At 45.1% G+C, this 144,179-nt stretch overlaps 6 protein-coding genes and 1 pseudogene across 6 annotated transcripts; 2 read left to right on the top strand and 5 right to left on the bottom strand.

Moving 5' to 3' along the window:
* Positions 1-11,001: 11,001 nt before the first annotated feature.
* LOC120050312 (lipocalin-like) lies at positions 11,002-13,256 on the top strand. The gene is made up of 6 exons (XM_038996892.1): positions 11,002-11,173; positions 11,400-11,539; positions 11,798-11,877; positions 11,960-12,073; positions 12,891-12,992; positions 13,113-13,256. Exons 1-6 carry the CDS (start codon positions 11,084-11,086, stop codon positions 13,130-13,132), a joined length of 546 nt encoding a protein of 181 aa, XP_038852820.1. The 5' UTR covers positions 11,002-11,083; the 3' UTR covers positions 13,133-13,256.
* A 1,473-nt stretch (positions 13,257-14,729) lies between these two features.
* On the bottom strand, positions 14,730-17,829 carry LOC120050589 (annotated as a pseudogene).
* A 10,945-nt stretch (positions 17,830-28,774) lies between these two features.
* LOC120050311 (polyhomeotic-like protein 2) lies at positions 28,775-34,313 on the top strand. Its single transcript, XM_038996891.1, has 7 exons — positions 28,775-29,248; positions 29,774-30,027; positions 30,169-30,328; positions 30,414-30,525; positions 31,703-31,823; positions 31,988-32,201; positions 34,087-34,313. Exons 1-7 carry the CDS (start codon positions 28,852-28,854, stop codon positions 34,239-34,241), a joined length of 1,413 nt encoding a protein of 470 aa, XP_038852819.1. The 5' UTR covers positions 28,775-28,851; the 3' UTR covers positions 34,242-34,313.
* Positions 34,314-38,659: 4,346 nt separating this feature from the next.
* Positions 38,660-45,916, bottom strand: LOC120050943 (probable cationic amino acid transporter). The gene is made up of 8 exons (XM_038997488.1): positions 43,647-45,916; positions 41,981-42,478; positions 41,635-41,871; positions 41,341-41,558; positions 41,069-41,215; positions 40,741-40,949; positions 39,824-40,638; positions 38,660-39,535 (listed from the first exon to the last, which is right to left on the bottom strand). Exons 2-8 carry the CDS (start codon positions 42,273-42,275, stop codon positions 39,123-39,125), a joined length of 2,334 nt encoding a protein of 777 aa, XP_038853416.1. The 5' UTR covers positions 42,276-42,478; positions 43,647-45,916; the 3' UTR covers positions 38,660-39,122.
* Positions 45,917-46,473: 557 nt separating this feature from the next.
* Positions 46,474-49,542, bottom strand: rpl22l1 (ribosomal protein L22-like 1). The gene is made up of 4 exons (XM_038997487.1): positions 49,479-49,542; positions 47,275-47,388; positions 46,957-47,078; positions 46,474-46,811 (listed from the first exon to the last, which is right to left on the bottom strand). Exons 1-4 carry the CDS (start codon positions 49,485-49,487, stop codon positions 46,667-46,669), a joined length of 390 nt encoding a protein of 129 aa, XP_038853415.1. The 5' UTR covers positions 49,488-49,542; the 3' UTR covers positions 46,474-46,666.
* A 7,390-nt stretch (positions 49,543-56,932) lies between these two features.
* LOC120050941 (eukaryotic translation initiation factor 5A-1-like) lies at positions 56,933-64,822 on the bottom strand. The gene is made up of 5 exons (XM_038997486.1): positions 64,720-64,822; positions 61,181-61,368; positions 60,226-60,330; positions 57,506-57,637; positions 56,933-57,404 (listed from the first exon to the last, which is right to left on the bottom strand). Exons 2-5 carry the CDS (start codon positions 61,346-61,348, stop codon positions 57,336-57,338), a joined length of 474 nt encoding a protein of 157 aa, XP_038853414.1. The 5' UTR covers positions 61,349-61,368; positions 64,720-64,822; the 3' UTR covers positions 56,933-57,335.
* Positions 64,823-66,664: 1,842 nt separating this feature from the next.
* On the bottom strand, positions 66,665-139,500 carry LOC120050940 (traf2 and NCK-interacting protein kinase-like). Its single transcript, XM_038997485.1, has 31 exons — positions 139,152-139,500; positions 130,960-131,025; positions 117,357-117,413; positions 117,107-117,232; positions 116,915-117,025; positions 112,449-112,539; positions 112,225-112,355; positions 112,066-112,120; positions 111,852-111,930; positions 111,568-111,743; positions 110,901-110,967; positions 110,570-110,768; positions 110,280-110,408; positions 106,573-106,761; positions 103,527-103,691; positions 103,021-103,266; positions 102,577-102,686; positions 102,395-102,498; positions 100,071-100,153; positions 98,981-99,165; positions 98,793-98,895; positions 98,267-98,407; positions 92,521-92,635; positions 90,164-90,334; positions 89,942-90,085; positions 88,093-88,227; positions 87,821-87,921; positions 87,511-87,660; positions 86,887-87,046; positions 69,681-69,820; positions 66,665-69,558 (listed from the first exon to the last, which is right to left on the bottom strand). The coding sequence occupies exons 1-31, from the start codon at positions 139,206-139,208 to the stop codon at positions 69,475-69,477; spliced, it is 3,870 nt and encodes a 1,289-aa protein (XP_038853413.1). The 5' UTR covers positions 139,209-139,500; the 3' UTR covers positions 66,665-69,474.
* Between the last annotated feature and the right edge of the window lie 4,679 nt (positions 139,501-144,179).

Here is a 144,179-nt window from a genome sequence, read left to right as displayed (position 1 = left end):
TCTAAGTGTTCTGTTCCACTGTTATAAACAGAGGCTCTAAGTGTTGTGTTCCAGCCTTATAGATAGAGGCTCTAAGTGTTCTGTTCCACTGTTATGGACAGAGGCTCTTAGTGTTCTGTTCCACTGTTATAGACAGAGGCTCTTAGTGTTCTGTTCCACTGTTATAGACAGAGGCTCTAAGTGTTCGGTTCCACCTTTATGGATAGAGGCTCTAAGTGTTCTGTTCCACTGGTATAGACAGCAGCTCTTAGTGTTCTGTTCCACTGTTATAGACAGCGGCTCTTAGTGTTCTGTTCCACTGTTATAGACAGAGGCTCTAAGTGTTCGGTTCCACCTTTATGGATAGAGGCTCGAAGTGTTCTGTTCCAGCCTTATAAGCAGAGGCTCTAACTTTTCTGTCCACCATTATAGACAGAGGCTCCAATTGTTCTGTTCCACGGTTATAGGCAGAGGCTCTAACTTTTCTGTCCCACCCTTATAGACAGAGGCTCCAACTGTTCCTTTCCACCCTTATAGACAGAGGCTCCAATTGTTCTGTTCCACGGTTATAGGCAGAGGCTCTAACTTTTCTGTCCCACCCTTATAGACAGAGGCTCCAACTGTTCCTTTCCACCCTTATAGACAGAGGCTCTAACTTTTCTGTCCCACCCTTATAGACAGAGGCTCTAACTTTTCTGTCCCACCCTTACAGACAGAGGCTCTAACTTTTCTGTCCCACCCTTATAGACAGAGGCTCTAACTTTTCTGTCCCACCCTTATAGACAGAGGCTAACTTTTCTGTCCCACCCTTATAGACAGAGGCTCTAACTTTTCTGTCCCACCCTTATAGACAGAGGCTCTAACTTTTCTGTCCCACCCTTATAGACAGAGGCTCTAATTGTTGTTTTCCACCGTTATAGACAGACTCTCTAAGTCACGTGTCAAACTCATTCCATTGAGTGCCAAGTGTGTACGGTTTTCACCCCTCCCTTGTACTTGATTGATGAATTAAGATCGCTGATTAGTAAGGAACTCCCCTCACCTGGTTGTCTAGGTCAAAATGAAAGGAAAAGCCAGCAGACACTAGGCCCTCCATGGGATGAGTTTGACACTCCTGCTCTAAGTGTTCTGTTTCACCGCTATAGACAGTCCTTCTCCATGTTAAAGTCATGTGAGGTGAATACAGGTTAGAATGCTGTACTACGGCCTCCTGAGTGGCGCAGCGGTCTAAGGCACTGCATCGCAGTCCTTGAGGCATCATTACAGACCCGGGTTCGATCCCAGGCTTTGTCACAGTCAATCACGCCGGGGAGACCCATGATGCGGTGCACAATTGGACCAGTGTCATCCGGGTTTAGCCAGCCGCTATGTCCTTGTCCCATCGTGCTCTAGTGACTTTTTGTTGCGGACCAGGCACATGCACGCTGACTTCTGTCTCCAGTTGTACAGTGTTTCCTCTGACACATTGGTGTGTCAGGCTTCCGGGTTAAGCAAGCGGTGTGTCAAGAAGCAGTGCGGCTTGGCAGGGTTGTGTTTCGGAGGACATATGGCTCTCGACCGTCGCCTCTCCCGAGCCCGTATGGGAGTTGCAACGATGGGCCAAGACTGTAACTACAAATTGGGGAGAAAAGGGGGGGATAAAAAGTTTTTTTTTTAAACGATTTAAGAATGCTGTGCTACAGTATAGCTTTGCATTACCTAAACCCTCCCTTAACCCGGGTGACGCTGGGCCAATTGTGCGCCACATCATGGCCTATTTAGTTGTCATTTTCTCATGTTAAGCATAACAGTTCACCAATCTATACACGGTGCCGCCATGCGGCCGTTTTTAGACTGCTGGCTGGTGGACATAATGTAATTACTTGTACAGTACTTAATGTTCGGAATTCAAACATTTCAGATTGTAAAATATATTGTCGATGCAACAGTATACTAATCAGCTACCGATATATTTTCTGTCTTGTATAGGTGTCAGTTTCTCCCTAGGAGAGGTGGGTGTGGAGTCAGGCGCAGGAGAGAGCGAATTGAAAGAAAGGGCGTTTTATTTACAAGTCCAAAGAACAGGAACAGGACCACAACAGTAGCCACAATACAACAGGAACGTAGTCCCGGAAAAAACACCTGTTCAACAGAACAAACCAAAACGCAACCCAAACACCTGTTCAACAGAACAAACCAAAACGCAACCCAAACACCTGTTCAACAGAACAAACCAAAACGCAACCCAAACACCTGTTCAACAGAACAAACCAAAACGCAACCCAAACACCTGTTCAACAGAACAAACCAAAACGCAACCCAAACACCTGTTCAACAGAACAAACCAAAACGCAACCCAAACACCTGTTCAACAGAACAGACCAAAACGCAACCCAAACACCTGTTCAACAGAACAAACCAAAACGCAACCCAAACAAATGACAGCTACACGAACAATCCCGCACAAAACCAAGAGGGTAGGGCGAGATTAAATACCCCACTAATAACCTAAACTATACACAGGTAAACAACAAGACAGACAAAACCAAACGAAAAAGAAAAGGGATCGTTGGCAGCTAGTATACCAGCGACGACGACCGCCGAGCGCCGCCCGAACAGGGAGAGGAGCCACCTTTGGTGGAAGTCATGACAATAGGCTTCCTTAAAATTAACAAATTACCTCAACTAACCTGTACCCCCACACATTGACTCAGTGCCGGTACCCCCTGTATATAGCCTCGTTATTGATATATAATTTTCTTGTGTTACTTTAAAAAAAAATGTTTTACTTTGTTTATTTAGTAATTTTTCTCTTAACTCTACTTCTTGAACTGCATTGTTGGTTAAGGGCTTGTAAGTCAGCATTTCACGGTAAGATCTACACCTTTTGTATTCGACGCATGTGACAAATACAATTTGATTCGATTTGATTGAACCTGTAGGACATGAGCCGTCCTTGCGCTCTTTACTAGCTTGAATAGAAAGTTGTTGTGCATAAAACCAGTCTATTACTGCCAAATAATAGAGTCAGTCCACCTTCAAAACAAAAGCTTACTAGGGGTTGTTTCATTATGCAGTGCAGTCTCTTTAGCTATAGGCCTATAACTTATTTAGCCTTGGCCGAAATTCCTCCTCCACCAAACTTTACAGTTGGTACTCTGCATTCGGGCAAGTAGCATTCTCCTGGCATCCGCCAAACCCAGTTCCCACTACTCCAGAGTCCAATGGCATCGATCTTTACATCACTCCAGCCGATGCTTGGCATTGCGCATGGTCATCTTAGGCTTGTGTGCGGCTGCTCAGCCATAGAAACCCATTTCATGAAGCGCCCGACGAACAGTTCTTGTGCTGACGTTGCTTCCAGAGGCAATTTGGAACTCGGTAGTGAGCGGTCAAATCAAATCAAACGTTATGTCACAGTGAAATGCTTACTTACAAGCCCTTAACCGACAATGCAGTTTAAATAAAAAAATAAGTAAATAATAAAATAGAAATAGATATATAAGAAATAATTAAGGAGCAACAATAAAATAACAATAGCGAGACTATATACAGGGGGATCCGGTACAGAGTCAATGTGCGGGGGCACCGCCGGTTAGTTGAGGTAATTGAGGTAATATGTACAGTTGAAGTCAGAAGTTTACATACACTTTAGGTTGGAGTCATTAAAACTAGTTTTTCAACCACTCCACAAATTTCTTGTTAACAAACTATAGTTTTGGCAAGTCGGTTAGGACATCTACTTTGTGCATGACACAAGTCAATGTTCCAACAATTGTTTATAGACAAATTATTTCACTTATAATTCACTATATCACAATTCCAGTGGGTCAGAAGTTTACATACACTAAGTTGACTGTGCTTTTAAACAGCTTGGAAAATTCCAGCAAATGGCTTTAGAAGCTTCTGATAGGCTAACTGACATCATTTGCGTCAATTGGAGGTGTACCTGTGGATGTATTTCAATGCCTACCTTCAAACTCAGTGCTCAGAAAAAAATGTAGACCTCCACAAGTCTGGTTCATCCTTGGAAGCAATATTCAAATGCCTGAAGGTACCACGTTCATCTGTACAAACAATAGTACGCAAGTATAAACACCATGGGACCACGCAGCAGTCATACCGCTCAGGAAGGAGACGCGTTCTGTCTCCTAGAGATGAACGTACATTGGTGCGAAAAGTGCAAATCAGTCCCAGAACAACAGCAAAGGACCTTGTGAAGATGCTGGAGGAAACAGGTACAAAGTATCTATATCCACAGTAAAACGAGTCCTATATCGACATAACCTGAAAGGCCGCTCAGCAAGGAAGAAGCCACTGCTCCAAAACAGCCATAAAAAAGCCAGACTACGCTTTGCAACTGCACATGGGGACAAAGATCGTACTTTTTGGGGAAATGTCCTCTGGTCTGAGGAAACTAAAATAGAACTCTTTGGCCATAATGACCATCGTTATGTTTGGAGGAAAAAGGGGGAGGCTTGCAAGCCGAAGAACACCATCCCAACTGTGAAGCACGGGGGTGGCAGCATCATGTTGTGGGAGTGCTTTGCTGCAGGAGGGACTGGTGCACTTCACAAAATAGATGGCATCATGAGGGAGGAAAATGATGTGGATATATTGAAGCAACATCTCAAGACATCAGTCAGGAAGTTAAAACTTGGTTGCAAATGGGTCTTCCAAATGGACAATAACCCCAAGCATACTTCCAAAGTTGTGGCGAAATGGCTTAAGGACAACAAAGTCAAGGTATTGGAGTGGCCATCACAAGCCTATAGAAAATTTGTGGGCAGAACTGAAAAAGCATGTGCGAGCAAGGAGGCCTACAAACCTGACTCAGTTACACCAGCTCTGTCAGGAGGAATGGGCCAGAATTCACCCAACTTATTGTGGGAAGCTTGTGGAAGGCTACCCGAAACGTTTGACCAAAGTTAAACAATTTAAAGGCAATGCTACCAAATACTAATTGAGTGTATGTAAACTTCTGACCCACTGGGAATGTGATGAAATAAATAAAAGCTGAAATAAATAATTCTCTCTACTATTACTCTGACATTTTCACATTCTTAAAATGAAGTGGTGATCCGAACTGACCTAAAACAGGAAATCTTTATTCGGATTAATGTCAGGAATTGTGAAAAACTGAGTTTAAATGTATTTTGGCTAAGGTGTATGTAAACTTCCGACTTCAACTGTACATGTAGGTAGATGTAAAGTGACTATGCATGGATAATAAACAGAGAGTAGCAGCAGCATAAAAATGGGGGTGGGGACAATGCAAATAGTCCGGGTAGCCATTTGATTAGCTGTTCAGGAGTCTTATGGCTTGGGGGTAGAAGCTGTTAAGAAGCCTTTTTGACATAGATTTGGCGCTCAGGTACCACTTGCCGTGCGGTTGCAGAGAGAACAGTCTATGACTAGGGTGGCTGGAGTCCTTGGCAATTTTTTGGGCCTTCCTCTGACCGCCTGGTATAGAGGTCCTGGATGGCAAGAAGGTTGGCCCAGTGATGTACTGGGCCGTACACACTACCCATTGTAGTGCCTTGCGGTCGGAGGCTGTACAGTTGCCATACCAGTCCACAATCATCTCCTTTGTCTTGATCACGTTGAGGGAGAGGTTGTTATCCTGGCACCACACTGCCAGGTCTCTGACCTCCTCCCTATAGGCTGTCTTATCGTTGTCAGTGATCAGGCCTACCACTGTTGGGTCGTCTGCAAACTTAATGATGGTGTTGGAGTCGTGCTTGGCCATGCAGTCACGGGTGAACAGGGAGTACAGGAGGGGACTGAGCACGCACCCCTGAGGGGCCCCTGTGTTGAGGATCAGAGTGGCAGATGTGTTGTTACCTACCCTTACCACCTGGGGGCGGCCCGTCAGGAAGTCCAGGATCCAGTTGCAGAGGGAGGTGTTTAGTCCCAGGTCCTTAGTTGAACGCTGAGCTGTAGTCAATGAATAGCATTCTCACGTAGGTGTTCCTTTTGTCCAGGTGGGAAAGGGCAGTGTGGAGTGCAATAGAGATTGCATCATCTGTGGATCTGTGAGGGCGGTATGCAAATTGGAGTGGGACTAGGGTTTCAGGGATTATGGTGTTGATATGAGCCATGACCAGCCTTTCAAAGCACTTCATGGCTACAGACGTGAGTGTTATGGGTCCGTAGTCATTTAGGCAGGTTACCTTGGTGTTCTTGGGAACAGGGACTATGATGGTCTGCTTTAAAATGTTGGTATTACATACTCGGTCAGGGACAGGTTACAAATGTCAGTAAAGACACTTGCCAGATGGTCAGCGCATCCTCGGAGTACACATCCTGGTAATCTGTCTGGCGCCACGGCCTTGTGAATGTTGACCTGTTTAAAGGTCTTACTCACATCGGCTACGGAGAGCGCGATCACACTGTTGTCCAGAACAGCTGATGCTCTCATGCATGCTTCAGTGTTGCTTGCCTCAAAGCGAGCATAGAAGTTATTTATCTAATCTGGTAGGCTCGTGTTAATGGACAGCTCGCAGCGGTGCTTCCCTTTGTAGTCCGCAATAGTTTGCAAGCCCTGCCACATCAGATGAGCGTTGGAGCCGGTGTAGTGTGATTCAATCTTAGTCCTGTGTTTACGCTTTGCCTGTTTGATGGTTCATTGGAGGGCATAGCGAGATTTCTTATAAGCGTCCGGGTTAGAGTCCTGCTCCTTGAAAGCGGCAGCTCTACTCTTTAGCTTGCAACTGAGGACAGACAATTTGACATGCTATGCGCTTCAGCTCTCTGCGGTCCCATTCTGTTAGGTTGTGTGGCCTACCACTTTATAGCTGAGCAGTTGTTGCTCCTAAACTTTTCCACTTCACAATAACAGCACTTACAGTTGAGCGGGACAGCTCTAGCTGGGCAGAAATTTGACGAACTGACTTGTTGGAAAGGTAGCATCCTATGACGGTGCCACGTTGAAAGTCACTGAGCTCTTCAGGAAAGCCATTCTACTGCCAATGTTTCTCTCTGGAGATTACATGTCTGTGTGCTCAATGTTATACACCTGTCAGCAATGGGTGTGGCTGAAATAGCGAATCCACTCATTTGAAGGGGTGTCCACATACTTTTGTATATATAGTGTATTTAGATGCTATTTATAAACGTTTTATAAAAATGACACATCAAATAGCCGAACAATGAGGAAAAAAGGAGCCGGTTTGAGTATCAATCCAGCCAGTATTGTTGAACTCAGCTGGTTTTATCTGGCTAATAGCCTAAATAAATGGGATGCATTATTCACTGTAAATTCAATTAAATCAAATCCAACTTAAGAGACTTCCCTGGTCTCCTGAAGTCCTCCTTTTATGTGTGCAAATGTTTTTACCATGGCCTGTAGGTCCAGGTTGCAGGCCCAACTGTTTTCTATCCTGAGTACTGCCAACCCAGACAGTCTTTCCTGAGACATTGTGCATTCTAGTCCGATGTCCATTGCGCTGCACACAATTTAAATGTAGTCTTGAATGATGCATAACAAGATATACCACAAATAAGGGATTGTTGATATTTGCCACCACGCAACTCAAACACCGGTTCACCAGAATTAAGTAAATCGCAAACCGCTTTTTTGTTAAGACGTCAAGAACTGTTTTCTGCAGAAAACGATCATCTGTTTGCATCTGCCAATATATTGGCTGTATAGTATCCAGACGACCTGTCCCCAGAGCTTCCTATACAGTTCATCTCTTTCCGTAACTTGTTGAGGAGGCAATTAAGGCGAATGAGAGGCTCAATTAAAGATGTCGCAGAACTGTAGTATTTGAAGCCCTCCTTCCTTCTGCCCAGTTTCCCTGATGTTGCTACGGTAATCAAGCTGTTTTTACCATCCCTGTAACTGTCGCTTCATTTTCTTAACTAAAACTCATAAAGAACTATCTAAGAGGCATTAGGCTCTCGGTCTGATATTCGCTTTTGAACACCTGAATAAGCTCCACTCATTGCACTGGTGCCATCGTAGCCTTGACCATAGCATTTGTTCACGGATATCCCCTTATACGTTTAATCAAAAGTATGTCAAGTCCTGAGGCACTTTTTTCAGTTATGTTCCTGAAACAAACACTTTGTTTCCTACTACATCTGGAAATGTAAAATATTTATGAATGACTTTAGGGAGGGTTACTGTCGAAATGATTTACTGAATTGATAAAATAACATCCATGACAGGCATGGGCCCCCAGAGCTCGTGGCCTCGCGCCTTGCGGGTGCTGCGGGTGTGTCCAGTACGTCAATGCACGTCATCAGTATACAATTTCAAAACTTCGTCCAGACATTGGTAGCTATGAAACCGTATCAACGGGGTAAAATTAGTTTTATACGGAATATTCCGTGGATATGAATTTTTCTCTCATAACTAGCTATTGAACCAATCATGCCATGACTATGAAAATTGTATATTCTGAATCTGGGGGATGCAGAACGATCCACACCCTTTTTTGGTTGTTGATTTTGATCTTCTCCATCCACCCCTGATTAAGAATATACAATTTTCATAGTCATGGCACGCTTTGTTAAAGAGATAATGACGATTGAAATACGAAATCTTTATTTTTTTTATGTAGGCCTATATATAAAAAGGTGTGGATTGTAAAAAAAATAAAAAATAATATCCACCGAATATCCAATATAAAATGTATTTTACATCTGTTTATGGCGCCTTCATGTAGTCAAATAACATTCCCCCCAAAAAACATCATGTGTACTCCTTCTTGCAGGGTGTGTGGAAAGGTACTTGCGTAACAATCAGTTATATAAATTGCATAAACAAGTTTATCTAACTGTTACCTCATTTTAAACACGCAGCACAAATTCGATATGCTATAGAAACATATTTGCATGTAATTATATGGACATGTTCATTGCTTTTTCTCCAAGTTTATTTAGTTCGTATAGTCAGTCTTTGTTTCTGTGGTCGTTCTGAACTTGTTTCATCTCTTCTTCACAGCCAATATGTTGAGGAAGATTTCAAAGGGCGACCGAGCCCGAGTTCTGACTGCTCAGAAACATATGACACATTAAAATGACAGAATGTATTTTGTGTGTGTTTTCCTATAAATTGTCTACCATGTCTCACTATGGTCACAACATTTCTACAACGCTCATCTCCCAGATGTAGTCTGGAGGGGTCAGTTTTTTATTATATTTTTTATACAACTGTGGTATGACTCTGCAAACCAGTAGCCCCGCTCTAAACATCCCAGAGAGAGTGTGTGTGTGTGTGTGTGTGTGTGTTTGTGCGTGTGTGTGTGTATGTGTGTGTATTATGTAACAGACTCCCTGCCTACAAGACTCTGCCTGTCTCTGTCAGAAAAAAGAGAGTTCATGGAAGTTATGTATCCTCAAAGTTAAGTACCATTCAGAGTTATATGTCCTCCAGGAGTTATGTACCATTCAGAGTTATATAACCTCCAGGAGTTATGTACCATTCAGAGTTATATGTCCTCCAGGAGTTATGTACCGTTCAGAGTTATATAACCTCCAGGAGTTATGTACCATTCAGAGTTATATAACCTCCAGAGTTATGTACCGTTCAGAGTTATATAACCTCCAGGAGTTATGTACCATTCAGAGTTATATAACCTCCAGGAGTTATATACCATTCAGAGTTATATAACCTCCAGGAGTTATGTACCATTCAGAGTTATATGTCCTCCAGGAGTTACATACCATTCAGAGTTATATGTCCTCCAGGAGTTACATACCATTCAGAGTTATATAACCTCCAGGAGTTATGTACCATTCAGAGTTATATAACCTCCAGGAGTTATGTACCATTCAGAGTTATATGTCCTCCAGGAGTTATGTACCATTCAGAGTTATATGTCCTCCAGGAGTTATGTACCGTTCAGAGGTATATAACCTCCAGGTGTTATATACCATTCAGAGTTATATGTCCTCCAGGAGTTATGTACCATTCAGAGTTATATAACCTCCAGGAGTTATATACCATTCAGAGTTATATGTCCTCCAGGAGTTATGTACCATTCAGAGTTATATGTCCTCCAGGAGTTATGTACCATTCAGAGTTATATAACCTCCAGGAGTTATGTACCATTCAGAGTTATATAACCTCCAGGAGTTATATACCATTCAGAGTTATATAACCTCCAGGAGTTATGTACCATTCAGAGTTATATAACCTCCAGGAGTTATGTACCATTCAGAGTTATATAACCTCCAGGAGTTATATACCATTCAGAGTTATATAACCTCCAGGAGTTATATACCATTCAGAGTTATATAACCTCCAGGAGTTATATACCATTCAGAGTTATATAACCTCCAGGAGTTATATACCATTCAGAGTTATATAACCTCCAGGAGTTATATACCATTCAGAGTTATATAACCTCCAGGAGTTATATACCATTCAGAGTTATATAACCTCCAGGAGTTATATACCATTCAGAGTTATATAACCTCCAGGAGTTATATACCATTCAGAGTTATATAACCTCCAGGAGATTATGTAACCTTCAGACCTCAAAGTAATGTATCCTTCAGGAGGGATTCACCCCAAACCCAAGCGTTACATGACCTATGTTAACCCATGTTCTGTCCTCCGCAGTGTTAAATGTCGTGACTGACAGAGGAATGTTACAACTCACATGTTGCAGCCCTAAAGGGTATGGGGTTAACATGAGGACTATGCTTTACCTCACTCTGAGGATACTGTGTGTATATGTGTTGGTGCATTCTAGTGTGTGTGTGTGTGTCTTCATGCTTACATGTGGATTTCAGGGTGGAGGTTGTTCAGACCAGGAATCAGACTTGTCTAAATAGATAAGTCGTACCATTATTGGGGGAGAAGGAGGAGGAGAGGAGAGAGAAGGAGAGAGAAGGAGAGGAGAGGAGAGAAAAGGAGAGGAGAGAGAAGGAGAGGAGGAGAGATAATGGAAGGAGAGGACAGCAGCAAATCATTCTGCTTACATTGTTGACTTCTCCCCCACCTCCTCGTGCAGTTGTGTAAGGGTGAGATTTACATCTTTGAGGGATGGAGAGGGGAGGAGTAGAATGTTGGAGGATATAAGGACACTCAGTCAGCTCCCACCTTACTCATTTTCCTCCTCACACACACCCCGGAGAGTCGAGCCGTCACACACACCGATCTGTAACCATGAGGCTGAGCATAATGGGAGTTCTGCTGTGCACTACGCTGGTCGCCTGCGTCGACGTCATGCCTCAGAAAGACTTCAACCTGGAGAAGGTGAGAGAGAAAGAGAGACTTAGAGAACTGATAAAACAAATGAGATAGGCCACAACAACAAAAAGAGAGCAGGCAAAGAGTTGAGAGAAGAGATTCTGGGGTTGAGGAGGGTCAGAGTAGAGAGAGGACAGTGGATCATCTGCCATGACTATTGAATCAATTTGCATTGTGAGAATGAATGAATAGTGGTTCTTCTTTTTCTTCTAACTATATTCTCTCTCCCCAGATGGCTGGTAAGTGGTGGGCCGTGGGCTTTGCCACCAACGCCAAGTGGTTTGTGAAACGTAAGGCTGGTATGAAGATGGGAACTTCCATGATGCTGCCCACTGCCGGAGGTGACCTGGACATCAGCTGCGCCAACCAGAAGTGAGTTTGTGTGTGTCTGTGTGTCTGTATGTCCGTCAGTGTCCGTGTGTGTGTCTGTCCGTGTGTGTGTGTCTGTGTCCGTGTGTGTCTGTATGTCCGTGTGTGTGTGTGTCCGTGTGTGTGTCTGTGTCCGTGTGTGTGCCTGTGTCCGTGTGTGTGCCTGTGTCTGTATGTCTGTGTGTGTGTGTGTCCGTGTGTCCGTGTCTGTATGTCCGTGTGTGTGTGTCCATTTCACTCATACTGATGTTGCTCTCTCAGCGCTGATGGCTCTTGCTGGAGGATGACCCATCTGGCCAAGAAGACTGACATACCAGGCCGCTTCACCTTCACCAGCCAGCGTGAGTTCACACACACACACACACACACACACACACACACACACAGTCAACGTAACTACATATCTCTTTCTCCCTCTCTCAGGTTGGAACAATGAAAATGACATGCGTGTGGTAGCTGTCCAGTATGATGACTTTGCTCTGATCCACACCATCAAGACCAAACACGGAGTAACTGACGTGCTCAACAAACTCTTCAGTAAGTCTGTCTGGCTGTCTGCATGTCTGAAATTAATTCAGACCTTTAGATTCTCATGTTTTGTGTAATTCTTCACAGTTTCACTTTGGTCTCTGGTTTTAGCATGGTCATGTTACAGGTGGGTTTGTGTTAACATGGTTGTGTTGTGTTAACCTGGTTGTGTTCTGTTAACCTGTTTGTATTAACCTGGTTGTGTTCTGTTAACCTGGTTGTGTTGTGTTAACCTGGTTGTGTTCTGTTAACCTGGTTGTGTTGTGTTAACCTGGTTGTGTTCTGTTAACCTGGTTGTGTTCTGTTAACCTGGTTGTGTTCTGTTAACCTGGTTGTGTTCTGTTAACCTGGTTGTGTTGTGTTAACCTGGTATTGTTTGTTAACCTGATTGTGGTAAACCTGGTAGTGTTGTGTTAACCTGGTAGTTTTGTGTTAACTTGCTTGTGTTAACCTGGTTGTGTTAACCTGGTAGTTTTGTGTTATCCTGGTAGTGTTGATGTTAACTTGGTTGTGTTGTGTTAACCTGGTTGTGTTAACCTGGTTGTGTTGTGTTAACCTGGTATTGTTTGTTAACCTGGTTGTGTTAACCTGGTAGTTTTGTGTTAACTTGCTTGTGTTAACCTGGTTGTGTTAACCTGGTAGTTTTGTGTTATCCTGGTAGTGTTGATGTTAACTTGGTTCTGTTGTGTTAACTGAGTTTTGTTGTGTTAACCTGCTTATGTTAACCTGCTTGTGTTAAACTTTTTTGTCGTGTTAACCTGGTCGGGTTGTGTTAACCTGGTCGTGTTAACCTGGCTGTGTTAACCTGGTCGTGTTGTGGTTGTAGGTCGCACTCCAGAGGTGAGCGCAGATCTCCAGGAGAGGTTCATGCAGTTCTCTCTGGATACAGGAATCCTCTCTGGGAACATTGTTATCCTGCCCCAGAACGGTACGACAACACACACACATACACAGATGTACAATATTATTATGGCGATCAGATACATATGAATGTGCTTCACTGGTAGAAATCATCTCCTCTCTCTTTTCTCCCTCCTCTCTATTGCAGGTGAATGTGCCGAGGCATAAATGTTCACTCATCCCATTCTCCCTCTGCTACTCTTCCACTGGCATCTGTCTCCATTTCACATCCAAACTCTTTTCCTGGAAGAAGACTGAAGACTGCAAACCCCAGACACCCCCTCCCCCGGCAGAACAAACCCCAGACACCCCCTCCCCCGGCAGAACAAACCCCTTCACCTTTAATCCCCACTATTCCTATAAACCACTGTACACTTCTGTACACAAGCTTTTTTTTACTGCAGATTTTACTTGTTGAAATAAATAATCTTTAAAAACATACACATGATCCCTACTGTCATGTTGGTTGGTGTCTGGTTGTGTTGACCTGGTGGTGTTGACCTGGTGGTGTTGACCTGGTGGTGTTGACCTGGTTGTGTTGACCTGGTTGGGGTCTTCATATTTAGAGTGAAGTGTGAGAGGAAACAATGTAAGTAGAGGCAGCAATATCAAACACTTTTGGTGCTTTCAGGACAACTGTGAACTTAGAAAAAAACAAGGTCAAATCAGGATGTCAGTAATATTAAGGTCGGAAAGTCGGAGCTATAGAAAGAGGAATTCCGAGTTGGATGACCGTTCTAAATTATCTTTCAGTGGGAGCTCGTTTTTTTCTGAGTTCCCAGTTGTCCTGAACGCCACATGAGAGGGAAGGAGGTTGGCTTGAGTCATCATTAGAATGACAGGGTGAAGGTGTGTGGTGGCTGGAGAGTGAGAGAGTAAATGTGGTGTACTCTGCCCTCTACTGGTAGAAGCAGAGAATGACATGAAGACAGAGCAATTATCAGCCTATTCCTTCAGTTACAAGAATATATACAGTATGTTTTTATTAAAATTCATTTGACAAAATATTAAAACTATATATTGAGTGATTTATATCACAAATTCGATTTATTTTCAGCCAATTCAAATCTATACAATTCAATATTAAAAACAAAATAAACACATAGTAAAAAGTATAACATTTTTCATGGATTTAAAAATAACCATAGCTTCAGGTACATCCAAAAATAACAAAGTTAATGTGTTTACCTAACTAACTGCTTCCCATGCTTTGTCTTCCTTCTGCTTAGAGCAATTCATAACTGAGACAAGAAACACAAATAACATTCTACAGTATAAACTCTAAGTGTTCTGTTCCACCATTATAGACAGAGGCTCTAAGTGTTCTGTTCCACCATTATAGACAGAGGCTCTAAGTGTTCTGTTCCTCCATTATAGACAGAGGCTCTAAGTGTTCTGTTCCACCCTTAGGCTCTAAGTGTTCTGTTTCTCCATTATAGACAGAGGCTCTAAGTGTTCTGTTCCACCCTTAGGCTCTAAGTGGTCTGTTCCTCCATTATAGACAGAGGCTCTAAGTGGTCTGTTCCACCATTATAGACAGAGGCTCTAAGTGTTCTGTTCCACCCTTATAGACAGAGGCTCTAAGTGTTCTGTTCCAACATCACAGAGGCTCTAAGTGTTCTGTTCCACCATCACAGAGGCTCTAAGTGTTCTGTTTCACCATCACAGAGGCTCTAAGTGTTCTGTTTCACTATCACAGAGGCTCTAAGTGTTCTGTTCCACCATCACAGAGGCTCTAAGTGTTCTGTTCCACCATCACAGAGGCCTACCCTGGTAATATGCTCATTGGCTGGAGGGCACATTCATTGAGAAGATACGGAAAGACTCTCTCAGTGAAAGTGTGTGTAATAGTGTATAAATGTGTGTTATTATCAGGGTCAGTCCAGCTGCACTCTGATCCTCTGGGGTTTCTGTCTCAATCTGAGCTGGATGTCTGGCCGCGGTGGGGACTCTACTTTATATCTAATATCACCACCAACATCATAACCATAAGCATCACAGGGGCTTACACACCAAAGGCTTAAACACCAGAATCCACTTTCTACTTTTGCCTTCCTCTGGACAGACTCTGCTATCACACCAAGGGCTTTATTGAACCCTACCTCAACCTCCCAGCTGTGTGTCCCTGAGTTAAAGCCCTCAGAGCCCAAGACCATTTTATAGTAATTAAACCTCTCTGGGTTGTCAGGAAGCTGCTGTCTCTCTTCATTGTATATGGCACTGGTCAGGTCCTCAGAAAGGATGAGATTTGGGTTGGCAGTGTTGGGGTCCAGAATCACCGGATCTGAGGGAGATCAGAGATAGGGTATTCTTTTTGTTATTGTTTGATGATTGTTGTTTGTTGTTGTTGTTGATGATGAAGTGTGCTCTCTAATCCCCTAGCTGTGTGTGTGGACTTTTTAGCAAAAAGGTATTTAGCATTTGTAATGTAATGTGAAGATAATGAGAGATGACAAACTGTTGTGCAGAAAAGGTTATTGTTTTGGCTAAGTAGGTAATAGTATGAGTTTAATTCCGCAGTGTTCAGCGATCTAGAAGAACTGTCATGCTCACAGTATTTCACAATCCCCTGCATCGCCTCCCAGACTCTGAACTGCAGGTTTCCCAGGTGTTTGGCCACGTCTATCAGCGCTCCTGAGACCAGCTGTGGATCCGGCAGTGTACACTGGGCTCTGGAAGAACGTTCAGGAGTCAGTGCAGCTGTTGCTGTAGGGTTGGGTTCAGAACCACAGAGAAGAACATTCAGGAGTCAGTGCAGCTGTTGCTGTAGGGTTGGGTTCAGAACCACAGAGAAGAACATTCAGGAGTCAGTGCAGCTGTTGCTGTAGGGTTGGGTTCAGAACCACAGAGAAGAACATTCAGGAGTCAGTGCAGCTGTTGCTGTAGGGTTGGGTTCAGAACCACAGAGAAGAACATTCAGGAGTCAGTGTAGCTGTTGCTGTAGGGTTGGGTTCAGAACCACAGAGAAGAACATTCAGGAGTCAGTGCAGCTGTTGCTGTAGGGTTGGGTTCAGAACCACAGAGAAGAACATTCAGGAGTCAGTGCAGCTGTTGCTGTAGGGTTGGGTTCAGAACCACAGAGAAGAGAGAGATAGGAGGCAGATCACTTACCTTACCACTGTGGCCTTATAGTTCTGAAAAAACAGAAGACAAGATTAAATTAAACAATCAATCAATATTTATCAGTCAACCAATACACATACCAACACATCATGTCAACTTAGAGAGCGCAGTGCTGACCTGTAGGAATGAGATGTCTTCAGCTCTCAGCTCCTCCTCTAAGGCTCTGATTGTGTCTGAAAGTGATGATATCTCTCTGCTCATCTCCTCCTTCATCACCTGACTCTTCTGCTCCTCTTCCTCCCTGAGAACATCTATCCTCACCTCCTCTTCCTCTCGTAGAAACTGATGGAGCTTCTCAAATTCCTTTCTAATCCGTATCTCTGTGCTCTGGGCCTTGTTCTGGACACAGAGATAACAAAGGCATTACATTATTTAAATGTTCCTTTCTAATCCGTATCTCTGTGCTCTGGGCCTTGTTCTGGACACAGAGATAACAAAGGCATTACATTATTTAAATGTTCCTTTCTAATCCGTATCTCTGTGCTCTGGGCCTTGTTCTGGACACAGAGATAACAAAGGCATTACATTATTTAAATGTTCCTTTCTAATCCGTATCTCTGTGCTCTGGGCCTTGTTCTGGAAACAGTGAGAGGAAAGGCATTACATTATTTAAATGTTCCTTTCTAATCCGTATCTCTGTGCTCTGGGCTTTGTTCTGGACACAGTGAGAGGAAAGGCATTACATTATTTAAATGTTCCTTTCTAATCCGTATCTCTGTGCTCTGGGCCTTGTTCTGGAGACAGTGAGAGGAAAGGCATTACATTATTTAAATGTTCCTTTCTAATCCGTATCTCTGTGCTCTGGGCCTTGTTCTGGAGACAGTGAGAGGAAAGGCATTACATTATTTAAATGTTCCTTTCTAATCCGTATCTCTGTGCTCTGGGCCTTGTTCTGGAGACAGTGCGAGGAAAGGCAGTAAACTATCCGCATAAACACTGGATCATACATATTCTGCACAACGCTATTGAGTCATTATCCTTACTTTAATATGCTTTGCTGTTTCATCACAGATATCTTTAACTTCATTAAAGACCTTCAGCTTCTTCTGTAAGGGCTTCAGGACAGTCTGGAGTTCCTCCTGGCATAAGCAGATGTTGAGTGAATATGAGAGAGAGAGAAATAGATGGAGGAGTCAAAGTGTATAAACAAAGGGGAATTTTTAGGAACATCCCTTTCCATGTTAAAATGTGACGTGAATACAGGTTAGAATGCTGTGCTAATATAGTTCTTCATTATCACTTAATATGCAGACAATGGCCGCTGTTTAATATTGCTGTCTTTTTAGTTTGTTTTTCTGTGTGTTCCTATTACTATTTGTATTCTACTGTACCCTGTGCTCCTGTGCAGCTTCGTCTATGGGGCAGCAGTCATGTTTTTTGTGGGTTTTTGAGGTCTGACACACCACACAGATGGGCTGTTTATCATCCAGACAGAAGAGCTTGAGTTTCTCGTTGTGCAGATTGCAGCGCTCCTCAGACTCCCCTGAATCTCTCCGCCTCCTCTCCTGTAAGAATGCCTCACACAGGTTCTTTAAGACCAGGTTACAGGGAGGATCTGCCCTTGAAGATCTTCTCCTGCAAACTGGACATTACTTTTCTCCCTTCCCCTTGCAGTATTCCTGCAGACAGGCTTTGCAAAAGCTGTGACTACATGACAGGATGACGGGATCCTTGAAGATGTCACAGCACACAGCACAGGATAGATCGTCCTCTTGGAGAGATACTCTGGAAGCCATTTTCATCTTGTGACAATTCCTCCTCTGGAATGACCGAGCCTTGTACAAAAGTTAACTTTCACTTTTGATTCTGATTGTTAAAAACCTAGTGTGATTAAGCAGCAGCGTGAGATCCCTGTTTTTAGTATGTATTTCTTACGGTAGTTGTAAAGGTAATTTCTCTCCTCCCAGTGTTTTCTGTGTGTTCAGTCTGGTTTCTCCGAGCAGGTAGTTTAGAGAACGCATGACAGATTAACGTCAACCATCGATGTTAACACACTAAACTTCTGACAGGGAAGTCAGGTAGGGGAGGAGGAGGGATTCTATAGGGTTGTGTCATCATTAGAACGACAGGGTGATTGGATACTGTAGGCTGTCCTCTACTCGTGGCTGTAGAGACATTTCAAAGTTAACCTCAGAAGTATTCCATAGGAGGGTTTTATTCACGTGTTACTTTATAAACACAGAAAGCATGAACGATGAGGGTAAAGAGAAGGAGTACAATGTTCTGCAGCCATGTTGTATATATGAACAACAGCCATTTGTACAGTTCATTGTGATACTCACTAAACAGAAGGATGGAAGTAAAACTTTTGTAGCCTAGCAATAGTTTTTTTTTTACTAAATGAAACTAACATGAAATCTATTTGGTACAAAATATAAAATAATACAGTGTGACACTGAAACATTGATCCCAGTGCTGGACTTAGACATACAAGCAACAAGCATCATTCACATGATGATGATGCGTCTGTACTTTAATGATAACTTCAGCTTTCTGTCTCTCTGTGGCTCAGTCTTCATCCCAACACCACTGGTGACGTCTCAAACATATATTTCTTCATCTGAAACAATATAAAAATAATAAATATGAACAGATCCACTATATTATCATCACATCCAATATCTTGACAATATCTCCCACTCAATGCATGTGTGTGTGTGTGTGTGTGTGCGTGTGTGTGTGTGTGTGCGTGTGTGTGTGTGTGTGTGTGTGCGTGCGTGTGTGTCTCACCTGTCTCTGCTTCCTCCTGGCCTGCATTTCCTGCTGCTGCTTAAGCCGCACCTCCTCCAGACTCAGACACCCACCTGCGCACACACACACACACACACACACACACACACACACACACACACAATTTTACAGAATCCACCTGTCTCATATAAACTAAAACAAATAGTTGTACCATGGTGCACCCTTGTGGCTATAAATAGAACTACAGCAGATACATCTACTGACAGAGACACAGTAATGTCTCCAGACAGTGCTCCAGGAGGGAGAGTATGCTGGTATCTACTGACAGAGACACAGTAATGTCTCCAGACAGTGCTCCACAAGGGAGAGTATGCTGGTATCTACTGACAGAGACACAGTAATGTCTCCAGACAGTGCTCCAGGAGGGAGAGTATGCTGGTATCTACTGACAGAGACACAGTAATGTCTCCAGACAGTGCTCCAGGAGGGAGAGTATTCTGGTTGCTGTGAAACATGTTAGAGCATGTCATTCTAATCCCATTAGACTCATTATTAACCAGACATTTAACTCTTCAAGGACTCACCTTGTTTATCACTGCATCTATGTGCTTGGAGATGTTTTGTTGTTGTTGTTGTTGTTGTTGTTGTTGTGGTGTGTGTGTGTGTGTGTGTGTGTGTGTGTGTGTGTGTGTCACCTAGCTACAGATTGTAACTCCCCAGACCTGAACCATTATACTAGTAGTTACAGGTGTGGCTATACAAAACGTAGGCAGAGATTTTTCAACTAACCTGGTTTTGGCGATAATATCTTCAACCTCGATCCGTAGAAACAGGAGTCTCATAAAATGTCCGGGTCCAGTTGCAACGGGTCCGTTTGAATTTAGAAAATGCTCCGTTATTAAAATAAATAAAGGTTTTGCTCCATGAAGCAATCCAACAATGTGTACCCCGCCATCTTGTCTATTTCAAGTCTTCTCTCATTGATCGAGACAGGTGTCTGTCATCGTGGACCCATCTGTCTCAATCAATGAGAGAAGATTTGAAAAATACATTTACATGTCAGTCATTCAGCAGATGCTGTTGTCCAGATTGATTTACAGAAGCAATTAGGGTTAAGCGTCTTGCTCAAGGGCACGTCGACAGATTTTCAAAACAGCAACCTTTGTGTTACTGGCTCAACACGCTTAACCGCTAGGCTACCTGCTGCCCTAGTGGCGCCATACACATTGTTAAATTACTTCAAGGAGCAAAACATTTATATTTATTTTTATAACAGAGCATTTTCTAAATTCAAACAAACCCCCTGCAACTAGACACAGATATTTTACGAGACTCATGTTTCCACGAATCGAGGACGAAGATAGTATCGCCAACACCAGGTTAGTTTAAAAATCTCTGGCGACATTTTGTATAGTCACAACTGTAACTACCAGTATAAACGTGAAATTGTGGGGTTAAATCACATTATCTGGTGTTCAATCTGTAGCTATGTCTCACCAACACTGCTGGGGTCAATGGAGACATAGGGTGTGGCTCTGCTCAGCCTCAGATCCTCCAAAGCAGCCAGCTCCGCCTCCGCCTCTACACACCAATCAGAGACACACACCCCCTCAATCAACCAATTAAAACACCCCCCCCCCCTCCCTCCCCCCAATCAACAAATTAACACAGCAATTAATTTTAGGGCTTCCCCCTCTAGGCTGGTCCTAGATGAGGATGATGATGGTGTGGAGGAACAGGAGGAAGAGGATGATAATGATGATGACAAGCACATTCCTCACAGTGTCACAAAACACAGTCAAAGCCAAAGGACTCACTTTTCTGGATCTCTATTCTTTTCTTGGGGTTAGGGGGGATGACCGTGAAAGCTTTGTGACTGAAACCGAGAAACAGAAATGAATGAAATAAAATGTAATGCCAAGGTGACAAGCCAGTCTGGCAGTTTACATCAAATTGGACAGGCTTTCAGCCAAGCTACTCTGAAATTCAAATGCCAAACGTCTAAGTGACAGTTTGTAAGATGTAATAAAGGGCCAACAGGATCTGGTGAGGGAACAGAGCTTGACACAACACCTGCGTGCGTGCCAGCTGGTGTTAGGTAGGATTATACAACAAGCAGCAGATGGCTTGGTGCTGAAGACTGAGCTATTTCCAGCTACCAGCTAGCTGTATACAACACACGACACACCTGCAAATAACCATACAGATAGGGCTAGAGTATATTGAGGTAGGCTATAGGAGTCCTCTAATAGGGCATGCGTGACCAACCCTCCTGGAGAGGGACTGGGTGTGCAGGCTTTCATTCCAACCTTGGTATAGAGTAACACAACTGTTCCAGCTAATCAAAGGTCCCAGCTGAGAATCCAGTGTGTCTGAGCAGGGCTGGAGCCTGGAGTAGCCTATAAGCATTCAAACCCAGCAACTCTCCAGGACCAGGGTTGACTACCCATAGGGCCTTCTTGAAGAGGAAAAGTACTTCAGCTGTCCCTCTCACCTCTGAATTGCATAGTGCGCTCTGGGTCTCGAAGTCCGTTCCTCTTCCTGTCTCGCCTGAGATGCTTCTTTAGACTTTGAAGAAGTTACAGTTGATTTTGGAGACGTGGCTGTTGGTTTTTGACAGAGCACAGCTGATTTCGAAGAGGAGAGTGTTGATTTGGGAGCGGTAGAGGTTGATCTCGCTCTCCTATCGCACCTGGGGGCGCACAATTTGACCTGCTGCTGGGTCTTCGTGGTCTCGCATCGGTCACTATGGATACATCTGGGACAGCTCGACGCCCGCGGTTTACGAGGAGCTGTGACTTTGTGTTGAGTTATCGATGCTGGTTTCGTTTCAACCGGTTTTGTTTTCACTTCGAAGACTCTTGTTTTCGTTTCAATAACAGGCTTTTGCTTGAGGACCCTTGTGGTCGGCATTTTATCAATAACAAATATATAGGCTAGGCTAGGTCAAGGCTCCAAATAAATTCCTTATCATCTCACCTTGTCAATAATAGTTGAATCGGTCCTACAATGGTTTTATCAAATCTTTGAATTCGTAGGCTATGAGCCTATGAGGTGCTGGATGCTGTGGAACTCACGTATGGCTTGTCTGCCTTCACCTGGCGACCGCTTGTTGACAGTGGAATCCCGTGCCACGCGCAGGCTGCCAGGGCAAATTAAATTCAATAGGTTTTACAGTAATCCGATTACTGACTGGACAGAATCCCCAAAGGATGCTTGACCTTGTAGTGAGCATAGCCGCAGGAAGCACCCCCTGAAGAATCAGAATAAAAAAATAGATATACTTTTTTCAACTAAATCTATATCCTTTTGGGAAAAAATAGTATTTAAAAAAAATATATATATACATTTTTTGAATAAAAAAATAACAATTTCACACTAGTATTAGATATACAGTAGACATCTGTAGTTAGGGTAAAATGTTTTTTTCAGCATCTCTGCAAAAAAGGTAGTTCATTTAAAAACAGTATCTTGCAGGATTCAATCGTCGGAAATTGTAAGAGTTGTTGCTCTGTCCTTTTCTCAGTGATGTCATTCTAATGGAATTCCAGAAAGAACAAAACCCTATCCTCAAACATTTACATCAAAAGGTGCAAAGTTATGGTCAAAGACACAAAACATCCACATCAAATTAAATATTTTTCTTGATCAAATAACATGGAGAACAACCACTTTTTGTGCAGTATTAATTTACTATCCTTACAAACCACTTCATGTACATGTACTTTACTGTATTGTACATAGGCTGGTCATCTAGGTTAGTACCTGTAGACTTTCTATCACCCTGGAGATAAAACAATGACCAATACAGTAGTTGATTATGTGATGTGATGATGTGGCTCAGTGGTAGAGGTTGTTGGTACGATTCCCACTGGGGACCAGTATGAAAATGTATGCACTCTGGATGGGAGCATCTATTAAAAGGAAGGAATCGACCATTTCAGTTTTCACATAGAAATAAGTTGCGTTTGCAAAGTATTTCAAGAACCTGGAAAACATACATCAAGCAAGTATTTTATATTCCACAAGTAACTTGAGTCTGAAAATTATCTTTACAAAACAGTTAATCTGATAATACAAATGCTATTAAACACTCAAACACATTTAGTTTATGTTTTCACAAAAAGTAGTGCACTGGGCCTTTACTAGTCCTGTATTAGCAGGCCAATATAGATGTCTTCAGAGCTGGCACAGATACAAACATATACTTAAGAACAACAACTTACAGAAGAAGCACACAAACAATGACTACATCTCATCTGCCCAGACCCACATGCTCACACCTCCATCCCTAGTGCCTGCATTATTGTTTGCCACTTGGCCTTAAATTGTACCAATTTGTTTTTCACAGTCGCTCATGCTATTTCAATATTTCAATAATAAATCATACATTTTTCTACTGTGTTAAGGATGGCGGATTGCTTAATTCCCACATTTTTAGTATGCGTTTTTTCAAGATGAGAGATCCTTGATGAAAACCTGCTTCAGAGCGCTCAGGACCTCAGACTGGGGCGAAAGTTCACCTTCCAACAACCTTAAGCACACAGCCAAGACAATGCAGGAGTGGCTTCGGGACAAGTCTCTTAGTGTCCTTGACTGGCCCAGCCAGAGCCCGGGACTTGAACCCGATCAAACATCTCTGGAGAGACCTGAAAATAGCTGAGCAGCAACACTCTCCATCCAACCTGACAGAGCTTTAGAGGATCTGCAGAGAAGAATGGGAGAAACTCCTCAAATACAGGTATGCCAAGCTTGTAGCATCATACCCAAGAAGACTTGAGACTGTAATCACTGACAAAGGTGCTTCATTAAGTACTGAGTGAAGGGTCTGAATACTTATGCAAATGTCTTTTTCAGTTTTTTAAAAATAAATTGCCCCCCCCATGTGCTTTGTCACTATGGGGTATTGTGTGTAGATTGATGACAATAAAAACAAACTATTAAATCCATTTTAGAATAAGGCCGTAACATAACAAAATGTGGAGTTGTTGATGTGTACATAGGGTCCCTGGATCGAGCTTAAGTTGGGTCAAGGAGAGGGACGGAAGTAATACTGTTACATTGATGCTGTTGACCCAGATCACTTAGTTGGGCTCTGCCCAGCTGCTGGGTTTACTGCGGAGAAGGAGGTCAAAGGAGGGTGAGTGTAACTGGTGTGAAATGGCTATCAATCGGTGACATCACTCGCTCAGAGACCTTGAAGTAGTTGTTTGCCTTGTTCTGCGATGCTTCATGAGTGTCTATTGTCGATGTGTTCAGAGGGTCCGGCTTGGTCCGAGTCCTCGTTGGGCACGGAGAGAGACATAAGCACCTGACCCAGTTAGTGTGCCCCCTCCGTAAAATATTTGTATTATGATAAAACATGGGCTTAAAAAGTAAGTTTTTAAATTTTATTTAACATTGACATAAAAAAAACACGACACACACACACAATTTGAGTGCGGTCCTCCTGCACTGTGCGTGGTGCTGTCTTGCCTCTCCCTCTGCTCTCTGCTCTCTGTGAGCGTCACAGCTCTACGCTACTGTACTCTCTCTCCATTCCTCCCATCTGGCGGACTGACTGGCACATCGCACCCGACTCTCTGGCCTCCCTGAGCGGTCTGCCTCCACACAGACCCCCGGCAGGTATGGAGGTGTGGGTGGGGTGGTGAGGGGAGCACAGATGGGATAACTTACGAATCATTGGGATGATTCTATTCATCATAAACTCACATTTAGCTACTCTGAAATATTCGTAGCATATATTTCACACTTGTTGTTGAAACATCCGCGTCTGATTAGGATAGTGTTTACCTGCCACTTCATATTTGTGGCAGGTTTGTCACAACTACGCAAAGTCATAAAGATAATTTTATCGCGGCTGATGATATGACGTGCTGCTGTTGAATACACATTATGTGTTCTCTAATACCAGGAAGTGGAGCGCGCAATATGTCACACGCACGCCCCTTTTAGCCTACTGACTGTCATTTGTAATGTACAGAAACGCAGTTCAGCCTTCTTTCACTGACATTGACAGAAGGAGTAGCCTATAGATAAACAAACATGCATTTCCTCTTTGTTGATGGATAGAGAGAATAGGCTCGGGTGCATGCGTCACAACTGGTTTGGGCAGGCCTAGGTATGTAGGCTACTATTTCTTGGTGGTTTTGATAGAACATTCCATGACACCCACATTTTTTAATAGGTTGGGATTTTCTTGGCAGGATATTTGTTGACAAAGTAGCCTAAGCATCGTCATCGTAAACATGATAATTAAAGACAAGACACTAGTCTCCGGCAGCGCGAGAGGCACTCGAATCTCGACCCAGATGTTTTCATCTGTCACACGTGGGTGGCACCTGCTGAGGCAATGATTATACCCGTATATTTCCATTATAAATTAAGTCATTACTTTGTTACAAATTTGAAGTGCATAGGTCTCGACGCTTGTGTGAGGAGATTTGGGAAACGTTCCTGATTTGACCGAAGGTGGCGCTGTTTCTGTAGCCGCAATTGAAATCATTAACTACAATGTAAAACAGAGACAGAGGTCTGATACTGTGTGTGTCCTGCAGCATGCTGAATCCTAGAGGGATGGAGACAGACCTGTCCTTGGAGACATGCACTCAGAGCAGAGCAGAGACAGAGGGAGAGAGAACGGAGACCAGAGAGGGACCCACCAGGAGCCCCAGCCCCCTGTCCCCCAATAGGTCTTCAGCTGCTCACAACCTTACTACTCCCCCTAAACTCACCCCTACTCCCCTTAAACTCACCCCTACTCCCCTTAAACTCACCCCTACTCCCCCTAAACTCACCCCTACTCCCCTTAAACTCACCCCTACTCCCCTTAAACTCACCCCTACTCCCCCTAAACTCACCCCTACTCCCCTTAAACTCACCCCTACTCCCCCTAAACTGAATCCCCCCCGCCCTTCTAAACTCACCCCCACTCCCTCTGCTAGTACGCTCACCCTCACCTCTACATGCACACCCTCTTCCTCCTCTACACCTACCCCCAATCCCCCTAAACTGAACCCCACCCCCTCACCTCCCCCTACGCTCACTCATAAAACCCTCACTACCCTCACCCCTATGGTACTCAACCCCACCCCAACGTGTACACCTACTTCCCCCTCACTTACTCCCAACCCCGTCACCCCTACAATACTCATCCCCAACCCTACTCCCCCCACACTTACACCCTCTCTACCTACACCCACGCATGCCCCCACTAAAGCCACTCATAAACCTGTTCCTTTCCCCCTCACTCCCCCCACCATCCACTTTACTTCTCCTCTACTCACTTCCTCCCGCTCCTCCCCCACTGTATCAGCCATCACTTCTCTGCCCCCCTCCTCTGTAAACCATGGCAACATGTCTTCTGCTCCCGGGACTTCCTCCTTGACCAATGGTAACGCAAGGCCAGTCCCCACACCCACCTCTCCACCAATCACGCCTTTCCATACCCCGGCCAGCAGACAGGTAACTGACCATAGAGAAAATTAAACAAAAGCGGCACACTATGTAACTAGCCACACACACACACAGACACAAACACACACACACACAGGCACAAACAAACACACACACACACACACACACACACACACATACACACATTCACACACACAATTGACTACACAGACAACCACGTCCATTCCTGGATCAATTGGTTTACTTTCCTTTAACCTAGAGTACAGTATTCAAGATACCTCCAAAATACCCCTTTCTCTCTCTGTCAGATACATTTCCCTCGCCCCCTGGATACACCCACTCTGGTGCAAGCCTATCAGAGCACCTCGTCTGTCAGACAGAGGGTATCCCAGCAGGCTTTGCTCCTAGGTCGGAGTTCTTGTTCCAGCCGAGACCAGATGCTGCTCAGGACCCAGATGGTAACAACACACACACCAACACCTGTCAGCCTACTTCTACCAACTGATAGTGTGTAACAACACACACACCAACACCTGTCAGCCCTACTTCTACCAACTGATAGTGTGTAACAACAGACACACCAACACCTGTCAGCCCTACTTCTACCAACTGATAGTGTGTAACAACAGACACACCAACACCTGTCAGCCTACTTCTACCAACTGATAGTGTGTAACAACAGACACACCAACACCTGTCAGCCTACTTCTACCAACTGATAGTGTGTAACAACAGACACACCAACACCTGTCAGCCTACTTCTACCAACTGATAGTGTGTAACAACAGACACACCAACACCTGTCAGCCCTACTTCCACCAACTGATAGTGTGTAACAACAGACACACCAACACCTGTCAGCCCTACTTCTACCAACTGATAGTGTCTAACAACAGACACACACACCACCTGTCAGCTCTACTTCCACCAACTGATAGTGTGTAACAACAGACACACCAACACCTGTCAGCCTACTTCTACCAACTGATAGTGTGTAACAACACACACACCAACACCTGTCAGCCTACTTCTACCAACTGATAGTGTGTAACAACAGACACACCAACACCTGTCGGCTCTACTTCTACCAACTGATAGTGTGTAACAACACACACACCAACACCTGTCAGCCCTACTTCCACCAACTTCAAACTCCTGAAGCTGAACCCTCAGACTGGCCTTTTTCAATATTCCTCAGTTCAAGATTACGCTCCCCCCTCTCTCTCGCTCTCTCTCTTTTTCTCTCGCTCCCTTCTCTCTCTCTCTATTTCTCTCTCTCTCCCTCTGTATCTATTGCACTCTCATTCTTAGCTGATTTTCACCTCTACAGTACGGCCTGTCCCTTCCTCTTCCTCCTCTTCCTCTTGCCCTGCCTCCGCTCAGGTGAGCAGTTCAGAATGTGTGTGTTAGGTGTGTGTTAGGTGTATGTTAGGTGTGTGTTAGGTGTGTGTTAGGTGTATGAGAGACCACTGAAGATTGTGATTGTCTCACAAGTTTAACTAAACTCCCTCTCAACCCCCACTCTCTCCCTCCCTATTTATTTTCCTCCCCTCTCCCTCTCTCTCTCCCTCCCTCCCCCATAGCTCCAGAGTCTAACCCTGCACCCCTCTGCTCCTGGAACTCTCACAATCCCCCCTTCTTTACGTCTCAAACCTCCCTCTTCCTCCTCTCCTATCTCTCGTCCCCGTACACCCCTTTTTCCCCCTCTCCGTCCACGCCCCCATCCCAGTGCCATGGTAACAGACAGACAGACCACACTCACCCGGCACCTCTCAGTCCCACCTCCAAGTGAGTCATAAACATGTGATAATGAGTAGAATGTTCAGGAGGAATGACATGTGATTTATAGAATGTCCAGTAAAACCATTCAATCACTCTCTTTTTTCTTACTCTCATTTTTTCTCTTCTCTCCAGCTCTCTACTCTTCTGTGCGTTCTGTTCCTCTGAGACCCAGACTTCATTCTCCAAATGGCCACAGGGTGGCACCCCCGAGACACAGCCCGGCCCTGCAACCAATCGCTGCTGCCGCTGCCGGACAGGCCCCCAGCAGACAGTGGACTGGACCAGCCAGCAGTTTGTCATCTCAAACCCCACCCACACAGACCACCCCAGGCCAATCACAGCTCAGCTCAGGCTCTAGTCCCCTCCCCTTGGGTTCTACTTCCTGTTTTGATCGGTTGCCGCCGGCATCAAGGCAGCTGCAAATCATTGCCCTCTCCGCTGGCTCCACCCACCGCCTCAGCAGCCAACTACAGCCTGCTGTCAACACACACACCCCAGCTTCTGTCCAATCAAAGCACCTGGTTCTTGAATCCCAACCACCTCAGCTCGATGCCCAACCACAGAGGACTTCTGAACACGCCTCTCCCTCTCCCACCTCCTCCATCCACAAAGCCAACTCACCCCTACCCTACCTCCATTATCAGGCCAGACACACTGAACCAAAAGGAGAAGTGGGGAGACAGGGGGTAAGAGAGGAGAGAGAGAGGGTGGGAGGAGAGGAAGAAAAGATGGAGGGAATTGAAGAGGAGCAGAGGAATAGAGAGAGGGTGGGAGGAGACAGACAGGTGACAGGAGAGGAGAAAGGGAATGTGGATAAGAGAGGAGAGAGGGTGGGAGGAGAGGAGAAAGAGGGGACTGGAGGAGAGGAAAAATGGATGGAGAGAGTTAAAGGATTTGAGACACTGAGAGAGATGACAGAAGTAGAGGAGGGGCAGGAAAGGAGGAAGATAGAGGGAGAGGAGCAGAGAGAGAGGATGGAAGTAGAGGAGGAGGAGCGGGGAAAGAGGATGGAAGTAGAGGAGGAGGAGCGGGGACAGAGGATGGAAGTAGAGGAGGAGGAGCGGGGACAGAAAGATGCAATGAAAGGAGAGGAGGGGACTACAATAGACCCACACCTCAATGCAGACCCGGCTACTCAGAACCCTCCCTCAGAACCCCCCATAAACATCCAGAGACCATCAGACCGTCCCATAGAGCAATCCCCAGACCTCCCCCACGTGGACCAAGAGGACTTCTGTGAGAACATGTTCAATCAGTCTGACAACCAATCAGGCAGGTACCAGTGTCTCTCCACCATTACCTTTAGCCTTGGCCTATTAATTCAACTTTAAACTAACTTGTGTTGTGAACTCTTCCTCCTCTCTCCCCCCTCCTCCCCGTCTTCCTCCTCTGTCCTGCTCCTCCCCTCTCCCCCCTCCTCCCCGTCTTCCTCCTCTGTCCTGCTCCTCCTCTCTCCCCCCTCCTCCCCGTCTTCCTCCTCTGTCCTGCTCCTCCTCTCTCCCCCCTCCTCCCCGTCTTCCTCCTCTGTCCTGCTCCTCCTCTCTCCCCGTCGTCCTCCTCTGTCCTGCTCCTCCCCTCTCCCCCTCCTCCCCGTCTTCCTCCTCTGTCCTGCTCCTCCCCTCTCCCCCCTCCTCCCCGTCTTCCTCCTCTGTTCTGCTCCTCCTCTCTTCCCCCTCCTCTCCGGCTTCCTCCTCTGTCCTGCTCCTCCTCTCTCCCCCCTCCTCCCCGTCTTCCTCCTCTGTTCTGCTCCTCTCTTCCCCCTCCTCTCCGTCTTCCTCTTCTCTTTTCCCCCCCCAGTCTTGTCCAGTCTCTCCTCTCAGTCTCCCCCTGCCTCACCCTTCCTCACCCTTTCATCTGACCTCCCCCCTCCTCTCCTGCCTGTTAGCCCTTCCCACCCAGAAACCCTCAGCCTATCACAGAGCCGCCCTGAGACCTTCAGCCTATTGGAGCGCAAGCCTTGGTCACAGAGGGTCTGGCCAGAGGGTGGGAGGCGTGTCTTAACTCACCTGGTGGAGGGCTTCATCATACAGGAGGGGCTGCAGGCGTTCCCGGTAAACACACACACACACAATTCCTACAGGGGATATAGCTGGTGTCTAGTTGGTGTCACAGACTGATACATTAACAGTATATACAGTATAACCTTTTGAATGTGTGTGCGTGCATGCGTGTGTGTGTGTGTACCTGTGCAGGTGAACCGCTCGTCTCTGTTGTTGGGAGGGCAGGAGGCTATCTCCCAGAATGGGAACAGAGAGGGGGCTGAGTTATTACTGTTGACAGACACACCAGAGCCACCAGAATATTCCAGCGAATCAGAACAAGAGCGCATGGCTACAAGTGACAAGCTCACAGGTAAACGACCTTAATCTCCTGGTTCTGAATCAATATTCAATTCAATATTCAATTCAATTCTCTCTCTGAATCCAAACCACACTAGGTCCCAGAGAGAGACAGAGGGGAGTGTTACATTGCGAGTCTTGTGGGAAGAGAGGCCACGCCCACTCCTTCCACCGCTCCAAGCGATACTGCTCCACTTCCTGTGCCCGCAGGTAAGCCGCACTACCATTGGCTGAACACAGTAACAAAACAGTGACAGAATAGTTATTCTCTTGGTCTAGACCAGCGTTTCTCAAACTAGGGGTCGCGACCAAACTATACACACACATACACATGGATTTTGTGTTACAGATATGTGGTAGTGGAGTAAGGGCCCGAGGGCACACACTTAGTGTGTTGTGAATTCTGTAATTCATGTGTTGTAATGTTTTTAAAATAGTATAACAGCCTTAATTTTGCCGGACCCCAGGAAGAGTAGCTGCTGCCTTGGCAGGAACTAATGGGGATCCATAATAAACCCCAGGAAGAGTAGCTGCTGCCTTGGCAGGAACTAATGGGGATCCATAATAAATACAAATACAAAAATGGGGTTGCCTGATTTGAAAATGGGTTGGTGAGAGAAACTCTGAAATGAAACCGGGGTAACGTCAGTAACCTCCAGTAGCCGCTTAGATACAGTTGTAATAAACAGAGCGATTTCTGTTTTCATTCATATAAATGTGACTGTATCTTTTGAACGGTTTAAGCTACAAAATATTATGACCCCATCACTGGAAGATAAGACTCTCGGGAACACGTATGTCTGTTTCTGTCTACAATTCCCACAAGCCGCACAGGACTCATTAGAACAGAGTGGACAAGACCAGGCACTGCATCAGACTGGGGGGAGAGCGTCATCAATTATCATGTTCTTTTATACACAGAAGTTCATATCAAATTATTGCCTGATGATCTTCTGAACTTCTCAGTACCTTTCTGATTCTGATTTCACTTCAAACCACAATACTTCCTTCAGATTGAAATACTTTCAAAAGTACTGTCAGACTGATTTGTAATAGCCTGTCATAGCCCCAATTAAAAAGGTTAACATTGGCCGTTGATTACATACATATTTTTACATGGTGGGGTCACACATGTTTTTTATATAAAACTGCGGTCGCGGGCCAAAAGGGTTTGGGAACCCCTGATCTAGACAGCAAGTTCTATGTGATGTTGTTGTTTAACCACATATCTATTCACTACAGTTGTATGGCCCAGACATTCATAAACACACAATAACACATACACACCCTCACACAGGCTGTGGTCAGACAGGACGTCACATGGGAGGAAGTCTCAACCGCAGAGAAAGGACACGTCATCATCATCTTTCTCCCTGTCTCCCTCCAGGTATAATGTAGGGCTGGCCAAGCGTCTGCGTGCCCTAAGTGCTGGCAGCCACCTAGAGGGGCAGCGCTCTGAGATAAACAAGGTGGAGTCTGTGCCTGGGAAGCCTCTCCTACTGCGACTGGTCAGTTACAACTTTTAACAAATAGGTCACTCCACAGTGATACACTTTATGGTATAGCCTGCAGGTTTAATGCCTTATAACATGTTATTAACATATAGAAGCCTATATAATTGAAGCCCAGCTGTTCGTTCATGTTCCGTCTCCTCTAACATAATCTATTTTAGCCCCGTGAAATATGGAGCGCCCATAGCCGTGACAACGAAGAGGAGGGGCATGCTGTTCCCACAACGACCAGGCTGGAGCGCCGAGCGGCACGGAGGGCGAGGAGAGCCTCAGAGCCAGCGATGACCCCTAGTAACCCCACTGTGACCTCTAGTGACCCCTTACCTGCACAGTGGAGCGTCGAGCAAGTCTGGGACTTCATACACAAACTGCCAGGTAGGACACACACACTGCCAGGTAACACTTACACACACTGCCAGGTAACACATACACACACTGTCAGGTAACACACACACACTCTGCCACATAACACACACACACACACACTGCCAGGTAACACACACACACACTGCCAGGTAACACATACACACTGCCAGGTAACACACACACACACTGCCACGTAACACACACACTGCCAGGTAACACATACACACACTGTCAGGTAACACACACACACTCTGCCACATAACACACACACACACTGCCAGGTAACACATACACACACTGCCAGGTAACACACACACACTGCCACATAACACACACACTGCCAGGTAACACATACACACACTGCCAGGTAACACACACACACACTGCCACGTAACACACACACACAAGGACACGCATTCACCCATCTCCCTGCTGTAGGTTGTTGGCCGGTTATATGTTGTCTTTAGGTTTTGGGGAGGTTATAACCTGTGTGTGTTGTCTTTAGGTTTTGGGGAGGTTATAACCTGGGTGTATGGTGTTTTAAGGTTGTGGGGATGTTATAACCTGTGTGTGTTGTCTTTAGGTTTTGGGGAGGTTATAACCTGTGTGTGTTGTCTTTAGGTTTTGGGGAGGTTATAACCTGGGTGTATGGTGTTTTAAGGTTGTGGGGATGTTATAACCTGTGTGTGTTGTCTTTAGGTTTTGGGGAGGTTATAACCTGTGTGTGTTGTCTTTAGGTTTTGGGGAGGTTATAACCTGGGTGTATGGTGTTTTAAGGTTGTGGGGATGTTATAACCTGTGTGTGTTGTCTAGGTTTTGGGGAGGTTATAACCTGGGTGTATGATGTTTTAAGGTTGTGGGGATGTTCTAAGCTGTGTGTGTTGTCTAGGTTTTGGGGAGGTTATAACTTGGGTGTGTTGTCTTTTGTTTTTGTGGAGGTTATAACCTGTTTGTGTTGTCTTTAGGTTTTGGGGAGGTTATAACCTGTGTGTGTTGTCTTTAGGTTGTGAGGAGGTTATAACCTGTGTGTGTTGCCTTTAGGTTTTGGGGAGGTTATAACCTGTGTGTGTTGTCTTTAGGTTGTGAGGAGGTTATAACCTGTGTGTGTTGCCTTTAGGTTTTGGGGAGGTTATAACCTGTGTGTGTTGTCTTTAGGTTTTGGGGAGGTTATAACCTGTGTGTATGGTGTTATAAGGTTGTGGGGATGTTATAACCTGGATGTGTTGTCTTTAGGTTTTGGGGAGGTTATAACCTGTGTGTATGGTGTTATAAGGTTGTGGGGATGTTATAACCTGGATGAATGTTGTTATAAGGTTGTGGGGAGGTTATAACCTGGGTCTATGTTGTCTTTAGGTTGTGGGGAGGTTATAACCTGGGCGTATGCTGTTTTAAGATTGTGGGGAGGTTATAACCTGTGTGTATGCTTTCTTAAGGTTATGGAGAGGTTATAACCTGGGTGTATGTTATCTTTAGGTTGTGTGGATGTTATAACCTTGGTGTATGTTGTCTTTAGGTTTTGGGGAGGTTATAACCTGGTGCTTTAAGGTTGTGGTGTGGTTATAACCTGGATGTATGTTGTTATAAGGTTATGGAGAGGTTATAACCTATGTATATGTTATCTTTAGGTTGTGGATGTTAAAACTAGTGTGTATGTTGTGGGGAGGTTATAACCGGGGCCTATGTTGTTTTACGGTTATGGAGAGGTTATAACCTGGATGTATGTTATCTTTAGGTTGTATGGAGGTTATAACCTAGCTGTATGTTGTTTTAAGGTTGTTGGGAGGTTATAACCTGTGTGGATGTTGTTTTAATGTTTTGGGAAGGTTATAACCTGTGTGTATGCTGTTTTAATGTTGTGTGGAGGTTATAACCTGTGTGTGTATGTTTTCTTTAGGTTGTGTCGAGGTTGCGGAGGCGTTCCGTGTTCAGGAGATAGACGGCCAGGCCCTGCTGCTGCTCACTGAGGACCACCTGATGACCAGCATGAACATCAAACTGGGACCAGCTCTCAAGATCTGTGCCCACATCAACACACTCAGACACAGATAGAGAGGGAGGAGGAGAGATGAGTGAAGGAGGTGAGGTGGGAGGAGGAGAGATGAGAGGAGGAGAGATGAGAGAAGGAGGTGAGGTGAGGTGGGTGGGTGGGAGGAAGGAAGAGAAGATGGAGACAGAAAAAAGTTAGAGGGGTGGGTGTGGAAAAAGATAGGGAAAAGAGTGATTGATAGATGGGGAAGAGAGAGGGATGAGAGAGAGGGGGGAGAAAAAAAGGACAGCGAAGATGAGAGATAAAGAGATTCATTCAAGAGATGAAGAGCTAAGAGCGAATCAGTGAGAGAGGAGAGGGACGTTTTCTATTCTATTATGTCTGTGTACATATTTTACAATGCCGTCTATTGGGTGTAACAAACAATTTCATTAAGGATTTGTAATATACAGTATCATGTATTTGTGTATTTGGTTATTATTTTAAAATGTGGTATCACATGTAAATTGTAAAATACTTTTTGATTTTACACAGTTGATACACAGACATTTTTTAAATAACTTTGTGGAATTTAATGTCTTAACTAAATAAATGATTATGTTTTTATATATAATCTCTTCTGAGAAAAAGTTAGATCTTATTTGACTCATAACCATGTCAATTTTGTCAGATGTCATAATGTTTTCTTTTATTCTTAAAACTCAGTAATAAATCAAATTAATTTATGAACATTGTTTTTCTGCCTAGGTTTTGGTATTATGATATTTGGTAGTCATCGAAATGACCCATCTCACTACTAACTCCTGCCACCAGATGGAGGTGAGGGGTCACGTTTACTAGTAGAGAGACGGCAGCTGCAATATTCTCTCAACTCATGGAAACAATGATCAAGGAAAATTCTATATGAATTACATAAAAAACAATGTATCATATTTATATTGCTATCACTGATGCTTCTCTGGAGCACAATGTCTAAGTTCATGCATGAAAACCCTTCTAAAGCAGCACAGACCTATTATTGCTGAATCAATCCGTGTTTATGCCAAACCAATCAGGAACCAGCGGCAATTTCAACACTGCTGAAATGTTTAGAACAGTTTAGCTGTCTCTTCTTGAAAAACATGTGGGAAAAATTATGTCACCTTTAATTCCTATTACTAACAACTCAAATAAGAACTAATAGATGTTTTTTTTTCAACTTGATGTTTTTTTTAAATAACAGACTACTACCAGGCGGTTGAGAAGTCAAAAGGTCATACCAGCAATGCCATATTAGAATGGCAATTTGCATAGCATTTTTTACTCATTAGAACAATATTGCAAAAATGACTTTAGGTCTGCTTCAATGGCTTTTTATAGGTAGGTAAGCATTGTTAAATAAGGACTGATGTTTAGCAAATTAGGGTAATTTTGTATGTCCGAACATATTCAATTATCCGCTATTTCTATGCTTCCCGCTCGAACAGTTTTGTGTTTGCTTCTTTTACTTTGTATTGTACCCCAGCTTCAAACAGCTGAAATTACAATATTTTTATGGAAAATCTATTTCACAGTGGTTTATATGGTACAATGATTCTCTATAATTGATTGTTTTGTCACATAAACTGAAATTAGGCGAACTATTAGAATTTGACCAATCAGGAAATGGTGGAGCGATTTCTGCATATTGCACCTTAAGGTATGAATATTGATTAATTGACCCCATGGTCATGAAATGTGGTTTAACCAATTTATGTTGCCTAATATAGTGTGTTGTCAACAATTAAAATTTCACCATAATAGGTATATATAAAAACAAGGCAACAGTAAACATGTCGTACCCCACGGATGCTGCAGCTCCCTCGTTGGGCCAATCAGTGTAATTTTGTAAATGGCGAATCTCTATGGCAAGAGTATCATTCACCCATCAAAATCAGGCCAGTGGTGTCTGAGATATCACATGGGTTAGCTAGACTCATGTCCCTGAGCATTTGTGCCAAATGTCATCATACTGAGTCAAACAGATCAAGAGATATAAACATGTGCCCGTTATTGCGCCACCGTGTGTTTGCAACATGTTTACCAAATGTTACAATGCGAACATCCTTGACTGATTTATATGCATGTATGTGCCAGGCCACGACCGCATAAATGTTTATTGTTATAACGACATGCGCTGAGAGTCGGGAAGCAAGTTCAGGGAGTGAGTGTTTTAAATCAATGGACCATAATACAAAACAAGAAACAGAAACAACGACGCCTGGGGAAGGAACCAAAGGGAGTGACATATATAGGGCAGGTAATCAAGGAGGTGAGTGTCATTATGCGCAAATGCGCGTAACGCTGGTGACAGGTGTGCGCCATAAACGAGCAGAGGGAGAACACGTGACAATTGGTCAATAGCGGCCATTTTATTTGAGGTACTAGTCTGTAAAATATTGCTTTGAGAGATCTTTGTCCATAGATGCCACATATCAAGTTTCGTGCAGATCAGTCATTCGGTACCTGAAGAGTAGCGTTTTAAGAGTTTTTCTCAAAATTGTAAATGGCAGAAAATCCATCATGTCGGACCTTATCAAATCAAATCAAATCTTATGAGGAGAGGGACCTATGTACCGAATTTCATGACCTTAGTTTTAACTGGGTGAGGGGCGTGACCTTTCAAAATGTGCATTTTCAGTCTCTTATTGTAGTGCCACCATCTGGTCAATCAATGTAATTTGGTAAATGCTAGACAGACAGATCCACAGTCCCTTTCCCGATTTGATTGTGGGGGACAATAAATGCACCCTATTTTTAGTCCACCTTACTTTTTACTGACATATCAACTGACATTTTAACAAAATTCTTGCTTTTTAGCCTTTTTAGATTTTAAATATTTATTTTCATAATTCGACACACAAGGAATGGTGCAATATGAATCACTCACCAACTGAATTCCTACCCTTTATCCCATATCTTTGGTGACTGATTTTGAGTTTTCTTACAGCCCTCTGACTGGACAAAGTTAGAGTGCCACAACACTGAACTGCAGCAACCCAAAAGGATACTAATCATGTAAATTATTGCAGTTCTGAAGTTCAGCCCTAACGCACCCCTTTTACTGTGGAACTGTATAGCCTGAGATGTATAATTTCTCCAGATTTTTATTAAGAATTGAATTAAAGATACATTTGACATTTTAATTGGTTAATTTATTGGTGAATCTTTTTCTATTTATGTATTTTCCCATATTTTGTGACGGTTCAGTTTTTCCCTTGAAAAAAAGTAATGTATTTCTGATTGCGCGTCCCTGTGACAGTACATTCTATAGAGCATGTGTGCAGGCAGCTGAGCGGGAGCGTGGCCAGCTTGGTAGGCATCATCATCACCACAACCACCAATGAAAGGGTGCGCACCTGCGACTACACGTGTGCGCATGGATAAGCCGGGCGCGCAAGGCCACAGGCTCCGGGTTCTACCAGTGTGTCTCGCTTGACCAGATCCTCACATTACCAGGTGCGTGTCTGTGTGTGGTTGAAGGAAGTTACCTCTAACCACATCTGTAGTCCACCTGCAGATTCAATAGACTTCTAGAAAACCGTGCCATATCTCGTGTTATTTAAAAAAACATCTGAATATAAAAGTCAGGGGGTATCGCTGTGTTCTCTCTCGCTACCTTTCCCCTCCTCCTCCAGCATACATCCATACATGTCGTGTGTTGATGGTGTGTGTGCGTGTCATGCCCTGCATCAGGCTAGGTTTAGGACATGAGATCCCAGCTACCAAACTACGCTGTGCCATGTTGGGGGGCTCGCTCATCTTCGTCATGGATAAGTGAGACGCACGTTCACACAGACACAAACATTCCACACAACTTAATGTTATCCTATATTGATTAATGATGCTGTGTCAGGCTATGGGATGTTGTAGGACCATATCATATCACCCTCTCTCTAACCTGGAAAGTGCTTCCTGTGTGGGACAGGAAGTCCATGTCAGAAGTCTTGTGACAGGGACCGAGCAGCTGGTGGACAACAGCTGACTCTCTTTCTCTCCACCCTATCTCTTTCCAGCGCTCTGTGGATTGGTGTCAACTATCTGGTTTGCTATTGGTGCTCATGCAGAGGAGGGTCTGATGTAATTCGGCATCTCACTGTACGCTGGATGGTTCGGCTCCGCCCCCTGTCTCCTGGGGAGCACTATGATTCTGTGTTGCCACGGTGACAACCCCTCGGGGAACCCCCAGTGGCAAGAGATCAGCTACTACTACTCCAGACAGGCAGGGGGCGCCACCACACCCATCAGCCCTGCCACTACTGCTACCACTGTAGTCACAGGCAACCACGCCAAGAGCACCCACGTGTGAGAAAGAATGTAAAAAAGGATTATGAGCTGCAGAGAACTTGTGATTGACACATCCACATGGCTGGCCAGTCTTCATGACCTCATCCTTCTCCACCACTGGTGTTTTAGTGTTCTAGTGTTTTAGTGTAGTGAGGGAACAAAGACAGGTGTTCTCTCAGATGTATTTGTTTTATTGACAGTTTATCAGACAACAGCAAAACACAGATCACTCTTTCTGCACACATTTACACACTCTGATTCAACAATAAATACTTTCTTTTTTGAATGATCACACTCTTAAAACAAAATAATCTTAAATATTTTCCAACCAACTCATCCATGTACAATGTCACACCAGAGGAGTCAGACTAATAGGTAGTATAAGAGCATGTTTGCTCCTGTATAATTGATTCACTCTCGGATAGATAGATTGATTTTAAACACAGCATGTTGTATGTATGTTTATAATGCAGTGTTAGACCAGGTGGAATGGTTGCCATATAGCTCACTTCTCCTGTCCTCTCAGGTCTACTCAAGTGCCTATGGTGTGGGGCTTGATGAGGGATTCAGGAGCCCTCTGCCCTTCCTCTCCTCTAGTGCCCAGTGAAACAGGAAGTAGGTGTGTTCCACTGCAGCTGTCAATCACAAGAGGAGCCCTCGGGTTCCTGTGGATCTGTGTAGCCCTGATTGGTTCTTCCCCTGGATCCCATAGAGGAGCCCTGAGGGCCGGACTGATAACCTGACTGGTTCTGGTACTGGGAGCCATCCTGGTACTGGTTGCCATCTTGATACTGGTTTTGGTACTGGTCACCCTCCTGATCCTGGTTCTGATCCTGGTTTTGCTGTTGGTAGTGGTAGCCCTTCTCCGCTGACCAGCCCTGGTAGCGCCCCTCTTCCTGGTTGTCCTGGGGGTCAAGGTCATTGTCAGGGGAGAAGGTGTCATCAAGGTGGTCATCATAGCGCTGGTAGGTGCTGGCGTGAGCCTGTTCCTCTCTGGTGCTGATCTCCAAAGAGCTGTTCCATATCCCATAGCAACCGTAGATCAGTATACCTAGAGAGACAGACCATAATAATATCACATCCCATAGCAACTGTATATCAGTACACCTAGAAAGAGGATAGGGGAAGGAAAGAGAGGAGCAGATGGATGGAAAGATAAGGAGATGAGGGAGAGAGGAGGGAGATATGAGGTTAGATGGAGAGAGGGGGGAGAGAGGAGGGTAGAGGGAGAGAGGGAGGTAAGAGGAGGGTAGAGGGAGAGAAGATGGTAGAGGGAGAGGGGGGGAGAGGAGGCTCTCTTCTCCACATGAAGGAAGTGACTAGAGACAGGGTAACTTACCCAGAGTGCACCAGACAGCGAAGCGTGCCCAGGTGAGCGGCGACAGTTTCAGCATCAGGTAGGAGTTTACCAAGATGGCCACTGCGGGGACAAACGGCACGCACGGCGCCATGTAGGGCAGGATCCGCCCGCTCTCAGGCTGGCGCACGATCACCACCAGTATGGTTGCTATTTTGCCTGCCAATAGTGTCGCTACGATACCTGAAACGGCCGAGCCCGCTCCGGTCCCTCGCTCCACGCCGAAGATGACAGTGGCCCAGAGGAGAAAGGAGAGGAAGAAGAGGAGGAGGGTGCAGCGTGTCACCATGCGACCGGAGGACGGGGTGGGACGGGCCGAGGCGTCAGGGATCCCCAGGCGGACACGCAGGGTGGAGTAACGACTACCTAGAACCCTCTTCAACAGCGAGGAGGGGCCGGTGTGGAAGCTGCCAGAGTCACCAGGTTCACCTGCAACACCGCTCGATTGGTAGCCGGAGCTGTCAGGGTCAAAGGTCGATGAGTCTGCTCCTCCAATCAACATCTGGTCGTCGTTGGTGGGCAGAGTTCCGTCATCGCATTCCGCCATCACGCCCTCTTTTTGCCTAGGCCCCTCCTCCTCCTCCCCAGGCAGGAAGTTGTGTGTGTCTGTGTCGGGCTGGTAGCGCAGCAGCAGGACACACACACTGACCAGGGTGTAAGCCAGTAGCGTTCCTATAGACATCATCTCTATGAGATCTTGCAGGGAGACGAGGAGAGACATGAGAGCAGCCAGACAGCCAGACACCAGACACGCTACTGCTGGAGTGTGAGTGTATGGAGAGACGTTGGCCAGGAACCTGCACACACACACAGGAATAAACACACATTTCTACCATTTAGTGAACATTCATCTTCATAACATTAGTCTGTGTGTGTGTGTGTGTCCATGTGCTGTTCACCTGAAGAGCAGTCCGTCTCTAGCCATAGCGTATATGACCCTGGGCATGGGGAACAGGGAGCCCATTAGACTGACAGTGAGGCCAGCTATAGACCCTACAGCCACTATGTATTTCCCCGGCAGGAACCCATGCACTGCAAACATCTCCATCAGTGGAGCTGAACCATCGATCAGGTCATAAGGAACCATCAGAGTCAGGACCACAGACACCTAGGGAGAGATACACACATTAATACCACACACACACACACACACACACACACACACACACACACACGTAATAATGAAGGCAGTAATAGCAGAGAGGATGGAGATGTGTGTGTACTCACAGAGACGTATGCAGTCAGGCAGGTTATCAGACTAGCAGTAATAGCATAGGGTATAGAGGTGTTGGGACTCTTGGCTTCTTCTCCTGTTGTAGCGATGATGTCAAACCCTATGAAGGCATAGAAACAAGTGGCCGCTCCCTTCATCACCTGGTACACACACACACATCAGAGAGAGGTTAATGTGTTTGTGTGTGTGTGTCTAGGTGAATGCTGGTGTGTGTGTGTGCCTGCGTATTCGTGTGTGACTTCGTTTAGCTGAGCGTATCTCTTACCCCGGACCATCCGTAGGGCAGGAAGTTTCCCGCCTCCCAGTTGTCAGCGGAGAGAAAGAAGAGTCCAGAGATGATCAGGAAGCACCACACCACCAGGTTGACCATGTTCAGAACGTTATTCAACCCTACCGAGTTACGAACCCCTAATGACACAATTACCGTGACAACCAGCGATATGGCCATGGCCAGGACGTCAGGGTACGACTCCTCCCCTTTACCTGCAGGGGGGGAGTGGAGATTATAGGCACACAAACACACACATACACATACATACACACACAGTCACTCACTCACCCAGGCCTCTGAGTGTCCCCAGGTGTGTTATCATATAGCTTGAGATGCTGTGATTGGCCAGCGAGTCAAACATGCTGCTGAGAGCCGACGCCCCGGCTGCAGTACCAATCAGGTACTCCAGGATCAGATTCCAGCCAATGAAAAAGGCCGTACACTCCCCCACTGTGACATAGCTGTAGGTGTAGGCTGACCCAGTTGTCTTAGGGACACGCACGCCAAACTCTGCATAACATACACCTGGAAGAGAGACACATTTGACCCAGGTTAAACACACATACATGTCAAACTACTACAAACACATATATGTGTGTGTGTATGTGTATGTGCGTGCGTGCGTGTCTCTGACCTGACAGTATAGAAGCCACAGCAGCGATGATGAAGGACAGGATCACTCCCGGCCCCGCCATCTCCTTAGCAACCAGCCCGGCAACCACGTACATCCCTGTGCCAACGCAGCTCCCCACCCCTAGCGACACCAGGTCAGCTGTCGTCAGGACCCTAGCCAGCCCCCCTACCTCTGTGATATCGTCGCTGACCTCTGACCCCTGACCCATCCTACCCACAGGTTTGGTCCTGAGCAGGCGGGAGTACAGGCTGTACCATGCATCTCCCCAGGACACACGCCTCAGCCATTCTGCCATAGCGGTGGGAACAGGGGATGGGTGTGTGTGTGTGTGTTTCCTCCAATCTATTCCTTTATCATTATTTCCCTCTCATTTGTCTCTCTCTCTGTCTCTCTGTCTCTCTGTCTCGGTCTCTCTGTCTCGGTCTGTCTCTGTGTCAGAGAGTATCCATGCCAGCTTCAGTCCACACTGTTCTGGAGTTGGAGTTTGCTCTGAGGTCTCTGTAAAGACAGAAAAATAATGTGTTGTTGTAAATGTTAGACAGATATTGACGGACAGACAGTGAGTGCTGAACACAGGTGATGCCATTAAGCCTGTAGGTAAACCTGTAGTTATGCCTGTAGGTACGCCTGTAGGTAATACTGTAGGCAAACCTGTAGTTATGCCTGTAGGTACGCCTGTAGGTAATACTGTAGGCAAACCTGTAGTTATGCCTGTAGGTACGCCTGTAGGTAATACTGTAGGTAAACCTATAGTTATGCCTGTAGGTAAACCTGTAGTTATGCCTGTAGTTATGCCTGTAGGTACATACGCCTGTAGGTACGCCTGTAGGTAAGCCCGTAGGTACGTACGCCTGTAGGTATGCCTGTAGGTAAGCCCGTAGGTACGTACGCCTGTAGGTATGTACGCCTGTAGGTATGTCCGCCTGTAGGTACGCACGCCTGTAGGTACGCACGCCTGTAGGTACGCACGCCTGTAGGTACGCCTGTAGGTACGCCTGTAGGTACGCCTGTAGGTAAGCCTGTAGGTAAGCCCGTAGGTACGTACGCCTGTAGGTATGTACGCCTGTAGGTATGTCCGCCTGTAGGTACGCACGCCTGTAGGTACGCACGCCTGTAGGTACGCCTGTAGGTACGCCTGTAGGTACGCCTGTAGGTAAGCCTGTAGGTAAGCCTGTAGGTACGCCTGTAGGTAAGCCTGTAGGTAAGCCTGTAAGTAGAACACTAGAACATAAAGGTGTCACCTTTTCTCCTCTCTCACTAGAGCGAGACTCCCTCTAAAATATTCATCAGACAGCACCTGATCCCACATCACAGTGGAGAGCTACACCATCTTCAGCCGACAGACAACTACCCTCAGTGTACATCTATAACCTACACTACTGACAGTAACATTAAGTTACTGATTTAAACAAGATGCATTTCCCTGAGGAACAAAATTATATTAGATATATGAATAAAAAAACTGGTTTCCATATGTAGGCTGCAGCTTCACAATAAAGAACCCACAGGTGACTGACGGACAGGTGACTGATGGACAGGTGACTGACGGACAAGTAACTGACGGACAGGCGACACCACAATAGACAGGTGAATAACACAGAACATCTCTAGTCTTTCAACACATATGTACACGAATGCACATACAGGACACAGAATTAACACTCACCCGTTTGGTGCTTTCCCCAGGAGAATGGGCAGATACAGAAGCTTTACCTCGGTTCCATGTCTACTGCAGAGAAAGAGAGAGCAGCCAAGGCCGGACTGGGAGGAGGTGAAAGAGGAGGTCGAAGGGAGAGAAGGGGGTAAATTATTCAGTAGCCAGTCCATGTGATCTGAGTCAAGTCTATTATTCATCACCAAGGAGCCAGCCTGGGTGATGTGTCCAGCTGTACCGTATGAAACCTGGGAATGAGCCAGGTGTGTGTTATCTATAGGGAGGAGAGACTCAGTCAGTCAATGGTTAACTACACCACTATACGCCGAGAAATGTGTTTTCTACTGGCCTCATTTAATCAACAGCCCTCTCATATTAGAACCCACAGGCCTGGATCCAGGGGATCCCAGCAGTGGATGTAGTGTTATCAGAGTTAAGAGATCTAAGACCCCTGAGAGCAGTGGATATAGTGTTAGCAGAGATGAGAGATCTAAGACCCCTGAGAGCAGTGGATATAGTGTTAGCAGAGATGAGAGATCTAAGACCCCTGAGAGCAGTGGATGTAGTGTTAGCAGAGACAAGAGATCTAAGACCCCTGAGAGCAGTGGATATAGTGTTAGCAGAGATGAGAGATCTAAGACCCCTGAGAGCAGTGGATGTAGTGTTAGCAGAGACAAGAGATCTAAGACCCCTGAGAGCAGTGGATATAGTGTTAGCAGAGATGAGATCTAAGACCCCTGAGAGCAGTGGATGTAGTGTTAGCAGAGACAAGAGATCTAAGACCCCTGAGAGCAGTGGATGTAGTGTTAGCAGAGATGAGAGATCTAAGACCCCTGAGAGCAGTGGATATAGTGTTAGCAGAGATGAGAGATCTAAGACCCCTGAGAGCAGTGGATATAGTGTTAGCAGAGATGAGAGATCTAAGACCCCTGAGAGCAGTGGATGTAGTGTTAGCAGAGACAAGAGATCTAAGACCCCTGAGAGCAGTGGATATAGTGTCAGCAGAGATGAGAGATCTAAGACCCCTGAGAGCAGTGGATGTAGTGTTAGCAGAGACAAGAGATCTAAGACCCCTGAGAGCAGTGGATATAGTGTTAGCAGAGATGAGAGATTTAAGACCCCTGAGAGCAGTGGATGTAGTGTTAGCAGAGACAAGAGATCTAAGACCCCTGAGAGCAGTGGATGTAGTGTTAGCAGAGACGAGAGATCTAAGGACAGAGATGATGGAGGAGAGGAGTTTAAGCTGGAGATGGGCTAATACTTAATCATCCTCCTTCTCTCTCTTCTCCAGGTTATTTTTGTGGTGTTGGCCATTAAGGGCTGGGGTACAATGGGTTTAGGATCATGTGGGCTGGGGTATAATGGGTTTAGGATCATGTGGGCTGGGGTATAATGAGTTTAGGATCATGTGGGCTGGGGTATAATGGGTTTAGGATCATGTGGGCTGGGGTATAATGGGTTTAGGATCATGTGGGCTGGGGTATAATGGGTTTAGGATCATGTGGGCTGGGGTATAGGGCTAGGTATGGTCTGAGGACAGTTTTATAGCTACTGTGCTGTCCAGTATTGTATCTATGCTGTAATCTGCTCATCTGAAGAACAGATCAGGTTACATACCTGCAGCCTGACTAATCAGTCTCAGGGCTAATAACATACACAGTTCCCTGCAATATAAAGCAGACAGAGTCAGTAGAAGAAGCACACACACAGACATGGACAAATACAGGAAAACACACACAGTTATTCAAATTATTATCCACACAACTATGCAGTTGCAGGGTCATTCAGGGTGAAATGGGCACCGGGCATTCCTAAGGCAGTGTGTTTTATCCACTGCAGATGAGAGCTGATCAGAGTGAGAACAAACCCAGAGACACCCATGCATCCACACACACTCAAGACACACCTAACAAACCAGGGGTGCTTTCAGTTCGTTTGAACGTTTGCTACGTTGAGAAACGGTTTGTACTGAAGGACACTCACACCACACCCACAGATGAAAGGGAAAACATCACTCTACTCCTGGAAATATAAAACATTCACTAGCATTCTGACATCAGCCAAGGTAGAAGATTGTATAACATAAGATTAAGGAAACTCAAACTAGGCAGACAATAACGTAAAAACTACCTGCGGTTGGTTCCGACACCGTCTCAGTTGGTTCCGACATACCTCATACAGACTACTGCTACCAAAACGTTACACATTAATAAACGGTTAGTTGGTCAGAAAGACTTTTTTGGATTATAGTGAACTGAAGGCTGCAGAGACTATTTTTTTAAACCTTTATTTAACTAGGCAAGTCAGTTATGAACAAATTCTTATTTACAATGACTGCCTACTGGGGAACAGTGGGTTAACTGCCTTGTTCAGGGGGAGAACGACAGATTTTTACCTTGTCAGCTCGGGGATTCGATCCAGCAACCTTTAGGTTACTGGCCCAACGCTCTAACCAGTAGGCTACCTGCCACCTGGGGTATCTACACTGGAGGTGGGGTATAGTAAAGATCATATAGGAGTAGTGTTCATGCTCTGGTTACAGGATGGTAATCCCGTACTCCATATTCTAAGAGCAGTGCATCGTTGAGGTTATTTATTTTATATTCTAAAAAAAAACCTCCTGGTTTAGCCAGCATTGCTGTTAGCCGTGCTGATTTGCACACTCTATAACAATACAACAGGACACAGTAACACTCAGTCCCTGGTGACATCATGTGGACATACTGGGAATTACACCTGTGATGGTCATTTGAGAAGTTCTGTGCCAATTATTCCGCGCTGAAACTCATACTTCATTGAAAGTCATGCACCCACAAAACACCAAGCAGAACACACCAGGGCTGTTTTGTTGATCTAATTTATTATCCTATCAAGACTCCAGCTCATGACGAAACACACCGAAGTTTGCAGTCCATCCACTGAAAAATGGAAAGGTCTCTCACAAACGACTTTCCCTCACACGCATGTGACACGTGTGTGGGACCGGCCAGTCTCCAGTCCTACATGCTGGGGCAGGTGTGCGGAGCTTGGTTCTACTCGTCATTGTCTGACTCCTCCTCTTCCTGGCTGATCTGGAAGTATCTCAGCTCGTAGGTCTCCTTGTCTGACGCCACGACTCTCAACCAATCACGGAGGTTGTTCTTCTTCAGGTACTTCTTGGTCAGGTATTTCAGGTACCTGTGGACCAATGGGAGAGGATAATGAGTTTGATGTCAAAGGAGGGGAGAAGAACACTTCAGACCTGTTCTAAAGGGTGTTTCTCAAACCTACTCCTGGTTAACAAGGCATGCCGAGTAGTAGACTACGGACACCAACAGCCCACCTCTTAGAGAACTGCTTCTGTGACGTGACGTTGATCTTGTTCTTCAGGCGGGCGATCTCGATTACATTAGCCAGATTTCCTGTCTTGCCATTGACCTTTACCCTCTCTTTGAGGAATGTTTCCTGTTGGACAGAGCACAGTGACACTAGGGAAGAGAACCCTAGGGTTTGAGCTAGGGAATGGAACCCTAGTCCACACACACAGAGTTAGGCAAACACAACACAATAATAAAGTATAATATCCCTAGCCTGCTTAATGATGAGGAGGAGCGTGGGCGGTAGCTCGGTGGTGTCAGGCGAAGCAGGGCCGGTAACTTACGAAGTTGGCCGAGTCCAGAATTCCGTCCTCCACAGGGTGGGTCAGGTCCAGGGTGAACTTCCAGGACACCCCCCTCTTGGTCCTCTTGACCACAGTCTGTTTCTTCTGCTTTAGCTAGGGAAAACAACCATGGCATTCAGATCATAGAAATATAAACGACAGGAATCTAATGTTCCTCCTGATTCTAAACCATGGCTCTCAGAGGATAGCATAGGGATTAAGCCAACATGATTCAGCTTTCCTCAGACTAGAGTAGTGTAATACAGGGGTGTCAAACTCATTCCATAGAGGGCCTAGTGTCTGCTCATTTTGGGGTTTTCATTTCAATTAAGACCAAGACAACCAGGTAAAGGGGAGCTCCTTACTAATTGATGACCTTAATTCACCTTAAGTACAAGGGAGGAGCAAAATCCTGCAGACACTCGCCCCTCCGTGGAATGAGAATGAGCAAATTCCCCTTTATTATACGGCACAGTGGATCTAATTCACACTGACCCTCAATCCAAAGTTAGATCAAATATATTTATGCCATTGCAAGTGAAAAGAGGATGCCAAATGTATGCTTATAAAGTAAACAAATATTTTAAATTGGGAAAACCTCCTGAATCTATGCTCGGAAATTACTTTAGAGCAGCGTTTCTCAAACTCGGTGCTGGGGTGGACCGAGGGCTGCACATTTTGGTTTTAGCCCTAGCACTACACAGCTGATTCAAATAATCAAAATGTGACAAAACTTGACGTTAATAAAACCTCCCAGGAAAACCGTCTCAGAACCTCCGTGCAACCTTAAAAATGTACATTCCCTAAACTAGCTAAATTTTCACTTCCGTTAACCGAACATGTAAAAAAAACTATTTTAAACGGTCAGGAAACGTACGGCTTTGTTCCCAGAACCAATGGGAAACCAAAAACGTATGTTCCCACAACTTTCAAGGAAACAAATGTGCTAGCTGGGAAGGGTTTGGAACCTCACCCTGGTAATTTGACTGGTAAAGTCAAGGGTATGCTCAAAATGGCTGTCAGTCCTGACTTGAATGGCATTTTTGTTCGACGGTTTGTACTTCTCATCACGCTGTCAGTGAACAGATAAAGACCTTTCAAAATACAATCGTGGGAAATATGTTTGGAAAGCAAATTACAACTGCTGAAAGACTAATTTGCCAGTACTTTTCCCACCCTCCAACTGACAAACAGCACTGCTTTTTTTAAAGTAGCTCAGGCCTATCTTGAGACCATCACTAGTATGGTGAGAAGGCTACGCATATTCATGCTATCTTCATTGGGTGAGTCAGTACCACTGGAAAGTTGATTTAGTAGCCTATAATATTGATTTCCTCCTAATGTTGTACTTTTAAACAACTCTGAGCCAATTGTGTGCAGCCCTATGGGACTCCCAATCGTGGCCGGATGTGATGCAGCCTGGATTCGAACCAGGTACTGCAGTGACGCCTCTTGCGCTGAGATTAAGTGCCTTAGACGGCTGTGCCACTCGAGAGCCCAATTTGTGTCTCCCTTTTTATTGGCCCTGGGCCAGGTCAAGACCATGGCCCAGATTCCCAAAAGCATTTTATGGCTACATTTTAATCTTAAAATGATAAGATCCTATGGTTCTAACAATTAATTTAGCCTAAAATGCTTTTGGTAATCTGGGCCTAGGTAGTTTCTGTTTGAGTGTCAGATTAGCCACTCGTGTAGTATAAAAAAAAAAGTCTCCTGTCATGTAGGCCTAAATGAATTAGAATGGCTTGAAATGGGTTTTTAAAAAGGCCAAATTCGTCTGGACCGTGCTCAGATTAACCCCCATTTGTTTAAATTAAAATAAAAAAAACGCTTGATGACACTGTATACCACTCGGCAAAACCGGTGATAGAATTATTATATCACTTATCAGCACCCCCAACTCAAAACATCTTCACGCAGCTGTGCCTGTGTAGTGCTAAGCCAAAACGTGCACCCCTTTGGGGTCCCCAAGACAGAGTTTGGCAAACGCTAATTTACAGTAATGATCATTTTGAAACTGAACACGTGTACTGCTAGCTAGCTAACCTTATGCAAGCCTAGCTAGCTTAGCCTTGCTGCCTAATGAATGGCGAGTAGTCGCTTGCTTTATTTAATCACATAACCCCAGAAATACATATTGATGTATAATGTAAAACTGAAATTAACAATGATAAGGGTTTTTCTGTCGAGCTCTTTTCACGTACCGGTGCCATCTTGGGTGTGCGGAGTAGAAAGGAAGTTGCGTTAGTCGGGCGCGGGGGTCGTAAACGTCGTTACGTGAGCCCTTTGCCTAATATGGTCATTGTTCAGGAATGGCATTTCAATTTGGAATTTGGGATATTCTACTGTAGACTGCAGTACACTGATGAATTAAATGAAGGAAACACTATTCCCATACTTTCAATAAATGAATCACTGGTGGTATATAGTTGTGAAATGAACTATTTTTCTGTAATTTGCCTTTGAATGCTGTTTTTTTTTTGTTTTTTTACTTTGCTTTGTATATTTTACGATAAATCTACTTTACTGCTATATTAGTTTGAAAAAATGGAGGGCTTCATTGGTTATTATTGGTTGTTCTTATGTTATGTTGATCCACGCCAAAGGCCATGTCGGGTCCAAAGAGCAGCCAGACAGCACCCAGCCAGACCCAGCATGAGAGAGTGGTCAATCATTGACAGGTAGAAAAGCAGGGTCGTTGATTTACTGATGTAATAGGTCTGTATTGTTGCTAATATGCTTACTGAGTAGCCTGTCCACAAGCATGCATGAGTGACCAACACGCTCACACACCTTATTTGATCTTTCTTTTATCCAAGTCTTCTATATAGTGCCTATAGAAAGTCTACCACCCGTTTAACTTTTTCACGTTGTTGCCTTACAAAGTGGGATAGAAATGTAAAGGGGCACTCGGCAGTAGAAACAATAAGAGGCCTCCCCACCCCTGGTTCGGTAAAAAGATGAGGGATAGGGCTGGAGAAATGTATTCACTCTCAAATTCCTATACAGAGCTATGGATGCAAGGATTGACCGGCCATGATATCAACATGATAGTTTTAACCATGTTGAGGCTATATAGTTTGTTTACATTTTCTTTGTTTACAAACATTTGCGTAAAACAAGCTTATATTTTGGGTTCTGATGGGGCATGACAGTTGAACTATGCACAAGGCATATATTCTTAAAGAATCAATGGGAACATATCATTAATTTATAAGTCAAATTGATGTCGGAAACGCTGATTGACCCTTTAATTGCATTTTGATGTCATTGATCTACACAAAATACTCCATAATGTCAAAGTGAAAAGAACATTTTTACAATTGTTTACATATTAACACAAATTGTATAACTAAAATAGCCGTTGCTTAAGTATTCACCCCCTTTTAGACAAGACTAAATTTAGTTCAGAAGTAAAATTTGGCTTAACAAATCACATAATCTGTGTAGAATAATAGGGGTTGACATGATTTTTGAATGACTACACCTTCCTCTGTCCCCCATACGTACATCTGTAAAGTCCCTCAGTCAAGTACCGAATTAGAACAATAACAAATCAGACATTGAATATCTCTTTAAGCATGGTCAAGTTAATAATGAATTTATTAAACTACCCAGACACATCAAAGATGCAGTCATCCTTCTGAACTGAGCTGCAGGACAGGAAGGAAAACTGGTTAGGGATGTCACCATGATGCCATTGGTGACTTTAAAACCGCTACAGAGTTCAATGGCTGTGATTGGAGAATTGAAGATGGATCAACAACATTGTAGTGACTCAAAAATAATGAGTGAAAAGAATAATGCAAATATACTGAATTAAAATGTGCATATGTATGCAACAAGGCACTAAAATAATACTGCAAAATACAGGGCTGCAACTTTCCCTGGGACGGGGGGACAAAAAGTATTTATTCCCAGTGCTGACTTAATGTAACTCATGTAATGTAAGCTAATGCATTACATGTTTTATCCCCTCTCGACTGAAGTTCTGCCTGAAGTGAATGAACTAGCTAGCTAGTAGCTACCACAGCCAGTTCATCTCTAGCAATCTGTCAGTAGCAGTATTTAACAGCTGAAGTGTGTCTGGAAATGGTTTGTAGTCTTTGTTTTGTCTCATTTCAACAGAAGTAAATTAACACGGCTAGTTTTCACCAGTTGATGTACCATTTGGAGTTAGAGAAAAGTTGGATAATGTTAGCTAGCTCGCTCACTGACTTTAGCTATTATTTTTGCCTCAATCACACTAGACCCGAATCAAATGATGAAACCAGCAGCCAATTGAATACTGATATTCTGACATTTTTTGAAAGTGCAATGCCAGTTTTTATTAGTCAGTATAGCAATCTAATGTTATTGAGCTGTCCGTTTCCCTAGCTAATTCCCTACTTTTCCCATACTGACACGGTATAACAGCTGTATAGGCTTCACTGTCATGGTGCAGTCAGTACACAACACTATGGTCATCATGTCTTAGCAGGATCAGATGGTGACAGGTGTCCCAGCAGGGTAAGACAGCCAGGGAAGACCAGTTTAGAGTTCAGGTGAATTTTTATATTATATCAACCAGTGAATAGATAAAGTTATCTTAAATTGCTGGTAATTTCCATGATACAACTATTGATTCTAGTATTGGATGATATAATGTAGAAATGTACATCAAGGTAACTCTTTGTCATGCCTCATCTGAGCAGGATCAGATGGTGACAGGGGTCTCAGCCGGGGAAGACCAGTCTGTGATGGTGCTGAGGTGATCTTTTGCCGATGCAACACTATTCTCTATGTAGCAAACACTGGACAAGACAGAAGCTTCAAAGATTAACTATTTTAAGGCAGTCTGACAAACCTCTACAGTTGATTTCCAAACTGTATCAAGGGTTGATAGAGGCTTTTCCCGATAAAACAAACTGTGAGGAAGAACTGGGAGACGCTACTGATGATGAATGGGCATTCTAACATATCTGTATCCAGTCATGTTCATATAATCAGACATAAATGAGTGGTTTAAGACCATCCATAGAACATACTATAAGCCAGTGAAACTGAATATCATCACTCAGAAATGTCATTCCTCTGCTAGAAGTGTAAAACACAAAAGGGGACATATTTGCATATGTTATGCTCTTGTGAAGGCTAATACATTCTGACAAATAATGTTATATTATCTCAGCACGTCTACAGATTCTCCCTGTCTTTGCTTGCTTGAAAATGTTGATACTGGAGACTGTTATCAGAAGAAACTTTGTAACCTACCATTTATAGCAGCTAAGAAATGGGGTGCCATTAATTGAAAGGTTGGCCATCCTCCCACAATGTCAAGTTATGTATCACTAGATTTGATTTATTACCAGATTTAAGGGTAACCTGGGTAACTTTCATATGGTCTGGATGCCTTATATGGAATACTGTATGACAAAAGGAGTCTATATTGAAAACATGCCCACGTCAGCAAAGATGCTTATACTGCACAAAAATATAAATGCAACATGTAAAGTGCTGGTCCCATGTTTCATGAGCTGAAATAAAAGATACCATAAATGTTCCATACACACAAAAAGCTTCTTTCTCTCAAATGCTGTGCACAAATTTGTTTACATCCATGTTAGTGAGCATTTCTCATTTGCCAAAATAATCCATCCACCTGACAAGTGGCATATCAAGAAGCTGATTAAACAGCATGGTCATTACACAGGTGCACCTTGTGCTGGGTACAATAAAAGGCCACTCTAAAATGTGCAGTTTTGTCACAACACAACGCCACAGATATCTTAAGTTGAGGGGGAGTACAATTGGCAAAACTAATTCTGATTGGCTGGGCCTGGCTCACAAGTGGGTGGGCCTATCCCATGGCACTTATCGTAAGAGATGGGGTGTTAACCCCGGTGTCCTGGCTAAAATCCCAATCTGGCCCTCATACCATCATGGCCACTTAATCATCCCCAGCCTCCAATTAGCTCATTCATCCCCCTCCTCTCCCTTGTAACTATTCCCCAGGTTGTTGCTGTAAATGATATGTTCTCAGTCAATTTACCTGGTAAAATAAGGGTAATAAATAAATAGTTCAAGTTACATTTGCCGCTAGTCTGAATCTGTGCTTGACAGTAGGCTGTTCGAGATTGCAGATTTAAAATTTGCCAACCTGAATGGCATGATGCGCTGTGCCAAGTTGTTAAATTAGGGTTTGTTAGGTCATGAAAAGGAAAACATTAGTCATAATTGTTAATGTAATTCATGAAAGCACACTTATATGATCAATAAAAAAGACATCAGCCATTATCGGAAAGACCCTTCAGTGCATGTCTGTGTGTGTGCCAGTGGGCGGTTTCCCAAGGTGAGAGGACATTTCAGCAGCAGATGTAAAAGAATCCCAAACTAGATCACCAATTCCAAACATAACTTGTAGCAGTTATAGTTAACTAGGGAGATAACTAAGGATTAATTTCTCTGTTGCCTTTCCACCGGCATTGTAGAGCCTAAATAAATCTGCACGTTGGAAAATGGGGAGTCCCCTCTATTAAACAGTAGCCATTTAATTGCGACATATTCTAATAGCCTAATTGACAACTTGCTGTGCATAGATCACCCCTGAAACATTCATATTTTAGGCTTATATGATAACACGTCTAGTTGTACCTTGCTTTGAGGTGACCTACCTTATCCATTTGATCCCTGATTTATTGAATGAGGGAATCATTTTGTAAAGACAAAAGTATTTGGTTGGAATATTTACTATCAAGGGTGGCAACCATCCTCCAGGTTAGCTACAGGGTGTGCAGGCTTTTGTTCCAGCCCTGGTCTAACCATTGTAGCCTAAACATCAGTTGCTCAACAGGACCTTGATAAGCAGACGTGGGTGTTTCAGGGCTGAATCAAAAGCCAAACCTGCACACACAGAAGTTCTCCAGATGGAGGGTTGGCAACATGTGACTAACAGTGCAGTTCTATGTGGGGGTCTTATTGCCTTGATCAAGGCACAATGGCAGGAGGTGGTAGGTCTATATGGGATCAGACAGCAGCTTTTCAGTGTCAATAATGCTTGACTTTTTTCATGTAGGCTATAATAAGTCATGAACAACATGGAACATGTGTATAAACTATTAAGTCTCCATACCATATTATAATTTGTGAATTTCGGTGAACCTAGTCTAATGGACCGACTTGGAAGACAGCTCCTGCATTTATCTGTCAATCACTGGGTAAAGCGTTTGGACGCTACAGACGTTTGTGAAAAGACTGATTTTTGGGATGTCTCATGGCCTGACAGATACGGAAGGTCACCATTGGTGAGACGCAGTCCATGCAACAAAAAAAAAACATCTCTTTAGTTTAGACAGATTGTGATCGGGACTTTTGTATTAACTCTAGGCGGTTAAGTTTGAATTTTTCTTCCACTTTAACATTGTTTTTTGTAGATTATTGACAATGACAATTAAAATACATTTTAATCCCACTTAAAAGTACAAACAATTTACAATTTACATACACAAACGACTACATCTCCTCTGCCCAGACCAACACGCTCACACCCCCGTCCCTAATGTCTGCAACATGACCTGAAACTGCACCATTTTCTCTCTCTGTAACACATTCACTTTCAATATTTAAATCATTTGTTTTTTTCCCACTCCATTGTTGATGACATAGCCGTGGACATCACAAAGTGAATGCACTGGGTATTTTCTACTCTGTATTAGAGGACCGATACAGCCGGCGGCAGCCCGTTCGATCCATTTCATCCCAAAGGAGTTCTATTGGGTTGAGGTCTGGGGACTGTGCAGTCAACTCAAGTTAACTGAACTCGCTGTCATGTTCCAGGCAATGTTTTTCCACTCAGTTGTCCAGTGTTGGTGATGGCATACCCACTTGAGCGGATTCTTGTTTTTAGCTGATAGCAGTGGAACCCGGTGTGGTTGTCTGTTGTCATATCCCACCCGTGAAAAGGATCAACAAGAGATGCCGTCCTGCACAACACTGTTGTACTGCGCAGTTCTGTTTGTCGGCCGCTTGTTTGCCCATTCTATTATATAGAACAGTAATTGAATTCCTGGATGCCTGCCTGCTTTATATAGCAAGCCATGGCCACATGACTCATTGTAGGAGTGATCCATTTTCATGAACAGGGTGGTGTACTTAATAAACTGGCCTGAGTGTTTGTACTAGTTTAGTGTTAAGGCTGATCTGACTCATTGTCCTGGTTTCTGAGAGCCTTGATGACCCACACTCAAGCATGCAGATGAGTTGTGTATGAGATATGGAATGTTGTGTGAAGAGAATGGTGTCTTCACACTGCAGTGTCAGGCATTCAGGCAGGGTGTGGCTCTAGCTGCCATAGGCCTTCATCTTGGCTCAAACCCAGCCAGTTTCACTTAGTCATTCAACCTCAGCTGAGCCCTGGTGATATCTGCAGTGCTTTGCTACTGCAGCTTGCCGTGTACTCACAGTTTGGGCATGAGACTGGAAGGACAGGAAGCAGTGGAGTGAGTGTACTTCTCTGGGTATCAGGGCCCAGATTATCAAAAGTTATTGGGATAGGATGCATAGAACTAGAATGCCTAGAACGGGCATTCCCATTCAAGTCAATGAGTCGTCCTTTCTATTCATTCCATTACTATTAATTTAATCCTATAAGAACTTGTGAAAAACAGGTATCAAACCCAGGCTGTAAAAGTGCTTCAAGACTGCTGTAGCGAACTGCCCTTAAGACTGGGAGTGAAGAACTGATGATGAGCAACTCAATAGTGCAGAAGCTTCATCTCCTTTTCCAACTTCTACCATTCTGATTCATCACTTATTCTCAGACCAGTGCAGAGGGAGCTGAAGTTATGTTACCGATGTGTCAGTTGCCAGGGATCAAACTGATAGACTATGGTCCCAGGCAACTTGGACAGCGCAGAGTCCACAACCAAAGCTGAAACCTATCCATTCCGGTGTCATTATTTTTAACAGAATCAGGCATTGGTTGGACAGTGAAACATTCTAGTGTGAAGACAAACACAGAATCACCACCAAGAAAGCTTTTTTTTCTATTTGTTTTAACTTTATTATTTTTTGCCATCTCCAGTCAGCAGTCAGGTGACAAAGGCCTCGAGTGAACAAAATAAGTTTGCAACTCCACCCCCCCCCCCCCCCCGATCGAGCCCCTCACTGCAAAATGCCTTCCAGAACATTCTACGCCGCCACACCAACGCCTCACTCTTTCCGACTATTATGGGATGCCCAGGGCGGGGCTAGGTTGCCATGGTGATAGGCAAGCGCACTGGGCCCTCCGGCTTTCTAAACAGACAGAGCGGCATTGACAAGAGAAATCACTGAAGTTTGGTTCCATATTTAGCATCTTTTCTCTAATGTTCTTTCTTCATATCGAAGTGTTTTGAAATGCTGGAGTGGTACTGTTAAGACTGCTTGTTAAGTGATAGCCACCAGCGTTCCCACGGTTGGGAGAAAAGCATCTGAGTTGTCTGATCAGCCAGAGCAGAGAGGCCATGCTGGGAAGCAGCAGTATGGCAACCAGAGAGGGACAACCCTAACGTAGTTCAATGTCAGTAAAAGGGGCCCCAAGCCCCCCTCCTCCCACCATTCAAACAGCTCCCCCCTCCCTCTAAAAAGGCATCAGACGAGCTCAATTATAAGGAATATAAAAAAAATATCATACAAAAAGCTGGATCCCATCATTATTTTAAACATTCAGGAATGTATGTGGCAAGACAAACATCTCGAAGGCAAAAATAAACAGGAATGAGGAAGAAGTCAAAAAAAGAATCTATATTTCACCAATAAGTACTTTTCTTTATATAGTAGATTATGTAGAACTAAACAAAACCTCAGTGATCCGGCAGAATGCCAGCCAACACAGCGAGCGTGCCGCAGTAACGCTGGGACAGTCCGACAGCGTCGGAGAGAGAAACCAAAAAACGAGGGGGAGAAAAAACAAAGGAGTAATCACAACAGAATGATTGAGGTTGTCTGTGAAGGCCGTCGCTTTGGTGACAGAAGAACCAATAAGAATACTAGAGACTGGTTGTGGGTGGAGTTTGTTGCCTGGGCAGGTCAGTCCTGTCTTTCTATTTGCCACCGGTCATCTGCTTAATGGCCACAGCACACTCCTCCCCCATAGCAGACAGCACAGAGACCTGCAGACAGATATGATTGGTTAAGGCTAAGACCACCACTAACCAAAACAAACTGGTCAAGCTTTACACCACCCAAAACATGCACACCCCCCCAGACTCACCAGGATATCCTCTGAAGCAGCAAACTTCTGCTCTATCTCCTTGCCCAGGTCTGAATCAGGCACACGCAGGTCCTCCCTCACGTCTCCATTGTCACCCATGAGGGACATGAACCCATCCGTGATGTTCAACAGCTGGAAACAAGCGCATGTTACATCTACAGTCGGACACACGAAGGCACATTCCAGGTAGTCTTCATTTTAGTCACCGTGCAGATCAGAACGCAATAAGCTAAATAAAAACAAGCGATGGTGTGAGAGGTGAGCATGTTGGGAAGTGTGTGTGTTCATTTGTACAGTAAGGCATTGTTGGCAGAATAGATGGATGCAGTTCAATGCATGATTAATATAATTCACCAATACATTTCTTGATAGCAATATTTTTTGGCACTATCAGGTTGTAAATCACAGCTGCCCTGGTAGATTGTTTGCTACCTCTCAGGATGCACTGTCAGTTTCCATGACTCAATATTTTGGACAGAAACAGATGAATGTAACTAAGGCTGGGAATGTCAATACAATAAAACTAGCAAGGGCAATGATCACAAGTCAATCATTACGTGGCTAGCATATCTATTTATGTAGCAAGCTAAAAACACAGAGCCTAACGTTAGCTAGCTACTAGGAGGATGTCATTGGAGTGGGTGAGCGACTGACTTTTCCCCCCTTGTATCATTTTTCGGTGGATATACACAGCTAGATATGAAGGTGTCATTTGGTTAGTGAGCAACAACTTATCCAGTTAGTCTGAGTGAATTTGCCAATGAGAAAGATATGCTATCAGCTCCTATACCAGCACAGTCTTAGTGTTTCAGAGCGCAGAATAAATGATTAATTTACCAACGCACAACACCGGCTGAATATGACCGGTGTTAGTAAAAGGTAGGCAAAAAGTCAGTCAAGAACACTCTAGATAACATGCAAACAGCCTAGCTAACCAGCTCTGCTACGGCGAGTAAACTGGTCAGAGTGAGGTGTTCTCTCATGTGTCTGGAAGTAGCTAGCAATCAAGCCAGCCAACTTTAGCCAGTTAGCTTGGTTGCAGGCAAGCTGCAGAAGGAAGAGTAAGCTACAATTCCCCATTGTTTATCAGTGCAGATTTTGACAGCCAACCAGCAGAAACAGTTTGACAGGGTTGATCTAATGTTCCTTCGCTAGATTTTAGCTCATCTTGCTCTGGCTAGCATTAGTTGTTGATCTTGTTGTTGGTGTGCATAAGAGGGAGAGCTTACCTTTTTATGGTTGTTTGATCAATAGGACTGTCAAGTTCCCAAATGTAAGAGGACTAAGGTGGTATTTACATAATTGCAGAAATCCATTCAGGTGTATTTTGTGGCTTTTGGTGAATGTGTTCTAATGATCTAAAGTTGTGCTGTTGCAACTGCCTGTAAACACAGAGTCCAGTTTAAAGTGAAAGATGGCAGGCCCTACTGCCTGTAAACACAGTCCAGTTCAAGACAATGACGACGGGCCCCAACTGCCTGTAAACACACAGTCCAGTTCAAAACAATGACGACGGGCCCCAACTGCCTGTAAACACACAGTCCAGTTCAAGACAATGACGACGGGCCCAACTGCCTGTAAACACACAGTCCAGTTCAAGACAATGATGACAGGCCCAACTGCCTGTAAACACACAGTCCAGTTCAAGACAATGATGACAGGCCCAACTGCCTGTAAACACACAGTCCAGTTCAAAACAATGATGACAGGCCCAACTAACTGTAAACACACAGTCCAGTTCAAAACAATGATGACAGGCCCAACTGCCTGTAAACACACAGTCCAGGTCAAGACGATGATGACAGACTTCTGTAGCAAATGGCTTGTTTGCATAAAGGTATACTGTAGCTCTGGTTGGCTATGGTGCACCGGTCTGCATAGACTCCAGTACTGGACGAGACGGGTGCATTTTAGGTTTTATTTGCTGCAGTGTCTTAATTGTTCAAATGCACAGCTGCTTTCCCATTCTATATTGCTATAGAATTTTCACAAATGCCTTAATAATTACCAAACATTCTAATTTATCAAGATGACCATATCTAAGTGTTAGCTTGTCATTCTTCCTGGGGGTTTATGTGAAAAGATTTTTTTAAATATTTCATTTAGCTAAAATGCTGTCAGTTCCACTTTGATATGTGATCAAATGTGTTTAAATTAAGTACAGAGAACGAGTGAGAAGCACTGAGGCACCCACTTGACCATGCCTTAAAGGCGCTGCATGGTCAATCCGGCGTCTGCATTGGCCGCGTAGCATTTACTGCGATACGGCCTCTGCAGAAGTCAGGGCATTCATATACCAACGTATTTGATCCTGCTTTGTGACATAGGTCTTCCCCCAGATAATGTAACCAACCGGTAAACAACTTCCCAATTCCTCAGCAACTACTTCAGAGCAGTACATCTCTGGACAAGGATGACAGCAGTTCTCACTAGTCACTATACACACTGACTGGCTGAAAAACCATTGACCTGCCCAAATACAAAACTACACAGGCAGTCTTCTGGGAGTTTCTAGCCTTATTATCCCAGACTGTGGTTGGATTGACACCAGACTGACTGCAGTGTTAAGTGGATTTGCTAGTCTCTAGGAGAGTAGTGTCCTGATAGAATTAGTAGGTAAGAGGTTAACTGGTATTCTAATTATGTGAGAACATGTTGGATAAGAGAACCCTTGTGGCATAGGAAAATCTTCACTGGGCAGGAAGGGTGCTCACACTGACCTGGAACTCATTCCTCTTGATGTGGGGCACATCCATGTTGTGGGTGGAGGGGCACATGTCCTCATACTTCTTGTTGGTGAAGATGTCAATGCCCACCATGTTAACCTAAAGAGAGGACGGAGAGTTTTACACCACTAATAGCATTGTCATAACATGTTAAGTCAAACCTAATTTGATGAGTCAAAAGTTATGATTGGAGAATTCAGACAAAGCACTAATGGGTAAATTACTACAGATGTGGACAACGCATGTACTATTACGGGTGCTGGCTACAGAACTCAACACTGTTTTATATCAAAATCTGGGTTGGACTTCGCTGTCCATGAGACGAGAACAACATGCTCTCGTGTTTGTCTATAAAGCACTTCTACATAAACTACCTCATTTATCATCACTCATCAATATTAGAATTAGAATTCCTAAAACCAGGTTTCAAGCATGGATTACACTTGAGGCCCATGTGATTTCAACAGAGTTGGGTATGGCTGCCTTTTCCTGTTACGCTCCTTGCCTATGGAATAGCCTGCAGACTAAACTTAAACTTGAGACTCTTGTCCCCCTTGCCCATCAAAAACATTTATTGGAGGATTTTTTATTTTTGTATTGCTTGTAACTGTTTCGGGTAATGCAGGTTCTTGCGCTGTTAGGGGAATAACCTATGTGTAAATGTAATAATCTGCTGCTGTATTTTTTTGTGTTATCTGTGATCTGTTTGTAGTTCTCTTGTGTAGTTTCTTAATCATTGTACCTAAACTGTATGTGTAACATGTATACGCAGGGCCCAGCTGTAAAAGAGACCGTGGTCTCAGTCTGTGTTCCTTGTTGAAATAAAAGTATAATTATAATAAATGTACACCCAATGTCAGATCACCCAAATTCCCCAATACTGCTGGACATTTCCACTACGGGCATCCCTAGAGTGTGGTATTTGCATGCATGTCCAGTCAATCCCTACCTTGGCGTGTCCGTGCTTTCCTGTCTTGGAGGTGGACATTTCCACGATCTTGCAAGGGCGTCCCTTCAACACCACATAGCCGTTCTTTCGCAGGGCAGAGCACTGCATAGGAATGGTGGCGGAGGCGCCAGACTCTCCGATGGTGAAGTCAAGATCAGTGTCTGCCATGGTGCGATGGATTAGGGGCACTGCAGGGGAAGATGCATAGGTTAGAACAGGCAATTACAGCTACAGCAGTGCCAGTTGAATTCAATGATGCATGAAAAGTCCAGAAACGCTGATTGAATAAGGAAAAACATCCCTGATTGAGCTACCGCACTGACTATACATCCACTGGTCTGTACTGGAGAAATTTAACTTTTGACTATACAGCCCCAAAACTCAGTCCACTCTTGACATTCTGAAAGACATCACAACACTTAAAATACTAGAGAAATTACTCACGCATAGCTCAGCTCAAGAACAGCAAGTTCTAAAGGGCCAATGAGTGTTAACACGCACATTAATAATTCCATATTAAACTGATTATGGCAGTAGGCCGTATATGGCAATTATGTAAACGCCTTACTCTGCGCATCTAAATTGGAGCACGGTCAGAATCGAAGCATACGCCGATTAAAAAGACCTGGTTTTGTGAGCAATAGTCTGAAATATTAAGACATGTTAACAGTTTAAATCAGAGTTCCAGCAGTGTAGTTGATCTGCGTATGTGCCACCACCGATCAGACAGCATCATTACATTTTGGTACACAAGAAGTATACCGAACAAAAATAAAATGCAACAAATTACAAAGATTTTAGTGAGTTACAGTTCATGAGGATTTTATTTTTATATAAATGGGCCTCCGGATCTCATCACGGTATTTCTGTACATTCAAATTGCCATCAATAAAATGCAATCATGTTTGTTGTCCGTAGCTTAAGCCTGCCCAAACCATAACACCACGACATCATAAAACGTGGCCTGCAGTTGTGAGGCCGGATGGATATACTGCCAAATTCTCTAAAACAATGTTGGGAGGCAGCTTATGGTAGAGAAATTAACATTCAATTATCTGGCAACAGCTCTGGTGTACATTCCTGCAGTCAGCATGCCAATTGCACTCCCCCAACTTGACACATCTGTGGCATTGTTGTGACAAGCCTGCACATTTTAGAGTGACATTGTCTCCAGCACAAGGTCCACCTTTGTAATGATCATGCCGTTTAATCAGCTTCTTGATATGCCACATGCCAGGTGGATGGATTATCTTGACAAGAGGAGAAATGCTCACTAATGGGGATGTAAACAAATTTGTGCCAAACATTTGAGAAAGCTTTTTGTATGTCCGGAAAATTTCTGGGATCTTTCATTTCAGCTCATGAAACAATTTACATGTTACGTTCATTATTTTGTTTAGTGTACATTTATTTCCAATTGAGTGCTGCGTTTGCCTTCGGAGTATTGTGTTGCAGAGGCAGTGTGTTCTGGGTGGTGCACACATTGGATTCATCCAAAACGTATGTAATCAAATAATATGCGTAGGCTAAACCGAAACACTAGCAAAAGGTGAATGCTTAACTTTTGTTGCACACATTCACTAAAAACATTGGGTTACATAATGAAAAAAGTTCTGACAATTTATTACACAGCATTGATGCAATGACACTTTCGGTCTGCTTAAGGTGTTATGCACAAGTGAGTTATGAAAAATTGGAAGCATCCGTCTTAGAAATAGTTCACATACAACCTGTATATGTCCGAACTCAGAATCAAATAGGTTTCCCATTAACATGGCTGCTGTGGTAGAACGTTTATTTTGAGTGCCGATTTTCTGCATTTATCAAAGTTGATTGATTTCAGACATGTCCATGTAAATAGCCAGGATTAGTAGTTTTTTGCAAAGCATGTTAAAATCAAAACATTATATTAGAGTGAATGTAACAATAGTCAGTGGAAATTACTGAGCATTTGGCTCCTGACCCTTTCAAATCGCATCCTCCTAAGTATCATCACTTCATGATTAAACAAAACCCATCCATCCATGGCTAGTGGGGACTACGTCATAGCCAACATCATGTGGAGTTGGGGTGTCAAACTCATCACATGGAGGGCCTAGTGTCTGCTGGCTTTTCCCTTTCAATTAAGACAACCAGTTGGAGTTCCTTAATAATCAGTGACCTTATTTCATCAATCAAGTACGAGGTGCGAAAACCTGCAAACAATCGACCCTCCGTGGATTGAGTTTGACACACGTGATATGGAGGATGAAAACCTGGGAATGGACGTCCCAGCACCAGTGGAAAGCTTGCAGACAATATTATGGTGACTCTTAACATAATTATTTCACAAATCAGACGAAAAGAGTCGACCAGGGCCCGACCTCGTCTGGTTAAACATCCCCACGCCCTGTCCACGTGTCCCAGTTTGGCCTGTGCCTAAACTCGGGAGGCAGAACCGGAGTTCGCCGCGCAATAAACCTGCCGCATCACAGTGCTCTGGTAAATAACGAAGAGGCCTGGCCCGGAACGCTCGTAACCGACCGGACAACATTTATTGTCCCTGTTGGCTAGACAACTTCCTCTGCGCTAACGTCAGCTAGCTAATGATAAACAAGTACCAGCGATACCGTTCAGCCAACTTCTGACAAGTTTGGCTAGGTTAGTAAAGAGGCTAACAAGATATTCGGCCAGGCCCGGTAACACGCTAGGTAACCAGTTATTAACCATGCCTGTTGATGAACAAGTTGGGCGATTACACTAACACCGATTATAAAGACATACATGCCAAATTTGAGTGTTATACTAATAAGCGACTCGTTGGTTTATAAATAGAAGCGATAACTCATCCAACTGGCCAGATGGCTAGCTAGATTGAAAGTGTTTAGCGTGCTGCTGTTAGCTAGCATGACTATTCCATGCTGTTGCCGGAAAGCTCATTTTGTCAACGTGCGGGTAATTAAAAGTAGTTGGCATTTAATCCATGCCAATGTAGATAACGTTCCCATATTTGTACAACGAACTTTCATTAAAATGTAGCCAGCCAGCTACGACATGGCTAGCAAGCGTTAGTGATTACGAACACATTGTTACCTAGCCTGTTAGCTAGCGATTACCAAAACAATGTTTTGTCTAAACAAAAAAAAAATATTTTCAGAAAGTTACAATTTCAGTCATTACACAACTATATGCATGTTAAGTATCATGTCAAAGTACATTACAACATGGTTAGCTTTCCTAGCGGAGTTGTCAACATTTGGCTAGCTGGCTAGGCTAGTATGTCTAGCAAGACATGATGACTAACAACTTCCAACAAGCGCGCGGAAGGCCTCATGCCTCTTTTTCATTAGAGCCGTGGATACAGAAACGTGAAACATGGGACCCACACCCTATCGCTGAGAGCACCTACACTCAGCAAACAAATTTCATTTCGACCTTTTCACTTCTCTTTCGACTACCAAAACCTAAAACGAATATGACCAGTCAAAAATAAACTGACAAACTACTAAAAGTTGTATGTTTTGCCCCGTGAACAGAAGCACGCGCCATGCAACGCTTACCTTCCAGGAAAAAGAGGAACGGGACTGCGCAAGCGCGACCAATTTTACTGCGGCATCCGTAGGGTCGTCACAAGTTACCACAGCCACAAGTCATAAACCCCGCCTACTTATACAATTTCTCGTAATGTGATTTTAAACCTAACACTAACCGTCCAATTGGCTCATTCATCCCCCTTACTCTCCCCTAGGTCGTTGCTGTAATTGAGAATGTTCTCAGTTAAGTTCTGGTAAAATAAGGGTTAAATAAGTCAAATAACCACACTGCTAACGTTATGCCTAACCTCAAGACCGAAAAGCAAATGTTAGTGTTTTCATGAATTTTTACGAGTCAGTTTTGACTGACTGCTATCAAGTGGAAACCCATGCCTATAGGGAGGGCCATTTATATGATTTCCATTAAAGTGGTAGTCCAAAAATGTCTCTAGTAGTCCCTAGCCCAATAATGGACTAAAGAAGCTTAACATTTCTCCTTATAGTCCAAGGACCTTACATGTTCTGTTTAGAGACGAATTGGATCTTACGGCCAAACACTCCATCTAAACGTGAATCGATTCTCAATTGCGGTACAATAAAATAAAAACACAAAGCCCTCTACTTTCATATCACATCAAAATAATTTCACAAATTAAAAATATACACTTACTGTACACTGTTTTAACGCAGTTGCAGCCAACAGTATTTGTTTTCAGTGACGACCCGCTTGCGGCGTCCTTCCATTCACACACAGGTGTTTGGAGACCAAGATGGCTAATTAGCACGCCTTTAGTCCATGAGCCAGGGGGGTTCGGTCGTGCTCACTTGGGCCGACGATGTCTCATAGTGATTTTTTATAAACATGTATGTCCCTAGAGTTGGAAAATGTCTGATAGCAGTGCAGCAATTGTACGTTTCTGTATGTTATCACTATTAATTTCATTTCTCCCATAGGTATTTTAGCCTATGACAAACAATGTCAGTATATAACACGTTATTGCTCACTTAAATCCGTTAGTCATATATAATTGGAAAGCTTAGATTCACAGCTATCCATCAGACACGTTTTTGGAATTTTCAGGTCAAAAGGACTTTGACCTCTAGGATACATATCAAAATGACCTGTATAAACGGCTACAAAAAAAATAAAACCTGATACATTTTAAACTTTGTTTAAGTGGTTCTGAAAGTCATGAAATTACCTTTCAAATTATATATAATATAACCAACTTTGATGCGTCGGCTACAACTATTATTTACAAAATCACCTTTATTTTGCCATTGACATTAGAATGTTGGAAGCTTAGCCATAGAATTCCATGTAGGGGGGCAGCTATGTTTTAGGATTGTAAATGTAGCGATAGAGGAAGCAAATTGCGCACACACACAGCTGGAACTGGGGGTGTAAAAAGATGAGTAGATACAGGGCCATCACAGAATTCACGCATTAACCCCAATGAAGCCTTTTACCAATTTGGCTATAATTCTGTATTTCTTTGTGATTGGTTGAGTTCGTCTTGCATAGCCCGGTGCCCCTGGTGGGCTGAGTTTGTTAATTTAAGGCCATTCCTTAAATGGTTTCTATGTTTGATACCGTTCCTTTTATTCCATTCCAGCCATTACAATGAGCCCATCCTCCTATAACTCCTCCCACCAGCCTCCACTGGTGTACAGTAAATGTATATTTTAGAATTTGTGAAATTTTCATGTGATATGAAAGTAGAGTATTTTATGTTTCTAGGACTGTACCGTAATTGAGAATCAATTCACATTTAGATGGAGTATTTGGCTGTTTTGGCTGCCAGAGCCAATTCACCTCTAAACAGAACATGTAAGGTCCTTGGACTACTACAAGTAATGTTAGGATGTTAGCCCAATATTGAACTAAAGGAGCCTATGTTTGCCGAAGATAGCACACTGGATGAAAGGGAATATAGGCTCACAACCCAATAATTTAATTAAGAGAAATGAGTCATTCACACAGCACATCTTTAATGCATGTTGTCATTTGGAAACATGAAGTGTGTGTGTCAGTAGGTTACATTGAAAAGTCAAACAAAAAGCATCCAGAATCATATTAATCACCATCAGTAATCACATGTATCCATGTTCATCAGCCATACACACTACCTCCCTCTGTGCCTCGGTGTCAGAACATTAAGTCAGTAGTTAGTTCTCTTTATTGCTAAACTGTAAGGACGCTAGGATCCAGTGTACAGATACCGTTCTAACATTGTGTTCCCTTATCAATGTTCTCACTAATTGAAAAACAAATATTTGTGATGTGAGCTGAGGCCAAAAAAAGTCTAAAGAAGCTATGAGAAGGCCTACTGCAGTCAGTCCTGATCTGCTCTCCCCACACTTTTACATGCAGACAACCAGAACAGAACACTGGAGAACTGCTCTCAGACCAGTGGTTGAAGTGGGCTGGTGCTGACCGGTACTGGTACAGAGATCAGGCTCTTCTCATTTGCTACAGCTTGAGTACCGGCACCTCTGATAGAATAATGTGTGTGTTAGGGAGCTCAAGATGGGAGACAAAGTTGGCAGGGAGGGAATTACTTAGCCAACAGTGTGTGATGGTGCTGCTGTGCATTTTAGATTTCAGAAGACATCCAGACAGTAAAGTAAAGCAGTAGAGGACGTCTCTGTAATCATGTCTGTACAAGGAAGGACAGTTACGTTTCAACATCACATAGTGGAGTGGAGTACCAGTCTGGGGGCGGGGTTATTGTCCCAGTGATTCAGATGAGATGAAGGCACACACTCAGTCACTCAACGAACAGACGGTCTTAACAGTGGCAGAGTTTAATCCTGTACTGTTAGCAGGGAAGACAAGTCTCATATGCACACACATACTCTGATACTTACAAAAAATTTAAATACAAATTATACCACGATAAAAACATTTTAGAAATCCCTTAAACCATCTTCTCTATTCTGTAGAAAGCCTTATAGTATGAACATGATGGCTGTCTTTTTCTAAATGATCAGTCAGATATAATGAAATGCTTAATCATATTTCTCCTACGGTTTCTTGGAATCAACCCCCTTCTCTCTAACCAATACTCCTGACAGGACTAGATAGGAAAAAGCAAGAGGTCTGCCGACCCAGGTTCATACACCGGTCGGTCACACATATTTATCCAGTCCTTTCAGATCTATGACGACTGAAGAGGTAAGCGATTAGTGGATGGAGTAGGCTCATGCCTATTACCCTGTGTTACATACAACGCCACATCAGTAGTCAATCATCATCATTGGTTCAGTACACACAGACACCCTCCTCCACTTTCACCAACTACCTTGGCAGATCTTATGTTACAGAGTCAGACACTGTATCCTAGAAGACTACATGTGATTCAACTTAATGGTGGAGATTCATAGTGTGGTCATTCTACCTGGCCGTCTAAAGCTAGTTTGAGTACATTTAAACGACCTGTGTAAGGTCCTGACTGACGCTAACATGGTGGGTCTCATTTAGGAAAATGAATCGTCCCAACCACGCATCTCTCCAGTTAGACCTGTGTATTGCCTTAGTTTAGAAGTCAGGATTGATGATGACAAGTAGTATAGGTGTCACTATGCACATGTACAGAAGCAGGTGAAACAAAGGAGACAGGGGAAGAGCTGGAGAAAAGAGGTGGCATGTAGGAAGAAGTTTGACCATTAACCAACCCATACGTCTGTCCAATGCAGCCATTTTTATCTACATATCAAATCATTTCTGGGTAACAATTAAGTACCTTACTGTGATTGTTTTCTATTAAAATGGTAAAAAAAGAAACATTTCTTAAGCAATAATTTTGCTAGTACTGTCTGGGAGTGGTTTGAGTGGTAAAGGGGGAAACAAAATTAGCTGCTATTGGCAGAAAGGATTGGAACTCTTTCTTATTGGTCTAACTAATTTACAAAAATAGTGATGTCACCATGGAAGGCCAAAACTCCCACCAAAACAGGCTGAAATTCAGGAGGAAGATCAACTAAACAAACTCAGACTGCTTTCGGTCTCTCATCATCCACTGTCTTCCTTTTGTTGTTCTGTCTCAGTGGAAGAGTGTCCAATAGGAAAGCAGGTCTGTTTCAGATCATAGAATGTGGCATTTACAAATGTGTAACGATAGAAATACGGCAAATAGATTGACTGTCAAATAGAACATTCGCAGAGAAAGTGGGGAGCACAAGTGAACAAGAATGGCATCTATGCCAAGAGTATCATTTTTTTTGGTGACCATTGGTGACAATATTGATATTTTGTTAACTGCTCCAGCAGTCAGGAATCTACACTCACCCCCACCATATATACACAAAGGTCAGGGGTCATGACAATACCCTTGGTCGCTGACCCCTGACCTCATTAGGGAGACTACACTAGCACATCCTGTCACTACCTCCCAAAAACAAAAACACCTGGGATAAACACTGAGGCTACGTCCAAAATGCCTACTCTGACCAAAAGTATTGCACTATGTAGGAAATAGAGGGCCATCTCGGACTGAGCCCGAGAGAAACTAAGACAACAGAGAGAAAGAGTGTTGTCTGAGCGTGATCTGGAGAGTTGCTGTTTCTCTCTGGTTCCTCTTGTGGTTGTAGGTTGCTACTGCAGATGTCTGCCTGGATGGGAGTTGGATGGGAGACTGTTTCTCTCCTCCCGTCTCTGCTGAGCCGCCAGCCGCTCTGTGTTCACTCGTCTGTCTCAGTTCTCTCTCTTCATCCCTCCACCCTGACCTCTGGTTAGGTATGTACAGTATGGAGGGAAGAAGTAAGGAGGGTTTGCCAGGGTTACCAGTTCATCATAGAGCTCCGGTTCAGGGTCATGAAGAAGACTTGGCTGCTGCCGCCGGAACGCACAGAGGCGAAAAACACCTGCAGACAAGCACACAGCATAATGAGGGTTAGCATGTGTGTTGGCTTATATTTTTAGGATTTCTTGCAGCTTGTGTGTGTGTGCTCTTAGCTTGTATACATGTGTTTGTGCTTACACACACCTTGTCGTTCCTCTCCGACAGAAACTTCAGTCGCTGAGCTCGCTTGTGCATGAAAACTCCGTCGAGGTGTCCCGTCTCCACGGAGCGGATCTCAATGGCCTTCTCTCCCCAGCCCATGATCTGGTTGGAGTGGATGTAGGCTGGGGGAAGAACAGGGACACACAGACAGGGGATTGGACAGGAGAGCACTCACTCAAACCAGTCACCCAATCATAGATCACACCCCTAGGCCACGCCTCTGGGAGGAAATCATTGCAGCAGTTTCTGTTTCTAAATCTGAACGGCGGATCAAAACTCCAACACCTGAGCTATCCAGCCTGAGAGGGGGTGGGGAGGGGGCCGTTTCATATGGACCCAGGGGGCAACGCTAGTAGGAGAGATCCCCAGAGTTATGGGGGTGATAGTCAAAGTGAACCGCAGAGAGCTACTAGGAGAAACGGCCATCTGAGAGTCTACTGACTGTGATGACTCTTGTATGGTGGTTCTACAGGATGGTAACCATGCCCCTGGGTGGTAATACTGTAGCAGGGATTGTGCATGATGACTATGAGGATGGTTACAGCAGTAGCAGCATAAGGATAGTTGGGTGATTTTACCTCCCAGTTCTGTCATCCAGCTCCTGTGTACTCAGGAAGTGGGCTGGCCAACGGACTGGAGTGAGTGTGTGTGTGTCGGTGTGGGCCTGTCTCTGTGTATGTGTGTGTGTTAGTATGTACTGGTTTGTATTGGTCATGGTGGCTTGGGGCTGTATATGTTTATATAGTATTTGTGTGTTGGGGCCGGCGTTGAGAGGCCTTTTAAAGGAAGGCGATATCAACTCAGGGGTAGAAGCTCCTAGGACTGAGTACAGTCTCAAAACACAACACAAACCCACAGTGTTTCAGACAGAGACAGAATGAGCCAAATGAAAACAGTCAATCAGACAGACAAGACAAACTGAAGCTTGGTTTTAGAGTGGAGAGACAAAAGAGAAGCAGAGAAGGGCAGAGCTGATCTAAAGACACAGGGATCTATCAATATCCATTTGAGATCTACTGGGATTAAAGCAATAGGATACTGGTTTCCCCATCACTAACTAAACCTAGCCCTGAGCTTTGTAATTACGGTAGATGTGATGGGCGTCGTTAATAGACCTGGGCCAAATACTTGAGGGCGCTTGATTTAGCTTGGACCGTACACTTTTGGTACTATTCCATGGCACAGAGGTAACTTAATCAAGCCCAGCTCAAGTACTTGAACGTATTTGATGTATGTACATAAAGACAAACAGAAAGTGTCACCATCCTAAAGAGAGACAGGTATATACAGTGGCAAGAAAAAGTATGTGAACCCTTTGAAAACACCTGGATTTCTGCATAAATTGGTCTTAGATCTGATCATCTAGGTCACAACAATAGACAAACACAGTCTGCTTAAACTAATAACACACACACAATTGTACGTTTTCATGTCTTTATTGAACACACCGTGTAAACATTCACAGTGCAGGGTGGAAAAAGTATGTGAACCCTTGGATTTAATAACTGGTTGACCCTCCTTTGGCAGCAATAACCTCAACCAAACATTTTCTGTAGTTGTGGATCAGACCTGCACAACGATCAGGAGGAATTTTGGACCATTCATCTTTACAAAACTGTTTCAGTTCAGCAATATTCTTGGGATGCCTGGTGTGAACTGCTCTTTTGAGGTCATGCCACAGCATCTCAATCGGGTTGAGGTCAGGACTCTGACTGGGCCACTCAAGAAAGCGTATTTTCTTCTGTTGAAGCCATTCTGTTGTTGATTTACTTCTATGTTTTGGGTCGTTATCCTGTTGCATCACCCAACTTCTGTTGAGCTTAAATTGGCGGACAGATAGCCTAACATTCTCCTGCAAAATGTCTTGATAAACTTGGGAATTCATTTTTCCGTCGATGATAGCAAGCTGTCCAGGCCCTGTGGCAGCCCCAAACCATGATGCTTCCATCACCATACTTTACAGTTGGGATGAGGTTTTGATGTTGGTGTGCTGTGGATTTATTTCTCCACACATAGTGTTGTGTGTTCCTTCCAAACAACTCAACTGTAGTGTCATCTGTCCACAGAATATTTTGCCAACATCCAGGTGCACTTTTGAAAACTTCAGATGTGCAGAAATCTTTTTTGTTGGACAGCAATTGCTTCTTCCGTGGTGTCCTCCCATGAACACCATTCTTGTTTAGTGTTTTACGAATCGTAGACTCGTCAACAGAGATGTTAGCATGTTCCAGAGATTTCTGTAAGTCTTTAGCTGACACACTAGGATTCTTCTTAACCTCATTGAGAGTTCTGAGCTGTGCTCTTGCAGTCATCTTTGCAGGACTGGCACTCCTAGGGAGAGTAGCAACAGTGGTGAACGTTCTCCATTTATAGACAATTTGGACTGATAAACATCAAGGCATTTAGAGATACTTTTGTAACCCTTTCCAGCTTTATGCAAGTCAACAATTCTTAATCTTAGGTCTTCTGAGATCTCTTTTGTTCGAGGCATGGTTCACATCAGGCAATGCTTCTTGTGAATAGCAAACTCAAATTGTGTGTTTTTTATAGAGCAAGGCAGCTCCTAACCAATATCTCCAATCTCATCTCATTGATTGAACTCCAGGTTAGCTGATTCCTGACTCCAATTAGCTTTTGGAGAAGCTATACTTTTTCCAACCTACACTGTGAATGTTTAAATGTTGTAATCAATATAGACAGGACAAATACAATAATTTGTGTATTATTAGTTTAAGCACACTGTCTATTGTTGTGACTTAGATCAGATCTAATTTTATGACCAATGTATGCAGAAATCCAGGTAATTCCAAGGGTTCACATACTTTTTCTTGCCACTGTATATCCTAGACCTATAGAGACATGTAGACATACTTTTGATCATTTACTGTATGTGGACACCTTCTCATTGAACATCTCATTCCAAAATCATGGGCAATAATATGAAGTTGGTCCCCCCTTTGCTGCTATAACAGCCTCCACTCTTCTGGGAAGGCTTTCCACTAGATGTTGGAACATTGCTTCCATTCAGCTACAAGAGCATCAGTGAGGTCGGCACTGATGTTGGGCGATTAGGCCTGGCTCGCAGTCAGCGTTCCAATTCATCCCAAAGGTGTTCGATGGCGTTGAGGTCAGGGCTCTGTGCACGCCAGACAAGTTTTTCTACACCGATCTCAACAAATCATTTCTATATGGACCTCGCTTTGTGCATGGGGCATTGTCATGCTGAAACAGGAAAGGGCCTTCCCCAAACTGTTGCCACAAAGTTGGAAGCACAGAATTGTCTAGAATGTCATTGTATGCTGTAGTGTTAAGATTTCCCTTCACTGCCTAGCCAGAACAGCCCCAGACCATGAAAAACAGCCCCAGACCATTATTCTTCCTCCACCAAACTTTAAAGTTGGCACTATGCATTGGGGCAGGTAGCGTCTCCTGGCATCCGCCAAACCCAGATTCGTCTGTCGGACTGCAAGGTAGTGAAGCGTGATTTATCACTCCTGAAAACATGTTTCCACTGCTCCAGAGTCAAATGGCGGCGAGCTTTACACCACTCCAGCCGACGCTTGGCATTGCGCATGGTGATCTTAGGCTTGTGTGTGGATGCTCGGCCATGGAAACCCATTTCATGAAGCTCTCGACTAACAGTTCTTGTGCTGACGTTGCTTCCAGGAGCTGTTTGGAACTCGGTAGTGAGTGCTGCAACTGAGGACAGACAATTTTTATTTCAGCACTCGCCAGTCACGTTCGGGGCTGAGCCATTGTTGCGCATAGATGTTTCCACTTCACAATAACAGCAGTTACAGATGACCGGAGCAGCTCTAGCAGGGCAGACATTTGATGAACTGACTTCTTGGAAAGGTGGCATCCAATGTCGGTGCTACGATGAAAGTCACTGAGCTCTTCAGTAAGGCCATTCTACTGCCAAGGTTTGTCTATGGAGATTGCATGGCTGTGTGCTCGACTTTATACACCTGTCAGCAACCGGGTGTGGCTGAAATAGCCGAATCCATTAATTTGAAGGTGTGTCCACACACTTTTGTATATATAGTGTCTCTTAGACCTACAGAGACGGGTAGCTATATCCTAGACCTACAGAGAGGTAGATAGATACAGTACCAGCCAAAAGTTTGGATACACCTACTCATTCAAGGGTTTTACTTTATTTTTTACTATTTTCTACATTGTAGAATAATAGTGAAGGCATCAACACTATAAAATAACCCATATGGAATCATATGTCCTCTCTGGACAGCTTTAAAAATAAAGTAAAAATATGTTTGATGTCCTCTGTGCCCATATGAATAACCCCTATGATGTAACTGGAATGATGAGATAGAAGTTCTTCTTTTATGTTTTTGTTTTATTATTTCACTGCCGTACTGTGTTCGATCTTGTATAGCCATCTTGTCTCAAGAGGACCACAATGGAAATAAATCCCAGACTTTATTGTGTGTTATCCTCGATTATTTTATTCATGTGCATGTATGGCTTTTAAGTTTTATGTGTGCTTGTTTTTTTTTTTTAATCGTCGAATTAATAAACTAAACTAAATGTAGTAACCAAAAAAGTGTTAAACAAATCAAAATATATTTTATGAGATTCTTCAAAGTAGAGACCCTTTACCTTGATGACAGCTTTGCACACGCTTGGCATTCTCTCAACCAGCTTCTTGACGTAGTCATCTGGAATGCATTTCAATTAACAGGTGTGCCTTGTTAAAAGTTAATTTGTGGAATTTCTTTCCTTCTTAATGCGTTTGAGCCAATCAGTTGTGTTGTGACAAGGTAGGGTTGGTATATAGAAGATAGCCCTATTTGGTAAAAGACCAAGTCTGTATTATGGCAAGGCCATCTCAAATAAACAAAGAGAAACGACAGTCCATCATTACTTTAAGACATGAAGGTCAGTCAATCTGGAAAATGTAAAGAACTTTGAAAGTTTCTTCAAGTGCAGTCGCAAAAACCACCAAGCGCTATGATGAAACTGGCTCTCATGAGGACCACCACAGGAAAGGAAGATCCAGAGTTACCTCTGCTGCAGAGGATAAGTTCATTAGAGTTAACTGCACCTCAGATTGCAGCCCAAATAAATGATTCACATAGTTCAAGTAACAGACATCTCAGCATCAACTGTTCAGAGGAGACTGCGTGAATCAGGCCTTCATGGTCGAATTGCTGCAAAGAAATCACTACTAAAGGACACCAATAAAAAGAGACTTGCTTGGGCCATGAAACACGAGCAATGGACATTAGACCGGTGGAAATCTGTCCTTTGCTCTGATGAGTCCAAATGTTAGATTTTTGGTTCCAACCGCCGTGTCTTTATGAGACGCAGAGTAGGTGAATGGATGATCTCTGCATGTTTGGTTCCCACTGTGAAGCATGGAGGAGGTGGTGTGATATTGCTTTGCTGGTGGCACTGTCAGTGATTTATTTAAGGCAAACTTAACCAGCATGGCTAGCACAGTATTCTGCAGCGATACGCCATCCCATCTGGTTTGCGCTTAGTGGGACTATCATTTGTTTTTCAGCAGGACAATGACCCAAACATACCTCCAGTCTGTGTAAGGGCTATTTGACCAAGAAGGAGAGTGATGGTGCCGCATCAGATGACCCGGCCTCCCCAATCACCTGACCTCAACCCAATTGAGATGGTTTGGAATGAGTTGGACCGCAGAGTGAAGGAAAAGCAGCCAAAAAGTGCTCAGCATATGTGGGAACTCCTTCAAGACTGTTGGAAAAGCATTCCTCATGAAGCTGGTTAGACAATGCTAAGAGTGTCCAAAGCTGTCATCAAGGCAAAGGGTGGCTATTTGAAGAATCTCAAATATAAAATACATTTTGATTTGTTTAACACTTTTTGGGTTACTACATGATTCCATATGTGTTATTTCATAGTTGTGAGTCTTCACTATTATTCTACAATGTAGAAAATAGTAAAATAAAGAAAAACCCTTGAATGAGTTGGTGTCCAAACTCTTGACTGGTACTGTACATCCTAGCCCTAGCGAGAGAGGTAGACAGTGCATTTGTAAAGTATTCAGACCCCTTGACTTTTTCCACTTAGTTATGTTACAGTCTTATTCTAAAAATGATTAAATTGTTTTTTTCCCCTCCCTCAATCTACACACAATACCCCATAATGACAAAGCAAAAAACAGGTTATTAGATTTTTTTGCAAATGTATTAAAAATAAAAAAACGATTACATTTACAAAGGTATTCAGACCCTTTTACTCAGTAATTTATATTTTGGGAATTTCTCCCATTCTTCTCTGCAGATCCTCTCAAGCTCTGTCAGGTTGGATGGGGAGCGTCGCTGCACAGCTATTTTCAGGTCTCTCCAGAGATGTTTGATCGGGTTCAAGTCCTGGTTCTGGTTGGGCCACTCAAGGAAATTCAGAGATTTGTCCTGAAGCCACTCCTGCATTGTCTTGGCTGTGGGCTTAGGGTTGTTGTCCTGTTGGAAGGTGAACCTTGGCCCCAGTTTGAGGTCCTGGGTGCTCTGGAGCAGGTTTTTGCTCTGTTCATCTTTCCCTCGATCCTGACTAGTCTCCCAGTCCATGCCTCTGAAAAACATCCCCACAGCATGTTGCTGCCATCACCATGCTTCACCTTAGGGATGGTGCTAGGTTTCCTCCAGATGTGAAGCTTGCATTCAGACTTGGTTTCATCAGACCAGAGAATCTTGTTTCTGATGGTCAGAGTCATTTAGGTGCCTTTTGGAAAACTCCAAGTGGGCTGTCATGTGCCTTTTACTGAGGTGTGGCTTCCGGCTGGCCACCATTAAGGCCTGATTGGTGGAGTGCTGCAGAGATGGTTGTTCTTCTGGAAGGTTCTCTTTCTCCACAGAGGAACTCTGAAGCTCTGTCGTTGTGACTATCAGGTTCTTGGTCACCTCCTTGACCAAGGCCCTTCTCCCCTGCTTGCTCAGTTTGGCTGGGCAGCCAGCTCTAGGAAGAGTCTAGGTGGTTCCAAACTTCTTCTATTTAAGAATGATGGAGGCCACTGTGTTCTTGGGGACCTTCAATGCTGCAGACATTTTTTGGTACCCTTCCCCAGATCTGTGCCTCGACACAATCCTATCTGAGGCCTACAGACAATTATTTTGACCTCATGGCTTGGTTTTTACTCTGATATGCACTGTCAACTGTGGGATCTTGTATAGACAGGTGTGTGCCTTTCCAAATCATGTCCAATCAATTGAATTTACCACTGGTGGACTCCAATCAAGTTGTAGAAACATCTCAAGGATGATCAATGGAAACAGAATGCACCTGAGCTCAATTTCGAATCTCATAGCAAAAGGTCTGAATACTTATTTATTTCAAATAAAATTGCAACAAAAAAATTACCCATTTTCGCTTCGTCATTATGAGATAGTGTGTATAGATTGATGGCAAATAAAATTCATTTAATCCATTTTAGAATAAGGCTGTCTGACTACTTTCCGAATGCACTGTATATCCTAGACCTAGAGAGACAGGTAGATAGAGATATCCTAGACCTAGAGAGACGGGCAGATAGAGATATCCTAGACTTAGAGAGACGGGTAGATAGAGATATCCTAGACTTAAAGAGACAGGTAGATAGAGATATCCTAGACTTAGAGAGACGGGCAGATAGAGATATCCTAGACCTAGAGAGACGGGTAGATAGAGATATCCTAGACTTAGAGAGACGGGCAGATAGAGATATCCTAGACCTAGAGAGACGGGCAGATAGAGATATCCTAGACTTAGAGAGACGGGCAGATAGAGATATCCTAGACTTAGAGAGACGGGCAGATAGAGATATCCTAGACTTAGAGAGACGGGCAGATAGAGATATCCTAGACTTAGAGAGACGGGTAGATAGAGATATCCTAGACCTAGAGAGACGGGTAGATAGAGATATCCTAGACCTAGAGAGACGGGTAGATAGAGATATCCTAGACCTAGAGAGACGGGTAGATAGAGATACCCTAGACCTAGAGAGACGGGTAGATAGAGATATCCTAGACCTAGAGAGACGGGTAGATAGAGATATCCTAGACTTAGAGAGACGGGCAGATAGAGATATCCTAGACTTAGAGAGACGGGTAGATAGAGATATCCTAGACTTAGAGAGACGGGTAGATAGACAACAAACAACAACACGAAGAATTATCTATCCAAAATGGAGATGTATGGGTAAACCACTTCTCCAATCTTTTTGGCTCTATAACAAAGAATAAAGAGCAAAAACATATACATGATCAAATACAAATCCTAGAATCAACTATTAAAGACTACCAGAACCCACTGGATTCTCCAATTACCTTGAACGAGTTACAGGACAAAATAAAAACCCTCCAACCCAAAAAGGCCTGTGGTGTTGATGGTATCCTTAATGAAATGATCAAATATACAGACAACAAATTCCAATTGGCTATACTAAAACTCTTTAACATCGTCCTTAGCTCTGGCATCTTCCCCAATATTTGGAACCAAGGACTGATCACCCCAATCCACAAAAGTGGAGACAAATTTGACCCCAATAACTACCGTGGAATATGCGTCAACAGTAACCTTGGGAAAATACTCTGCATTATCATTAACAGCAGACTCGTACATTTCCTCAATGAAAACAATGTACTGAGCAAATGTCAAATTGGCTTTTTACCAAATTACCGTACAACAGACCATGTATTCACCCTACACACCCTAATTGACAACCAAACAAACCAAAACAAAGGCAAAGTCTTCTCATGCTTTGTTGATTTCAAAAAAGCCTTCGACTCAATTTGGCATGAGGGTCTGCTATACAAATTGATGGAAAGTGGTGTTGGGGGTAAAACATACGACATTATAAAATCCATGTACACAAACAACAAGTGTGCGGTTAAAATTGGCAAAAAACACACACATTTCTTCACACAGGGTCGTGGGGTGAGACAGGGATGCAGCTTAAGCCCCACCCTCTTCAACATATATATCAACGAATTGGCGCGGGCACTAGAACAGTCTGCAGCACCCGGCCTCACCCTACTAGACTCTGAAGTCAAATGTCTACTGTTTGCTGATGATCTGGTGCTTCTGTCACCAACCAAGGAGGGCCTACAGCAGCACCTAGATCTTCTGCACAGATTCTGTCAGACCTGGGCCCTGACAGTAAATCTCAGTAAGACCAAAATAATGGTGTTCCAAAAAAGGTCCAGTCGCCAGGACCACAAATTCCATCTAGACACTGTTGCCCTAGAGCACACAAAAAACTATACATACCTCGGCCTAAACATCAGCGCCACAGGTAACTTCCACAAAGCTGTGAACGATCTGAGAGACAAGGCAAGAAGGGCATTCTATGCCATCAAAAGGAACATAAATTTCAACATACCAATTAGGATCTGGCTAAAAATACTTGAATCAGTCATAGAGCCCATTGCCCTTTATGGTTGTGAGGTCTGGGGTCCGCTCACCAACCAAGATTTCACAAAATGGGACAAACACCAAATTGAGACTCTGCATGCAGAATTCTGCAAAAATATCCTCCGTGTACAACGTAGAACACCAAATAATGCATGCAGAGCAGAATTAGGCCGATACCCACTAATTATCAAAATCCAGAAAAGAGCCGTTAAATTCTACAACCACCTAAAAGGAAGCGATTCCCAAACCTTCCATAACAAAGCCATCACCTACAGAGAGATGAACCTGGAGAAGAGTCCCCTAAGCAAGCTGGTCCTAGGGCTCTGTTCACAAACACAAACACACCCCACAGAGCCCCAGGACAACAGCACAATTAGACCCAACCAAATCATGAGAAAACAAAAAGATAATTACTTGACACATTGGAAAGAATTAACAAAAAAACAGAGCAAACTAGAATGCTATTTGGCCCTAAACAGAGAGTACACAGTGGCAGAATACCTGACCACTGTGACTGACCCAAACTTAAAGGAAAGCTTTGACTATGTACAGACTCAGTGAGCATAGCCTTGCTATTGAGAAAGGCCGCCGTAGGCAGACATGGCTCTCAAGAGAAGACAGGCTATGTGCTCACTGCCCACAAAATGAGGTGGAAACTGAGCTGCACTTCCTAACCTCCTGCCCAATGTATGACCATATTAGAGAGACATATTTCCCACAGATTACACAGATCCACAAAGAATTTGAAAACAAATCCAATTTTGATAAACTCCCATATCTACTGGGAGAAATTCCACAGTGTGCCATCACAGCAGCAAGATTTGTGACCTGTTGCCACAAGAAAAGGGCAACCAGTGAAGAACAAACACCATTGTAAATACAACCCATATTTATGCTTATTTATTTTAACTTGTGTGCTTTAACCATTTGTACATTGTTACAACACTGTATATATATATAATATAACATTTGTAATGTCTTTATTGTTTTGAAACTTCTGTATGTGTAATGTTTACTGTTAATTTGTATTGTTTGTTTCACTTTTGTGTATTGCTACCTCACTTGCTTTGGCAATGTTAACACATGTTTCCCATGCCAATAAAGCCCCTTGAATTGAATTGAATTGATATCCTAGACCTAGAGAGACGGGTAGATAGAGATATCCTAGACCTAGAGAGACGGGTAGATAGAGATATCCTAGACCTAGAGAGACAGGTAGACAGATCATGTACAGGTAGATATCCACAATATTTCAGTATCATCTGGTTGCCAACCAAACATCAACACAAAAATAACATTATAACAAAGTAGCAGACAAACAGACACACAAACATTTCTCCTTGTGCTGGGGGCGGGGGCACGACTCTAGGGGTAGGAAGTGTGTAGGAGCATGCAGAGTGGTGTAAGTGTCTGAATTGCACGTGTGTGTTATTATATACAGTTGAAGTCGGAAGTTTACATACACCTTAGCCAAATACATTTAAACTCAGTTTTTCCACAAATCCTGATATTTAATCCTTCTAAAAATTCCCTGTCTTAGGTCAGTTAGGATCACCACTTTATTTTAATAATGTGAAATGTCAGAATAGTAGTAAAGAATTATTTCTTTCAGCTTTTATTTCTTTCATCACATTCCCTGTGGGTCAGAAGTTTACATACACTTAATTAGTATTTGGTAGCATTGCCTTTAAATTGTTTAACTTGGGTCAAACATTTCGGGTAGCCTTCCACAAGCTTCCCACAATAAGTTGGGTGAATTTTGGCCCATTCCTCCTGACAGAGCTGGTGTAACTGAGTCAGGTTTGTAGGCCTCCTTGCTCGCTCACGCTTTTTCAGTTCAGCCCACAAATGTTCTATAGGTTTAAAGTCAGGGCTTTGTGATGGCCACTCCAATACCTTGAATTTGTTGTCCTTATGCCATTTTGTCACAACTTTGGAAGTTTGCTTGGGGTTATTGTCCATTTGGAAGACCCATTTGCGACCAAGCTTTAACTTCCTGACTGATGTCTTGAGATGTTGCTTCAATATATCCACATAATTTTCCTCCCTCATGATGCCATCTATTTTGTGAAGTGCACCAGTCCCTCCTGCAGCAAAGCACCCCCACAACATGATGCTGCCACCCCTGTGCTTCACGGTTGGGATGGTGTTCTTCGGCTTGCAAGCCTCCCCCTTTTTCCTCCAAACATAACGATGGTCATTATGGCCAAAAAGTTATATTTTAGTTTCATCAGACCAGAGGACATTTCTCCAAAAAGTACGATCTTTGTCCCCATGTTCAGTTGCAAACCGTAGTCTGGCTTTTTAATGGTGGTTTTGGAGCAGTGGCTTCTTCCTTGCTGAGCGGCCTTTCAGGTTATGTCGATATAGGACTCATTTTACTGTGGATATAGATACTTTTGTACCTGTTTCCTCCAGCATCTTCACAAGGTCCTTTGCTGTTGTTCTGGGATTGATTTGCCATTTTTGCACCAAAGTACATTCATCTCTAGGAGACAGAACGCGTCTCCTTCCTGAGTGGTATGATGGCTGCGCGGTCCCATGGTGTTTATACTTGCGTACTATTGTTTGTACAGATGAACGTGGTCCCTTCAGGCATTTGGAAATTGCTCCCAAGGATGAACCAGACTTGTGGAGGTCTACAGTTCTTTTTCTGAGGTCTTGGCTGATTTCTTTTGATTTTCCCATGATGTCAAGCAAAGAGGCACTGAGTTTGAAGGTAGGCCTTGAAATACATCCACAGGTACACCTCCAATTGACTCAAATGATGTCAACTAGCCTATCAGAAGCTTCTAAAGCTATGACATCATTTCTGGAATTTTCCAAGCTGTTTAAAAGGCACAGTCAACTTAGTGTATGTAAACTTCTGACCCACTGGAATTGTGATACAGTGAATTATACGTGAAATAATCGGTCTGTAAACAATTGCTGGAAAAATGGGGGAAAAAATGGGAGGAGCAGGGGTCGGAGGAGCAGGGCTCGGAGTCGGGTGGGAGGAGCAGGGGTCAGAGTCGGGTGGGAGGAGCAGGGGTCAGAGTCGGGTGGGAGGAGCAGGGGTCGGAGGAGCAGGGGTCGGAGTCGGGTGGGAGGAGCAGGGGTCGGAGGAGCAGGGGTCGGAGGAGCAGGGGTCGGAGTCGGGTGGGAGGAGCAGGGGTCGGAGGAGCAGGGGTCGGAGTCGGGTGGGAGGAGCAGGGGTCAGAGTCGGGTGGGAGGAGCAGGGGTGGGAGGAGCAGGGGTCAGAGTCGGGTGGGAGGAGCAGGGGTCGGAGTCGGGTGGGAGGAGCAAGGGTCGGAGTCGGGTGGGAGGAGCAGGGGTCAGATTCGGGTTGGAGGAGCAAGGGTCGAGGACGCAAGAATCAAGGTTTTATTGTTCTTAGTTTTTATGACCGTTCTATGTATTGCTGGTATCGTCTCCTTCGCTCCTTCTGTGCGGTCTGCACTGTGCTCCTTCTGTGCACTGTGCTCCTTCTGTGCACTGTGCTCCTTCTGTGCACTGTGCTCCTTCTGTGCACTGTGCTCCTTCTGTGCACTGTGCTCCTTCCCACTCACACACCAAGCCCCTCCCCCTGCCACTCACAATGAAAGATAACTTCTTCCTCTCTGAGAACAAGCAGTTTAAACTCACTATTTGCATTTGAGGTTTGGTCCAACGGAAATCGGTCATATGGACACCAAAACGCTTAGAGACATTATTTTACTGTAATAGACGAGAACTTAAACTTTCTTACAATACCCTTTTAAAGTCTCATCTCTCAAAATGTTGAACAGAGCAGACCCTGCTAAATTGAGTGTCAATGAACATGATTGTGGAAAGTTAATGCTCAGTTTGTCACGCACGGCATTGCGGTACCGCTAGCAGCATTATAGCCACAGACTGTCATGGGCTAGCTGTGTAGTCTGTGTTTTATAAATGTGCAATGAACACAAAAAGACAAATTTATATCAGGAATTGGCAACTTGTTCTGAGAAATAAGCATCTTCTTATCCAGGTAGGCTACTTGATTTCAATATGTTGTGAACAGGCGGTTGTTCAGAAAGAAGGAGATGGACAGGTGTCACGCCCAGACCTTAGTTTTCTATATTTTCTGTATTATTTTGATCAGGTCAGGGTGTGACGAGGGTGGGTATAGGTGTGTTTGTCTTGTCTAGGGTTTTTTGTTTATCTATGGGGATTTTGTATGTCTAGGGAATGTAGGTTTATGGTGGCCTGAATTGGTTCCCAATCAGAGGCAGCTGTTTATCGTTGTCTCTGATTGGGGATCCTATTTAGGTTGCAATTTTCCATTTAGGTTTTGTGGGTAGTTGTCTATATGTTGTTGCCTGTCAGCACTCTGTTATTTATAGCTTCACGTTCATTTTGTTGTTTTTGTTAGTTTGTTTAGTGGTTTATTCGTTTATAAAAAAATATATATATTCACATCACGCTGCGCCTTGGTCTCCTCACTACGACGTTCGTGACAGAACTACCCACCAAAAAAGGACCAAGCAGCATGCTAAAGAGGAGTGGACATCTTGGACCCGGGAGAAGGAGGAGTGGAGGACATCCTGGACCTGGGAGGAGGTAATGGCAGAGGACAAGACCCTGCCATGGAAGCAGGCGGAGATAGCACAGGAGGAACATCGACGATATGAGGGTACACGGCTGGCACGAAAGCCCGAGAGGCAGCCCCAAGATTTTTTTTTGGGGGGGGGGGGGGGGCGCACGAGGAGATTGCATGAGTCAGGTCGGAGACCTGAGCCAACTCCCCGTGCTTACCGTGGCGGGCGTCGTACTGGTCAGGCACCGTGTTATGCGGTGGAGCGCACGGTGTCTCCAGTACGCGTTCTTAGCCCGGTGCGCTACATCCCAGCTCCCCGCATCTGCCGGGCTAGGGTTAGCATCCAGCCAGGAAGGATTGTGCCAGCCCTGCTCTCCAGACCTCCAGTACGTCTCTACGGCCCAGGATATCCTGCGCCGGCTCTGCGCACTGTGTCTCCAGTGCGTCTGCACAGCCCAGTGCGTCCTGTGCCTGCGCCCCGCACGTGCAGGGCCAAAGTCACCATCCAGCCAGGACGGGTTGTGCAGGCTCTTAGCTCGAGACCTCCAGTGCGCCTCCACGGCCCAGTGTATCCGGTGGCTCGACCAAGGACAAGGCCTCCTGCATGTCTCCCCAGCCTGGTGGGTCCTGTGCCTGCTCCCAGAGCCAGGCCTCCTGTGTGTCTCTCCACTCCAGTGATGATCCATGGCAAGAAGCCTCCAGCGGTGATCCATGGCACGAAGCCTCCAGCGATGATCCATGGCACGAAGCCTCCAGCGATGATCCATGGCACGAAGCCTCCAGCGATGATCCATGGCACGAAGCCTCCAGCGATGATCCATGGCACGAAGCCTCCAGCGATGATCCATGGCAAGAAGCCTCCAGCGATGATCCATGGCAAGAAGCCTCTAGCGACGGCCTCCAGCCCGGAGCCTCCAGCGACGGCCTCCAGCGTCGCCCTCCTGTCGGGAGCCGCCAGAGTCGCCCTCCTGTCCGGAGCCGCCAGAGTCGCCCTCCTGTCCGGAGCCGCCAGAGTCGCCCTCCTGTCGGGAGCCGCCAGAGTCGCCCTCCTGTCGGGAGCCGCCAGAGTCGCCCTCCTGTCGGGAGCCGCCAGAGTCGCCCTCCTGTCGGGAGCCGCCAGAGTCGCCCTCCTGTCGGGAGCCGCCAGAGTCGCCCTCCTGTCGGGAGCCGCCAGAGTCGCCCTCCTGTCGGGAGCCGCCAGAGTCGCCCTCCTGTCGGGAGCCGCCAGAGTCGCCCTCCTGTCCGGAGCCGCCAGAGTCGCCCTCCTGTCGGGAGCCGCCAGAGTCGCCCTCCTGTCCGGAGCCGCCAGAGTCGCCCTCCTGTCCGGAGCCGCCAGAGTCGCCCTCCTGTCCGGAGCCGCCAGAGTCGCCCTCCTGTCCGGAGCCGCCAGAGTCGCCCTCCTGTCCGGAGCCGCCAGAGTCGCCCTCCTGTCCGGAGCCGCCAGAGTCGCCCTCCTGTCCGGAGCCGCCAGAGTCGCCCTCCTGTCCGGGGCCCGCTACGAGGGTCCCCAGTCCGGGGTCGGCGGCGAGGGTCCCCGCTCTAGAGGCGCCACCTAAGTGGGCCAAGCCAGAGGTGGAGCGGGGTCTACTCTACGTCCCTCACCAGAGCCGCCACAGCGGAGAAATGCCCACCCATACCCTCCCCTATAGGTTCAGGTTTTGCGGCCGGAGTCCGCACCTTTGGGGGGGGGGGGGGGGGGGGGTACTGTCACGCCCTGACCTTAGTTTTCTATATTTTCTGTATTATTTTGATCAGGTCAGGGTGTGACGAGGGTGGGTATAGGTGTGTTTGTCTTGTCTAGGTTTTTTTGTTTATCTATGGGGATTTTGTATGTCTAGGGAATGTAGGTTTATGGTGGCCTGAATTGGTTCCCAATCAGAGGCAGCTGTTTATCGTTGTCTCTGATTGGGGATCCTATTTAGGTTGCCATTTTCCATTTAGGTTTTGTGGGTAGTTGTCTATGTGTTGTTGCCTGTCAGCACTCTGTTATTTATAGCTTCACGTTCGTTTTGTTGTTTTTGTTAGTTTGTTTAGTGGTTCATTCGTTTATTAAAAAATTATGTATTCACATCACGCTGCGCATTGGTCTCCTCACTACGACGTTCGTGACAACAGGAGGGTGTATATATAATAGTTAAACTGTTCTACCTTGTTAGCATATAAAAGATTAGCTGGCTACTCACTATCACGTGGGTTTGCGCTTGAGAGATTGTTTATGAGACCTGTGTTACATTTTCTAAAAGGCCTGCTACAAAATGTTAATTATTAGTGGTTGTGCATGATTGTTGTGCATGAATTTGCATTTTCATAGACAGAAAAAAGCAGGGTGAACTATTTTGATAAAATAATTTGTGGGTCTTATGGTTTAGTCCAGGTCTAATGGTTTAGTCCAGGTCTTATGGTTTAGTCCAGGTCTTATGGTTTAGTCCAGGTCTTATGGTTTAGTCCAGGTCTTATGGTTTAGTCCAGGTCTTATGGTTTAGTCCAGGTCTTATGGTTTAGTCCAGGTCTTATGGTTTAGTCCAGGTCTTATGGTTTAGTCCAGGTCTTATGGTTTAGTCCAGGTCTTATGGTTTAGTCCAGGTCTTATGGTTTAGTCCAGGTCTTATGGTTTAGTCCAGGTCTTATGGTTTAGTCCAGGTCTTATGGTTTAGTCCAGGTCTAATGGTTTAGTCCAGGTCTAATGGTTTAGTCCAGGTCTAATGGTTTAGTCCAGGTCTAATGGTTTAGTCCAGGTCTAATGGTTTAGTCCAGGTCTAATGGTTTAGTCCAGGTCTTATGGTTTAGTCCAGGTCTTATGGTTTAGTCCAGGTCTTATGGTTTAGTCCAGGTCTTATGGTTTAGTCCAGGTCTTATGGTTTAGTCCAGGTCTTATGGTTTAGTCCAGGTCTTATGGTTTAGTCCAGGTCTTATGGTTTAGTCCAGGTCTTATGGTTTAGTCCAGGTCTTATGGTTTAGTCCAGGTCTTATGGTTTAGTCCAGGTCTAATTTTACATGCAGTGTTTTGACCTTTTTAAATTGTGCATAAAAGCTTATTTAGAGAATTGTATTTATTCATTTTTTTATCGAGAAGTTTGGGGGGGGGTTGTGAGGAGTAGTGAGGGATAGTGAGGGGTTGTGAGGGGTTGTGAGGGATGGTGAGGGATAGTGAGGGGTAGTGAGGGGTAGTGTGTGTGAGAATGTGAGCGGTGGAGAAGAGGAGTTATGTGAACCAGTGAGAGGCATAGAAGTGTGCGTGAGGGGGGCAGTGAGAGTGTGTGAGAGACCTACCAACAGACGTGGGCATCTCTCCCCACTGCAGCACCACGTCTTTAGTGATGCGGCCGTAGGTGTTGACGTAGACGCCCTCGTCTTCGTAACACAGCAGCATCTCCATCCCGTCGGTCCGCGGCAGCACCACGATGGCATGGGGCGTCACCTGACTCTGAATCTGCCGGGGGCGATAGATACCACACAGTGGAGGGGTGGGGTGGCATCAGCCTGGCGGGCACAGAGCACGACCCCCGCAACTCCTCTACCTCTTTCTTTCCCATATTTCTCTAAATCTCTTTCTCTTATTTCCCTCCCTCCCTGTCTCGTGGCCAGCTCCCCACCCCCCTGTGCGAGGAGAAACTGCTGCAACAATGGAATCTCCCACTCCAACATCCACACAATCACCATGGTAACACAGAATGTAAACAAAATAGCATTGTCATGGTTTGAACAACATAAATGGTAAACGTCATGGTATTTGAGCCCTGAAACCAGAACTGCCACACAGTAGGTACGGTTACCATTTAAGAGGTCGTAGTTCAAAGGGGAACTAACGGCTCACCACCAGAGTGGAGAAATCAGATGTTACCTGGTTCAGGTTTCCTTCTCTGAGCGCACACACACTCACACTCACACTCTTACGTGGGAGGGAATGTAGATGTCATAAGGGTTGCCAGAGTCGACATCAATGACATGGAACCCGACGCTGGAGCCATAGATAACCTTTAACCTCTGACCCTCCTCCACCGTCAGGTCAACCAGCTGGGGGTGGTGCTGCAGGTCAGTGAACGACTGACGGACAGACAGAACGAGAGACAGCAGGGAATAGAGAAAGAGATACTGTGATCACTGATGTGTGGAGAGCATTTTGCTTGAAAATGGCTGCTGGGCATCACCCAGGTGATAGTGGAGGAAATGAGATCATACTGGTGTGTGTGTGTGTGTGTGTTACCTTGAAAGCCATGAACTTGTGGTAGGGTTTGGGTGCCCAGGCAAAGATCTCCACTGAGTTCTTCAGAGCGATGACCAGAAACTTGATCCTCTCATACTTCACTGGAAATAGCACACACACAGGAGAGTCAATCACTCACTGAGACTTGTGTTAGTAACCCATGATAATGCTTAGGCTTTAGCTCAATGGTCTAATGCAACACACAGGTTTAAACTTCACCCAGCCTCCACCACCTCCCGGACGCGCACACGCGCACGCACACACACACGTACCAACTTTGTAGTGTACACAGCCCTCCAGCTCTCCCACAGTGACCCAGCCCTGCTTCTTCTCCACCTCTGGGTCATTGTGTAATATCCTGTTCCTCAGCCAGGACAGGTAGTACACACGCAACTTATTCTTCTTCCCTGGAGGAGAGCGAGAGAGGCCAGGGGAGAGAGAGGGGAGGGGAGAGAGAGGGGAGGGGGGGAGGGGAGGAGAGAGGGGAGAGGGAGGAGAGAGGGGAGAGGGAGGAGAGAGAGAGAGGGAGGAGAGAGGGGAGAGGAGGAGGGAGGGGAGAAGAGAGGGGGGGAAGAGAATGGGTAAAGGAGAAGAGGGAGGAGGAGAGAGAGGGAGGAGAAGAGGGAGGAGGAGAGAGAGGGAGGAGAAGAGAGAGAGAGGAGAAGAGAGAGGGGAGGGGAGGGAGTAGAAGAGAGAGGGGAAAGAAGAAGAGGGAGGAGGAGAGAGAGGGAGTAGAAGAGAGGGGAGGGAGTAGAAGAGAGAGGGGAAAAGAGAAGAGGGAGGAGAGAGAGAGAGAGGGGAGGGAGTAGAAGAGAGAGGGGAAAGGAGAAGAGGGAGAAGAGAGGGGAGGGAGTAGAAGAGAGAGGGGAAAGGAGAAGAGGGAGGAGAGAGAGAGAGAGAGGGGAGGGAGTAGAAGAGAGGGGAAAGGAGAAGAGGGAGGAGAGAGAGAGGGGAGGGGAGGGAGTAGAAGAGAGGGGAAAGGAGAAGAGGGAGAAGAGAGGGGAGGGAGTAGAAGAGAGAGGGGAAAGGAGAAGAGGGAGGAGAGAGAGAGAGAGAGGGGAGGGAGTAGAAGAGAGAGGGGAAATGAGAAGAGGGAGGAGAGAGGGGAGGGAGTAGAAGAGAGAAGGGAAAGGAGAAGAGAGAGGGGAGGGAGTAGAAGAGAGAGGGGAAAGGAGAAGAGGGAGAAGAGAGGGGAGGGGAGGGAGTAGAAGAGAGAGGGAAAAGGAGAAGAGGGAGGAGAGAGAGAGAGGGGGGAGGGAGGAGAAGAGAGAGGGAAAGGAGAAGAGGGAGGAGAGAGAGAGGGGAGGGGAGGGAGTAGAAGAGAGAGGGGAAAGGAGAAGAGGGAGGAGAAAGGAGGGAGTAGAAGAGAGAGGGGAAAGGAGAAGAGGGAGGAGAGAGAGAGAGGGGGGGAGGGAGTAGAAGAGAGAGGGGAAAGGAGAAGAGGGAGGAGAGAGAGAGGGGAGGGAGTAGAAGAGAGGGGAAAGGAGAAGAGGGAGGAGAGAGAGAGGGGAGGGGAGGGAGTAGAAGAGAGAGGGGAAAGGAGAAGAGGGAGGAGAGAGGAGGGAGTAGAAGAGAGAGGGGAAAGGAGAAGAGGGAGGAGAGAGAGAGAGAGAGAGGAGGGAGTAGAAGAGAGAGGGGAAAGGAGAAGAGGGAGGAGAGAGGAGGGAGTAGAAGAGAGAGGGGAAAGGAGAAGAGGGAGGAGAGAGAGAGAGAGAGAGGGGAGGGAGTAGAAGAGAGGGGAAAGGAGAAGAGGGAGGAGAGAGAGAAAGAGAGGGGAGGGGAGGGAGTAGAAGAGAGGGGAAAGGAGAAGAGGGAGGAGAGAGAGAGAGAGAGAGAGAGAGAGAGAGGGGAGGGAGTAGAAGAGAGAGGGGAAAGGAGAAGAGGGAGGAGGTGAGAGAGAGAGGGGGGAAAGGAGAAGAGGGAGGAGAGAGGGAAAAGTCTTCAGCCTGTTAGCTCTTTGAGAGTGATCTTCCAATCTGAACAAAGCATTGCTACAGGCCTCGAGTTGTTCAGAAAACACAAGTCTGCCTTTTGAGACCGGACAGTCAAAACCACAACACTTGGCTCCAGAACCGTTTGTTAAGGTCTGATTGTGTTTATTTAAGTAGCAGTCAGTCCTACCTGATATGGTGACTAGGACATTGAGTCCCTCCAGAACGTCCATCTGTTGGAAGCGTCGGCGGTTAATCAGGTTATAGACCTTCCCCTGACCACTACGGTCCAGCAACATCAGACCGTTCTCTGTCCCCACCAGCAGGTTCACACCTAGACACACACAAATAATAAACCACACACAATAGCACAATGTGTGTGTCTATGTGCTGAGTAGTTGAAGTGCCTTACCCCAGAGAGCAGCACACAGTATCTCAGAGTTGAAGCGTTTCTTGTATTTGCGTATCTCAGGCGTGTCGCTGTGAGGTCGTATGTTGGTCGGGTTCACGTTGACCACGCTGATCTTTCTGGCCTCGTTCAGTCTAGCCTGCTCCTGAAGCAGCAGCTCATTCGCAAAGTGGGCTGCAACCACAGGGTAACATTACACTAACGTTCACATAACCTTTCAAACTTACAACCACAGGACAACCTTAAAACATAAAGAAACATTTGCACAACCTACTGATTCCTAAGCAATTCACTGGCAAGAGGAGCTTGAGCAAAGATGAAAGAAGCCATTGGTGATCGCTACTTCTATAAAGGAACATTTGACTTACTATGACTGTGATATGTGGTTGTCTCACCTAGCTATCTTAAAGCCAGAGTTCGTCATTTAAACAATAACACAGTGGCACTCAGCCTCTGTTTGGGTAAAAAGCTGAGTGATGGGCCAGGAGAAATGTAACCACTCTCAAATTCATAGACAGAGCTATGGATGCAAAGACTGACCATCCGTGATAACAAAATGACAGTTCTACCCATGTTTGAGGCTATACAGTGTTTGATTACATTTACATTGTTTAGTAACATTGGAGTAAAACAAGCTTACAGCAGAAGTATTCAGACCCCTTCACTTTTTCCACATTGTTACGTCACAGCCTTATTCTAAAATGAATTAAATTAAATTAAACAAAACATCCTCCTCAATCTACACACAATACCCTATAAGGACAAAGCGAAAACTGATTTTTTTTTTTTTAAATGTTTGCACATTTATTAAAAATTAAAATCAGACCCTTTGCTGTGAGACTCGAAATTAACCTCAGGTGCGTCCTGTTTCCATTGATCATCTTTGATGTTTCTACAACTTGAGTGGAGTCCACCTGTGGTAAATTCAGTTGATTGGACATGATTTGGAAAGGCACACACCTGTCTATATAAGGTCCCACAGTTGACAGTGCATGTCAGAGCAAAAACCAAGCCATGAGGTCGAAGGAATTGTCCGTAGAACTCTGAGACAGGATTGTGTCAAGGCACAGATCTGTAGAAGGGTACCAAAAAATGTCTGCAGCATTGAAGGTCCCCAAGAACAGTGGCCTCAATCATTCTTAAATGGAGGAAGTTTCGAATCACCAAGACTCTTCCTAGAGCTGTCCGCCCAGCCAAACTGAGCAATCGGGGGAGAAGGGCCTTGGTCAGGGAGGTGACCAAGAACCCGATGGTCACTCTGACAGAGCTCCAGAGGTCCTCTGTGGAAATGAGAGAACCTTCCAGAAGGACAACCATCTCTGCAGCTGGTAGAGTGGCCAGACGGAAGCCACTCCTCAGTAAAAGGCACATGACAGTTTGCCTAAATGCAACTAAAGGCTCTCAGACCATGAAAAACAAGATTCTCTGGTCTGATGAAAGCAAGATTTAACTCTTTGGCCTGAATACCAAACGTCATGTCTGGAGGAAACCTGGCACCATCCCTACGGTGAAGCATGGTGGTGACAGCATCATGCTGTGGGGATGTTTTTCAGCGGCAGGGACTGGGAGACTAGTCAGGATCGAGGGAAAGATGAACGGAGCAAAGTCCAGAGTTTCTTGATGAAAACCTGTTGCAGAGCGCTCAGGACCTCAATCTGGGGAAAAGGTTCACCTTCCAACTGCACAACAACCCTAAGCACACAACCAAGACATTGCAGGAGTGGCCAGAGCCCGGACCTGAACTCGATTGAACATCTCTGGAGAGACCTGAAAATAGCTGTGCAGCAACGCTCCCCATCCAACCTGACAGAGCTTGAGAGGATCTGCAGAGAAGAATGGGAGAAACTCCCCAAATACAGGTGTGCCAAGCTTTTAGCATTATACCCAAGAAGACTTGAGGCTGTAATCGCTACCAAAGGTGCTTCAACAAAGTACTGAGTAAAGGGTCTGAATACTTATGTAAATGTGATCGTTTTTAATTTGTAATAAATTTGCGAACATTTCTAAAAAACTGTTTTTGCTTTGTCATTATGGGGTATTGTGTGTAGATTGAGGGGAAAAAACTATTGAATCCATTTTAGAATAAGGTGTAACGTAATAAAAAGTGAAGGGGTCTGAATACTTTACGAATGCACTGTATATTTTGGGTTCTGATGAGGTACGACAGTTGAACTAAGCTCATGAGGCATTTATAATTATATTCTTCAAGAATCTATATTGTATCATTCATTTATACGTTTAAAAAAAATTGATGTAACAACCAAGGATTCTAGCTTTAAGATGAATGCACAAACTAACTGTTAGTCACTCTGGATAAGAGTGTCTGCTAAATTACTAAAATGTAAAGATAACGGACTCACCGGACGCAGAGTTTTCATCATCATCATCATCAGTGGGGGAGGTTCCGTAGACTCGTGGATCAACGAATGGCGTGAAGGAGGAGGACTTGGAGCCACTGCCACTGCCCATGCCGTACTGCCAATCAGAGAGAGGGTTGGGATCAGGGCCTCAGAGCATCAGGTCTCAGAGGTATCCCAGACCACGTGATCTGACCAGGAAAAACTACAGGCCCCAATTTCTGTCCTTTGAGGTAACAGGTAGCCAGGTGGGAGGGTTTTCAGCATAATCTAACAGGTAGCCAGGTGGGAGGGTTTTCAGCATAATCTAACAGGTAGCCAGGTGGGAGGGTTTTCAGCATAATCTAACACAGTGGTCACCAACCAGTTGATTGGTATCTTCATAGCATTCCTAGTCGATCACCAAGAATTTCTGTGGAAAAGCCAACGATAAAGGCTTGCACAATTTTTTTTGTATTCGTATTGCGCTGTTGGCGGTAGGTGCACTTGATTCAGTAGGTGCACTTGATTCAGTAGGTGCACTTGATTCAGTAGGTGCACTTGATTCAGTAGGTGCACTTGATTCAGTAGGTACACTTGATTCATTTAACCTTTCTATCAAATAAAATGTTATTGGACAAATACACATGGTTAGCAGATGTTAACAGCAATCACTAACTCAGAGAGGCTGCTGCCTACATAGAGATTCAAATCACTGGCCACTTTAATAAATGGATCACGAGTCACTTTAAACAATGCCACTTTTTTAAAATAACGTTCCCAAGGTACAAGGACTATTTCTCAGGTCCAGATCTTAGAATATGCATATAATTTACAGATTAGGATAGAAAACACTCCAAAGTTTCCAAAACTGTCAAAATATTGTCTGTGAGTATAACAAAACAGATTTTGCAGGCGAAAATCTGAGGAAATCTAACCCGGAAGTGATTTTTTAATTTAAAAAACATCTGTGTTTCATTTCCCGTCTTTCTTCCATTTCAAGGAGTATCAACCAGATTCCTTTTCCAATGGCTTCCTCAGGCTGTGACCGGGCTTTAGACATAGTTTCAGGCTTTTATTTTGAAAAATGAGCGAGATTCTTCAAAACTAGTCAGGTGTCCTTTGATTAGTTCCTGCGCGCGAGAGGGGTAGCTCTCCATTTTCTTTCTCTCTTTTATTGAATAGGTTACGGTCCGGTTGAAATATTATTGATTATGTATGTTAAAAACAACCTGAGGATTGATTATAAAAAACATTTGACATGTTTCTACGAACATTACGGATACTTTTTGGAATTTTCGCCGAACGGAACGAGGCTGTAGTTTTCTGAACAAAACGCGCAACCCAAATGGCGTTTTTTTGTTATAAAAGTAATATTTATCGAACAAAAAGAACATTTGTGTAACTGGGAGTCTCGTGAGTGCAAACATCCGAAGATTATCAAAGGTAAGCGATTCATTTTATTGCTTTTCTGACTTTCGTGACCATGCTAATTTGGGGCTAGCTGTTCTAGCATTGATTGATACACTCACAAAAGCTTGGATTGCTTTCGCTGTAAAGCATATTTTCAAAATCTGACACGATAGGTGGATTAACAACAAGCTAAGCTGTGTTTTGGTATATTTCACTTGTGATTGCATGATTATAAATATTTTTAGTAATATTTTGCGCCCTGCAATTCAGCGGTTGTGCATCTGTAAAAGTTTGTCAGGGTTTTAGGTGACAAGCCAAATTTCTTCAGCCTCCTGAGGTTGAAGAGGCGCTGTTGCTTCTTCTTCACCACACTGTCTGTGTGGGTGGACCATTTCAGTTTGTCTGTGATGTGTATGCCGAGGAACTTAAAACTTTGCACCTTCTCCACTGCTGTCCCTTCGATGTGGATAGGGGGTGCTCCCTCAGCTGTTTCCTGAAGTCCACAATCATCTCCTTGGTTTTGTTGACGTTGAGTGAGAGGTTATTTTCCTGACACCACTCCGAGTGGCCTCACCTCCTCCCTAGAGGCTGTCTCGTCATTGTTGGTAATCAAGCCCACTACTGTTGTGTCATATGCAAACTTGATGATTGAGTTGGTGTGAGTGGCCACGCAGTCATGGGTCAACAGGGAGTACAGGAGGGAGCTGAGCACGCACCCTTGTGGGGCCCAAGTGTTGAGGGTCAGAGTAGTGGAGATGTTGTTTCCTACCTTCACCACCTGGGGGCGGCGCCTCAGAAAGTCCAGGACCCAATTGCACAGGACGGGGATGAGACCCAGGGCCTCCAGCTTAATGATGAGCTTGGAGGGTACTATGGTGTTGAATGCTGAGCTGTAGTCAATGAACAGAATTCTTACATAGGTATTCCTCTTGTCCAGATGGGATAGGGCAGTGTGAAGTGTGATGGCGATTGTTGGGGCGGTATGCAAACTGAAGTGGGTCTAGGGTGGCCGGTAAGATGGAGGTGATAACATCCTTGACTAGTCTCTCAAAGCACTTCATGATGACAGAAGTGAGTGCTACGGGGCGATAGTCATTCAGTTCAGTTATCTTTGCCTTCTTGGGTACAGGAACAATGGTGGCCATCTTGAAGCATGTGGGGACAGCAGACGGGGATAGGGAGCGATTGAATATGTGTGTAAACACACCAGCCAGCTGGTCTGCACATGCTCTGAGGACGTGGCTAGGGATAGCGTCTGGGCCAGCAGCCTTGCGAGAGTTAACACGTTTAAATGTCTTACTCACGTCGGCCACGGAGAAGGAGAGGGGGGGGGGGCACAGTTCTTGTTAGGGGGTGTGTCGGTGGCACTGTATTATCCTCAAAGCGGGCAAAGAAGGTGTTTAGTTTGTCTGGAAGCGAGACGGTGTCCGTGACGTGGCTGGTTTTCTTTTTGTAGTCTGTGATTTCCTGTAGACCCTGCCACATACGTCTCGTGTCTGAGCAGTTGAATTGGGACTGTACTTTGTCCCTATACTGACATTTCGCTTGTTTGATTGCCTTGCGGAGGGAATAACTACACTGTTTATATTCAGCCATATTCCCAGTCATCTTTCCATGGTTAAATGTGGTGGATCACGCTTTCAGTTTTGCATCCATCCACAGTTTCTGGTTAGGGTAGGTTAATAGTCACAGTGGGTACATCTCCAATGCACCTCCTTATAAACTCACTCACCGAGTCAGCGTATAGATCGATGTTATTCTCTGAGGCTGCCCGGAACATTTCCCAGTCCGCGTGATCAAAACAATCTTGAAGCATGGATTCCAATTGGTCGGACCGGCGTTGAATGATCCTAGTCACGGGTATATCCTGTTTGAGTTTCTGCCTATAAGACGGTAGGAGCAAGATGGAGTCGTGGTCGAATTTGCCGAAGGGAGGGCGAGGGAGGGCCTTGTATGCATCGCGGAAGTTAGAAAAAAAATGCACCTTTATAATAAAGCCTTACATGCATAATCACATTTGCCATCACTTTTGAGAACGGTGTTTTCCCGCTAAGTGATTGCATTTTGGAACCTTTGCGCTACTAGCCGTCTACCGTGTGCACATTGCTGTACTTAGAAAATACGTTCTGATCTGTTGCATCAGCCTCATTGCTATTAAACGTTTTTTAGATTCTAGTGGTTGTATTAATTTGGGATCTATCGCATCCCACAACTGTCCCAGACTATGTTTGGAAAATTTATTTCTCGCACAGCAGGACAAGTTGACCAATAGAACAGGTAAACTTTTGTACTATGGGGGATAGTAGTAGTCAATAGTAGATTGACATAGACTAGTGCTTTTGCTGTTCGTTAGGCCTACTCACCTTGTTGGAAATGAAAAGTAAATGTGGACAGTTCTTCCAACATCTTCAGTAAGCGTGATAAGCACCCGCGCATTTGTGTCCCCGACGTGTCTCTCTTCACTTGTAGCCTGTGAGAAGGCCCGATCACATGACGGGCATTGGCTAAACGGAATTGAGATATCTGAGAGAGCCATGTGAGTGAGAGGTGCTACGGAGCACGCAGCCGGGAGAAGGGAATTTGTATTATTATTTTCAGCCCAAGGGCACAATGGCCTCTGGCCGCTAAAGGCATGGATTTTTATAGGGAGCATTACGGGCTCATTACTGGGAAATTCAAGTTATTATCAAGTGCTTCTCAAATTGTGAATGAGAGACTGATGAAGTGTGTGCAGCCGTCACCAAAGAAAAAAGCTGAGCTCATGCCTTTCATGTGACTTTTTTCAAATCATCATTAGAGTCGCATCATGCAGCCTTAGAATGTATTAAAAAACATAAAGCCCAACATTTGCATATCACAACTAAAGTTGCATAAATAACTGGCATAGCCAGATCAGGGCCTAACATAAGGACAACTCAGCGTAATCTATTCTTCTGAAATAGACTACATTTTCTTCATATGATGTTTCTTTAGACCTGCCTAAAATAAATAATGGATATATTGTGATGGTGACTACCGTAATTGCTGGACTATTAAGCGCACCTGAATATAAGCCGTACCCACTGAATCTTTTAAAAATATGTATTTTGTACATAAATAAACCGCACATGTCTATAAGCCGCAAGTGCCTACCGGTACATTGAAACAAATAAACTTTACACAGCTTTTAAACGAAACACGGCTTGTAACAAAAATTAAAAAAATAGCAGTAAACAGTAGCCTACCAAGAAAGTCAAACTTCATTGCGGTGGCGATTGTTTTGGCTTTCAGTCGGATCTGCACAGTTGAAACACCTCGGCCGTCTGCTCTCTGTGTGTTGCCCCAGTCTTCAAGCTCATTTTCTAGTTCGGGCCATCTGCTTTTCTTCTCTGAAAGCGTTTGTTGTCTTTTTGCACAGTTCCTCACGCTGCTGTTTCCAACGTCTTATCATCAACTCATTAAGGCCAAGCTCCCGTGCAGCAGCTCTATTTCCTTTTCCAACAGCCAGATCGATCGCCTTCAACTTGAAAGCTGCATCATATGCATTTCTCCGTGTCTTTGCCATGATGAGGGTGACAAAATGACTACCGTAATCAAAGTGATGGGAAGTTTGAGCGCGCTCGATTTACGTCACATTATGTGACGAAGCTCAGTTTTTTGGCGGCGTGAATCTTGTGAAAAAAAAATAATAATAAATTAGCCGCGTCATTGTATAAACCGCGAGGTTCATAGCGTGGGAAAAAAGTAGCGGTTTATAGTCCAGCAATTACGGTATACTAAAATTATTTTTTAAACTTTTTTTCTCAAAAGGTATTCGTGGAAGCCAGGAGATGCTAAACATGTTTATGTTAATTAACGGTCAACTACAGTAAGACCGGCAGTTATTTGCTTGACATTCACCGGCTGACAAAATTTCATGACAGCCACAGCACTAATCTTGACTCAGAAAAGGTTGGTGATCACTGCTCTAACGGGTTGCCAGTGGAAAGTGTGTTGAGCAACATTAGACTTGGTTTGCCATGCGCACACAACATGCAGGAGAGAGAGGAGAGCATGTGACCATCAGCAGCAAAGGAAGAGAAAGGATGGGAGAAATGGATATGGACTGGATTAGAGTGGGTTTAGTCTCAAGAGCCAAACAGACTAGGTTTTCCAAGTCAAACTAGAGGGGAGGGTGAGTGTTTCTTCTTCTTCAGTTTTAGGACGCAGAGAGAACACAAGGGCACAGACGCAAGGGGCTCAGGTGTAGGGTTCTGTGTGCAGTGAGGTTGTGTGCAGGGGACTAGCATGTAGGGGGGTTGTGTGTAGATGACTAGCATGTAAGGGTGTAGGGTGCAGGGTCGCAAGCAGTTGGGGTGTAGGGGTCTAGTGAACCTACTTCGGAGTGGCTGCGCCCAGAGCCATTGCCAGGGGAGACCAGGGGGGAAGGGCTTTGCTGCACCAGATCGGGCAGATTGGCGTTGCCGAAGAAACCGTTGCTGTCAGCCAGAGCGGAGCTCCGCCTCCTGTCCCCATAGGTCTGGAACAGAGAGAGAGTGAGGGGCACTCTAGGCACTGATCTAAGGTCAGATTAATGTATTTCCTTGTGATGGGTAGGATTTGGGAAGGGTAAGCGGATTCTAGATTTGAGGTTGAGGTAAGGTTGAAATCTAATGGTTAAGGTTAGGTTTAGGGTTTAGGGGGTTCATCTGGATCTGTGGTTAAGGGGTACATTCTGCCCCTGATATGGAAGGTGGGTGAACCCAGAGGAGTGAAGAAGCAGAGTAACAACTGGTGACAATGCAGAGACAAACACGCACACACAGCACACCCACGAGCTGAGTGCATGCCTGGATGCTGGGTGTTGAGTTGTGTATAAAGCGGGCAGTGTGGAGCCCTGGGGTCAGGGATTGAAGGTGACTGACCTCTCTCATCATCAGGGAGCTGTCTTGGGAACTGTTGCCGTGGGAATCATCATGTCCTCCCATCACACCGTACGACTCACCGCCACTCTGCCCTGCAGCCGGCCTGACACACACAAGTTTAAAATACATAGCTAAAATGCTGACACACACTCACTTTGTAATACACACACTTTCTAACACACACTCACATGATGCGTGGGATGTCGCTGACAGACACAGAGCCGTCGTTACTTCTTCCCCCTCCCTCCTCTCCGTCCTCGTCGCTCTGTGACTCATCACTGGACGAGGAGTAGTCCGTCACCTTGACGGGCGGGCGGTTAGGTTCCTCCCCCTGACGCAGCTCCCTCAGCTCCTTGGCCAGAGCCGTCAGGTCCTGGAGGTCAAAGGTCAGGAGAGGGTATTATAAAAAGGTCAGTACTCACGCGGTGGATGCGGTAACAGTGGGCAATATTTTATTGGCACAATGTTTTACACATACATGTTTCAGCCGTTAACTAATTCCCCAGAGCGTGAGTGAGGAACAATGAGGCTTCAGTCAGGAAAGGTCAGGAAAGGTCACTAATAGAGGGGTTAGAGGTAAGGGGTTAGAGGTCAGGGGTTAGAGGTCATCACACAGCTCCAATGCTCCCCAGTCTGCCTCTTTCAAACGGCACAGGTAGAGCAGGACAGGTGAGCTAAAGGAGAAAGGGGCGTGCACGTGAAGAGGGGACTGTGTGTACATGAGCGTGTACGTGGAGGTCAATAGATATCTTACCAACTCCTCCTGGATGATCCAGAGAGGTGGAGAAAAAGAGGGTCAATAAGAGAGAAAGAGGGATAGAGATGAAACTATCACTATTGCAGGGAGAGACAAACCTTTTGTACTCATCAGAGAGATTGAGAGTGGGAGGGAGAAAGTGGGAAGGTGAGTGTGAACGAGTGAGTGAATACCTGGATGGGTGAATGAGTGAAAGAGCTAGGGAGTGAATGATTGAGAGAGATATGGAGAAATGTTGAGGAGAAATGCCACTAACCTCATCTACAGCTCTCTTATAACTCTAAACAGGATGGAGAGAAACGCAGAGGAAAGAGGAGGTAGAGAATAAAACAGGAATGTGGGAGGGAAAAAGAGAAGAGAAGATGAAAGAGATAAGACATGGATTGGTTAGTTCAGAGAAGAAAATTAGTTTTGTGTTTCTCTCTGTGTGTGTGTGTGTGTGTGTGTGTGTGTGTGTGTGTGTGTGTGTGTGTGTGTGTGTGTGTGTGTGTGTGTGTGTGTGTGTGTGTGTGTACACTCACTGCGGGCCTGCTAGGTCGTGTCAGTGTCACATCTCTGTTCTCTTCTTTGGTCTCCTGGGGCGGCGCCATAGACCCCTCCGCCCCTGTCAACCAATCACATCACTGCTCAGTAAATAGTCAACTAATCACATATCTGTCTGTATAGTCTTAAAAGCTGAAACCTTTATAGTAGCACACATGGAATCTGTGGGTTTCTCAAAATGCATACTACCGTGCTCCAAGCACGCAAATTGGAGCACAGGAGGGTTGGAGTATGAGTCCAAATCAAAGTATGGAAAACGGAACATGTAGGGCACTTCGAATGTGTACTCCGTTTGTACATATTTTTAAGCATGCATCAATGCAAGCTTCAATGGAAAGTATGCACAGAAATATGACGCAACCACGTAAAAAAAATGACGCAACATCTTGAAATAAATGGCAGCCATTATTTGAGCTGAAGCGAGAGAAAATCCACTCAGACTTCGGAATGAAATGTTGCCTATTGACATCTCATATGTTGCATGACTACAATATTTTATCTTAATAAATACATGCTGTGTTCATTTTGGCATGTTTACCTGCCTACAATACCCACTGTAGAGTGTGTAAATCGCAAACCTATAGTAAGTCAATACGGCTGAATGGTTAGCTACTATTGTTAGCTAGCCAGATAGCCATGAAGAAGGTTCAGTGAATGGGGACGTGCAGCGTGAGGTAATACAGTGGGGGGACGTGCAGCGTGAGGTAATACAGTGGGGGACGTGCAGCGTGAGGTAATACAGTGGGGGGAGGTGCAGCGTGAGATAATACAGTGGGGGGATGTGCAGCGTGAGGTAATACAGTGGGGGGAGGTGCAGCGTGAGGTAATACAGTGGGGGGAGGTGCAGCGCGAGGTAATACAGTGGGGGGACGTGCAGCGTGAGGTAATACAGTGGGGGACGTGCAGCGTGAGGTAATACAGTGGGGGGAGGTGCAGCGTGAGGTAATACAGTGGGGGGAGGTGCAGCGTGAGGTAATACAGTGGGGGGATGTGCAGTGTGAGGTAATACAGTGGGGGGAGGTGCAGCGTGAGGTAATACAGTGGGGGACGTGCAGCGTGAGGTAATACAGTGGGGGGACGTGCAGCGTGAGGTAATACAGTGGGGGGATGTGCAGCGTGAGGTAATACAGTGGGGGGATGTGCAGCGTGAGGTAATACAGTGGGGGGAGGTGCAGCGTGAGGTAATACAGTGGGGGGAGGTGCAGCGTGAGGTAATACAGTGGGGGGAGGTGCAGCGCGAGGTAATACAGTGGGGGGAGGTGCAGCGTGAGGTAATACAGTGGGGGGAGGTGCAGCGTGAGGTAATACAGTGGGGGACGTGCAGCGTGAGGTAATACAGTGGGGGGAGGTGCAGCGCGAGGTAATACAGTGGGGGGACATGCAGCGTGAGGTAATACAGTGGGGGGAGGTGCAGCGTAAGGTAATACAGTGGGGGGAGGTGCAGCGTGAGGTAATACAGTGGGGGGAGGTGCAGCGTGAGGTAATACAGTGGGGGGAGGTGCAGCGTGAGGTAATACAGTGGGGGGAGGTGCAGCGTGAGGTAATACAGTGGGGGGAGGTGCAGCGTGAGGTAATACAGTGGGGGGAGGTGCAGCGTGAGGTAATACAGTGGGGGGATGTGCAGTGTGAAGTAATACAGTGGGGGGATGTGCAGCGTGAGGTAATACAGTGGGGGGAGGTGCAGCGTGAGGAAATACAGTGGGGGGAGGTGCAGCGTGAGGTAATACAGTGGGGGGAGGTGCAGCGTGAGATAATACAGTGGGGGGATGTGCAGCGTGAGGTAATACAGTGGGGGGAGGTGCAGCGTGAGGTAATACAGTGGGGGGATGTGCAGCGTGAGGTAATACAGTGGGGGGAGGTGCAGCGTGAGGTAATACAGTGGGGGGAGGTGCAGCGTGAGGTAATACAGTGGGGGGATGTGCAGCGTGAGGTAATACAGTGGGGGGAGGTGCAGCGTGAGGAAATACAGTGGGGGGAGGTGCAGCGTGAGGAAATACAGTGGGGGGAGGTGCAGCGTGAGGAAATACAGTGGGGGGAGGTGCAGCATGAGGAAATACAGTGGGGGGAGATGCAGCGTGAGATAATACAGTGGGGGGAGGTGCAGCGTGAGGAAATACAGTGGGGGGAGGTGCAGCGTGAGGAAATACAGTGGGGGGAGTGTGAGTGCTTCTCAAATGGAATGTTTAATGTGTTCTCCAGAGTACTCAAGGGAACGTCCTTGGAGAATGCACTCGGAGCATGAGCGTGTGGAGCACGGTGGTATGCATATTGAGAAACCCCCTGCGTGTGGTGGTATGTGTACCTCTCTCGTTGCTTCCCCCCTGGGAGGAGCTGGATGAGCTGCTGCTGCTTGTCCTCTTCAGGGTTGTTTCCATGGAGACATCAGTCCTCCGCAGGTCTGGGTTACTTTGGCAACACACACAAACACAACATCAAGTGCCTGATTCACAAAGGAGCATGGAGTGTGTATGTGTGTGTGTGTACCTGGCCCGTATCAGGTGTGATCCAGCTCTAGGAGCAAGGCCCCCAGGTCCACTCCCAGGAGAGTGCTTCCTGACCAGGGCTGGAGAGATAGACGTGGTCCTCTGGGGCACCTACACACACACACACACACACACACACACACACACACACACACACACACACACACACACACACACACACACACACACACACACACACACACACACACACACACACACACACACACACACACACACACACACACAAACACACACAAACACACACACAATAAAAACCTGTTAGAACAGGTGTAAATGTGGGATCATGTACTGTATTCTCAATCTCAATCTCAAACTAAATTTGCCAAAATATGTACGTAGAGATTTGAGATTAAGAATCGTAAGGGGCGCCAAAAGTTCAGACACATTGCATTCCAGATAGAAACACAGACATTGTCATGCAGACCTTGGGAGGTAGGTCTAGGTCCGTTCGTAGCCAAGAGCTGCGGTCCAGTTTGTCGAGTGGGGGAGCGAGTCGGGGGAGAGGAATAGGAGAAGGGGTGTCTGAGGTGGGGTCAGAGTTCTGGCGGGGCATGGGGGGGCGGCCGGGGGAGGGGGACGGGGAGGGCGACAAGCCTGTGACCCCAGCAGGGTCATGGAGAGACTGGGACCCAGACAGACCATGGAACTTCACCTGTACCAGGTGGGCCATCTGACAATACCAGAACAGATCAGGACCAGATCAGATCAGGACCAGAGGATGAGGTTTACATCAGGACCAGGCAGGTAGAGGAGCAGGTGTAGAGGAGGAAGAGAGGAAGGTGAGGAAAGGAGAGGAGGGGAAAGGAGGAATGGAAGGTGGGGGAACGGGATGGGGAGGAGGGTGGAAGGGAGAGTTACTCAGAGTGAAAAACAAACATCAAAAAGGGTAAACGTGCCCATCCACTTTCCCAGTCTCTCACACACACACACCTGTGGTTCTGTAGAGCGGTGCATGGGTGGTGTTCGGGCCTGCTGAATGCCCCCGCTGCTGAAGGACTCGGAGCGGGGCGGCAGGGATGGGTCGGAAATACGGTTGGACACTTTATGATGCAGACCTGGAGAACTCTGTCTGTTCAGCTTGGAACGCTCCTCCACCTGACACACAGACACAGTTAGAGCACACTCATTTATACTGGCAGTCAGTGACAGATTATCAATGCATGCATGTGTGACGTGCGTCAAACCTCCAGTTTCCCTTATTACCATGGAGGAGAAGCCATGTTCAGCAGAGACCACAGACAGACCTGGCTACAGTGTGCCTTTTTTTGCGTGTGGGTGTGTGTGTGTGGGGGGGGGGGGGTTAGGTGAGTCCAGAGGGAAGCAGATACACCCATGTGGGTTTAGACAGATATAGCTATGGCTGCCCTACATCAGCTCACAGTGGCCACTGGGGGGCAAGCCGGATATGTGTGTGTGTCTGTGTGTGTGTGTGTGTCTGTGTGTGTGTGTCTGTGTGTGTGTGTCTGTGTGTGTGTGTCTGTGTCTGTGTGTGTGTGTGTGTCTGTGTCTGTGTGTGTGTCTGTGTCTGTGTGTGTGTCTGTGTGTGTGTGTGTGTCTGTGTGTGTGTGTCTGTGTGTGTGTGTGTGTGTGTGTCTGTGTGTGTGTGTCTGTGTGTGTGTGTGTCTGTGTGTGTGTGTGTGTCTGTCTGTGTGTGTGTGTCTGTCTGTGTGTGTGTGTGTGTCTGTGTGTGTGTGGCTTGGATATAGGCTGAATCAGGAGCTGGAGTGTGTCCCTAACAACATGGAGCCTATGTATAAAGCAGACTAAAACAGTTTGACTGACAGAGTCTGACTTCTAGAGCAGGGGTGTCAAAGTCAAATGGACGGAGGGCCAAATAAAAAATTTAGCTACAAGCCGAGGGCCGGACTGTTCGAATGTTCATTGAAAATTTTTTAAATGACGCATATAGTCTAGTGAACCTAATTGAACCTACTGAAAACCTAACAAATATATTCCAATATGATCAGATAAATAAAGCAATATTTTCTTATGGCTCTGTCAGTAATCTTTAATTTTCAACAGACACAAAAGACAAATTTCCTTTATATAAAAATCCCCATAACATGAACATTAAATGAAAGAAACCGGTATTCAAGGCACCATCAGTAGCCTATATTTTCTATTTTAGCAAAAGTGGGCTAAATTTACTTCAAAGAAAAAAACAATAATAGCAATTTTCTATCATCCACTCAACTGAAATATTTTTAAAATATAATTGGATTGAAATACAATAAAATAAAGTGCAAAAATCTAGCCTTTTGTAGCCTTTGTTCCATGTCCATATTCTTGTTTTTGTCCGCGTGTTTCGTTTCATAATGTCGTCTCAGATTATACTCTTTCAGTACCGCCACACTTTCTCCACACAGAAGACACACAGGTTTTCCAGCTACCTCCGTGAACATATACTCCGACTCCCACCTTGTTTGAAACCCCCGGTTCTCAGTGTCCACCTTCCGTTTTGCCATTTTTGATGGGTATCTGAAAGTTAATTTTACTGTGATGCTGACGACTGCTGTGCCAATAAATATTGAAATGAAGCAGCCTACTGCTCGGTGCGTCACCGTTGCATTGTGGGAAATGTAGTATTGGTGCGTGTAAAAGATCTGCGGGCTGCCGGCTTGCTGCGGTCTGCGGGCCGGTTCTAATAATAAATCAAGATCATCCCAGGGGCCGTAAAAAACCTTCTCGCGGGCCGGATGTGGCCCGCGGGCCTTGACTCTGACATATGTGTTCTAGAGGAAGAGAGAGATGTATAACCATTCTAAAATACACAAGGCACCATTCTAGAATGTAGAGAAAAGAAATCTGTTCTCGAACTATCCAGCCACCATTCTAGAACTATCCAGCCACCATTCTAAAAAACACCAGTAACATAGAACCATCCAGCCACCATTCTAGAACCATCCAGCCACCATTCTAGAACAATCCAGCCACCATTCTAGAACAATCCAGCCACCATTCTAGAACTATCCAGCCACCATTCTAGAACTATCTAGCCACCATTCTAGAAACATCCAGCCACCATTCTAGAACTCTCTAGCAGCTACTCTAGAACATAGAACATTCCAGCAAGGGTTCTTTCAGGAGTCCGTCCCCTGGTGTAAGGGAAGAGAAAATTGTTAATAAGGAAAGGAGAGTCCCGTTCAGAAGAAAGGAGGGATGGGAGAGAGAAAGAGAGCTCCACAGACACACCAGCCAAGGGTTAAAGGTTAGGGTTAGTCCACCTCTGAAGAGAGAGAGGGAGGAAGTGTCTCAGAAACACCGGAAATGGGTGTCTCCCTCACTGACCCGTCGACCTGGACACCTCCCCCTCAACTCCTGAACTTTTCCCTCAGGGCTCTTCCTTCTGGCCTCAGGGCGACGCATGATTGGATGAGAGGAGTCAGGGGCAGGATCAGGGGCGAAGGACACACGTATACACGGAACGGTCACACTATTGCCTTCAGATTGGAGAAGCCTCTCCCTGGAGGGACTTGATTGGGCAGGGTAGGAGGGGGGACGGGAGCAGGGGGTGTAACCAGGGAACAGGAGGAGTGCTAGGCTGGCATCTCGAGGTTGGCATCTCGAGGCTGGCATCTCGAGGCTGGCATCTCGAGGCTGGTTAAAGGACTGGTGCTTAATGGGAGGAATACGAGGTGAGCTACTCTGGGTTTGACGCATTACCTAGAGACAGAACATCACACTGTCACTGAACACATCAAACACATATAGCTATGTGGACACAAACACACACATTTATTACTGTGGAAGAGTCCATGATGGAGACACTGTGTTTTGGAAAAAGAGAGAGACATTTTGATATATCTTATAGTCCAGACATAGCAATGATACAGGGCTCCCACTCTTCAGAAAACTTCAATCTTGAGAGGAGAGAGATCATTGTAGGAAACATAATATACTGTTGGTGTGTAACCAAATATACTGAACACATCTATAAGCGCTGTGTGTGTGATGTGTGTGTGCGTGCGAACAGTACCTCCTTGGCCCAGGCAGGTTTGTCGTTATTGGGGGCTGTGTCTTTGTAGTGGTACAGCTGTTTGGTGTCTTGTGGCCGTGGCTCCTGCTGCTGCTGCTGTAAGGACACCAGGTAGGCTCTCTCCTGCTGCAGCTGTCTCTGGAGACGCTCAGCCTGATGCTGCTCCTCCATCTGCTTACGCTTGTACTCCTGTAGATACACGCACAGTTTACACAGGAAACAAATGCACAAACACAAAGTACACTCCATGGCCAAAAGTATGGACACCTGCGTGTCGAACATCTCATTCCAAAATCATGGGCAATAATATGGAGTTGGTCCCCCCCTTTGCTGCTATAACAGCCTCCACTCTTCTGGGAAGGCTTTCCACTAGATGTTGGAACATTGCTTCCATTCAGCCACAACAGCATCAGTGAGGTCGGGCATGGATGTTGGGTGATTAGGTCTAGCTTGCAGTCAGCGTTCCAATTCATCCCAAAGGTGTTCGATGGGGTTGAAGTCAGGGCTATGTGCAGGCCAGTCAAGTTCTTCTACAAACCATTTCTGTATGGACCTCGCTTTGTGCATAGGGGCATTGTCATGCTGAAACAGGAAAGGGCCTTCCCCAAACTGTTACCACAAAGTTGGAAGCACAGAATCATCCAGAATGTCTTTGTATGCTGTAGCGTTAAAATGTATCTTCACTGGAACTAAGGGGCCTAGCCCCAGACCATTATTCCTCCTCCACCAAACTTTGCAGTTGGTACTATGCATGGTGATCTTCACAATAACAGCACTTACAGTTGACCGGGGCAGCTCTAGCAGGGCAGAAATGTAACAAACTGACTTGTTGGAAAGGTGGCGTCCTATGACGGTGCTACGATGAAAGTCACTGAGCTCTTCAGTAAGGCCCTTCTACTGCCAATGTTTGTCTATGGAGATTGCATGGCTGTGTGTTCAATTACAGTTGAAGTCAGATGTTTACATACACTTAGGTTGGAGTCATTAAAACTCGTTTTTCAACCACTCCACAAATTTCTTGTTAACAAACTATAGTTTTGGCAAGTCGGTTAGGACATCTACTTTGTGCATGACACAAGTAATTTTTCCAATAATTGTTTACAGACAGATTATTTCACTTATAATCCACTGTATCACAATTCCAGTGGGTCAGAATTTACATATACCAAGTTAACTGTGCCTTTAAACAGCTTGGAAAATTCAAGAAAATTATGTCATGGCTTTAGAAGCTTCTGATAGGCTAATTGACATAATTTGAGTCAATTGGAGGTGTACCTGTGGATGTATTTCAAGGCCTACCTTCAAACTCAGTGCCTCTTTGCTTGACATCATGGGAAAATCAAAAGAAATCAGCCAAGACTTCAGAAAAAAACTGGAGACCTCCACAAGTCTGGTTCATCCTTGGGAGCAATTTCCAAACGCTTGAAGGTACCACGTTCATCTGTACAAACAACAGTACGCAAGTATAAACACCATGGGACCACGCAGCCGTCATACCGCTCAGGAAGGAGACGCGTTCTCTTTCCTAGAGATGAATGTACTTTGGTGCGAAAAGTGCAAATCAATCCCAGAACAACAGCAAAGGACCTTGTGAAGATGCTGGAGGAAACAGGTACAAAGTATCTATATCCACAGTAAAACGAGTCCTATATCGACATAACCTGAAAGGCCGCTCAGCAAGGAAGAAGCCACTGCTCCAAAACAGCCATAAAAAAGCCAGACTACGCTTTGCAACTGCACATGGGGACAAAGATCGTACTTTTTGGGGAAATGTCCTCTGGTCTGAGGAAACTAAAATAGAACTCTTTGGCCATAATGACCATCGTTATGTTTGGAGGAAAAAGGGGGACGCTTGCAAGCCGAAGAACACCATCCCAACTGTGAAGCACAGGGGTGGCAGCATCATGTTGTGGGGGTGCTTTGCTGCAGGAGGGACTGGTGCACTTCACAAAATAGATGGCATCATGAGGGAGGAAAATTATGTGGATATATTGAAGCAACATCTCAAGACATCAGTCAGGAAGTTAAAGCTTGGTTGCAAATGGGTCTTTCAAATGGACAATGACCCAAAGCAAACTTCCAGAGCTGTGGCAAAATGGCATGAGGACAACCAAGTCAAGTTATTGGAGTGGCCATCACAACGCCCTGACCTCAATCCTATAGAAAATTTGTGGGCAGAACTGAAAAACGTGTGTGAGCAAGGAGGCCTACAAACCTGACTCGGTTACACCAGCTCTGTCAGGAGGAATGGGCCAAAATTCACCTAACTTATTGTGGGAAGCTCGTGGAAGGCTACCCGAAACGTTTGACCCAAGTTAAACAATTTAAAGGCAATACTACCAAATACTAATTGAGTATGTAAACTTCTGACCCACTGGGAATGTTATGAAATAAATAAAAGCTGAAATAAATAATTCTCTACTACTATTTCACATTCTTAAAATACAGTGGTGATCTTAACTGACCTAAGACAGGGATTTTTTACTAGGATAAAATGTCAGGAATTGTGAAAAACTGAGTTTAAATGTATTGGGCTAAGGTGTATGTAAACTTCCGACTTCAACTGTATATACACCTGTCAGCAATGGATGTGGCTGAAATAGACGAATCCACTCATTTGAAGGGGTGTCCACATACTTTTGTATATATAGTGTATATGCTTGTGCAACAAGAGAGATAAGGGGTTGTTGTGGATAGGTGATAGGCTTAGGACTTAGGGGTGAGAGGTCTAGGATGAGCGGTTACCATCAGTAGAGCCTGCTCCTGGAGTAGTTGTTGCTGTAGAATCTCCAGCTGTCTTTGCTCCTCCTCCAGCTGCCTACGGATATACTCCTACCCAATCACAGGCCAGACAGCCAGGAGATCAGCCAATCAGAGCCCAGAGCAGCCAGGTGAGTGATCAGAGCAGTCAACGGAGACAGAAAGGAGGTGACGAGGAGGAGAAAGGGGATGAAAGGAGTTAAGGGGGTGATGAGGAGGAGGTGATGAGGAGGAGGAGAAAGGGGGTGATGAGGAGGAGAAAGGGGGTGATGAGGAGGAGAAAGGGGGTGAGGAGGAGGAGAAAGGGGGTGAGGAGAAGAAGAAAGGGGGTGAGGAGAAGAAGAAAGGGGGTGAGGAGGAGGAGAAAGGGGGTGAGGAGGAGGAGGAGAAATGGGGTGAGGAGAAGGAAAAAGGGGGTGATAAGGAGGAGAAGAAAGGGGGTGACAAGGGGGTGAGAGGGAGTGAGATAGAGAGTACAAAGACAGATTAAGGAAAATATTTTTTGAGAAAGAAACCAAAGTATGGATTAAAACCAAAATAGAAGCGAGATGGAGTGACATGATAGGAGGTGGAGAGAGGAAGGGAGAAGGGAGGAAAGAGAGAGCGCAGTGATAAACAGATTCAGTCGAAGAAAAATAAAAAGGCATAACCAAGAAAAGAGACTTGATGTATAGAACCACCCCAAGGTACTTAATATTGAATCAAGTGTGTAAGAGAGAAAAACACGTTTTATTAGAGAGTGAGTGTTAAACATCAGAGTGAAAGAGAAGCATTCATGAAGCAGAGTCATCCAGGCCCTAGCCCCAGACCCTAACTACTGCCCTGGAACATAACACCTAAATGTCAACAGAGCTGTGGCAGACTGGGGTGATTCCTGGTCAATGAGTTAGTGTGTGTAAAAGAGTGAGAGAGATAAGTGTGTGGATGTGTGCGCACCTGAGAGTTACCTGTGTGTGTATCTGTTCTCTCTCTGCGTGCCTCCTCTCCTCATCTCTCCGTAGTTGTTCCATCTCTTCATAGCGTCTCCTCTGTTCTCTCTCCTGTTGCTTCCTCATCTCACGCTCCCTACGCTGTTGCTGTTAGACAAAGAGAGAGAGAGGGAGAGAGAGCGTCATAGCTGTCACCAGATATGTAATTGAGCCGAGCCGTGCTGGAAAATGCAATGTGAACAGAAACCATCTGAAGCAGAAAAGTTGTGTTCAGGTGGGCATGATGGAGTGAAAAGCATGCAGTCCACCTCCTCCAGTCTCCTCCTCTGTTCTTTCTGCTCCTCTATGCGTTTCTGTCGTTCTGCCAACAGGAGACGTTTGTGTTCCTCGTTCTGCTGTTGCTCCAACTGCTGCCTCCGCAGAGCCTCAGAACGCTCCTTATTGGCCAGCTGCAGCCGCAGGAAGTCCCGCCTTAACGTCGACTCTCCAGGGACGTTGATGATGGAGCTGGACAAAGACCAATCAGAGGAGAGATAGGAGAGGGAGGGTTTATGAGTGGAAATCTCTCTCCTACACATTTGGAGGCAAATACACACGCAAACAATAGTGTATGTACGCACAAGCACACACACACCCTACCTTGGCTCCCCCATGTCCCGTTCCTCCTCCTCTTCCTCACTGCCACTGTACTCATACTCTGTTTCATCTGCAGCACACACATCAACCAGTTACACACACATCAACCAGTTACACACACACACACACGTCACCCAGCTACACACATCAACCAGTTACACACACACGTCAACCAGCTACACACACACACACACACACACGTCAACCAGTTACACACACACATCAACCAGTTACACACACGTCAACCAGCTACACACACACACGTCAACCAGTTACACACACACACACACACACGCACACATCAACCTGTTACACACACACACACATCAACCAGTTACACACACACACAGCAGTTACACACACACACACACACACACACACACACACACACACACACACACACACACACACACACACACACACACACACACACCAGTTAAACACACACACACACACACATCATCCAGTTGGATCTGAACCTTCTTGTTTTCTTTTGGCTGACTTTTCTTCAGCTGGTACAGTGTGTGTGTGTGTGTGTGTGTGTGTGTGTGTGTGTGTGTGTGTGTGTGTGTGTGTATAACTGGTGTGTGTGTGTGTGTGTGTGTGTGTGTGTGTGTGTGTGTGTGTGTGTGTGTGTGTGCTTGTGTGTGTCTGTTGCGGTCAGTCTCACCCCTCTCTCCACGTTTCTTCTTGGTTCTGTCGATATGGTCCTTCAGTTGGATGCGGATCTGTCGTTCGTTGGGCAGCTCTCTGATGAAGGGGTGCTTCAACAGCTGCTCTGTGCTGGGTCTCTGACCATGACTCTTCACCAAGCAACTCTCAATGAACGACTGGAACTTCTTAGACCTGAACACACACAGAGACAACACAGTGAGTGAGTGTGTGTGTGTGTGTGTGTGTGTGTGTGTGTGTGTGTGTGTGTGTGTGTGTGTGTGCATGCGTGTGATAACTCACCACTTCTTAGACTTGAGTCTGGGGGCGGGGTTTCTGGGGATGAGGAAGAGAGCTCTCATTGGGTGCATGTCACACAGTGCTGCAGAGAGGGAGAGAAAGGGTTAACAAACCATGATACCTCCAACTAATGCACACGACGTCTAATAGTGTCTTATGCCACAGTATTCACTGTTGTGCCAGCCTACGTTGTGTTGTGGTAGGCATTGGTACTCACGCGGTGCTCCTTCTGCCATCTCTATAGCCGTAATACCCAGAGACCACAGGTCACTCTGAAAGACAGAGAGAGAGACAGAGAGGAGTTAGGAGGGATTGAGATGACCGGGGAAAATACACTAAACCCACAAACAGACATACACAGAGCCTACTGTGGTACCTTGAAGTCGTAGGTTGCCTCAGGGTTCTCGTCGCAGGCGATGACTTCAGGAGCCATCCAATATGGCGTCCCTATAAACGTGTTCCTCCTCCCCACCGTACGGTCCAACTGGGCACTCACTCCAAAGTCCACTGGAACACACACACACACACACACACACGTGAAACATTTTGATCTGTCCGTCCACCAGTCTGTCTGTTTTCCTGTTTGTCTATGCGTCTCACCCAGTTTGACCTCTGCGTTCTCTGTCAGCAGGACGTTCTGACCCTTGATGTCTCTGTGGATGACCTTGTGTTGGTGGAGATGGGTCAGACCCTAGAGAGAGCGAGAGAGAGAGAGCGAGAGAGAAAGAGAGAGAGCGATAACTGTTGGTTATTATAAGACACACTCCACACACAGAAACACGTACAAGGCTCTCCCTCCATTTGGCAAATCTGACCATAATTCTATCATCTCGATTCCTGCTCACAAGCAAAAACTAAAGCAGGAAGCACCAGTGACTCAGTCAATAAAAAAAGGGGTCAGATGAAGCAGATGCTAAGCTACATGACAGTTTTGCACAGACTGGAATATGTTCTGGGATTCTTCCGGTGGCATTGAGGAGTACACCACTTCAGTCACTGGCTTCATCAATAAGTGCATTGATGACGTCGTCACCACAGTGACTGTACGTACATATCCCAACCAGAAGCCATGGATTACAGGCAACATCCGCACTGAGCTAAAGGGTAGAGCTGCCGCTTTCAAAGAGCGGGACTCTAACCCGGAAGCTTATAAGAAATCCCGCTATGCCCTCTGACGAACCATCAAACAGGCAAAGCTTCAATACAGGACTAAGATTGAATCGTACTACACCGGATCCGACTCTCGTCTTATGTGGCAGGGCTTGCAAACTATTACAGACTACAAAGGATAGCACAGCCGAGAGCTGCCCATTGACACGAGCCTACCAGACGAGCTAAATAACTTCTATGCTCGCTTCGAGGCAAGTAACACTGAAACATGCATGATCAGCTGTTCTGGACGACAGTGTGATCACGCTCTCCGTAGCCGACGTGAGTAAGACCTTTTAAACAGGTCAACATTCACAAGGCCGCAGGGCCAGACGGATTACCAGGACGTGTACTCTGAGCATGCGCTGACCAACAAGTGTCTTCACTGCCATTTTCAACCTGTTCCTACCTGAGTCTGTAATAACAACACGTTTCAAGCAGACCACCATGGTCCCTGTGCCCAAGAACACTAAGGTACCCTGCCTAAATGACTACTGACCCGTAGCACTCACGTCTGTAGCCATGAAGTGCTTTGAAAGGCTGGTCATGGCTCACATCAACACCATTATCCCAGAAACCCTAGACTCACTCCAATTTGCATACCGCCCCAATTTCTACTCCACACTGCCCTTTCCTACCTGGACAAAAGGAACACCTATGTGAGAATGCTATTCATTGACTACAGCTCAGCATTCAACACAATATTGCCCTCAAAGCTCATCACTATTTAATGTCAGCAGGTTTCATTCCAAAATATGTTGATTGCATTAGTTTTAGATGTGGGGGAGTTAGAGAATGAGAGGTGAGAGAGGGTGACAAGGCAAGAAGGAACTAATCTATGCCCTCAAAGGGAACATGAAATTTGACATCCCAATTAGGATCTGGCTAAAAATACTTGAATCAGTTATAGAACCCATTGGCCTTTATGGTTGTGAGGTCTGGGGTATGCTCACCAACCAAGAATTCACAAAATGGGACAAACACCAAATTGAGACTCTGCATGCAGAATTCTGCAAAAATATCCTCAGTATACAACGTAAAACACCAAATAATGCATGTAGAGCAGAATTAGGCCGATACCCGCTAATGATCAAACTCCAGAAAAGATCCGTTAAATTTTACAACAACCTAAAAGGAAGTGATTCCCAAACCTCCCATAACCTCCCAAACCTTCCACCAGCTGGCTGGAGTGTTTACAGACATATTTAATCTCTCCCTATCCCAGTCTGCTGTCCCCACTTCAAGATGTCCATCATTGTTCCTGTACCCAAGAAAGCAAAGGTAACTGAACTAAATGACTATCGCCCCGTAGCACTCACTTCTGTCATCATGAAGTGCTTTGATAGGCTAGTTAAAGATCGTATCCCCTCTACCTTACCGAACACCCTAGACCCACATCAATTTGCTTACCGCCCCAATAGATCCACAGACGATGCAATTGCCATCGTACTGCACACTGCCCAATTCCATCTTTTACATTTAACCTTTAACTAGGCAAGTCAGTTCAGAACAAATTCTTATTTATAATGACGGCCTACCACAGCCAAATCCGGACAACGCTGAGCCAATTGTGCACCGCCCGATGGGACTCACAATCACGGTCGGATGTGATTTAGCCTGGATTCGAACCAGGGACTGTAGTGTCGCCTCTTGGACTGAGATGCAGTGCATTAGACCGCTGCCCCACTCGGGAGCCCCGATCTGGACAAGAGGAACACCTATGTAAGAATGCTGTTCATTGACTACAGCTCAGCATTCAACACCATAGTGCCCACAAAGCTTATCATTAAGTTCGGGCCCTGGGTCTGAACCCCGCCCTGTGCAACTGGGTCCTGGACTTCCTGATGGGCCGCCCCCAGGTGGTGAAGGTAAGACACATCACCTCCACTCCGCTGATCCTCAACACTGGGGCCCCCCAAGGGATGCGTGCTCAGCCCCCTCCTGTACTCCCTGTCCACCCATGACTGCGTGGCCACGCACGCCTCCAACTCAATCATCAAGTTTGCAGACGAAACAACAGTAGTAGGCCTGATTACCAACAATGACGAGACATCATACAGGGAGGTGAGGGCTCTGGGAGTGTGGTTCCAGGAAAATAACCTGTCACTCAACGTCAACAAAACAAAAGGAGCTGATCGTGGACTTCAGGAAACAGCAGAGGTAGCACACCCCTATCCACATCGACGGGACCGAGGTGGAGAAAGTGGAAAACTATGAGTTCCTTGGCGTAGACGGACAAAATTAATTGGTCCACCCACACAGACAGTGTAGTGAAGAAGGCGCAAAAGCGTCTCTTCAACCTCAGGAGGCTGAAGAAATTTGGCTTGTCACCTAAAACACTCACACTTTTACAGATGCACAATAGAGAGCATCCTGTCAGGCTGTATCACCGCCTGGTACAGCAACTGCACCGCCCGCAACCGCAGGGCTCTCCAGAGGGTGGTGGGGTCTGCCCAACGCATCATCGGGAGCACACTGCCCGCCCTCCAGGACACCTACAGCACCCGATGTCACAGGAAGGCCAAAAAGATCATCAAGGACATCAACCACCCGAGCCATGGCCTGTTCACCCCACTACCATCCAGAAGGCGAGGTCAGTACAGGTGCATCAAAGCTGGGACCGAGAGACTGAAAACAGCTTCTATTTCAAGGCCATCGGACTGTTCAATAGCCATCACTAGGCGGCTTCCACCCAGTTATGTAACCCTGCACCTTAGAGGCTGCTATAGACTTGGAATCACTGGCCACTTTAATAATGGAACACTAGTCACTTTAATAATGGAACACTGGCCACTTTACTAATGGAACACAATGTTTACACGCTGCTTTACTCATCTCATAAGTATATACTGTATTATATTCTACTGTATTTTAGTCAATGCCACTCCGATATTGCTCAATCTAATATTTATATATTTCTTAATTCCATTATTTTAGATTTGTGTGTATTGTTGTGAACTGTTAGATACTACTGCACTGGTTGAGCTAGGAACACAAGCATTTCGCTATACCCGCAATAACATCTGCTAAATATGTGTATGTGACCAAAAAACTTGATTTGATAAAGCCATCACCTACAGAGAGATGAACCTGGAGAAGAGTCCCTTAAGCAAGTTGGCCCTGGGGCTCTGTTCACAAACACAAACGGACCCCACAGAGCCCCAGGACAGCAACACAATTCGACCCAACCAAATCATGAGAAAACCAAAAGAGAATTAGTTGACACATTGGAAAGAATTTACCAAAATACTAAGCAAACTAGAATGCTATTTGGCCCTAAACAGAGAGTACACAGTGGCAGAATACCTGACCACTATGACTGACCCAAAATTAAGGAAAGCTTTGACTATGTACAGATATAGTGAGCATAGCCTTGCTATTGAGAAAGGCCGCCGTAGGCAGACCTGGCCCTCAAGAGAAGACAGGCTATGTGCACACTGCCCACAAAATGAGGTGGAAACTGAGCTGCACTTCCTAACCTCCTGCCAAATGTATGACAATATTAGAGACACATATTTCCCTCAGATTATACAGACCCACAAATAATTAGAAAACAAATCCAATGTTGATAAACTCCCATATCTACTGGGTGAAATACCACAGTGTGCCATCACAGCAGCAAGATTTGTGACCTGTTGCCACAAGAAAAGGGCAACCAGTGAAGAACAAACACCATTGTAAATACAACCCATATTTATGCTTATTTATTTTCCCTTTTGTACTTTAACCACGTGCACATCGTTACAACACTGTATATATACATAATATGACATTTGTAATGTTTCTATTCCTTTGAAACATGAGTGTAATGTTTACCGTTCATTTTTTATTACTCTTTCTTATCTTTTTCACTTGCTTTGGCAACGTAAACATGTTTCCCATGCCAATAAAGCCCTTTGAATTGAACTGAATTCTACCCTGAGGATCTCTCTGCAGATGTAGGCAGTCCACTCCTCCTTCAGAGAGTTTCCCTTGGTGTTCTTAATCAGATCTGTCACCGAGCCCGCCCCACAGAACTCCATCACCAACTACAGAGACACAGAGAGAGAGAGAGAGTGGGATTAACACACACCAAACTGAACAGCACTCACTCACACAGGCATACGTACCCATAGCTGGTCGTCGATGCCAGGAGGGTTCTTCTTGACGAAGGCACCGTAGTAGGTAGCAATGTTCCGATGATGGCTGTACTTCTTCAACATGTTGATCTCTGCTTTAATCTCCTCTTCCTCATCCTGGAACACACACACACACCTTAGAGTGGTACACAAACACAGTCGACAGGATTTGGGATTTCTCAAATCAATCTGAATGGCAGTTTTTTGTTTTTACGGTTTTGTGTGTGCATCTGTGACTTACGCCAGTGACGTCCATAACTTTGATAGCGGCAAGCTGGCCAGTTTTGACATGGCGACCCTGAGAGACAGAGACACAGAGAGAGAGATGAGTATCTAACATAAAGCAGTTTTACCAACAGTTCCATCATGTAACCGGTTTGTGTTTTAGTCCCAAAGCCACAGCCTGTGGCTCTCAGCCTGACCAAGATGGCTGATTGACAGCAGGCCAGCACACACAGGGCTGCTGCTGATGCCCACTGACAAGGCTCCAGCTGTACACTGAGTGGACAAAACATTAGGAACACCTATTTCCATGACATAGCTTTCCCCTGGATTCACCTGGTCAGTCTATGATCTCTTATTGATGTCACTTGTTAAATCCACTTCAAATCAGTGTAGATGAAGGGGAGGAGACAGGTTAAGGATTTTTAAGCCTTAAGACAATTGAGACATTGAAGGGCACACATACACAATCTGAGGTTGAATGGGCAAGAGAAACTATTTAAGTGCCTTTGAACATGGTATGGTAGTAGGTGCCAGGTGCACCGGTTTGAGTGTGTCAAGAACTGCAATGCTGCTGGGTTTTTCACGCTCAACAGTTTCCTGTGTGTATCAAGAATGGTCCACCCCCAAAAGGACATCCAGCCGAATTGACACATCTGTGGGAAGCGTTGGAGCCAATATGGGCCAGAATCCCTGTGGAATGCTTTCAACACCTTGTAGAGTCCATGCCCCAACGAATTGAGGCTGATCTGAGGGCAACAGGAGGTGCAACTCAATATTAGGAAGGTGTTCTTAATGTTTTGTACACTCAGTGTAGCAGAGGCAGCTACAGTAGGGAAGTTAAATAATACCCAAAACAGCTAGATGTAACATAAGATGAGGATTGAGTCAGCATGTGTCTGTGTAGAGTGGAAGAACTCACACATCACTGCTATAACACACACAGATAATACAGTATGTTTCTCAGTATTGCATCAGACACACTGACTGTATTTGACGGTCAGAGAAGCTGAACCAAACTGTTCTATCCTTTCCCCTCTCTGCCCCCCTTCTCTCTCGCTCTCTCACCTCCCCCTCTCTCTCTCTCATCTCGTTCAGACATGCTGTGAGACAGCTGACGACCCACAACTCCATTCTGCACAGACAGACAGACAGACAGACAGACAGACAGACAGACAGACAGACTGACAGACTGACAGACTGACAGACTGACAGACTGACAGACTGACAGACTGACTCTGCTTGGTCCAGTTGTGTAGCTGACTGTCCTAAACGCTCTGGGCATACTGACTCACTCTCCCTTACACAACACCAGTGAAGCTAGGTCGCGAGCACGCACGCCAGAAAACACACACTCTTAAACGGAAATGGAATGGCAGATATGCGGAAAGCATATTACACACAGGAAGACAACACAAGATCAGGTGTAATTTCCTGGGAAGCTTGTAGCTTATGGTTCTGTGGGAGCAGATTGGATGACAACTCTACATCCTGAGAAGCCCTTCACACTCCTACCGGTAAACGGGTTGAAAACAATTGCACATTTGGGCACTAATAACCACTTAAATTGGAATGTAGTGGCTGTACAGTAACAAGCTCTATGTGACATCAGAGCTCTGTGTCTCCACTTCACAGCTCCTTATGGGTTTTGACTGACAGCCGCTCTGAACTTGAGCACCGCACGTGACAAGAAGTTGCCCGCATTCTTCCTGCTAATTGGGCAACTTTTGCAAAAAATAATAACGTCTGAGTGAGGGAGAGCTTTAAATTAAGAGGACTCGATGTATTTTGAAAGATGATGACTGTTTTGATGTCATACAAGCAAGCCAAAAGGTCCATATCATAAAACTCATGTAAAATACAGTGTCAACGCTATTGATCGCTATGCTTGATATAGAACAGTAACAGATGACGTGGCATTAAACCCTGGGTTGTCCTGAACACAATGAGCCTGTTTGTTGTATTGTGAAGAACATTTGCTGCGGACCACCCATCTGAATGCCCTCAGTACTCCATCCCATGTGTGCCAAAATGACCATCTGCTTCTCTGAACTGCTTTGTGAAAGCCTAACACGAAGATAGTATTTTATCATTTAGATAGCTATTTTGGCATTAGAATGATGCCCACCTGACCCAGATTGTGATATAAAAATGGACCGTTTTTGGATTGCGTAAACAACAACAGTAATTGTGTGATGGCGGGGATGTAGGACTGTGTTCTACACAAAACAACTACAAGTGTTCTGCTCTAGTTCCTCAACGGCACAGCTAGGAGAGCTTTAAAAAAGCACCTTATAGTTAAAACTTCTTGCCACTAGGGGGGTGCCATTTCGACATAGCACAAAATCGTACCCAATTTAAACGGCCTCGTACTCAATTCTTGCTCGTACAATATGCATATTATTCTTACTATTGGATAGAAAACACTCTCTAGTTTCTAAAACCGTTTGAATTATGTCTGTGGGTGAAACAGAACTCTTTCTGCAGCGAAATCCATGACAGGAACTGCGAAGGTCTGAAAACTAGGCTCTGCTCTCAGATCAGTTTAAAGCTCTGTATGTATCCTATGGGTCGACATGAACTGCACCCGCCTTCCCCTGGATGTCAGTAACCAATGAGAAGTGGAATGGAGTGTCTACGTAGCTCTCAGAGTTTATAAAAGGCCAAGGAACGAGGGGACCTCTCTTTTCAACGCTCGCCATTACGCAAAGCAAGACCTCAGGATGGCATTTTGAAACGCTCAGTTATCGACCTTAGATATATCCGTCTGTAATTTAATTCGATATAGGTGTTAGAAACATCATAACGAAGTTATTTTAAACCGAGTTATATCAGTTTATGCGAGTATATTGCTATTTTCGGAATTTCCTTAGTATTGAGTTTGAGGATTTGGGCATGCTGTGGCCGCATAGCTACTGTTAGCTGCTACTTCCGAAGTTGAACACGACGTTTTACAACCAAGCAACAATTCTTTTGGACAAAGGACCACTTGGCCAAGATTCTGATGGAAGCTCGTCCAAAAGTAAGAGCTATTTATGATGTTATTCCGTATTTATGTGGAAAAATGTAAACGGATTTGTCCGCCATTATTGCGGCACTAGTCTGGCTGTAACGCACACTGTATGTCTAGTAACGTTAATTTTAAAAATCTAACTCAGCGGTTGCATTAATAACTAATGCATCTTTCATTTGATGTCCAACCTGTATTTTTTAGTCAAGTTTACGATTATTTATTGATTAGACTAGGTGCCTTTCCAAGATGGCGCCGGCCAGAATGCATGACCTGTTGCTTCTAATCACATTGTATAACCACGATTTGTACTGCTAAATATGCACATTTTCGAACAAAACCTATATGGATTGTGTAATATGATGTTACAGGACTGTCATCTGAAGAATTCTGAGAAGGTTAGTGGAAAATTATTTTATTTTGGTGGTGAATACGTTATCGCTATGTTTGGCTGGAATCAATGCTGTTGTCTGGTTTGCTATTGTGGTAAGCTAATATAACGATATATTGTGTTTTCGCTGTAAAACACTTAGAAAATCTGAAATATTGTCTTGATTCACAAGATCTGTGTCTTTCATCTGCTGCACGCTGTGTATTTTTAAGAAATGTTTTATGATGAGTAATTAGCTAATACACGATGGTCTCTGTAGTTATTCTAGTCATTTTAGTGAGAGTTGTGATGGGGGCTGCAATTGTAAACTATGATTTATACCTGAAATATGCACATTTTTCTAACAAAACCTATGCTATACAATAAATATGTTATCAGACTGTCATCTGATGAGGTTGTTTCTTGGTTAGTGGCTATTTATATCTTTATTTGGTCGAATTTGTGATAGCTACTGATGCAGTAAGAAAATGGTGGAGTTTGGGAGTGGTGTCTTTTGCTAACGTGGTTAGCTAATAGATTTACATATTTTGTCTTCCCTGTAAAACATTTTAAAAATCAGAAATGATGGCTTTATTCACAAGATCTGTATCTTTCATTTGGTGTCTTGGACTTGTGATTTCATGAACATTTTATTATATGATATCCCTGTGGCTTTAGGCTAGGCTATGCTAGTCAGCTTTTGTGATGGGGGGGATCCCGGATCCGGGTTTGGGAGGTGTTAGAGGTTAAAGACTTTTCTTTGAGTCATAAAAGTGCATTGAAATTACTCAGGAACTTTGCAAACGTTGGAGAGGTGTGTGGGCCACTTGAAGACACCAGTTAGACCTCTCACTCAAACCCTTGTACATTTTTGGGGTCTTTTGTCAGGTATTCTGGGTATTTTCAGATATTGTTATCAACAAATGCGGTGAAAAGTACAGTAAATTCAACAGTGTAGGGCCTCCCGGGTGGCGCAGTGGTCTAGGGCACTGCATCGCAGCGCTAGCTGCGCCACCAGAGACTCTGGGTTCGCGCCCTGCGCCCAGCTCCGTGGGGCGACGCACAATTGGCCTAGCGTCGTCCGGGTTAGGGAGGGTTTGGCCGGTGGGATATCCTTGTCTCATCGCGCACCAGCGACTCCTGTGGCGGGCCGGGCGCAGTGCGCGCTAACCAAGGGAGCCAGGTGTACGGTGTTTCCTCCGACACATTGGTGCGGCTGGCTTCCGGGTTGGAGGCGCGCTGTGTTAAGAAGCAGCTTGGTTGGGTTGTGTTTCGGAGGACGCATGGCTTTCAACATTCGTCTCTCCCGAGCCCGTACGGGAGTTGTAGCAATGAGACAAGATAGTAATTACTAGCAATTGGATACCACGAAAAATTGGGGAGAAAAGGGGGTAAAAAAAAAAAAAAAAAAGGAAATTCGACAGTGTGATGTTTGGATCCAGTCTTGTGTCAGGTGAACGGTTGTGTCCTCACCTTCAGTCTAATAGCCTTGGTTATGCTTTCCATATTTGTTCTGTAAGAAACATTTAAATCTAACCCTATGCATATAGGCTAAATCCCACAATTGTAAGGGGTTAAAACAATAGATATAGAAATATACACTGAGTGGTCAAAACATTAAGAACACCTTCCTAATATTTAGTTGCACCCCCTTTCGCCCTCAGAACAGCCTCAATTTGTCGGGACATTGATTCTACAAGGTGTCTAAAGTGTTCCACAGGGATGCTGGCCCATGTTGACCCCAATGCTTCCCACAGTTGTGTCAAGTTGGCTGAATGCCCTTTGGATGGTGGACCATTCTTGACCCACACGGGAAACTGTTGAGCATGAAACCCAGCAGCGTTTCAGTTTGACACTCAAACCGGTGTGTCTGGCACCTACCACCACCTACCACCACCTACTACCACCTACTATCACCTACTACCACCACCTACCACCACCTACCACCACCTACCACCACCACCTACCACCACCACCTACCACCACCTACCACCACCACCTACTACAACCTACTACCACCTACTACCACAACCTACTATCACCTAATACAACCTACTACCACCTACTACTACCACCTAATACCACCTACTACCACCTAATACAACCTACTACCACCTACTACCACCTACTACCACCTACTATCACCTACTATCACCACCTAATACAACCTACTACCACCTACTATCACCTACTACCACCTAATATCACCTACTACCACCTACTACCACCTAATATCACCTACTACCACCTACTACCACCTACTACCACCTACTATCACCACCTACTATCACCACCTACTATCACCACCTACTATCACCACCTACCACCACCTACTATCACCACCTACTATCACCACCTACTACCACCTACTATCACCTACTACCACCTACTATCACCACCTACTATCACCTAATACCACCTACTACCACCTACTACCACCTACTATCACCTACTATCACCACCTACTATCACCACCTACTACCACCTACTACCACCTAATACAACCTACTATCACCTACTACCACCTACTACCACCTACTATCACCACCTAATACCACCTACTACCACCACCTACTACCACCTACTACCACCTACTACCACCACCTACTACCACCTACTATCACCACCTACTATCACCACCTACTATCACCACCTACTACCACCTACTACAACCTACTATCACCTACTACCACCACCTACTATCACCTAATACCACCTACTACCACCACCTACTACCACCTACTACCACCTAATACCACCTACTACCACCTAATACAACCTACTATCACCTACTATCACCTACTATCACCACCTAATAACACCTACCACCACCTACCACCACCACCTACCACCACCTACCACCACCACGTACTACAACCTACTACCACCTACTACCACAACCTACTATCACCTAATACAACCTACTACCACCTACTACTACCACCTAATACCACCTACTACCACCTAATACAACCTACTACCACCTACTACCACCTACTACCACCTACTATCACCTACTATCACCACCTACTATCACCACCTACTATCACCACCTACTACCACCTACTACCACCTACTATCACCACCTACTATCACCACCTACTACAACCTACTACCACCTACTATCACCACCTACCACCACCTACTATCACCACCTACTATCACCTACTATCACCACCTACTATCACCTACTATCACCACCTACTATCACCTACTATCACCTACTATCACCACCTACTATCACCTAATACCACCTACTATCACCTACTACCACCACCTATCACCTACTATCACCTACTATCACCTACTATCACCTACTATCACCTACTATCACCTACTATCACCACCTACTATCACCACCTACTACCACCTACTATCACCTACTACCACCTACTATCACCACCTACTACCACCTACTATCACCTACTACCACCTACTATCACCACCTACTACCACCTACTATCACCACCTACTACCACCTAATACAACCTACTACCACCTACTACTACCACCTACTACCACCTACTACCACCTACTACCACCTAATACAACCTACTATCACCTAATACAACCTATCACCTACTATCACCTACTATCACCACCTACTACAACCTACTACCACCTACTATCACCTACTACCACCTACTATCACCTACTACCACCTACTATCACCACCTACTATCACCTAATACCACCTACTATCACCTACTACCACCTACTACCACCTACTACCACCTACTATCACCACCTACTATCACCACCTACTACCACCTACTATCACCACCTACTACCACCTACTACCACCTACTATCACCTACTACCACCTACTACCACCTACTATCACCACCTACTATCACCTAATACCACCTACTACCACCTACTACCACCTACTATCACCACCTACTACCACCTACTATCACCTACTACCACCTACTATCACCACCTACTATCACCACCTACTACCACCTACTACCACCTAATACAACCTACTATCACCTACTACCACCTACTATCACCTACTATCACCACCTAATACCACCTACTACCACCACCTACTACCACCTACTACCACCACCTACTACCACCTACTACCACCTACTATCACCTACTACCACCACCTACTACCACCACCTACTACCTACTATCACCTACTACCACCACCTACTATCACCTACTACCACCTACTACCACCACCTACTACCACCTAATACAACCTACTATCACCTACTATCACCTACTATCACCACCTAATACCACCTACCACCACCTACCACCACCACCTACCACCACCTACCACCACCACCTACTACAACCTACTACCACCTACTACCACAACCTACTATCACCTAATACAACCTACTACCACCTACTACTACCACCTAATACCACCTACTACCACCTACTACCACCTACTACCACCTACTATCACCTACTACCACCTACTATCACCACCTACCACCACCTACTACCACCTACTATCACCACCTACTACCACCTACTATCACCACCTACTACAACCTACTACCACCTACTACCACCTACTATCACCACCTACCACCACCTACTACCACCACCTACTATCACCTACTATCACCACCTACTACAACCTACTACCACCTACTACCACCTACTATCACCACCTACCACCACCTACTATCACCACCTACTATCACCACCTACTATCACCTACTATCACCACCTACTACAACCTACTACCACCTACTATCACCTACTATCACCTACTACCACCTACTACCACCTACTATCACCTACTACCACCTAATACAACCTACTATCACCTACTACCACCTACTACCACCTACTACCACCTACTATCACCTACTATCACCTACTATCACCACCTAATACCACCTACTACCACCACCTACTATCACCACCTACTATCACCACCTACTATCACCACCTACTATCACCACCTACTATCACCACCTACTACCACCTACTATCACCACCTAATACCACCTAATACAACCTACTATCACCACCTACTACCACCTAATACAACCTACTATCACCTACTATCACCACCTAATACCACCTACTACCACCTACTACCACCACCTACTACCACCTACCACCACCTACCACCTACTACCACCACCTACTACCACCACCTACTACCACCACCTACTACCACCTACTACCACCACCTACTACCACCTACTACCACCTAATACCACCTACTACAACCTAATACAACCTACCACCACCTAATACAACCTACTACCACCTAATACAACCTACTATCACCTAATACAACCTACTATCACCTACTACCACCTACTATCACCTAATACAACCTACCACCACCTAATACAACCTACCACCACCTAATACAACCTACCACCACCTAATACAACCTACTACCACCTAATACAACCTACTATCACCTAATACAACCTACTATCACCTACTATCACCTACTATCACCACCTACTACAACCTACTACCACCTACTATCACCTACTACCACCTACTATCACCTACTACCACCTACTATCACCTAATACCACCTACTATCACCTACTACCACCTACTACCACCTACTATCACCACCTACTACCACCTACTATCACCACCTACTACCACCTACTACCACCTAATACAACCTACTATCACCACCTAATACCACCTACTACCACCACCTACTACCACCTACTATCACCACCTACTATCACCACCTACTATCACCACCTACTACCACCTACTACCACCTACTATCACCACCTAATACAACCTACTATCACCACCTACTACCACCTAATACCACCTACTATCACCTACTACCACCACCTACTACCACCTACTACCACCTACTATCACCTAATACCACCTACTACCACCACCTACTACCACCACCTACTACCACCTACTATCACCTAATACCACCTAATACAACCTACTATCACCTACTACCACCTACTATCACCTAATACAACCTAATACAACCTACCACCACCTAATACAACCTACCACCACCTAATACAACCTACTACCACCTAATACAACCTACTATCACCTAATACAACCTAATACAACCTAATACAACCTACCACCACCTACTACCACCCACTACCACCACCTACTACCACCACCTACTACCACCACCCACTACCACCACCTACTACCACCACCTACTATCACCTAATACAACCTACTACCACCTAATACAACCTACTATCACCTAATACAACCTACTATCACCTAATACAACCTAATACAACCTACTACCACCTACTACCACCTACTACCACCACCTACTACCACCACCCACTACCACCACCCACTATCACCTAATACCACCTACTACCACCTAATACAACCTACCACCACCTAATACAACCTACCACCACCTAATACAACCTACTACCACCTAATACAACCTACTACCACCTAATACAACCTACCACCACCTAATACAACCTACCACCACCTAATACAACCTACTACCACCTACTATCACCTAATACAACCTACTACCACCTACTACCACCTACTATCACCTACTACAACCTACTACCACCCACTACCACCACCTACTACCACCTACTACCACCTACTACCATTACCTAATACCACCTAATACCACCCACTACCACCACCTACTACCACCTACTACCACCTAATACAACCTACTACCACCTACTACCACCTACTATCATCTACTATCATCTACTATCACCACCTACTACCACCTAATACAACCTACTACCACCTACTACCACCTACTACAACCTATCACCACCTACGACCACCACCTACGACCACCACCTACGACCACCACCTACGACCACCACCTACGACCACCACCTACGACCACCACCTACTACCACCACCTACTACCACCTACTATCACCTACTATCACCTACTATCACCTACTACCACCACCTAATACACCCTACCACCACCTACTACCACCTACTATCACCTACTACAACCTACTACTACCCACTACCACCCACTACTATCACCTACTATCACCCACTACCACCACCTACTACCACCACCTACTACCACCTACTACCACCACCTACTATCACCTAATACAACCTACTACCACCTACCACCACCTACTACCACCCACTACCACCACCCACTACCACCCACTACCACCACCTACTACCACCTACTACCACCTACTACCACCTACTACCACCACCTACTATCACCTAATACAACCTACTACCACCTACTACCACCACCTAATACCACCTAATACCACCTACTACCACCTACTACCACCTACTACCACCCACTACCACCCACTACCACCACCTAATACAACCTACTACCACCCACTACCACCACCTACTACCACCCACTACCACCACCTACTACCACCTAATACAACCTACTACCACCTACTACCACCTACCACCACCTAATACCACCTAATACCACCTACTACCACCTACTACCACCACCTACTACCACCTACTACCACCACCTACTACCACCTACTACCACCACCTACTACCACCACCTACTACCACCACCTACTACCACCACCTACTACCACCCACTACCACCACCTACTACCACCCACTACCACCACCTACTACCACCCACTACCACCACCTACTACCACCTAATACAACCTACTACCACCTACTACCACCTACTACCACCCACTACTACCACCTAATACAACCTACTACCACCTACTACCACCTACTACCACCCACTACCACCACCTAATACCATCTAATACAACCTACTACCACCTACTACCACCCACTACTACCACCTAATACAACCTACTACCACCTACTACCACCTACTACCACCTACTACCACCACCTAATACCATCTAATACAACCTACTACCACCTACTACCACCTACTACCACCTACTACCACCACCTACCACCACCTACTATCACCTACTATCACCTACTACCACCTAATACAACCTAATACAACCTACTACCACCTACTACCACCACCTACTACCACCTACTACCACCTACTACCACCTACTACCACCACCTACTACCACCTACTACCACCACCTAATACCACCTACTACCACCTACTACCACCACCTACTACCACCTACTATCACGTACTATCACCTACTATCACCTACTACCACCTAATACAACCTAATACAACCTACCACCACCTACTACCACCACCTACTATCACCTACTATCACCTACTATCACCTACTATCACCTAATACCACCTACTATCACCTAATACCACCTACTATCACCTAATACCACCTACTATCACCTAATACCACCTAATACCACCTAATACCACCTACTATCACCTACTATCACCTAATACCACCTAATACCACCTACTATCATCTACTATCATCTACTATCACCTAATACAACCTAATACAACCTACTACCACCACCTACTACCACCACCTACTACCACCTACTACCACCACCTACTACCACCACCTACTACCACCACCTACTACCACCTACGACCACCACCTACCACCACCTACTACCACCTACTACCACCTACTACCACCTAATACAACCTACTATCACCTACTATCACCTACTACCACCACCTAATACAACCTACTACCACCTACTACAACCTACTACCACCACCTACTACCACCACCTACTACCACCACCTACGACCACCACCTACGACCACCACCTACTACCACCTACGACCACCACCTACTACCACCTACGACCACCACCTACTATCACCTACTACCACCTACTACCACCTACTACCACCACCTACGACCACCACCTACGACCACCACCTACTACCACCTACGACCACCACCTACTATCACCTACTACCACCTACTATCAACTACTACCACCTACTACCACCTACTACCACCTACTATCACCTACTACCATACCCCGTTCAAAGGCACACATCTTTCGTCTTGCTCATTCACCCTCAATGGAACACATACACAATCTATGTCTAAAGGCTTTAAAATCTTTCTTTAACCCATTTCCTCCCCTTCATCTACACTGATTGATGTGTTTTTAACAAGAGAGGGATCATAGTTTTCACCTGGTCAGTACATGTCATGGAAAGAGCAGGTGTTCCTAATGTTTTGTCCACTCAGCGTAGAACAGATAAAACAATACTTGAAACATAGATATAGATAAGAGAATGAATCTGATAGAATGACAATGAAGTGGTAAACAGAGACAAACATCCTTCCTACTTTATGTGTGTGTGTGTGTGTGTGTGTGTGTGTGTGTGTGTGTGTGTGTGTGTATATATATATATATAAACACTCCTTGGTTCAGACTCCTCGCATTCCTGACCCCCCTGAGTACCGTTACCTGCTACCCTACTGACAAGACCCCACACGCCAGTCAGAGAGAGAGATAGAGAGATAGAGAAGGGGCTATGAGGCCTACAAAACAACACTCTTCTAGTGAAAAGCTAGATAACACGGAAACAAACAGGCCAACATCTTCACACCAACCACCTATCTCTGTCTGTCAGACTCCCTGTACAGCCGACTGAGGCTGTAATCCCACAAGCTAGCTCACAACAAGTGCATCAGGGCGGTTTGATGCGAAAATCAAGTCATTGGCAGATAAAGAGTTAACTGCAACCACATGAACTGATACCTGTTCTATAACCAAAATATATGTTTTTCTAACTCAAGGTGTCATGTCGTAGCTGACACCCCATTCTTTCTGCGAAAATCTTGTCATCTTAATTCTGAGTAGATATTTAACCGTTTTTGGAAAACTTGGTCACATTAAAAACTCTGGGTGATTTTACAATCATTCTGTTACCAAACTTTATATCTGCACTGTTCGAGTATATTTGTTTTTTTGTAAAACTTTGTGGAAATTGTTAAATGTAGTCTTTCTGCATAGAGTTATATGGCTTGTTTAACGTTGCAATCAATGTGTTTTGTTTGGCATACATTTTAAAGTGAGGAATAGAAGTCTCAGCGTCATTCCGTTACTGTGGAATTGCCTTACCCTTAATGTATATTGAATAGGTATGAAATACTAGCTCACAAGTGCCTGGGTTTAGGGGCTATGCCAGGGGTTGTTTCTGGACTGTGCCCTGAAGTAAAAAAATGTCTAAATAAAACTCATCAACTCTCTCCCCTCATTGGCAACTCGTTACAGTTCAAGGGAAGGTGACAGAGCCGACCTGCCTGTTTTTGGTTGATCAGAGCTCATGTCGGAGGAGTCAGGCACGCTCCTGTCTGATAGGTTGAGTGTGTGGTGAGGGGTGTGTCTTACCTTGTAGACCTGACCGTAGGTTCCATTTCCCACCAACTCCACTAGTTCAAATATACCAGCTGGGTCCTGGAGAGAGAAATAGAAATAGGGAGAGAGACAGAAAGTAGAAATAGGGAGAGAGAAAGAGAGAGCAAGAAAAATGGAGAGAGCGAGAGATAGAGAGCGAGAAATGGAGAGAGCGAGAGAGAGAAAATAAAAATAGGGAGAGAGAAAGAGTGAGAGAGCGAGAGAGAGAGAAATGGAGAGGGGGAAATAGAGAGAGGGAAGAAAGAGAGAGAGGGGAGAAAGAGAGAGAGAGGAGAGCAAGAAAGAGAGGAGAGAAAGAGAGAGAGGGGAGAAAGAGAGAGAGGAGAGCAAGAGAGAGAGGGGAGAAAGAGAGAGCGGTTAGTCAAGCATTGAAAGTATTTTCTCAAGAATTCAGACCCTCTGGAATCTGATCCCCCCCACACACACAAGTGTGTACGAGCAAACACACAGTAGGACAGAGATCTATAGCGGTACACTGACTCCATAGAACGTGTGTGTGTGTGTGCGAGTGAGTGAGTGAGTGAGTGAGTAGGGAATACTGGAGTTGGAATCAGCCACATGCTTCCATAGGGTAATTGCAAAAAATCTAAGTTATTTTTTATTCAAGGTCGAACAGAAGCACTTTTAAACCTAGAACACTGCTCTAGAGACAAGCGGAGACCCACCACACACTCTCCCCTTCAACTAGCACCACCACTCACATCGATATATTTTAATGTGTGTGTGTGTGTGTGTGTGTGTGTGTGTGTGTGTGTGTGTGTGTGTGTGTGTGTGTGTGTGTGTGTGTGTGAGAGAGCGAGAAAGGGGGAAGCATTAGTCATGGGTTTGTGTACCTATGTCTGTGTAAATATCTATGAATATTGTGCTCATTTTCTTGTTTTATACCACTCAAGTTATGTTGTCTCGAAGTTGATGAATGTATTGACCCCCTCATTTATTGATCCCCTCAGCGCTCTCTCTCTCTCTGTGTGTGTAGGGCAGGGTGATATGGCCAAAATATCCTATCACGGTATTTATGAAGTTATTTGACTGTATTTAATGTTTTTGAATAATAAAAGTTGTACATTTGCTTTATGAGTAGTGAGTGATCCTAAGGTGCTTTATGGGTAGTGAGTGATCCTAAGGTGCTTTATGGGTAGTGAGTGATCCTAAGGTGCTTTATGAGTAGTGAGTGATCCTAAGGTGCTTTATGGGTAGAGAGTGATCCTAAGGTGCTTTATGGGTAGTGAGTGATCCTAAGGTGCTTTATGGGTAGTGAGTGATCCTAAGGTGCTTTATGGGTAGTGAGTGATCCTAAGGTGCTTTATGGGTAGTGAGTGATCCTAAGGTGCTTTATGGGTAGTGAGTGATCCTAAGGTGCTTTATGGGTAGTGAGTGATCCTAAGGTGCTTTATGGGTAGTGAGTGATCCTAAGGTGCTTTATGGGTAGTGAGTGATCCTAAGGTGCTTTATGGGTAGTGAGTGATCCTAAGGTGCTTTATGGGTAGTGAGTGATCCTAAGGTGCTTTATGGGTAGTGAGTGATCCTAAGGTGCTTTATGGGTAGTGAGTGATCCTAAGGTGCTTTATGAGTAGTGAGTGATCCTAAGGTGCTTTATGAGTAGTGAGTGATCCTAAGGTGCTTTATGGGTAGTGAGTGATCCTAGGGTGCTTTATGGGTAGTGAGTGATCCTAAGGTGCTTTATGGGTAGTGAGTGATCCTAAGGTGCTTTATGGGTAGTGAGTGATCCTAAGGTGCTTTATGGGTAGTGAGTGATCCTAAGGTGCTTTATGGGTAGAGAGTGATCCTAAGGTGCTTTATGAGTAGTGAGTGATCCTAAGGTGCTTTATGAGTAGTGAGTGATCCTAAGGTGCTTTATGGGTAGTGAGTGATCCTAAGGTGCTTTATGGGTAGTGAGTGATCCTAAGGTGCTTTATGAGTAGTGAGTGATCCTAAGGTGCTTTATGGGTAGTGAGTGATCCTAAGGTGCTTTATGGGTAGTGAGTGATCCTAAGGTGCTTTATGGGTAGTGAGTGATCCTAAGGTGCTTTATGGGTAGTGAGTGATCCTAAGGTGCTTTATGGGTAGTGAGTGATCCTAAGGTGCTTTATGGGTAGTGAGTGATCCTAAGGTGCTTTATGGGTAGTGAGTGATCCTAAGGTGCTTTATGGGTAGTGAGTGATCCTAAGGTGCTTTATGAGTAGTGAGTGATCCTAAGGTGCTTTATGGGTAGTGAGTGATCCTAAGGTGCTTTATGGGTAGTGAGTGATCCTAAGGTGCTTTATGAGTAGTGAGTGATCCTAAGGTGCTTTATGAGTAGTGAGTGATCCTAAGGTGCTTTATGGGTAGTGAGTGATCCTAAGGTGCTTTATGAGTAGTGAGTGATCCTAAGGTGCTTTATGAGTAGTGAGTGATCCTAAGGTGCTTTATGGGTAGTGAGTGATCCTAGGGTGCTTTATGGGTAGTGAGTGATCCTAAGGTGCTTTATGAGTAGTGAGTGATCCTAAGGTGCTTTATGGGTAGTGAGTGATCCTAAGGTGCTTTATGAGTAGTGAGTGATCCTAAGGTGCTTTATGGGTAGTGAGTGATCCCATGGTGGCAACACATCCATTTTAAGTGATTTCAATGAGTCTTTCTCCATTCTGATTGTTTCATACTGTTCAATTAGACTTCAACACAAAACAATTTCTGCATTTCCACCCTGCCACGTACGGCTGCACGATATGGATAAACAATCTAGGCCTTATTTTTAACCAAATGTTGCAATTGCGATTTTGACAGCAAAACTGTTGGAATCATGGAAATAGAATGATTATTCTAATTCTATAGTTAGGGGGCGGCAGGTAGCCTAGTGGTTAGTGTTGTGCCAGTAACCGAAAGGTTGCTAGTTCGAATCCCGAAGCTGACAAGGTAAAAATCTGTTGTTCTGCCCCTGAACAAGGCAGTTAACCCACTGCTCCTAGGCCGTCATTGTAAATAAGAATTTGTTCTTAACTGACTTGCTTAGTTAAATATAGGTTAAAAATATATATAATAGTGGGCACTTTGAATACAGTGTTGCATGAATTAAAATGCCAGGGAAGAGTTATTGTGACAGGGTAGGAACCAAATAAACTTTAGACGCTATAAACTTCAGCTACATTGAATGTTTTCTCTTAGCTACACTCCATGACCAAAATTATGTGGACACCTGCTCATCGAACATGTCATTCCAAAAACCATGGGCATTAATATGGAGTTGGTCCCCCCCTTTGCTGCTATAGCAGCCTCCTGGGAAGGCTTTCCACTAGATGTTAGAACATTGTTTCCATTCAGCCACAAGAGCATTAGTGAGGTCGGGCATGGATGTTGGGCGATTAGGCCTGGCTCGCAGTCGGCATTCCAATTCATCCCAAAGGTGTTCAATGGGGTTGAGGTCAGGGCTCTGTGCAAGCCAGTCAAGTTCTTCCACACCGATCATAACAAATAATTTCTGTATGGACCTCGCTTTGTGCATGGGGCATTGTCATGCTGAAACAGGAAAGGGCCTTCCCCAAACTGTTGCCACAAATTTGGAAGCACAGACTCGTCTAAAAAGTCATTGTATGCTGTAGTGTTAAGATTGGGGCCTAGCCCAAACCATGAAAAACAGCCCCAGACCATTTCATGAAGCTCCAGACGAACAGTTCTTGCGTTGACGTTGCTTCCAGGGGCAGTTTGGTACTCGGTAGTGAGTTACGTGCTTCAGCACTCGGTGGTCCCATTCTGTGAGCTTGTGTGGACTACCACTTCGCAGCTGAGCCGTTGTTGCTGCTAGACGTTCCCACTTTACAATTACAGCACTTACAGTTGACCAGGCAGTCAGCAGGGAAGACATTTGACGAACTGACTTGTTGGAAAGGTGGTATGAAGGTATGACGGTGCCACGTTGAAAGTCACTGAGCTCTTCAGTAAGGCCATTCAACTGCCAATGTTTGTCTATGGAGTTTGCATGGCTGTATGCTCAATTATATACCTGTAAGCAACAGGTGTGGCCGAAATAGCAGAATCCACTAATTTGAAGGGGTGTCCACACACTTTAGTGTACTTCATGTAGCTAACATATTCATGCATAATCCTCTTTGATTTAGAAGGTACTGTTGCACAAACAACATGCTGATTTAGTTCTACACCATCACTGATATTATCAGGCTGTATAGCTAATTACGTTTCATCTGACTCCCAACGCCCAACTTGCTAAGAAAAGACAACCTAGCTGTTTGCAGATGTAAGAAACAAACTAATTGTGTAATTATAGAACACTAATGGATTTATATTAAGACGCAAAGTGAAAACACCATCGTTGTCATTAGGGATACACAGTTTCTCGGTAAGCCGTATTTGCTCAAGAATGTGCTGGTTCTCATACCGCTGCTGCAATTTCAATGGCATTTGAGAACATGTTTGAAACTTGGAAAATCCCCAAGAACAAAGTACACACTGTGCTACGTGATAATGCACGTAACATGACAAAGGCTTTGGAAGAATGCGGAGTCACCAGTTTGCCGTGCATATCTGCCACAGTGGCAACAGGTAGGAAGTTAGTGGGTCATTTTAAAGACTCACAGCTAGCATACAGCTAGCAAACAGCTAGCATACAGCCGCTTGCAAGCAATAGAGGAGCAGCTTGGAGTGAAAACGAAAAGGCTTAAGCTAGACGTTTCCACCACATGGAACAGCACTTTTTACATGATGGAGAGCCTGCTGGAACAAAAATGAGTGCTTGGCGTGTACGCAGCCGACTACGAGTTACCTGTAACAATCAGTACAAACCAGTGGACTCTCATTGAAACCATGAACACACTCCTAGCTCCATTCGAACAACTGACTCGAGACATAAGCTCATCAACTGCGTCTGCAGCAGACGTGATACTCTCTGTCATGGCATTGAAACGCCTGCTCAACAGAACTGCTGACACAGACCGTGTGGTAAACTTGGAAAAGTACTCTACTAGAGGCTGTGAACAAGCGATTTGGTGGCATTCTCTCTGAGCTTCTTTACTGTGTCGCCACCATGTTCGATGCTAGGTACAAGGACCGCTACTTCGATGCAGACAAGAAACAGAGTTCACGTGAAATGTTAGTGTAACAGTATAGCTTCCGTCCCTCTCCGGGCTCGAACCAGGGACCCTCTGCACACATCAACGACTGTCTCCCACGAAGCATCGTTACCCATCGCTCCACAAAAGCCGTGCCCCTTGCAGAGCAAAGGGAACAACTATTTCAAGGTCTCAGAGCAAGTGACATCACCGACTGAAACACTATTAGCGCGCACCCTGCTAACTAGCTAGCCATTTCACACCGGTAACACTAGACACATCTGGACAAGATGGAAACGGACACAGTGACAGTACACACCGAGGAAGAGGACCCACGACAGAAGAGGCCACGGACAGACAGAGTTGAAACGTCATTGCTTGACATGTATGATGAAATCCTGGTTGAGAATGAAACGACTGAACAAATGAACAACGAAACAGCAAGTAAGTGGAAGAAATAGGTTTTGATTATGTTTTACTCATAACGAGATATATGTAAATGCCAGCAAAATAACTTTTTGATCAGTGTGTGTGTGTGTTTCAACTACTTAACTGTACAAGAATGCTTAAAAGTGCGCTTTAAAAAAATAAAAATTGGTTATCTGTATCCGTTTTTTTGGCAAGGAAAATATCGGATATCGGCCAAAAATGTCATATCAGTGCATCCCCGCAAGTGTCTCCTGGTCGAGGAAAAACAAATGAGCTCCTTGAGTGACAGGGGGCGGGGCCAGTTATGTGTGGAAAGCGGCATGGAGAGAGAGATGACTCAAGTAGCGAAAGTAAACTCTAAAAATGGACGTTACACACGGCTTATCACGTTTAACAAACCTTACATTCAAATACCTTTATAGAAGATAAAGTAAAACTCAAACTGGTCCGTGCATTAATACCGGTATAGCCCTAGCTGGGTTCCAGACCTGGTGGCCCACGGGCTGAATTTGGGCCATGGGTGTTTTTATTATTTATTTGGCCCCCAAGTTTTTGTTGAATTTCAATGTTGGACATTAAAAAAAAAACAGGAAATCAACTTCAGGTGATTTTTATTTTTCATCTTTTCGCAAGTATTCCCACGCATAATAGAGAGACGTAATCGTATACAAATGTAAGTAAGGTTTGAAATTATGTTTTAGTCAAATATCTGTTTGGGCTTCTTGCGGTCAATTTGTAGTCTACAAATTATTTGTAATTATGTCCCGCCAGCCCAAACATCCGCTCAAGAAAAATGGTCCCGCAGCTGTATCTAGTTGATGATCCCTGGTCACAACCGTAAGGCTCTCCAGAGGGTAGTGAGGTCTGCACAACGCATCACTGGGGGCAAACTACCTGCCCTCCAGGACACCTACACCACCCGATGTCACAGGAAGGCCAAAAAGATCATCAAGGACAACAACCACCCAAGCCACTGCCTGTTCACCCCACTATCATCCAGAAGGCGAGGTCAGTACAGGTGCATCAAAGCTGGGACCGAGAGACTGAAAAACAGCTTCTATCTCAAGGCCATCAGACTGTTAAACAGCCATCACTAACATTGAGTGGCTGCTGCCAACACACTGACTCATCTCTAGCCACTATAATAATAAAAAAATGGATGTAATAAATGTATCACTAGCCACTTTAAACAATGCCACTTTATATAATGTTTACATACCCTACATTACTCATCTCAAATGTATATACTGTACTCTATACCATCTACTGCATCTTGCCTATGCCGTTCGGCCATCGCTCATTCATATATTTTTATGTACATATTCTTATTCATTCCTTTACACTTGTGTGTATAAGGTAGTTGTGAAATTGTTAGGTTAGATATTACTGCACTGTCTGTCGGAATTAGAAGCACAAGCATTTCGCTACACTCGCATTAACATCTGCTAACCATGTGTATGTGACAAATACAATTTGATTAGGGGAAGTGAGGCCAGGGAAGACAGGAAAAGGAAATCCTCCACCGTGGGTAGTGTGCTGCTCCCCAGCTCTCTGCATCTAGGTGACCTAATTTCCAATCGCACCGCAGATCTGGACGAAAGCTCAAGAGGCCAGCAGTGTGGGTAATAACTGTCATACATCTATTAGAGAGAGAGAAGAGCTGAGAAGCGGCAAATTGTTTAACTCCATTTCTCGAGAGAGGATGAATGAGTCAACGTGATGTTGGACGTGCCAGATTTCTACAATCCAGATACCGCAAATGTGTATGTATGCGTGTTTACATAGTACGTGCATCATTCACAGCCATATGACAAGAATGTAATCTAACACACATACATACAGACACACACACACACAGTCGCTCCTGCCTGTCATGTTGGGGCTTGAGCCTGCTGCTGCTGGTAAGATCCTGTTGCGTAACGACCTGCCTGTAATGACTATGTAAGACTACAGAGGCTGTCAAAACACACAGCACAAAGAACAGTGGTCTTACATTTCCTTTGCTTGTGGGGGGGGGGGGGGGTGACAACTGTCTTAGAGCCCTCAAACTGAACTCGATCTCGAAGCCAATCCCACTGCTTTTCGTTGCTCCCGTCTAATCAGGGACCGATTTAGACCTGGGACACCAGGTGGGTGCAATTAATGATCAGGTGGAACAGAAAGGCAGCAGGCTCCGGAGCTCGTTGGGTATTCCTGTCCTAGAGGATGCCGTTGGGTATTCCTGTCCTAGAGGATGCAAACGCACACACATCAGAGTGCTACAAAAATCACACAACCAGTTTCTGCTGTTCTCTAATATAATTAAACTGTGTGTGATGCCGCGCGACAGATAGCTCAACATCTGCCACAAATACAGACAGAGGGGCCTATTAGACACAAACACAGACAGAAGGGCCTATTAGACACAAATACAGACAGAGGGGCCTATTACATCACGTTCCAATTGTTGCGAGAAAAAGGCTTTCTGAGGTTGTAACGCGCGTGGGAGGGAGCTGCCACCCCAGCATACATCAGTTGATCTAAATCAATGATCTGATCAGCGGATGCATGGCAGGTAACGACGGCTCGATGACGCCAAACACAACCACAACCACACAGTCGGCGCAAAGAGGCAGTCGTTAACGGGGGATGGGGCAAGTGCTCGAGAAAACGTCTCATTCATACAGTGCCCATTTTATCACACACACACGCGCGCTTTACCCGTAGTGCTGACAGGTCTATCTCATCCAGACTCCGGGCCGGGGAGTCGCTCGCCATGATTCTCTCTCAAAATGGAAGCTTCCTCTCCGCTCATTTACCGAGGAGAACCCCCCTCTCCCCTCCCTTATCCAGTTGTTAAAATCCCCCGTTAGATCCCTGTTTGGCGTCCGTTAATAATAGTCCATAAACAATGGATAATATAATCCGTTTTTCCGTTTAATCCCGGGGGAACGCGTCTCGAGACACCGAGGTGATCCAGGTCCTACATGCTGTAGTCGGTTGCACGGGCCCCCTCCACCGGAGGATGGTGAAAAAACACACTCTGCAAGAGAGCACAGCTGCATACACACTGTATACACACACACACACAGCGAGAGAATGCAAAGCGCCCCGGAACGGGGTAGTCTCGCGCTCACGGGATTGGCCTGGCTGCACGAGCAGCGGGCGGGTCTCCTGAAAACAGGGACGCCCACAATGTCACATGCACGCGTGTGTGGGACAGATATGAAAAAGCCCCCTCCTCCACATGAAAGGTTAATTGTATCTTCAGTCTAAAGTGCCATAAAACGGATAATTTCCTTAGTCTTCTTATCGCTTTGTGTCTCCTGCTGCATCTCCACACATGTAGCTTATATATATCATCATCAAGATCCTCATCATCATTAATATCATCCTCAGCAGTAACAGAATCACCACCTTCACCATCATCATCATCATCGCTCAACTTTTTAAAACTGTGTGTCTTGTATGCTGAAGACTATTCTCAATTCCTGACTGCAAAACTAATTCTAGTGAAGATTTGAGTGTGTGATATGCACATGACAAACTGGTGTTCACTGTTGTGCACCTTAACAAGGTCATACCAAGGACCATTTACCTATTTGATTTAGATATATATTTTTATAAGATAACAAATATTATTTGATGAAACAATGAATGTGGCCTTACTGCTAATAGCCCAGACGAACGCATTGACTAACAGATAAACACCATGGAACAACAGATAGTCCCCCCCCCCAAAAAAAGGATCAAAAGGCTGTTTGTTCTGAAGTGTCTGCCCTATATCTGAGAGACACAGGAAAGATCCGGAAACTGCCCCCCTCCTCTCCAACCGCTTAGAATGTTATGGGTTAAAGAGGGAGGAACACTGAAAGTCCGTTTTTAGTCATACACACACGAGGAGAGGGACATTTCTAGCATTCTAGAAGAGTGACTGTAACAGGAGTGTGTGTGTGTGTGTGAATAAGTCAACTACTACATTTTTACATTTGACATTTTAGTCATAACCATATATCACAGTAAGTACATTTTTCTTCAGTAAAGTAGCTATCAGCAAAGTCAGAGCTAGTAGGGGGGAAAGTCAAGTACGCTGCTAGGTCTCCTGTGATACAAGTCAGTATTCGACATCCATCCATGTCAGCTAGGTCTCCCGTGATACAAGTCAGTATTCGACATCCATCCATGTCAGCTAGGTCTCCCGTGATACAAGTCAGTATTCGACATCCATCCATGTCAGCTAGGTCTCCCGTGATACAAGTCAGTATTCGACATCCATCCATGTCAGCTAGGTCTCCCGTGATACAAGTCAGTATTCGACATCCATCCATGTCAGCTAGGTCTCCCGTGATACAAGTCAGTATTCGACATCCATCCATGTCAGCTAGGTCTCCTGTGATACAAGTCAGTATTCGACATCCATCCATGTCAGCTAGGTCTCCTGTGATACAAGTCAGTATTCGACATCCATCCATGTCAGCTAGGTCTCCCGTGATACAAGTCAATATTCGACATCCATCCATGTCAGCTAGGTCTCCCGTGATACAAGTCAGTATTCGACATCCATCCATGTCAGCTAGGTCTCCTGTGATACAAGTCAATATTCGACATCCATCCATGTCAGCTAGGTCTCCCGTGATACAAGTCAGTATTCGACATCCATCCATGTCAGCTAGGTCTCCTGTGATACAAGTCAGTATTCGACATCCATCCATGTCAGCTAGGTCTCCCGTGATACAAGTCAGTATTCGACATCCATCCATGTCAGCTAGGTCTCCTGTGATACAAGTCAGTATTCGACATCCATCCATGTCAGCTAGGTCTCCCGTGATACAAGTCAGTATTCGACATCCATCCATGTCAGCTAGGTCTCCCGTGATACAAGTCAGTATTCGACATCCATCCATGTCAGCTAGGTCTCCCGTGATACAAGTCAGTATTCGACATCCATCCATGTCAGCTAGGTCTCCCGTGATACAAGTCAGTATTCGACATCCATCCATGTCAGCTAGGTCTCCCGTGATACAAGTCAGTATTCGACATCCATCCATGTCAGCTAGGTCTCCCGTGATACAAGTCAGTATTCGACATCCATCCATGTCAGCTAGGTCTCCCGTGATACAAGTCAGTATTCGACATCCATCCATGTCAGCTAGGTCTCCCGTGATACAAGTCAGTATTCGACATCCATCCATGTCAGCTAGGTCTCCCGTGATACAAGTCAGTATTCGACATCCATCCATGTCAGCTAGGTCTCCCGTGATACAAGTCAGTATTCGACATCCATCCATGTCAGCTAGGTCTCCCGTGATACAAGTCAGTATTCGACATCCATCCATGTCAGCTAGGTCTCCCGTGATACAAGTCAGTATTCGACATCCATCCATGTCAGCTAGGTCTCCCGTGATACAAGTCAGTATTCGACATCCATCCATGTCAGCTAGGTCTCCCGTGATACAAGTCAGTATTCGACATCCATCCATGTCAGCTAGGTCTCCCGTGATACAAGTCAGTATTCGACATCCATCCATGTCAGCTAGGTCTCCCGTGATACAAGTCAGTATTCGACATCCATCCATGTCAGCTAGGTCTCCCGTGATACAAGTCAGTATTCGACATCCATCCATGTCAGCTAGGTCTCCCGTGATACAAGTCAGTATTCGACATCCATCCATGTCAGCTAGGTCTCCCGTGATACAAGTCAGTATTCGACATCCATCCATGTCAGCTAGGTCTCCCGTGATACAAGTCAGTATTCGACATCCATCCATGTCAGCTAGGTCTCCCGTGATACAAGTCAGTATTCGACATCCATCCATGTCAGCTAGGTCTCCCGTGATACAAGTCAGTATTCGACATCCATCCATGTCAGCTAGGTCTCCCGTGATACAAGTCAGTATTCGACATCCATCCATGTCAGCTAGGTCTCCCGTGATACAAGTCAGTATTCGACATCCATCCATGTCAGCTAGGTCTCCTGTGATACAAGTCAATATTCGACATCCATCCATGTCAGCTAGGTCTCCTGTGATACAAGTCAGTATTCGACATCCATCCATGTCAGCTAGGTCTCCCGTGATACAAGTCAATATTCGACATCCATCCATGTCAGCTAGGTCTCCCGTGATACAAGTCAGTATTCGACATCCATCCATGTCAGCTAGGTCTCCCGTGATACAAGTCAGTATTCGACATCCATCCATGTCAGCTAGGTCTCCCGTGATACAAGTCAGTATTCGACATCCATCCATGTCTGAGGACATCGCGAGATAACGTGGAAACCGGCCACTAGGAGCAACAGTGAGCGCTCTTATCTTCAAGTAGGTTTCGGTGTTGTGGATGGGCGTAAACATCTATCTCTGATTTCAAAGTTTGCAAGTTCGAATTCAGTAATAGAAAGTTGCTTTTGATATGTTGGTTTTAAGCCTATCCCAAACCAGACTTAATGCCTGAACTTAAACCTAACCTTAAACACACCAGAATTTGACATTTGAGAAACATGGATGAATGTCTGATTCTGACGTGACTGTGAGAGCTGGTAGGAAGTACTGGTGTTAGTTCACTGTGAACATCTGCAGTCCACACTGGTTGGGTATATGCGTCTGTGGGTCATGCATTTACACTAAGTGTACAAAACATTAGGAACACCCTCCTAATATTGACTTGCACCCACGTTTACCCTCAGAACAGCCTCAATTCGTCAGGACATAGACTACAAGGTGTCGAAAGCGTTCCACACGGATGCTGGCCCATGTTGAAAAATCCAGCAGCACTGCGGTTCTTGACACACTCAAACCGGTGCGCCTGGCACCTACTACCATAACCCGTTCAAAGGCACTTAAATATTTTGTCTTGCCTATTCACCCTCTGAATGGCACATACACAATCCGTATCTCAATTGTCTCAAGGCTTAAAAATCCTTCTTTAACCTGTCTCCTCCCCTTCATCTACACTGAATGATGTAGATTTAACAGGTGACATCAATAAGGGATCATAGCTCTCACCTGGATTCACCTGGTCAGTCTGTCATGGAAAGAGCAGGTGTTCCTAATGTTTTGTCCCCAGTCAGAGTTCTGTAATCCGGAGCATTAATTCAGATACTAATGATTCCTCTGTCGAACTGGGCAGGCAGACAAGAGGCGGAGAGGGACCGTGAAAGAGATCAGGGCTGATTATACAGGTCTTGAGGGGAGACATGTTGAACTGTTCACCCCTGGGAAGAATAACTCCAACAATCATGTTCTTCAGACAGACAGAAAGACAGAGTTCTTCATTGCGACGTTTTGGCCTCTGGCCAGGTCATCAACTGACTCACCTGGTTCAATAAAGAAGAAATAGATAAATAATAGACAGTGAAATCAAATGTGTTTAATAGTTAACATCTCATCAACGCACATATAATTAAGTATATGATAGTTCATTATTTGGGATTTGTTATAAGGCATGAACAGTCTGTGCAAATCGTGCAGTTCATAGAAACAGGCCAATGAAAGAGAGAAATGGAGAGTTGGACAAAGACGGGACAGAGAAAATAAAGAAAAGGACAGTGAGAGAGAGGGGGACAGAGAGAGAGGGACAGTGAGAGAGAGGGACAGTGAGAGAGAGGGACAGTGAGAGAGAGGGGAACACAGAGAGAAAGGAACAATGAGAGAGAGGGGGACAGAGAGAAAAGGACAGTGAGAGAGAGAGAGGGGAACACAGAGAGAAAGGAACAATGAGAGAGAGAGGGGGACAGAGAGAAAAGGACAGTGA

This window comes from Salvelinus namaycush, chromosome 7 (assembly GCF_016432855.1).
Source record: "Salvelinus namaycush isolate Seneca chromosome 7, SaNama_1.0, whole genome shotgun sequence".
In the NCBI taxonomy this organism is placed as follows: Eukaryota; Metazoa; Chordata; class Actinopteri; order Salmoniformes; family Salmonidae; genus Salvelinus; species Salvelinus namaycush.
This window is presented reverse-complemented; position numbering and strand designations above follow the sequence as displayed.

Excerpts from the sequence above, each read along its gene's own strand:
- LOC120050312 (XM_038996892.1), top strand. The coding sequence starts at position 11,084 with ATGAGGCTGAGCATAATGGGAGTTCTGCTGTGCACTACGCTGGTCGCC. Across the intron at positions 12,074-12,890 it reads CGTGCTCAACAAACTCTTCA|GTCGCACTCCAGAGGTGAGC; the intron begins GTAAGTCTGTCT and ends TTGTGGTTGTAG. Across the intron at positions 12,993-13,112 it reads TGTTATCCTGCCCCAGAACG|GTGAATGTGCCGAGGCATAA; the intron begins GTACGACAACAC and ends TCTCTATTGCAG.
- LOC120050311 (XM_038996891.1), top strand. The coding sequence starts at position 28,852 with ATGGAGAGAGTTAAAGGATTTGAGACACTGAGAGAGATGACAGAAGTA. Across the intron at positions 29,249-29,773 it reads TCAGTCTGACAACCAATCAG|TCTTGTCCAGTCTCTCCTCT; the intron begins GCAGGTACCAGT and ends TTCCCCCCCCAG. Across the intron at positions 31,824-31,987 it reads AGCCTCTCCTACTGCGACTG|CCCCGTGAAATATGGAGCGC; the intron begins GTCAGTTACAAC and ends AATCTATTTTAG.
- LOC120050943 (XM_038997488.1), bottom strand. The coding sequence starts at position 42,275 with ATGGCAGAATGGCTGAGGCGTGTGTCCTGGGGAGATGCATGGTACAGC. Across the intron at positions 41,559-41,634 it reads GGGGACACTCAGAGGCCTGG|GTAAAGGGGAGGAGTCGTAC; the intron begins GTGAGTGAGTGA and ends CCCCCCCTGCAG. Across the intron at positions 39,536-39,823 it reads CGCTGTCTGGTGCACTCTGG|GTATACTGATCTACGGTTGC; the intron begins GTAAGTTACCCT and ends CTGTCTCTCTAG.
- rpl22l1 (XM_038997487.1), bottom strand. Across the intron at positions 47,079-47,274 it reads TTCTGGACTCGGCCAACTTC|GAAACATTCCTCAAAGAGAG; the intron begins GTAAGTTACCGG and ends TCTGTCCAACAG. Across the intron at positions 46,812-46,956 it reads CAGAAGCAGTTCTCTAAGAG|GTACCTGAAATACCTGACCA; the intron begins GTGGGCTGTTGG and ends ATTGGTCCACAG.
- LOC120050941 (XM_038997486.1), bottom strand. The coding sequence starts at position 61,348 with ATGGCAGACACTGATCTTGACTTCACCATCGGAGAGTCTGGCGCCTCC. Across the intron at positions 57,638-60,225 it reads TCAAGAGGAATGAGTTCCAG|CTGTTGAACATCACGGATGG; the intron begins GTCAGTGTGAGC and ends GCTTGTTTCCAG. Across the intron at positions 57,405-57,505 it reads CTGCTTCAGAGGATATCCTG|GTCTCTGTGCTGTCTGCTAT; the intron begins GTGAGTCTGGGG and ends ATCTGTCTGCAG.
- LOC120050940 (XM_038997485.1), bottom strand. The coding sequence starts at position 139,208 with ATGGCGAGCGACTCCCCGGCCCGGAGTCTGGATGAGATAGACCTGTCA. Across the intron at positions 111,931-112,065 it reads GATGGCAGAAGGAGCACCGC|CACTGTGTGACATGCACCCA; the intron begins GTGAGTACCAAT and ends CCCTCTCTGCAG. Across the intron at positions 87,922-88,092 it reads CTGTGTACACTACAAAGTTG|TGAAGTATGAGAGGATCAAG; the intron begins GTACGTGTGTGT and ends TGCTATTTCCAG.